Raw genomic sequence first — 143,385 nt, forward strand, 5'->3', positions numbered from 1 at the left:
ATTGGATTATAATGGTGCGCAAAACACCAGTAAAAACAATAAATGAGATGACCCACTAGAAGTTTGTGACTGCTCAGGACATAGATGATCATTTGTGATGTTCCAGGCATACTAATCAACCCAGGATAATTTTGGGGGAATTGCAGGATTGAGCATTCCTAATGGCTGGGAATGTCAGTCTCTGTAAATCCACAAGCAAAAGACATACAGTGCTGTGCACACAGCGATTCAGCGATCAGCAAGACACCAGGAAAACGTAGTGATTTTTAAAGACGTTTATTAAAAAATAAAAATAGAAAAAACTTTACATAAAAATATTGATCAAATTAAGGAAAACATACAGTAATTTCCTCGCTCGTTAGCCAACGACGAGCCCTGCGACAGCTTGGGACGTTTCGATTTCAGTCTGCAGACCCACTCTTCCTGACCCCTCCAGTGTGCTTCTGGCTTGCTATGTTTCTGAAAGGCTAGCTCGACAACAACGGGGGGAGGGGGGGGGGTCTAACTGAGCCAGCCCGCCCAACTCATCCCGAGCTGAACGCGTCCAGAACACCCGATCTGTGCTCTCCCAATCTGCTCAGGATACCGTTATGAATTCGTAACACAAGATGAATAGACACTTTTAAAAAAACCTTCTATAAGGTTGCTGGTTTCTAAGACAAACTCCCATAATCAGGTTAGTGTCCGATTACCCGATGCGGCTCTTAACCCACCACCAGTTGACCGGCACCATGAGTCAGAGCATACAGACCGCAGTGGTGGCTTAGGGGGTCACCAAGAACGTTTAAAGGAGAACCTCTGAGCTTCGTCGTCACCACGCAGGACGTTTTGCAGGATGCAAGAGTGTGCATTACAGGATGGCACAGGCTTGGGGACGCCGTCAACGGCACGATGACACAGGAGAAGATTTGGGGTGAGGGGACAAACACCTCCCCCCCGCCCCCCCCAAAACCACACACTTGCATAGTAACACCTGTATGTACCTGTCAAGCTCTAACTAACATGAATACAGGTCTGTTTGCATGAGAACATAATACTGCAATCAGGACATCAACATATATAGTCGAAGTTTGTGATTGAAATGTGTTGCTCTTAACAGAACGAATGCATACAGATACGCAGATTCCCGAACGGAATCAAAATAATGCCTCTTCACAAAAGTCTGTTTGAAACTGGGTGGCTGATGGCCGGTCTTTCAAGGACCACCGACTGGAATCACACAAATTGAAGGGGCTCAGTCTAAGTCCACCCAGGGAACGAGGTGGCCCAGAACACTGCAGAACCCAGCTGTCTTTTGGACAGAAAGACCGATCGGACATCCATCACTGGTTCAAGCGAGACATCGAGCACAGAAACTATTACCAACCCACTGGTCTGCCTCAGTTAGGTCTAGGTTGCACTCGGAGCAGTTTCGCACTCGCCCAGCAGGGGGCAGGATACAGTCCCATGGATCACAGACACTGAGGCCCCACACTAGTTCCTTTCCACTCCACAGTCCACAGACTCGACACCCAGGAATATAGATTATTTTAAAACAGACTTACAAAGAACACAAGGACCTGTAAACTTTCAATGGAAAGACAACAGGAAAAAAAAATATATAACTTAAACCAACAACTATTAAAATTAAATATTTGTTGGGGTAATATTGCACAAAGTGTTTCTTCCATACACTCATGCCAGTCTGCTGTAAGGACAGGATGGCTCACTCACCAAACCCCCCCCCTCCCCCAGACTGGACTGAAACACCAAAAAGGCCTAACCCCGAAAAGCCCAGCATACATCCAAACAGGTTGTCAGAGGGCACCTTCCACCCCCCAGCCAAGGGAGCTGCAGCTTCAGGAGGCCAGGGGCGGGGCTCTTCTATCTGCTCAGGCTGTCCCGTGTCACCTTCCTCCGGCGCCACATGTTACGGGGAGGCTGCGGGTTCCCTCGATTGGCCAGCAGGGGGGTGTGCATCGCTAGGGGGCTGTCCAGCGCCTTCTGGGGATACCTCAGTCCATTGGAGACCTGGGGAAAGTGGTCAACAATCAGTTTTTCCAAGCATCGAACATACAGCAGCTTTAGGGAAATATGCAGGGACACTGCAGAGACATCAGTATTCGCCAAAACACAGGACCCAACAAGACGTTTATGATCTCCCTGAGAGTCCGGTACAGACCTTGTGGTTTAGCTGGCAGTTTGGAAGAGATCCAGAAGCAGGGGGGGCTCTGGGGGGGGGCATCTGTAAGAAAGGGGGCACCCCATCCATACAGACTGCTCTGGCAGGGAGAGAATGTGAGGCGAGGGTCCGGGGCAAATTCCCTCTGGCCTGTGGAAGGCGGACAGAGAGGGCACAGAGTTACCAGCCAGTCATGGCCTCTCAGACAGACGTCACACATACACAAACGCACAAAATGAATGACAAAAACTCCCGCTGCCAAACCTCCAGATGACACTCAGACACCAGTTTTGTTTACCTGAGAGCCTGGGGGCATTATGGATGCCTTATTAAAGTTGGCCTTCCCATTGGTCATATGTAGCGTTGGGGGCATGGAGGCCAATGTCAGAGCTTGGAAACAGGAGGCGGGGAGGGCGGGGCCCATGTTGGGCGTGGAGTCCGAGTCCTGTCATGGAGACAAGGAAAGGCTGAAGCCACCTGCATGTCGGAAAGCACACGCGGGCGGCAGAACGTGCAGGAGGGGCAGTCCTTACGATGTCACTTCCTGAGAGGGAGGAGACCGAAGATGCAGAGGAGTGCTGCTGGGGGCTGGACAGTGACATGGGGGAGTCTGCGCTCTGTGGGGAGGCGGAGTCTCGCTGAGGTTCGTCCGCGGAGATGCCTGCCTGGTCACAGGGGTCCTTCTCAGCAGAGCCGGCTGGGATACAAATGCACCAATCAGCTTTGGACAGGAACCCCAGAGTAACAGACTCCCCAGATGCAAAACTGCATGACCCATCTGGAATTAGGATGTCAGACTTCTCTGGTGATCAATGACACAAGTAATGATCTCCTGCCACTAAGTTCAGCAGTAAACTAAGGAACTAAGGTGGTGGTGGTGGTGGTGGGGGTGGGGGGGGGGTTCATTTCATCAAGTATAATTAGCTGGCATCCATTCTGATGTGGTTTGTTAAGGTTAAGCCATGAATCGAAGAACGCTAAGAGTCGAGGCATGGAATCAGCAGGTTTTGCACATGCCGGGCTTGGCCCGACCCACTCACCAGTGCCGTCTACCCGGGCTGAGCGCTCACTGCCCCACTTCATGGAGATCCAGTCTCTGTAGTCCATCACCTCCTGGGTCACCTTGATGATGCGACCTAAAGTGCTGGGAACAGGGAGGCACAGGGGAGTTTCACACCTGCCCGTGACAAGACGAGACCACACAGGGGGCCCTACTGGCATGTGACATACCTGTCGCTGTCCCTGTTGGGATACGAGCGGGCGAGGGGTGACACGGCATGGCCCAGCACAATGTAGGCGTAGTCAAAGACCTGCTTCACCTGCATGGCACCATAGGAGCTCCTGCCCACGTCATTTCCTTGGGGGGGGGGGGGCAATACAATGAAGAAACTGGGAACAGGCAGTGGAAGCCTTTTAGAATTGTCTGCCCCAGACGGCTTGGCTTTCAGACTTGGTATGACTTCACTGAAGCCAATTAACTCAGAGCCTGTCCGTCAAACAGGAATATGGCGACTCCCCAGAGTGAGGACAGAAATGGGGAGCACTCCCAAACAGCAGCAGGGTGAGCCCAGCAGGCACAGAACCAGGCTTGGCTTTCATTCAGACAGATCTTTGGCAGCCATTATGGAAAAGTGGCCAGAAAGCCCATCCTGGGCCTGGTTCCGGGGCATACCTGGTAGGAGAGGATCCTCAATGCACAGCATGGAGGGCCTGTAGCCGCCAATCATGGACCTCATGATCTCCTCCTTGGCGATGTACGCCCCGCCGTTGCGGATGCGGATACCCGTCCGCAGGTAGTTGAAGTGCCTCCCGTAGAGTTCGAAGAACTCGATGAGGAGGATGCCCAGGTTCACGTTGGGGTTCCGGGCATCGATCCGTGGGTGTAGCTGGTGGAGGCGGGGGGCGGGATAGATCCAGCAAATGAGCTGCACTCAGACTACAAATGGGATCCTAGTAAAATACTAAGAACCCTGGGCCTTACCTGCAGAAAGCTGATGACCATTAGAATGAGGCTGTAGGAACTGATGCCGCCAGTGAAAACCTCATTGAGGTCCCGCTGGAGAAGAAACTGCTTCAGCACGAATATCAAGTAAGGCAGCACTGTGTACCTCTGGGGGGCGACAGAGAGCACAGTTCATGTGCAGTTTAGTGTGGGCTTTCCTAAAAATCAATGAAGTATTCCAACCCTTGCTTGGGGAAACCAATGATGGGCATCCAATCTAGAGGCTCACACCTGAGCTAAACACACAGCAAGGGACGCTGTCTCACTGCCCAAACAGTCCCCAAGCTCAGCCTCACGCTCACATCACAAACGAGACCCTAATTCTCTTTCTCCACATGCTCCGCGTTCTGAATCATTCATCTCACACTCAACAGAATGTTTGACATCCTGCAACATTAAGCGTGCTAGGCGCAAAAAGCCAGAAAGGCGGCCCATCACGGAGGAGGACTGCGATTAATCGCGACAGGTTATCTGTTGACTAAATATTCACGTTTCAGAGGACCTTCTTAAAAAGCTCAGCTGCACAGAAAGCGGTGTGGTACGGTGCCCCCTCAGGTCCGGAGCAGGGAAACAGAGCTCCACACAACAATAATGGGGCCAACAGCCATCGCTTTTCATTAAAACGCGCCATTTGCTCCTGGCCACTTTCGAAGAAATGAGGGATTGGGTTTATAACACTGTTCTTGCGAGGCGCTCACCTTCACATAGTCCTTAATAAACCAGGCGGCTTTGACACCCGTCTCCACGTTAAAGCTGATGTCCACTTTGACCTCGGTCTCTTGATCCGTCAGTTTAATTATTGGCACCTAAAAGGGGGAGATGTGATTAGATTGGTCCAAGATTTCACTTACTAAACCTAATGTGTGATTGAGCACCCAAGGGGGGGGGGCAGCAACCCTTCCATTTAATTAACGTTAATTTAGCCACAGTACATTTACGTTTAATTTATTTAACAGATGCTTTCATCCAAAGCAACGTGCAATTGAGAAAGCAGGATCCAGTCCATGGAGCAACTGGAGGTCTGCGATGACATCACTCTGTCAACACTGGGATTTAAACCAGAAACCTTCTGATCTCCAGCCAGAGAGCCCTAACTGAGCCACACATCATCCTCCAATAAAAGATACAGCACCACTTTGGTGATCTGAACCAGCAACCCTCTGATTGCAGTTCTCAGCCTTTAACCACTGCGCAACCTCCTTGTGAAGGCCATCCAGTAAATAAATACCAAGAATTCATGTGGGAGGGCTACCCTGGGTGTGGAGCTCACCGTTGCTTTGTCGAGCACTTTAATGGAATAGGGCACGGCTACATTCCGCCGCCTCAGGGCCTGCTCCAGCTGTTGCAAAGGGGGGCGCTCCCAGGTCCCAAAGACCACCAGGTCGATGTCACTGTGATGACGAGGGGAGAAGGCATGTCATGCACAGTACACAGTACAAGGTTTGCCATTACGTCACTCCCACCCCCCCATGGACCGTAAACAGGCCAGCTCTTAATTACCTTGTCGGAAGATAAAGACCCGTACTGAAGCTCCCAAATATCTGGACCTGAAAAAGGCATATGGTTACCTCAGCACCAGATAGTGGATAGTCCAGGTCCAGAAAGCAAAAATCCAGACCAAGACACTGATATAACCAACCAGTTAAGTATAGTGTCAGTTACAGAGTACTCAACTGGTTGGCTGAAACCTTGCTCTGGATTTTTACTTTCTGGACCTGAATTATCCACCTCTGCTCAGCACACATGGTTAATACTCGCTCTGTTAAACACAACAAGCCGATAGACAGCCCCCCCTCCCCCAGTAGTAGGCTAAAATACACATTCTTATATCCTTGGGTTGGCTCACTTTTGTCCACGTCGATGTTCATACACCACATTCACTCTGGTTCTTTCCAGTCATACAATCAGAGATGACCATTTGTTTTATCTGATATTTTCAGACCACAATCATACCCGGGCGGTTTTGACAAAACTGTGAAAAGGTTTGGGTGCCTTTCCATGAACAAAAATGTAAGATCAGTCAAGGCACAGCGGCCAGTGGTCTGGCTGTGAACAAGTTAGCAAGTAAAAGAGCAAGCGCAAAGGGCGGCTTACATCTGCAGTGGGCCACAGCTCCTTAATGACCGCCTCGATCCTGCCGACCACCTCTTTGCGCATGGCTGCCTCTTCTGGGCGTGGGGACATGAAGTGGTAGAAGTCCACAATCTCCTCATGAAGTCTGGATGGAGCAGAACAAGTGGGTGGTCACACCACCATCTGTTTAGATGCGGTCTTAAGTAAACATTCATTCACTGAAACTACCAGCTTACATAACTTACTCTTGGTGTGATTTGATGCTGTAACAGTTGACAACAACAAATCAAAATTTAAGAGGCCATCTTAAAGTTTCTCTCCTTGTAGTGATACTATAGCGAGTACTAGGATTGGCAAAGCGAAACAGTTTTATTCTCATAACAACCCAAACTTAAAATATTAAGACACTCCGAGTTTAGGGAAAAAAAAGCAGCTTCTGGGATATAGTATAGAACTTAATCCAGGTCTGGGTCTGCTCCTTTAACGTTACATGAAATTAGGTCCGATTTCTAAAATGCTTCAGTTCATTATAACAAACGTTTTTTTCTTAAATATCACTGCATAATTATGGGAGTAGTTCAAATTAAAAAGAACAAGATGGTTTGTACACTGTGCAAAGTTCGATGTCATACCACAGCGGCAGTAGTATTAAGAGACGCTGAGGTTAGTGAGCAACCTCAATTCCTATCGCTTCCACGACACTAAAACAGTACGTAGCACGTGGCGTGCTGCACTAACTGAGTTTAACAAACATAAGGATACGTCAAATTTACACAGATTATTACCTTTTGGGCATCGCAATATGCATCACATTAATATTTTAGGCTTACTACTGATCTACTTATCGAATTGTGTGCGAAGGTAATGTCTGGAGGAAAATCAACTGTTTAGATTAATTGACCAATCGGTGAAACAGTTGATAAATTAATCCATAGAAAAGTACCATTTTAGCCATCTCCCAATCTGAATCTCTAGAATTATAACATATGCATTCCTGTGTCCTGGATGTTCACATTTTGAAGGTTTAGCTGACTTCCAGTGTCCAGGGGATCACCGGTGAACTTTGAGAATACACAAAACGGTTTACCCTGTAATGAATTTAACGTTCAAATATACTGAAAGACTGGTGCATCCCTGAAGGTGGAGGAAATCCCTGCAGAGATGCCTCCTAGGCAGAAATAACCAACCTTCAGACATACTACACAATCATGCCACAATTCTGGAGAATCCAACTGCAACTCCACCATTATAATGCGTCCATTATCCGAATGGTACATGGTTCTCGGTGACTTCTAGAACATCAACAACCTTAATTACCAAAAAAAAGCACACAAAAAACAGCAATATCTACATGAAGAAAAGGATAGCAGCCGAAATCACCAAATCCAGTAGAAGCACACGTTGCACAGCCTAAGAGAATCCAGACTGAAAGCCAAAACATTAACATAATGTTTCATGTGCAATGCAATCATGCAGTATTCACAAGGGGCCTGCATTCCTGCAATGGGGAAGGCATGACAGTCACATATTTATAAATTCCTACTCAGATGCAGTGTGAATGTGCTGTGGAGACCTGTATGGGACCACACGGCATTCACATAGCTAACAGGAAGGTTGTTCCTTGGAAAATAAACACTACTCAGTTCAATCACCTGATACCTGAAAAACCAAGGAACAGGCAAGTCACTGCCACACTGCTCAAGTATGCTGGAAGTGGCACTAATAAAATACAATAACATATACAGAGATTAAAATCTGACCATCTTTGGAGGTCATCACCAGCTTAAGCAAGTCATGCAGGGAGCTGAAGAGGAAAAAAAAGAATTACCAGAAACCGGTGGGGGTAAAATTTGGGCTACAGGGTGCTACCATGATGGCCGTCTTCAGAGGCAAAACCTTACCACCTGCCCTTCTAGGCCTCGGGGGAAAGGTAGATGTTAGGCTACACAGTGGCATGTCAGTCGGGACTCCGCTGACCATACGCACCCACCCTTCTATGCATTTTTCCTGATTCATCTTTTTATTTTTTACTTCTTACGTGCACATTTTAAGAACAGTGCCATCAGAAATAACCGACCAGCCATGTGGCTAAGCGAACTGAAAGTCCTTATCTTATAAGAACTAAATACCAAAGAGATCACAGATTCACCACCTGGAGTCAATCAAATAATCCCATAAAACAAATATAACATTATGCAAAACGGCTGCCCCACCCCGACACACACTGTCTCTGCAATAGTAACACTGATGTTAGGAATGATGCCACTTTACCCCCTCAAATAATAAAAAAAATAAACGTCCCGCTGGGGAACAGTAATGTGCATTTATCATAATACACTGAGCTGATGAGAAGCACGATCCAGGGGCGCTCATCGATAATTAATGGTCTGTATAAATGCATAAGAAGGCAGCCCTGGGGGTCCAGCCCCGGTCGCCCCGGAGCCCCAACGACCGCTCACCCGTTGACCCCCGGGCTGTATCGCCTCCTCTTCCAGGGGGTGCCGGAGCCCACACAGCTGCCGTCGCTCCAGGAGGACAGCAGGTAGTTGATGCCGTAGGTGCTGGCCCGGTTGTCGCTTTTCCTCCGGCCCGGATGGTGTTGGTATCGGCGATGATTCACGTTGGCGGCCGGGTGCGGGCGGCGGAGAGCGCACGAGTCCCCGGCGAACGGGTCACCCAGGGTGCCGCTGCCGCTACGCTCCGAAGACGGACTCTCCGCGCCGGACTCCGCCGAGGACGAGGACGACACGGAACCAGCCTTGGGCAGCCTTCTGCCCGGCCCGGAGCACGCCTTGGCGGCGTGGGGCGAGGCGGCCGTGGGATGGCCGGCGGAACCGGAGTCCAGCGCAGGAGAGTTGACGCACAGGCGTTGGTGGTGATAGTTATGGTAATGGTGGTGCAGGTGGAGGTGGTGGTGCGGGAGGTGGCGGCTGGAGAGCACTCGGGCGTCCTGGGAGGAGTTCTCCCATGCTTGCATCCACAAGGCGGTCGCAGGTCCCTTCTGTTCGGGCTGAATCCAGGCGACCCTCGGATCCATTCAGCTGGTCTGCAGGCTGCTTGTTTTTTGTTTAAAAAGCGTGCGTCTGACCCGGATTAAAATATATATATTAGAATTTAATAAATAAAGTTAAGTGCTTAAAAACCCGCACCGTAGTCCGGGAAGGGGGCGGGGGACACGACTGGCTACTGACTCCTCATAAGCGCTAGCATCTCGCTAGCTAGCTAGCTAAAACTGATCAACGGTTCCAGATTCAATATGGCGGAAGCGCACGAGCCCAGAGCGCAGCGCGCATGCGCGTCATTTTTTAAACCGCCGCCTAGATACGCCCCTTTAATTTAAATGCAGAAGATGGTGCAGAACCTCATTGGTTACTGCAACCTAAGCGTGACTGTAATAATAAACGGCAGGAATTTGTGTCAAACCATGCGCGAATGTGCTAGGAGTGATCTTAGCCTCTAAGTATCCATGCAAGGGAGGTGTTGTTTAAAGAGACACCACCGCCTCCCAAAAGCTTTTGGTAAATTTTAAATTCAAGATTTGGCAAAGGTTTGACATTGATAAATTCTGAACCTCTAAATATGAATAACATGCACAGCTTGAATTTTGAATATCCCAGGAATAGGCTGGGAGGGTAGTGTGAAATGCAATCGCATGCTGAAATGCCTGAGAAATTAAGTTTGTCGAGTGCGCTCAAACTGGCCAGGCAATATGTGGTCATGTTTTGATAAAGCGCTCTGACCTGAATTAAAGAGCACAGCCACGCTGCGAATTAATTTATTTGTTCTGTTTGTCTGTGAAGGTCATAATGTAATTTCTGGAGCATTTGGACTTGGATATGTAAATGATTGTTTTACCACACAAACAACCATTTACCAGAGACACACTGTGAACAACTTAGAGACGTCGGTTAACCTAACATGGACTGCCCCCTGAACCACCCCGTTACTTCCTTACAATGTGATTAATTTTCGGTTGCACGGCGTACGAAACGGCTTTCTATTGATTAAACATTCTTTAGCTGTAAAATTGGGCACACGATTTTTTTTTCATTAGTTTGAAAACAGTATTTCGTCTAGATAAATGTTTGTATCCGGTAAAATTTATCAGTATGTGGCAATGTAATTTCCTTTTCTGTAAGCTGTATGCCCCTAGGAGATGTCTGTACTTTTATGATCAGTCTTTTTCCTGGTTATGCTCTGTGTGTGACAAATCAAATACATACAGTCAACTAAAAAATTCCATGTAGTGATGTTAAGATAGCAATCTCGTCATTGAATTGCACGCTGCAAATTGTATAAAACTATATGGGCCAGGAATCACAAGCGGAAGACCTGGGAACAAGTGCTGATTAAAATGTAATTAAAACAGCTAGATTTAAGATCCCAAATCAATTATCCCGCCCTCCCAAATAACTCATCATAAATCCACCCACACGCCTTCTAAGGGCCTGTTCAGTACAGGGTGTTCAGGGATAGATTAATTCCTGAATTTTATAGAAGCTGATAGTTTTATTCCATACGTAAGTATATGGACTACATGTCGGATGATGACAATCCAATATTCACTTTTCAAATTTACATCTTTAAGTAGCCTATTCTGTCGCCGCAGACACAAACTTTTAATTCCCCTTTAACAAATAACGGGTAAAATTCTGCTTTTTATATTAAAAAAAAAAAAAAAAAACCGGATATGTATTTTTTTTTGCTTTTATACCATTTATAAACCACACGAAATCACTGGATATTGAATTACTGATATTTTGCCAGTAAGAAAAACATGCATTATGACAATCAAATGCAAACGAAGCCCCTATTTTGCACTGAACTTGCAGCGCTGATTGATGAGATGATACCGCAATGGCAACCGGAGCGGAGCGAAGGAGAAATACTGAGAATGAGGAGGTTAACGGAGCCTCACGTCTCCCCACTGCCCCGCACGTGATTTAATGCCATTAATACGCACCCGTGTCCTTGAGTGTGAGGGCAGATTGGGTTTATTGCCTCTTGCAGGCCGGGGTGGAAGCATCGCACACCCCATTACCATACACTCATGTGCCCCCCCTCCTCCACACCAGGGGAGACTCTCCTTCTCTGCACCATGAATTTCGCATTTCTCGGGAGATCCTGATAATATAAAAATCCAAGCCTGATCTAAGATTTATAACCTATAAAAATACATTTAAGAAACGCTGATGCCATAACCTCTTCGTGAGAAATTTTGATTTACCTATTTAAGGTGAAGAGGTTTCTTGAACATTTTATAAACACGTTTTGAGAAATTCCCAGAGAAACTATTATTTCTTGCATTTTAAATATTAAATAATTCAAACAGCATGTGATACACAAACTGAAATTGTACATAATCTGCATAGTTTAAGTAAAGGTATTAAGATGTACAAAAGGGCATACAGTCCAGCGCTTAGAGGGCATGTAATTTAGTTAAGCAACAAAATTATATGAACTGACCAAAACAGATTATTATGAACTATCAAAGCTGGTAAACATAACAGGTATATTGGTTGTCCATAATAAAGGAAATAAAGTAAGATAAAGTAAGAACTCATAGGAGTCAGGGGAAAGAGCACATACTCAAACAGGGGCGCCGTAAGGGGGAGGAAAGCTAGGACGATTCCAAGGGCCCCTGAGTGACAGGGGCCCTAAAAAATTAGGAAAATAACTGGATTGGTTTGGACTGGGGGGCCTAATATGATATGCTTTCATGGGGCCCAAAATCTCTAGCAACGCCCCTGTACTCAAATCAATATCAAGATTAATTGATCATTTTACCTGAATTATGATCAATGAATGATTTTTTTGTTTGTTTTTTGCCTTCATATTTCATTGACAAGGTTTGTATTGTAAATATGTTCAACTATTAAAGCTGGGACATTTTTTGTAATGAAAGACTGTACATGTTTATGATTTTAAAATAATTGAAGGAAACAAACAGATCAGCCATTTATGCTTATTCACTGAATATTTTGAACAATTGCTTCTTTCAATTTCTTTTTCTTTATGTCTCTGGCAGGCTACCATTAGGGCTGCCACTAACAACTATTTTTCTATCGATTAATCTACAGACTATTGTATCGATTGGTCGATTAATCTAAACGATTCATTTTCCTCCAGAAAATCAACTTGACCATTTAATTTAATTTTGACGATAAGAAACTGCATGCCATTACAGCAACTTATCTATCTAGCTAATGATAAAAAGCACTGACAATCAAAACTAATACACACACAAAAAAATCACACATACAAAAGCGATATACATTAAACAAATGACAATCCTATACTCAGACAATCCTATAAGCAGACACACGTGCACCACCTTCAAGTCTCGCTATAATTTCTTTTTTAAGTTCTACAGCTACTCTCAATACACTACTATTTGGTTTGCTGCTATCACTGCTATCTTAGGGCCCACGATTACTGTATCCCTAAATGTTCTGTAGATAAAGCACACAAAAATTTACATCGAACACAGGAACACCGGTTTCGCACGTCGAACTCGGTCTAGAGGCATCTGCTTCGTGACACTTTCTGAACTTGCAACGACCCTCAGTTTGAGAATTGCGGCGCTATAATACAGTACAATTCTGTAGGCCTACATAAAATATAGCTTATTGTAGTTTCACTACTGCATCTCTTTTGTCTCGTCTTTGACAGTTTATGATAAACTTTGATGAGTATATATTCGTGATTTAGACAAAATTACTTTCTTTTTCCTGTCATGTTTTCTGCGCATGTAGCATGAGCCTCAGGTAGCTAGCCAGAAGCAGAAGGGTTACCACAAGGCAAAGTAGGCAAGTAAAGAAAAGAATTACCGTAATTTTTTCCCATGTTATGTATAAAAATACCGAAAATGAACACTGTAAGCAGACTACTTGACTACTATAGGCGATTTAAACGATACTTGTACAGGAAGGATTCTGTCCCAAGCTTTTTGATCTATAAAAGCGTTTTCTACTGTATTTTAAATATTGCTAGCGTTAAAATCGATTGGTGGTATTACCTTTGGTAACTGAAACTTTTTTTTTTTTTTCCAGTGTTTACATTTGACCTCTTTTTGTTTGGCGTTGTCTTCACTGAAGCCACAATGTATCCAAAGGATGGACACAGCATTTTTCTTTGATACAAGCTGCTCGAGTTACTCAGTCGGATCACGTCTCCTCCATGCCGCTTCCATGTTGCAGACTGGACGGGGCCGAGTCACATGACCCCACATGAGGTAGTATGTTTTTGAGGGGACAGTACATGAACACACAGTGGGGAAAATATTGACAGATTATTTGAAGTATTAACAGAATAATAATAATTTTTAAAAACGAAATAACAGACATGGTCAAGATTATGCTGATTAGAGATTTATATCACATTTATACACCCATATCTTACTTTATACCTCAGTACAAGAAAGGCACTAAAGCTTTTCTGCCTTTCGGGTAATCTTCAAATTTTTCCAAGTACCATCTGGAAAGAAGAGGAAACAGTCCATTAATCCTCACAGGGTCCACACACTTGTATACAGTTTAGATCAGGGTCCTTTAAATCTGGACCTCGATTCAAAAATCCAGGCCTTGTTTTCAGTTCTGCCAGGTAGTTAGTTTAATAATTACTGATTCTGATTGGTCAGAGGCTTCACACCTGACTGACAGGTAAAGGAAGTTTGGAAAACCAGCAGTGCTCGGACCTCGAGGACCGTGATTTGAATAACCCTGGTTTAGATAAACATCACCAAGTTTTCATGTTTTAACAGTGTTTTCAGAAATCAAATACATTGCTCATGGTAACTTCTGAAAGTGCATATTTACAAATGTATGCAAGTGGTAATAATGATGATTATTTTTCATTCATTTACTATATTGCTTTGTCCTGCTCAGGGTCGAAGGGGGTCTGGACCCTATCCTAGAAACAGTGGGCGCAAGTTGGGGAATAACCTAGTGCATCACAGGACACACGCACACATGCGCACACACGTCCACACACACGTGCACATACACCTAGGGATAATCTGGCAACTCCAGTTCACCTCAGCATGGTTTTGGGCTGTGGGCGAAAACGGAGAACCCACAAGGAAACCCCAGTTGTTCTATGACCTCCAGAGACATGGAGCCAAGCTGGGGCGTACCTGGAAATTCTGGGCCCTTTGATAAAGTCACCTTGGGTCCCCCCCACCAAATTTTACGTGTTCAAGGGCCCCTGTAAAGTATCCGTGCCCCTCCGACGTTCCTTCAGAGGTCTGAGTCAATGTGCCGCCTGATGATCATTATTAAGTCATTCAAATACATACAGTATTACGCAGAATCAGCAAGTAAGCCTGGAGCAGACAGCAACAGATACACCTTTTAGTTCTTGGCAGGTGAGTCACGCTGCTGGGTGAGTCTTACCTGTGATGGGCCGCGGCCCGGCTGGACAGCACCACAAGCGTGAAGACGGCGAACGACGCGCTGTGAACGGAGCAGCCGGCACAGGCAAACCCTGCCCACTCCACGATCTCGCCCAGGAAGTTGGCTCCCGACACATACTCAAAGAGGCCTCCTGCAGGACAGACGAACCTCGGTCACCCCCCCGTAATGGCCTCCGTGGGGCTGCAACATACAGGCTAGCGATGAGGTCACGCATAATTAAAGCTGCCCATCATTTTATGATTTTATCTCATATTTTATATTGGTATTGTACTACATTGTTTGGGATACGCTGCCTTGTTTCGTTGTTCTATGCTATGACAATAAAGATTTTTAACTAGACTTGACTTGCAATGTGCTCCAGGTCTTGAGAATAATTAAGACAAGGCCTTGGATGGTAATTAATACGTTGTTTAAAGTTCCTTTGGACCACCACTTCATGAGCACATCAGATGTTCGCAAGGGGACGGTGAAGGATACAGGGGATATTTAAAAAAAAATTATTTAAACAGCATCAGCTCGCATCAGGGTGTGAGTTTTCAGATGTTACCAGGTGGGATCTTGTAGCCTGTCTCCCCGGGTTTCCGGAGATTCCTGAGGATGTGATCCGAATGTAGGTTTATCAGAAACCCCACCAGCCACATTATGGATCCTGAAAATAGACGAAGTTCTTAACACAAAGTATGAACATATTAAATGGTCCAAACATCTAAATAAATTATGCTGTAAGTGTAACCTATTCTGCTATTACAGGGGTCTTGTGGGACTGTATGACTGAACACAACCATCCACATTCAGATGCTAATCAGGTGTTTTAATACGAAGCTCAGTGACTTGCACACACCTACGTACCTGAGACAAAGGCGGGGTGTGTAACCCAGCCTGCCGGGTAATCTGCATAGTGGCTCAGATATCTACCTTGGAGATACCCATTGTACACGCAGAAAACAAAGGCGAGTAGGAAGGATACGAAGGGGGTCCCTTTCCCCCCTCGAATTAAAAACGGGTAAATGAGACACCTGCGGAGTCAAGACAGCGTTACCCTGCACATCATTCCTGAGGGTCCTATTTTAAAAGAGAATTGTCAGTAGTAATTAAGTTACCTGCAACTATATGACTCCTTATAAAAAACAAAAAACCTTATTCTTATTGGTACTGCAACTTGAATACTTGATGAAAAATCATCAGCTTAACTTTTATGTTTATTCTCACCTTTGTAAGTAGTGGCAGAAGTACATGACAAGCAGCAAACGGTTGGGTAGACGGTCCAGTTTGGAGGCGGACGTGCCGAGCAACAGGAAGAGAGGGATCAGGAGCGCAGGCAGCTCCTGAACAAACCAAGCAAACTTAGCGCCCACGGGAAAGCCATACTTTCTGCTGGCGTACCTGCCGTAGGGTACGTCCTCGAAAAGCAGAGAGAAAAAAGTTACGGCCGCCATGAGAAGCATCGCATAGGACATCAGCTCGAGGAGGCGCATCTCCTCGGCTTCGGAGACGAGCAGACCGTGAAGCAGGTTCATCATAACACTAGCAGGCTGACTAGTGAAGTAAAGCAATTGCAAGTTCAGCTATGGACACAACGCACGGTGCATGTCAGTGATCAGATTTTATGAAGATGTAAAGAAGGCAGAGAGCCGCAATAAAAACCCAAAATTGCTGCAGTGTTCATTCAACAAGCATAAGTAAATAAATGCCGACAAATACGGACTTCCGACTCTCACCGAGACTCGGGACAAAACGGCCAACAAATCCCCGCAAGACCCCCCCCGTTAGCCAATCGAAATTTGTTGGTTTGTCATTTATTCAGGATTAGGCGTGGCAAGTATGATAATAAGCAGAAGTGTTAAAAATATCTGTGCAACCAAGATTTTAAAACACTAACGTGCAACACACATTACATAAAATTTTTTTATTTAGGTTAGGATAAAACAAATTATACCTGCGTTTTAGATGTCTACACAAATGCCTGATTGGACAAAAAAAATGGATAAAAACATCAGTGAACTGGTGAAAAGCTTTGCACGTTTTAAAAGCCATCAAAACGTTTAACTGTAAACGGTGTAATCGTCGTATGGACTTCTGGATTACAATTTGTTTCAGGCAGCACGATAGTAACCCCGAGGGCTTTGAGCGAAGGACCCAGTGGTGTGAGTGTTCTGCACATGAGTTGTGGCACCTCTGGCTTGTCGTGGTAACGGTGTATGAAACTGGTAGGGACACCAATATCCTTAGCTAGAGCACTGAACATAAAACGACGCAGTTTTTTTGGCCAGGCAGTGCTCTCTGCGGCAGAGATGGGGAGAAGAAATAGAAACCGACAGAAAAATCAACAGGACAGAGACGGGAAAAGTGGTGGAAAAGACAGAGACAGTGCTGTGAGTTTGCGGCGTGATGTTTTCAATCCACAAAAATTAGCCTGGCCATCCGATCAGTGCATTTCATCTCTGTAGAGGGTTCATTTTAACTATTTTTATAAATTAAAGACATATTCAATATTTGTTTGATTAAGCCTTGTACTTTTTCGGAAAGTAACATAACGAAATTGATAGCTAATTAATATAGTTAACATGCCCCCCTGTCTTTTTTAATTAAGCAGCTGCCTAACCGACCAGCGAATTAAAGTTATACCAGTTCTGTTACTATCATGATCCAGTTGAAAGTTACGTAATGTACATTAATCTGTCATTCAACAGTGAAGTCGAGTCGTCTTTTAAAGTACGGCTGCAGGATGGCTTCATGGCTTTGCAGTTTGGTCATCTAGTAGCATGGAAGTGCTCCTACACATACTGTCCTGAGATGAGTTTGTGTTGCCTGTGCTTAGGCTTGGGGTGCCGGCTACTCGGAGATAATCAAGGAAAACAAACTCTTTGAACACTACTACCAAGAGCAGAAGATCGTCCCCGAGGGAGAGTTTCAGCAGTTTATGGACACGATGCGGGAGCCCCTCCCAGCGACTATTAGAATAACAGGTTATAAAAGGTAAATTGTGAAGTTATATTATGATACGTTTTCCGTCTTTATGTTGGTGACAGGATATTAACCAAATATTATAGGTATTGTTTTTGTTTTTGTGGACATTGCTTGACTGTTAACACCCTGGAGCTGTTGGCTTTTTCTGTTGTGGTTTGCGTGTTTTACAAAAGTGAACTGACAGCACTCCAGCCCAACATTGATGCTCACTGATTTGTACACTCCTGCTTGTGCGAAACTTTCAGCGATTATCTCTAATATAGGGGTGCCTGATAGATGTTAGCTTTTTGTGTAGATGCTGGAGCAGATGATTTATGGTGTGCCTTTTATATCTAACACAAACCCTGTGTCTCTCTTCTTTTTTTTTTTTAAGCCATGCTAAGGAAATCCTCCATTGCTTAAAGGAGAAGTACTTCAAAGACATCCAGGACCTTGAGATCGATGGGCAGAGAATCGAAGCCCCTCAGCCTTTAAGCTGGTGAGAGCGCAAATGCAAGCCGTCTTAGCAGTGTAGGTGTTTGGGGACAGTGGCAGAGATGTGACCTCATTTTCTCATCCAGGTACCCGGATGAGCTGGCATGGCACACCAACATGAGCAGGAAGATCATCCGCAAGTCACCCCTTCTGGAAAAATTCCACCAGTTCCTGGTTAGCGAAACGGAATCGGTAAGTATCTAATAGGGGTGTAACAGTACACAAAAATCAAGGTTCAGTACGTTTTTGATACATTGGGGGTAAAAGAAACAAAACATAAATTGCTTCTTTTTTTCTTTATTAAACAGTGGTTTACTGAACAAAGTACGACACTTAAATGAAAAGTCTCTTTTAATACTGCTGCAACCTACTGATTAAAAATAAAAAATTTACTTAAAAGTAAGTCAAAATAAATTTTCTCACAAGTTAAGAAAAATAAATATCCATGAAGATGCACATTTAGAAAATTAACTGTACCTGATCTGTACTGTGTTCACTTTAGCAGATTTCAGCTTCATATTAGAACTGTGCAACACAAACATTGTCTCAGAAAAATACAAAGCATAACAAAATAAATATCTATTATGCTGCAGCATTTTTTTTAAATACCTGTGCTGTTACTGTATTCACATTAACATTAAGCCATTTACCTGTTTGATCAGTTTATAGATGCTTTAGCAAATCTCTGGAATACTCTTCAGAATTCGTATGTCAGACAGACAATGTTGATTTCTCGCACACTGAGCTGAAGACACACTTGTGCATGGTGATGAGTGATATTTAATGTCCTTCCCCAGGGAAATATCAGCCGGCAGGAAGCTGTCAGCATGATTCCCCCCCTGCTCCTGAAAATCGAGCCCCACCATAAGGTACCTCACTGCAGGTTGCATTCACGCAGCCGGTTGGTTTTTGGACTCTTTCTTTGTTGTGACCAAAATTAGAAAATCACGGGGGAGTAGCTTCTGATGCCTGGGCAGTAGCAGATTTTAGGATGCTTGGTGATTAGTTCCACGCTGGTAGCTGAAATGCCCCCCCCCCCCCCCCCAGAATCTGGGTAACCGCTGTGAACAGCAGTTGATTCTGGGACCCTGTCCGCTCATTAAGCCCTTGGACGATGCAGGGCGGACAGGCTAACGAGACGCCTTGTGATATCGCACAGATCCTGGACATGTGTGCCGCCCCAGGCTCTAAGACTGCTCAGCTCATCGAGATGCTGCACTCCGACATGAACGTCCCGTTTCCCGGTAATGCGGCCTGACATCGGTGTGCCTCTCTGTGGAAGTAGAAGGGGATAGTTCAGGTCCAGAGAATAAAAATCCAGACCAAGGTTTAGTTTCTACCAACCAGTTGAATATAAACAATCAGTCACAGAATACTCAACTGGTTGGTTGAAACAAAACCTTGGTCTGGATTTTTACTTTCTGGACCTGAACTACCCACCTCTGTGTAGAGGGTATCTACGTTTTGCATCTGCATCCGCTCATCACCGTGTCTCTTGGCCCCGCAGAGGGATTTGTCATTGCCAACGACGTGGACAACAAACGCTGTTACCTGCTGGTGCACCAGGCCAAGAGGCTGAACAGCCCCTGCGTCATGGTGATCAACCACGACGCCTCCAGCATCCCCCGTTTCCAGGTGGACAGCGACGGCAGGAAGGAAGTCTTGTTCTATGATCGGATCCTCTGCGACGTCCCGTGCAGGTGAACGGCCACCCCATTTGACCCGTGCTTGTCCTGGGAACGTGCTGGCTTTTGCTGGTCATCAGCTCTGCGGCTTGAGCCTGTAATCGGTGGACACTCTCCTCTTTCCGACTGACTACCCCACAGCTTTGGCCATGCTTATCCTGTGTATTATTATTTTTGTGAATATTAAATGTTTATTTTTGCCTGCAGTGGTGATGGAACGATGAGGAAGAATATTGACGTGTGGAAGAAGTGGACGACGAGCAACAGCCTGCAGCTGCATGGGTGAGCCGCGCCCAGGGAGGGTGGGGCATCTTTCCCTGGCCAATCAGGGCTGAGAGGTTGAGTCACATGTTCTCTGTGGTCTGGGAACTTGAGAATTCTGTTTTGTGTGCTGACATTATCCAGACCGATAGGTTGCTGTAAAAACACAACGCCAGCAAATAATTCGACTGAACAGTAATATCACTGACTGCTCACCCGTAGCTAAAAGAGCAACACGACTGCACACATTCATTTACCTTTTTAACATGGCGTTTGCAGTGTTACTTGCATAACCGTTTAATTAATTGCACACACACGAGCTGAGAGATAAATCAATTTTATCCATTTAAGTTTTTGCTTTAGAACGATGTGTAAAAATTAAAATTGCAATTTACGTTAAAATACATTTACTCTTGCAGCACGACAATAAGGGGTCTTGGTTATGTTCATTCATTAGCCAATCACATCACTTTGTCATAGCTGGGGGCGGAGTCCGGCATGGTTTGGACTGGCTTCTGCATAGTTGATTGTTGCCAAGTTTGGGCCCTCTGGCATACGTTTGTGACCGTTCGTGCTAATTCAAGTTTACCTGTTCAGTGCTCAGTGTGTGTGTTCATCATAATGTTCTTTTTGAGAAAGTATCAGTTTTGAAATCTAAATAGAAAATGTGCTTCGGTTCTTACAAAAATGTTACTGCTTCAAAGGCATTTTAAATAATTACTTTGAAAATGTATATAAGCCTAAGGAACCAGGAGAGATGCGGTTTTTTAATTGTTTCCTGTGCTGATTCCCATTTAGTTGCATCACTTACTAATAGAAAAAAAGCAAATAGGCTGTTTATTATTATTATTATTATTATTATTATTATTTATTAATAAATTTTTGATAAATGGTAATGTCAAACTGGAACTGTAGTGAAGATTTGTGAATTAACTCGGATTCTAATCTTGCGACTTGCGAACATCTCTGGCATTTGTACTGTTACAACAATCGATTGCTGCATGTATCGCTTTTAAAGGTGAATGCAGTTCACCAGTTGTGTGCATCCCTGGTTATTATGTAATATTTTACGATTCAAATACTGGGTTTCAAAGGTCCCCCACACGCACAGATGTGTGGTTTTCACACTGGAAGTACTTCCGATGGAAGCTGGGCCTGTCGACCTTTGGATTTAACAGAGATTTTTGACCATGTTTGTGTCCTGGGCAGCCTGCAGCTCAGGATAGCAGTCCGTGGCGTGGAGCAGCTGGCCGTCGGGGGCAGAATGGTGTACTCCACCTGCTCCCTCAACCCAATCGAGGATGAGGCTGTCATCGCCGCCCTGCTGGAGAAGAGCGAAGGTGCGGTTCTGACCTGGAGTACATAGTCATATCTGCTTAGACGACTTCCGGTGAAAATGTGTGAATCCAGTTTCTATTTCTGCCGTCAGGTTAATTTCTGGTTGATTCACACAAAATTCCTTCCAGTAACCAGTAACCTCTATAGTTTGTGCTGATGTGGACCCAGATCTTCATGTTCAGTGACGCAAACCGTCTAAATAGGAACCTGATCAGGTTAAAGTACATTTCCAGTTGTGAATGGCATGCAGCCATATGCAAGTGTCTGATCAACAGGAGATTTAGGGTTCAGTATTGGACCATGTCCCGCTCACACTGACGCAAAGCCTCCTGGAAGCTGGTAGAATGTTCTGGAAGTGGGATGATAACTGTCTGATTTTAGTGTCGCTCAGGCAAGGCCGCATTTGCAGTGCAGCTACCGGAATGGGGAATCCCACATGTCTGGCCCGTGGCGGCTCTTTGCTCTGGCTGCTGCTGTTCTCGTTTTGCTGGTGGTGTATCTGGGGTGTGTGGGGCCGTGCCGGCTTGGGGGGGGGGGGGGGTTGCAGGGCGCTGGAGATGCTCCCGGCGACCAGACTCTGAGTGCCTACTCTTGCTCCCCGTTTCAGGAGCCTTAGAGCTTGCAGATGCTTCTGCCGACCTTCTGGGCTTGAAGTGGATGCCTGGAATGACGTCATGGAAGGTGGTCCTCTTTGTTCCCTTACCACGTGTGTCTGTGTGTGGGTGCACTCCTCCGTCTCCTGTTCTCTCTCTCTCTCTCTCTCTCTCCCTCCCTCTTCCACCCCCACCATGTATCTCCCAAGCCTGCCCCCCACCCCCGGAGCGGAGCGTCACCATAACAAGCGATTACGTAACCCTGCGGGGCCAGCGGGAGGCCGTCATGGTAGCTGTGGCCCTCTCTCTGTCTCTGCAGCTGATGACTAAGACCGGGGAGTGGTACACCAGCTGGTCCGAGGTTCCGTCCAGCCGACACACGCAGATCCGGCCCACGATGTTCCCGCCCACAGACCCGGAGAAGCTCAAGGAGATGAAACTTGAGAGATGGTATTCCCTTTACCATGCTATGCTTGGGCTCATAGCTCATTTGCCCGATTCTGTTAGCACCTCTGGCAGTCTTTAATGTCAGGTTTCTTTGAAAAGGTTGAATCGTTACCATAAGCGGGTGAAGTATTTTGCTGAAGCTGAGCACCAGAGGGCGCTGTTGGTCAGTCATTCCACTGGAAACGTGACATCACAGCATATTTCCTCACCATGCAGGGACTGTTACACGTGGTGATGGTGTCACTATGTGTAATACAGTTATGCAAAGTGTGTGGGGTCCGTTGTCACGGCGACGTGTGACTGTACGGAGCGACGCGGATTCATCACGGCCTGGCAGCTTGAGGCGGGGTGGACGTGTGTAGATGTGTGCATTCAGACCCCTGTCCCAGCCCTGCTAAATTAATGCCTTAATATGGGAAATTGATGTCTTACAACAGGGAGAGAGACTGCTCATCTCTTTAAGGACGCAGTGCGTCTTTCTCTGGCCAATCAGGGCCGCGGGGCTGCATTGCACGTTTGGTGTGGTGATTAGGAGCCGGTGCTGGGCCTCTCCCTGCTTTAATGTCAGTGTTTCATTGCGTTGTGTATTTACACCTGCTGGCGAGGTGTATCGAATGTGATCGGCCCCAGCCCCCCCCCAATTGTACATTTATACCTGAGGCCCCCCCTTCAGTTCGTCCACAGTCCCATAGGTCAGGACTGTCAGAGCTGAGGCTTGTTCTGGTTTCCAGTATGAGGATCCTGCCGCACCATCAGGACACAGGTGGCTTCTTCGTGGCGGTGCTGGTGAAGAAGGCTCCGATGCCATGGAACCGCCAGTACCCCAAGGTACCCAAGCCCCCCCCACTCCCCCCCTACACACACACAGGCTCTGCCATCCAGGATGTTGTGATGCCCCCCCTCCGAGGTCCAGTAAGATGGTCTGATTACCCAGCGTGATTTTGGCTCCTTCTCATTGACAGAATTACTCACTGTCCCCCTCCCCCTGCGACCCTCAGATCCGCCACAAAGAGGCAGACGTGGCTCCCTCTGCCAACACACCCCCTGCAGACCCACCCCCGGCTGAGGAACTGGCCCCAGAGAGCCAACCCGCAGACCCGGAGCCCGAAGGGCGCCCCCTGGAGGTCGCGGTGAAGAAGGACGGAGTGTGTGGGTTAGTGGAGCTTTCCTGCATTCTTGTGGCAGAGTTGCAGGGGAAGGACACTGTGGTTCATTTCTATACGATTCATCAGATTTGTTTTTTTTTTCATAATTTTTTTTTTTTATATAAGCCGCGTTTCGATGGCCGTGAGCCAACTGACGAAAAACTCTTGCCATTGCCAGCCCCCCCCCTTCGAAGAAGATGAAGCTGTTTGGCTTTAAAGAAGACCCGTTCGTGTTCCTGTCTGAGGACGACCCGGTGTTTGCTCCCATCCAGTGAGTTGCCGCAGTGCATTATGGGTAGTCAGTGTGGGGGCCGGGTTGACAGGCTGGCTCTGTTGCTGCCTTGATTTAGTTCTGATGCTTCCGGTTAGCCTTGCCTGCATTCTGTCACCGTCACGGTGGGTGAATTCCCCCACACGTCGCCCGAAGGGCTCTCTTTGACACCTACGTACGCTCACCGATTCAGGGCCTTCTACAACCTGTCCCCCACGTTCCCGAAGCTCAACGTGCTCACCAGGACCCATGAGGGCAAGAAGAGGAACCTGTACATGGTCTCAAAAGAGCTACGAAATGTGCTGCTCAACAACAGTGAGAAGATGAAGGTGAGGGGGCCTGAAATCTCTACTGGTGGTGGGGAAGGCGTCAAGTGTTGCTCGGTGCGGGGGCGGTCGGACCGGTTCTGTCACATGAGTCTCAGGGTTTTTCTTCTTCTGCCCTCCCCAGGTGATTAACACGGGGGTGAAGGTGTGGTCCCGGAATAACGACGGTGAGGAGTTCGGCTGTGCCTTCCGGCTGGCCCAGGAGGTACGGAATACCAGTGCAGCTTCCTGTTTTTGGTGTCAGACTTCCTGTTTAACAATGTTGGACTCTCTGGTGATGTTATGAGTTTTACTGCTGAGGTGTGTTAAGGGACGGCCTGTCTGGTTACTCCCAGGGCATCTACACGCTGTTCCCGTACATTGGGGCGAGGGTGGTGGACATCAGTGTGGAGGACATCAAGGTCCTGCTGACCCAGGAGAACCCCTTCTTGAGCAAGCTGGAGAGCGAGGCTCAAGCTCAGGCCAAGAAGCTCAGTCAGTGCTGCACTGTTGGAGAAGTTTTTTAACGTGTTTATATTTTTAACATATTTGAAACTATGGCTTTTCGAGCCCATTTGTTAAATACTTCAGCCATTAAGGATTAATTGCAGGATTCTCTTGGTACCCAATGGGGCTGACTGTGACATTCTCTTCTCCATAGCCATGGGCAGCATCGTCCTGAGATATCAGCCTGATGCACAGTGAGTGTTGTGTCTCCGGAGTACAGCGTTGATGTTTCTTTTTCCCCCCTCTGCGAGGTGGCACCCCTACCATTTTGCTAAACGTTTAGAGGGTGATCATTTTATTTGTGTACTGCTCTAGCACATGTCCAAAGCTAAGCTAACGTGTGCCTCCCCCCCCCCACAGAAATCCTGGGGTCCCGCAGTGTCCCATCGAACTGTGTGGCTGGCGGGGCAAAGCCTCCATCCGCGCCTTCGTGCCCAAAAATGAGCGGTTTCACTATCTGCGCATGGTGGGCGTGGAGATGTTCCTGGGCAAGCAGGGCAAGGGGGCCAGGGGCAGTGGCGAGGCAGGGGAGAGCCCCACCCCTCCTGCCGAGGAGGCGAGGAAGGTGAAAGCGGAGGAGGAGGGCGAGGCCAAGGTGGACGAAGTCTCGGATGGGGAGAATGGCGACCCCCATGATGACGGGCAATCCGGAGACACGGAGGCAGCCATGCAATCCTGAGAGGGGTGGGGCTTCAGAGGGGGTGTGGCATGAGCCATAAGCAGCCAATCAGAGAGACTTATGGGGAAGTTAGCCTTTTATATCAGGTGAGCTGGTACATGCTGTCACAAGGTCCAACAGGCAGAACCAGCTCCTTGCAGAAATGTGTTTTAATTTCAGTTAAGCTGTCAGTCCCCTTCACTGAAGGCATTTTAGTTTCTAAACACTCTGCTTGTTAGTGGCCTTCCTTGCTTCGTTATGTGAGGCTTAAAGGGGCAGCCCCCCCTGGAGGAGGGCATACCAACCGGCCCCCATTTGCTCTCCCTCAGGCTTTAGGGAGGCACCCTTTAAATGGTTTTTATTTTTTGTCATTGCTTTGCAGTATTTGTAATTCAAACCTTTTTTAAATGTCAAAATTTGAGGCAAAATTTATTAATTTACTGAGCTGTGTACAAATGGTTCTAGTTAAAAACATTACCAATAAATATTAAGTTTAATTTCCCATAGTGCTGTTTTGAATGCATTGTTTGCTTATCACGTTTCTGCTTTGGAACACTTGACATTAAAAACATTAAAGCTTATGTGCAATTTTAATAAAGGGGAGCTGAATTCTGTATGGTCTCAGAGACACGCTTTGCGTTTAAGCCAGTCAGGCGGATCACTGGTGAGGGTGCGGGTGAGTCTCCGAAGCGAGCCTGCAGCTGTGAGAGCGTTTCAATTAGAGCCTTGCTGAAACCTGATTTACTTGTGATAAGAGCTTCATTATTAGAGCAGGAGTTCCCAAACCACATGCTCAGCATGTTAAGATCGCTGGGGCTGAGCCTCTGACACGGCCTCCCTCACATGCCGAGGTGGAGTTCATGGAGAACGGCCCGATCGACAAAAACACGTCCGGTCCGCGGCATTTCTGAGGGCGAAAACACAAGGTCTGAACCAACAGGAATTAGAAAAATAGTCCAGACTCCATAAGGAATGTTCCAGCACCTTATTGAATTCATGCCCCTAAGAATGTGTACAGTAGGCAGTAATGGGTCCTACTCTGTACCAGGCATAGCAACTAGGAGTAATGAAAGTGTTAATGATTTTACTTTATTCCCCTTTATTCCTGTCTTTTTCCCTGTATTCCTGTCTTTAATCCCTGTAGGCAAACCCCATGCGGAGGGTTGGCAAACACACTTTGATTTGTAATGAAACCACTGTGAGGTTTGACTCTATCGGCTACCCTCTCTAACCAAATGTCCAGCCGTGAGCCGTTTGATTAAGCTGGCTTTTATTTAACAAATACACAAGGAGCCCCCCCCAACCCTCGAGAGAACTCTCTTGTGTGATTCCACTGGGGTTTCCCTGGGCTGAAGGTGCGCCCAGCACAGCCTGGGGGGGTAACGGCAGAGTTCTATCTCTAATTGTCAGCTTGGGGGGCGTGTTTTTGCTTATTCTGTGTAACTCCGGCCGGCAGAGGGATCAGTTACCATTTGGGTGTGAAAATGCTTGTTCCTGATGTCTTTGGGTCTTGCCTGACCGTCAGCTCGACAAACCTCCTGCTACAATTAGCTGACTCGCTACCTTTCCCCTATAGGTCCAAATCTATAACCCCCCCTCCCCCACAGTGCTTTGCTGTATGAAATGGGGGGGAGGGGGACTTCAACCAGGCAACAGATATGCATAAACGACATAAACGACCAGCTAGAGAGTGTAAAATGCGTACATTTACCGTGTTGTCTCTGTGGATCTGGCTGTCTGCTGGTGATCTGTATGGCCAGGGCTCACGATGCGATGGCCTTCGTGAAACCGGGGAAGCCGTTGTCACCATCTAGCTGAATCCCCCCCCCCCCCCCCCCATCTCTCCATCCCTGTGCCCTAGGCTCTGAGCGCTCTGGGGAAAAATGGCGCCGGGTTCGCGGCCAAGGCCCCGCCCGCCTCCGGCACATTCCTGCAGGTGTTGCCTAGTAACAGGGAAAGGAGCGCCCCTGCCCTAACGCCCTCTTCACATCACCGCTTATCATTGGTTTAATCCTCATTTATAATTGTGTAATTATGCTGAAAATAGGAGTGGGCCGATCATACGCTGCCCCATGACTACTGATTGGAACCCCCCCCCCCCCGTCATCCTCTACCAGTGTTTCCCAATCCGGTCCTAGGGGACTCCAGGACAGTCCGTGTTTTTGCTCCCTCCCAGCTCCCTGCCAGACAGTCCACATCTTTTCTACCAGGAGCTGGGAGGACCGGATTGGGGAACACTACTGTACTAGATGAACAGCTGGATGAGACACACATTTATCACATTATAGACATTTAGCTCCCCCAGTCCCCCCCCCCCCCCTAATCGTTTGCCTCCTGTGTCTCCTATGATGTAGTGCCTGTTAGCTGTGATTATCGGGTGTCATTGGTGTGGGGCGTGTTGTGTAGCTGCTTTTAACAGGCATCTGATGAGGGCTGGAATACTTTAAAAACACCGGGCCCTGAATCATCCTCCCTCGGCTCTGCACTACGGGCCGTCGCGCCCACATAAATGCGACATGTTACATAAACAGCGATCCGGTAACCGTAACTGGAGCCGCACACGTGAGCTTTCAGTGCTGAGAGTCGCTGGGCAGCCTGGGGATGGGCCTCAGCTCTGCTTGGTGTCTGTTGGGGGGGGGGCACCCACAGTCCCTGCTGCTTTCTGCCAAGGTGAACCCAGTAGTTTCTGGTTATGAGTGCGTTGGGCCTGTTTGTGATATAAGCCCGGTTTACCGTCTGCCTGCACTACTTCATGACACAGACAGGGGGCTCCACATGGTCCCGGCCCTTTGGTCTCGATCCTTCTTGTCCCGTGTGTCAAATCACACCGTTGGGTAGAGCTGAATGCTGACAGCCTTTGGGGTTAGGCTTTATTCCTTGGGTCTCAGATCTGAGACCTTTCACCAGCATGCCATCTGCTGGGTCAAGACACTGTTAACCCGACCCCCCCCCACCCCCCACCCCTATTCCACTGCGCCCCGCCGCCCTTACAGGCACCCCTGACTCTGCCTGCGGAAGCTTTGCCCGCCCTTTTCGAAATTCTCCAAACCGTCTAAAAATACGTTTCCCACAAGCGCTGTGCTATAAAGTATTTATAGATGTCTGCATTCTGCTGTGGCGGCTTTGGCTGCTACTGCTGCTCGCATATCAACGAGCATCGACCGGGCCGCCCCAGACCGTCACCCCCCCCGGGGCCATGCGGGGGTGTTACATAACCTGTAGACCCCCCCCGGCTGCCTTCACGCATCACATCCTCCCGGCTCTGCCTGCAGAGGTACTGAGCTGCTCCGCGCGTCTCCTGGTTGTGAGGCTGCAGATCCAACAGCCTTAAACTGATGTATAATTCACGTCCGCTGGATATTAAAAAATGCAGTCGTACAGGACCGTATCGGTTAATATCGCCGAACACAACTGCCTCTGGGTCCAGAGCAGTGTTCATTTATTATTAAATGTCTGTGTTTATACAGAGAACACATGTATTTGCTCGAGAGAGTGAAAACCAGGGAGTTGTTTCTTTATTTCGCTTTTTTTATTTTTCGTCTGCCGTTATGGTCTATCGTCTGCCTGTTTTCTTTTTGTCTTCAGCTTCGGCAGCTTCAGTTTTGTTCGCACATTGGAGGGGGCTGGGCACTGTGTCCACTTCCAGTGAGAGATCCTCCGACGGGAGGGTCGCTCTATCGAGACGGGGATCCCAGTGCGGCCCATCCTCCCTGCATCCCGTTCCTTCAGCGTTTTCGTCTTTCTTGTCCCTCCGCTGCTGAACTGCATCTTCCTCCTAAATGTCACCTGACTGGGAGAGAACCTACCCCTTTCATGCTGCGTCTCGCAGGGGAAGTTTGTTCTTCTTAAACGCCGACCGCTGTTACTCGCATAAAACAGCATTAGAGGGACACAATGGTCGCTCTGTCCTCTATCTCACCCGGAAGGTTCACTCCCTTTAAAGGATTGAAAAAGCTCTGCTGGGCCGATAGTGGTTGGGGGGCTGCGTTGTAACTACCCTTGATGCCGAGTTGCCATGAAGATGCCGTTCGGAGGCGGCTGTCTGTGTGTGTATCTCTGTGTGAGTGTGGGCATGCTCGCGTGAGGCGGTTCATCTCAGGGACAGCTCTCAGTCACCGCCCCCTAATCCTCTTAGATCACTCAGCCGAACGCTCCCTCGCCTCCTCCCCCATGTGACGCCCGTGGTCCTGCGTCACCAGCGACGTGGTCCTGCCACCTCGATGACAGCCCGGCACGGAGACGCCATGATCCGTCACAGAAAGGGGAGACGTACGTGTCTTCTCTAATCCGGGCCGCCCTCACTGTGGTTTCCCCGGGCAGATCGTTTGTTTGCTGTTAGGACAGGCGGCTGCTTGCTGGTTCTGATCCACTGAGATCCATGGACCGGCGCTGATAGAAGGAGATCGCTGTACACACGCTTCATACATAAATAGGGCAATAAGAGCACCCCTCCCCCACAGACGCAGCATTAATACCACTGGGTGATGTATTTTAAAGTGTATTGTATTTCGACCAATCAAATCTCAGTGATGATCCTCCCTGGCTCTCGTTGCTCTAGTGACGATGGCCTTAGTAGTGCCTTGTTTGGGTCGTTAACTGATTAATCATGTTGCTGCCTTGTCAGTGTGAGCTGTGGTCCACCCTCAGAAGCCTGGGGTACATTTCCCAAAATCTCCCATTAGCGATTTACATATTTAGAGACATTCAGCTGCATGGTTCCAAGTACGAATGTTGCTAAGATAGCAACTATGCTTTTGGGCAGCATTCTACTGGATGATAACATTCATTTGTCCTGGCTGCACTTTACAGAGAACACTGTCTCCTCACCCCTGCCAGGCTGGTGTTGAAATCCTGCCCCCTGCTGTTTGCGTGTTCTCCACTGGGTGCTCCATTTTCCCCTCTTGGTCAAAGAAGATGTGGTTAGGTGAAGTGACCTCTCTAAATTGACCATAATTTATGTGTGATAGAGTGTGCCCTACAATGGACTGACCCATCCAGGGTGTCCCCTGCCTTGTGCCCTGCAATGGACTGACCCGTCCAGGGTGTCCCCTGCCTTGTGCCCTGCAATGGACTGACCCGTCCAGGGTGTCCCCTGCCTTGTGCCCTACAATGGACTGACCCATCCAGGGTGTCCCCTGCCTTGTGCCCTGCAATGGACTGACCCGTCCAGGGTGTCCCCTGCCTTGTGCCCTGCAATGGACTGACCCGTCCAGGGTGTCCCCTGCCTTGTGACCTACGATGGACTGACATGGGTGGAAAGTTACTTTAATTAATTCACCCCTGGTTCCTCCTAAAATGGAAGAATGAGGCAGAAATGTATCAGACTATAATAACCAAAGTTGAACAGTGGGCCGTTGTTCAGTGTCTGTATGTCAGAAGGTTATAAATAAAGCAAAGTCTCACACAAAATTCCCAATGAGGAAAGAAGCAGCCAGAGTGAGGATCTTGTATAGGGTTTGAAACATTCAGGCCTTTATTGCACACTCCTGTTTGGTTTTTGCTCGGTCCCGTGGCCCGTTACTCAGCGAGGCCCCCGCCTGGCTGGACTCGGGTACGTGTCCTTTACTGTTTTATGTGGCAAAACCTCAAACATGCTTCAGCTCAGCTTCAAATTTGCAAACTACAAATAAATTAAAACACATTCATTTATAACACAACGTGACATTCGAAGACGTTAAATAAAACGAGGACGAAGAAGGAAGAATAACAGAAGAAGCGGGTTCTGTTTTTTCTTTTTTTGTTCTTTTTTTTTTGAAAAATGAGAGCTAACTAGCTAACGATCACAATCACATGCAGCTATAACGTAGCGGAATCATTACACATGTTCTGGACAGTTAGTTAGTGTTTCTTTTTTTTGTTTTTCGGCGAACTATCACTCTAAAGTCTATCACGAAATTATGTCCCTAAACCAGAAAACACCCAGTTATCTTATATACGTATTCACTGTAATTCTTCATGTCAAAGCTAAGGTCCTTGTGAAAAGAAAAACAAAAAAAAAACACCATCTTGTTGACCTGGGCTTGCAGAAGGTGCGCGGTCCTTGCCCGTGTTTAGATACCAGATGCTGTCAGATGCCTGACTGTCCGACCCCGTAACTCCTGGACACCTACCATATTTGGCATCATGAATGTTACAATACAATGAGTGCCATTATACAAATGTGTCCATGCAAAGACTACAACAAACTACAGATTAACGTTTTTCCTCATGGCTTATATTGCTGCTGATGGTTAAAAACTGTGTCTTTTACACAAATGTGTGGCTGTCTGGCCGTGTTCAGGGCTCCTTTAGTGGATCCCAGCCCCCCCACTCCACCTCCAGAAAAGCAAACCTGTCTCTTTGTCACACTATGTGTACATAAATCTTGCTGAAATCATCTTGTAATGCAATCCAGATGCGCTAAGGAGCCTGGGATAGGGAAGAGGGCTCCAGTTTGACGGTAATCCGGTCAATCATAATAAAGGATTCAGATGGGGGGGTGCTGGTCGACTTAGTTGTCATGCTAAGAAGAACTGGGGGGGACACACATGGGAGATGGGAGAAGGGCAGACTGTCCATGCCCAGAAGGACGAGGAAAGACGAGAGACAGATGTCATACACAACGAGGAAAGATGGACGTCTTGATTTGCACCCGTAACTGCCAGTGACCCCCCAGGTTATAGCTGCAAATCAGTGAGACTACAGGGGAACTGAGGAGTCCTTCCAGCAAAAAACACCGTGGCATGAGACAGACACACAGACAGACAAGACAGGCAGACAGACAGGCAGATGGACAGACAGGCAGACAGACAGAGACGCAGACAGACAGGCTGAGTCCGCTTCTCTGGAATTGTCACAGGGCGTCAGGCGTCACTGCGCCATATGAAGGCACACACAGCGTGCACGTCGAGATCTTAATTAAACCCAGTTACCAGAGAGCTGCTCTTAAATCGCATAATAACAGACGAATCGTCGAGACACCCGACCTACTGGTCTTAAGGGACAATGAGAGCTTCTGACATATCTTACGGGGGCGACCTCGCAGGTGAGGGATGCATGGAGTACATCCATCCGGCCTGCCAACCCGGACCCCGTCCAACAGCTTCCATTACCATCTGGTATCTAAATAAGCACAATACGGGCCTCTTCCTCTCCAAAAAATTTGATAACATCGACAAGGACTTGAGGCTCGTTGTGATAGTCTCTTAGCTGCTTTTTTTGTGGGTTTTTACGTTTTTTTTAATCGCTACAGGACCTTAGCATAAGCAACCTTTTCCCATTGGAAATCAATGACCATCTACACAGCACAGTGATGTCTAAATTTAGCCGAAAGTGAGAGAGGTTGAGAGAGGGAGAGAGAGAGAGAAAGGAGAGATAGAGAGAACGAACGAGAGAGCGCAGCTCCACATAAATTACAATCTTCAAGTTGCATTGAACTGTGAAAAACAGCACAGCAAAGGAAAACCTCAAATGTACTGCCCATCTATTAAATATTAACGGGTTCATTTGCATGTAAATGAGAGGGGCAGCGGGGGATGGAAAGTGTGATGCAATTCAGTGTGGCGAGGTGTCTGTGGTGGGGGGGGCACGCACACACACACACACGCACACTCACACATGCACACGCTTGCAGTCACACACATGGGATCGCAGTCACACGCAGTGACAAAGTGGCTAGGATGGGAGGCAAAAACGGGGAGGAGGGGGCCATCTCGACATCGGCACAGCTTTCCGTGGCGGGGTGGGGGTGGGGCAGGAGAGGGTTGGGTCCAGTTTTAAAACACAATCCACGAAAGGCGATATTTAGCTGTAAACACACCCGATCATGAATAAGATAAATGTCAACCACATTCTCCATGACATCGCGATGAAGATACTCAGAGGAAGAGGATGGAGGGTGAGGGGCTTCGACGGCGGGATGCTAGCTGTTGGTTTTTTTTTTCGTTGTTTTTTTGAACAAAAAGTTTGGCAGGGAGGGTGGGCGTCGCCCTCAGCCGTCGGACACAGGCGGCGACACCCAGCCGTACTTCTCGTGGGTCTTCACCAGGCTCTTGAAGGTGGCCTCAGCTTCCTTGCGACTGAAGGCCTTCTTGCACTTCCCCGCTTTCCTGCAGATCCGGCCCTGGGTGTGAGAACAAAGGGGTGAAATCATGAGGTGCTCCGTCTGACTCCTTGGCACCCTGACAGTCCATTGCGGGTTATTTTCCACCACCACCTGCCAGTCTCCTAAGCCAGTGGTTCCCAATCCAGTCCTCAAGGACCCACATTCAATCCATGTTTTTGCTCCTTCCCAGCTCAAAATATGGACTGTCTGCCAGGGAAATCGGAGGCAGCAAAAACGTGAACCGACTGTCCAACTGTGGGTCCCCGTGGACCGGATTGGGAAACACTGTCCGAAGCCGCTGACTGCCCTGAGCTGCCTAATTCTTAATGACCTCAAGGGGGCATTTGCCAAGGATGGGCAAAATTGGCAGCTACCCAACCAGGAAGGCTAACGATCGACAGAGTGAGATGGGACGGCCTTACGGAGAACCAGAGGGCGCCTATTTAAGACGGTTAACCCGGGATGGCTGTCGACATCCTGGCCGAGAAAATGACGGGGATGGATTCTTGGGTCTTTGAAGAGACGTGAGCGTAACGATGTGGTGAAGTTCACACAAAGGGAAAGATGGAGGACCACTGCCAAGGAAATATGCTAATCTCTTTGTAATGCCCACTTAGACAAGGCTGGCTCCTTTTAAACAAATACTATTAATCTGACAGCCTGGAGAGACAAGGCCATGGAAGATGGTGGCGTCTTTTGGATTTGAAATGAGTTTTATTATACTTTTATGCACTTTAATGTGACAAGAATCTGACAGGCATGGAAAATTTAATCTGACACGTACATAAAGGGTTGCCCACCCTACTCCTCGTATTTTCTAACGGTTGTTTGAAATGATCTTATCCTGCTTTATGTCCATGAAGTGGCCTACATGAAAGAACAGAAAAATGCACGCTGGAATCTCCCAAAAAACTTCTCCATATCCACCAACCCCAGGTGATCCAGAAACAACAAGTATCCTGAAGAGCAGACGGGCGGCGTGGCGGGTGGCTGGGGAGGGGTTTCCGTGGGAACGGGCCGACCTTCACAGATGCATGCAGATGCTTGTGGTAACCTCGATCAGAGTTAAAGGGTAACAGGCCCAACGGATAATTGGCTTTCAAGTAACCAGCCGAGGTAATTAGTTAAAAGTAACTGCCTGTCAGAATGTGGCGTAAACTCGTGCTGTAAGAAGGTCCAGATCCCAGCCCTACACTGACAGCTGCCTTTTTATCTTATCAGGCAGAACAGCTGTAGTTTCTCCCAGCCACGCATCAGCTTCGGATCAAACATGCTGTGGAAATTCAATAATTCTACTTGCGGTCATTAATAATACTTTCCTATTAATGTCACTTCTGCCCAAGAGGGGGAGCTCTTACACAATTCTGTCATTCAATCCCCCCACCCCCACACCTGACCTTGTCCTGCAGAAGCTCTACGCTTGGGGAAGCCTTGGTTTTGTGGGTAAAAAGCTGAGGCTTCCCCAAGCCAATCGATGGTTTGTCACTGTCCCACTATGGGCAAAATAACGTTACAATGTTGGGTAGCCAGTGGAAGGTCAAGGAGCAGGTGATGCCAAATTTCTCCTTGAATTTATCAAGTCTGTTACGAGATCCAATTAAGTGCTGGCATTAGACATCACTCCTCAATAACCTTCTGTGTATATCTGTCGGTCTGTCTGTATGTTTTGTGGAATATCCACCTAGCTGGTGTGGGCCAAACCAAAATGAGTCTCTTATTGTCCCTGCAGATATTTTGACATTTTGTCTTAAGTGAACATTGCAGAATACAAAGTACCGTGGAGCTTTTCTGTGGCATTTAATGCCATCTTATCAACGACTTTCATGCTTTATGTAACCTCTACACTTTCCCTCAAACTATGATGGAAACATTTCTTCGCTCCACTGGTGGGTATGAATGGCAAAGAACTTGGGTTGTTCCAGCGTTAATGCAACTAGAGAGACAAAAATAGTCCGCAGTCGCCCCAGGTCAAGTCAAGGCAGGCTGCAGTTTAATGGGCCAGAAAAAAACATGGAGCGCTCCGCTCACTGGAGAGCAGCTCCAGCTACTGTTTCAAGGCCAGTGACTCGTCGGCCGAGAAGACACCCATGATTTGGTGGCCGCTGTCTCCCGGCAACACTGGCCATCAGCAGTGCTCATCTACGGAGAGACATGAGGGATTTCAAACAGACCTACTCTGACCAGTCGCCGCTTTCCGTACTTCTGCTAACCTTCAACAGCTTGTTACACTCTCCAGAGGAAAAGAGGAAAGAGCTGTGAATTCAGGCTACAGCTAATAGATTTGGAATCAAACTGGTCTGACCAGGGATAAATATTGTATTGAAATGTATTTAATATTGAAAAAAATGTCATACACATAAGATATTTCCATTTTGTTTATTACATTTTACTTGCTTAGCTGGTACTACTATCCAGCATTACCCTTTTAAATAGCTGGATACTACTGGAGTAATTCCAGTCTCCAGTCTCTCTCCAGTGGCTCCACTGGGGCCTGAACTCCCAGCTGCCAGGCCTCTTACTGTCCTACTTATATGAAGCATCGTAGACAAACATTTCATGTCTAACACTATGCAAATGCCAGTGGTCCTGAACTGAAAGAGAAAATGGATGGACGTTTCAAAAATGCATCAAATGGCATACGTCATGATTTTGTAATAACTCTGTAAAAACACAGGCTGGAAATTGTACGTCTTTGGTCATTATAGATGACCTTGATAAGAGAGCTGAGCTGCACACTCGATTCCTCCTCATCCACAGAAAATGCCAACAGTCTCACTATCTATGTCAGAGCTTTCTGTGCCTTCAAACAAAATGCTGAGTCTAATTCAGGTACATTTAGTTCATACCTTCATAAGAGCTTTTGAAAAAACCCCACAACACCTAGCCAGATGACGTCAGACATTTTTGCATGCAAATAATCATACAGTCATCCTGGTTTTATACGTTAATATCATTTCCTAGACGCCATGTTTGAAATCACGATGTCTTAGCATCATTCAGTAGGAAGACAAACAGGAAACCTGTGTTGATGCAGACCAACAAACAAGTCAGTTTTAATAATACAGGGTACTGTGATTAAAAATATATTAATTTACGCTCTTCTGTGTGAATTCAAGGTTACGAAGCCAGCACTGCAGTTTCATTCCAACAAAACTGCCTAGTGAAAATTGCTCCAAGGTTTCATAAATCACTGTACACCACTTGTCAGCATGCTTGTTAGAAAATTTCAAAGAAATTTGGGTGTTGGCAGATATTTCACTGCATCAGGCAACCCTCTGGACTGGAAGGAAAAGATTTATATATTTTTTGTTTTCTACTATAGTCGTTGTCCTCAAGGGTTAGATTGTGTCAACAAAAAGCTGCACAGTTCATTCTGTAGGTGCCCTTGATGCAAACAGGGAAAGACATTTTAGCTTGCCTAACAGATTCTCAGAAATTAGTGCTTTAATCTCAGTGTGGCTTACATCTATACAACTGTACAGTAACAAATTCTCTGTGAGGACTTTTTTTTTGTTCTTACGAGGTATGCCCTGGACCGTATGAAATGATCTAAGCAATGAAACGACACATTATAGTGGTTGTTATGGAGACAGGGATCTGGAGAAGGTATGACATATGTGGCCAGTGGACACCTACTCCCCAGAGGACCAGCAAGCAGAAGAGATGACCTCTGTGTCAGAGGGTTAGACCACTTGGTCAAGGATTCCAAAGCCCACAGAGAAAGATGCAATGCAGCATTTCAGATATGCTGCAGGGCCTTAATAGAGGCACAGCACCACATGTATAAATCAGCAGGCCAGAATGGTATATTCAAACGGCTGGATGCCTTATTTTGGAAATAAATTATTAAAATGCCTGGTTGGTGAAGCTGAGACTGCGGCTTGTTGTTTTGTGAATAATGACCTGCAGGACTGCAGCTATATTACTGCAGAGACTGGCGGCAGGTCGAAGGAAACGCAGGAGAAACGTCTATGTAAAATGTAAAAAGTAACATTATAAATCAATCAAACATGAAACAATATATACATATATAAGCGTGGCTTCGCTTACAATGCCAGGTAGCTACAATAAAATGTCGAATTCATGAGTATCGTTCAGGCAAACTGTCTTTGGTTGGTTTGGTTTTAAATAATTCCTCATCATTTAAGACTATAACTGGCGTCGTTTATAAATCATACCTTGATTGCAGATCTATACCATTCAACGCCAAGTAAGAGGGTAAGGATTATCACATAGGCGGCTACATGAAAGCTGCAATTTTTTCTGCCGAATTACATAACCGTATAGTGAGTGCAACATGGGCCGATCCGCAAAATGCCAGACGTTTGCTGAGCCGCACATTGTCGGCCCCCCCGGTGAGGGTCGCGGACGCCCCGTACACCTCCAAGGAAAGAAGCTCACCTGTCCCTTAACCAGGCTCGCCGCGAACTGCCTCATTACCGCCTCTACCGTGTAGGCGCTGGACCAGCCACGGGGTGTTAACAGTTCCATGCAGATGGCACCTCCATCCAGGACGTAGCCGTTCTCCAGTCTGGGTGTGAGCACCCGCATGAAGGGCGGCGAGAAAGGGAAATTGTCGGGGAAAGATACGTTGAGCAGGATGTACTCGGTGTTGGTCTCCTTCATGTCCTGCCACAGGGCAGAATCCTTGTCCACCTGGTGCAGCTTCACATTCCAGTCAAATAGGTTGTCATCGGCCAGCTCCACCGTGATGAAGTTGTCCCCCAACCGCTTGATCTCCTGCAGTTCCTTCATCAGCCTCCTGGTCCGGACCTGGGTGCAGTGCTGCCGGTGCGGGGCCAGCGGTGGCAGCGAGCCGCCGGAGCTCTTACCGCCCCCCGCTTGTTTCTCCTTCACGTCCTTGCCTTGCTTCCCCGACGTGTCCTTGCTCGGCTGCTCCGATCGCTTCGCCTTTATTTCGGGCGTGTTGAGGATGTTGCTTTCGCTGCTCGTGTTGCAGTGCTTCATGTTGTTCTTCTGGTTCCCCTTGGTGCCCTTGAAGGAGCCCTGGTGGTGGTGGTGCTTCGGGTCCTCCGTGTCTCGGTCGTGCAGGCGGATGAGACCGATTTTGCGGAGCAGCGTGGCCATTATTATTCCAATCGGTATGCAGACAGAAAACAATTATAAAAAATAAGGCTGGTGTTATAAATGAACACGGGAAAGCGGACACTATCCACCTACTGCAGCCCCACAAGAATGGCGATTTGCAATCGCATGAATTCAATGCATGGCGTCTAGGACGTCAAGATAAAAACACAAAAGCCATTAGACTTAGGGGGAAATAGGCACGGTGACCGGGGCGTCTCTTCATACACAGATCTCCCGCAGGATAAATGAGTTAAATCTAGCAGATGCGTGCGGTTCTCCTGCCGGGGAGCCGTAATTCTCCGTCCTGCGTCGCTGCAGCTTTGACAGCTCAGCTCGGTACTGCAGACACGCTTTATCTGCCGACTCTGATCCACTTATTTTTTTTCTCCACACAGCTTGCAGATTTAAACCTTAAAATCGAAACAGGTTGCTGTCGTTCCAGATATTTATACCCTTTCCCTTGGTAAGTCACACCTTAGTCCACCGTGATCATGCGTTTTTATATCAACTATAGCCCGCTTGATCCTGCCCCTTGTATTTTATCCCGCAGTCGGTTACCATGTATCCACACATGCAACAAAAAGAAGAAAAGAAAAAAAAAAGAAATTAAAAATGTAAGAAAGCGGCTCCGAGGGCTGCCGCGAGCGTCTGGGCGCTTAATCCGAAGAGAGGAGGCGATCGGGCTTCGCGAAGAGCCGTTTGATGTGAGCGAAGGCTGCCGGGCTCCGACACTGGGAGCCGCTCGCAATGCGCCGGACTGATAATCCTCAGCGAGAAGAGACGCCGGTACCTGGCCAGAATGAATAAACACACACAGACACACATGCGCGCGCGCGCGCGCACACACACACACACACACACACACACACACACACACACACACACACACACACACACAAAAAAGAATAATCTAGGCAAAACGTGGGCTGGCTCTCTACGGATCACTCGTCCATTTCCTATGAGCTACAATGCCTGCGATATATATTTATCTTTTTATTCTTTTTGGCGAATTCATTTAAACTCGTGTTGCACATCTAATAGGCGCCATAAATGTTAAGAATCTAATTAAACATTAGAGGTTAGTCATCGGTGTCGTGCGCATGTGTGCATACTGGGTTAGAAGCTCAGCATAACGCTTTCAGTCGTTTATTAATACGGCTAATTAATGGCATCGATACGTAAAATCTGCACCTAAGACTAAATGAATATGACAATAATTCTGCCACGTCTGTATTATTAATATGATGTAAGGCTGGCATCAACATCTTTGTGCAGATGCTCAATTACGTCATCTGCAAGATTCTGTTTCCTATAGTTCAAAAGTGAACTGTTAAAATAAAATGTGCACAACTAACAAACCTATATAGGCTACGGTGATATTCAACAAATAGCAACATTCAATAAATCGAAGAATAGTACAAAAATACATGGGGAAGTTTAAACCCTATGATACGTTTCAGCCAATAAAATTATACAATATGTACAGATCTATGTATATTCTGCATCTTTAATTCAGTAAGCAGTACTCTAAGCGGCTACATTCTTTCGTTAAATTATTACACGTTTGAAAAGCTTAATAATGAACTGTATATCGATAGCATATCCTCCTGAGACCCGACCTATTCATTTATGTCCATTGTAGTGGACATTGTATTTTTGCATTTATTTTTTCACTGATGTTGGGAAACATATTTATTCTTGTTGTGCACTAAAGAGGACATGCTGTGAAATTAAAATAAGAATACATTTGAAAAAATCTAAATTGTAAGGTCTTATTTCCTCCAAAGACAAATAACCTACAACTGAAGGACACTTTTTTCCTTGGGTCTCAGGAGGATATAGTTCTCCAGCATCCTGCTTACTACAAAATATTTTCTTACGAATAGCTTGGAGAAAGTAAACACTGCAGCTGAAGTAAATAGGCTACCCTTGTAATTCATAATATGAAAATAGCAAAATACGTATCATTACTGCGATACCACAATCGAGTTAGTTCAAAGTTAGACGGTGCAGTTTACTGACTGCACGCATGGTCTCCGAGGTTAAGCCCACCTCCTGTACACTAGATCCTCCTATTCGTTATGTTTATTCGGCTTCCATGTACCTGTAATGCCATAAACCCTAGATAATTGGTTACTGAAGACTTTCCCCAGATTCAAGAGTAAAACTACATTAAATTAAAATAGGTCTATATGTAAACTGCGTTGTATATGAATCACATGGTTTCGCATCAAGATATTGGTTTTGTAAATTTGGATGCTGGTGACTAGTGTTGTGATGCCAAATAGCTACCACAATGACATATAAAAGTCGTAATGGGAACATTCGGGCGTCATCGCCACGTAGTGAACGACAATGACCAAAATGTATTGAAAACGTTGAAATGTTTGACATGGGACAGCTGACGCCCTTAGGCAGTTTACCTTAGCCTACCTGTTAGCTTAGTTCTGTGCCACAAGGGCGGTAGACTGTAGGCCTACATTAATAATCCTATAAAAATATGGAAACAATACAGCACAATCTAGATGTTAAGCTGTAATAAGCCTAATGCAACCATTCTTCAACATCCTACTGCAATGCCGTGAATTACAATTTTGAAGGTAAATTGGTTAGAAAGCTTAGATTAATTTTCTTACATTTTTGGGCAGTTCATGTTAAACCGATCATACATGTCATAATGAAGTATATGACAAGCATATTCTACATAAGTACTCAGTACTGAGAATAACTGTAACCAATGTCACTGTCCCGCCGAAGAAATTTGAACAATTAAATGATTTAAAGGCAATTAATACGCATACGTACAGGTTGTTTTGAGCCCTATACTAAACTTAGTAGGAGAGCTATTTGTAGCTGCTTAGTAACGGGAAGCAAAAAGTGACGCTTGTTCGAAGAGCTACGTAATAATGAGCGAGGAAACAAAAACCCCCAAACCACCAGTCACAGCAAGTGCTGTGAAATATATTCATGGAGAATCTCAGCAAGAACACCGACTTACGGCATCCTGTTGTACGTAATTGTTTCGTTGCTAAGGTAATCTAGTATCAGTGCCTATGATTGGTCAGTTTTCTGCCGGAAACCAGTTTCCGAGTATGGTAGCTGGCAAAGGTAGTTATGTTGTGTTGACAGTCTTTTGTGTTTTGGGTTGTATGTTTTATTTTTGTCGGTATTAGTTTTTTTGTGAGTGGTTTTGATTAATGATAGCATGGCCGAAAAATTTGATAACCTCGAGGAGCATCTGGAGAAATTTGTGGAAAATATTCGGCAGTTGGGAATCATCGTTAGCGACTTTCAGCCAAGCAGCCAGACGGGACTCAACCAGAAATTGTACGTTTATTGAAAATTAAACAGGTTGACTGGATTTCTGTATGCAATTACCAGACCGGGCCAACCATTTTCATTAAATCCTTCCTAGTTGTCAGTTCATGGATTGTTTGTTTATTTATTTGCATTTACAACCGGGAGAAAGCTTTAGCAATTGCTGCTAACGCCTTCTTTAATTTAGCAACCATGGTGGTTATACGTATGTTCGCTTGGTTTACTAGGATTGCAGGCTTACCAACTCTCACGAATCGGGCGTAAATCGCTTTCTGACTCTAAAGCTTACGCAAGAAATCTTACGGCAAATGTATATTATTCCATTATAAGGCCCAATTCAGTTGCAAATTCAGCTTTGGGGTAGTTCGCAAACCTTACAGACTATTTGTAAGGTAACAAAACTGTTACATATACGTAAATGCGTGTGCAGACTTGTCTCGAATTGAAAATCTCACACCAGCCAGCTTGACCTAAGTTGTGGACAGTGCGATTGTACTTATTTATCTAAACCGTCATGACAGGTTATGCGTCCGTACGCTTGTTGTAATAGGATTAGTATCGTCTGCGCGCTGAGGAATTGAATAGGTGGAACGGCTTGTTGTTTTTCAGGAATTTCATGATAACCGGATTGCAGGATATTGACAAATGTCGCCAGCAGCTGCATGATATCAACGTGCCTCTGGAAGCCTTCGAGTGAGTTTCCACAAAATTTCATTGAAGCAATCATACAGCCGGGAGATCCTGAATATCAACACTTGGGGCGGAAATGCCAGCATTCCGCCTGATGTCATTTGAATTCCGTGTTAACAAACATGCAGAACTTAACGATGATAATCTTTGACGTACATAACGTGATTTTGGCTCACAGATACATCGATCAAGGTCGAAATCCTCAGCTGTACACCAAGGAGTGTTTGGAAAGAGCCTTGGCAAAAAATGAGCAAGTGAAAGGCAAAATTGACACCATGACGGTAAGTCGGACAAAGCTTTCCAGCAGGAAGGATCAGGTGACTGCACAGCAACCAATGGTTCTTATTCGTTTCCGTTTTGTGTAAATGCTGTGTTATACAATTCAATGAAGTTATAATAATAATAAAATGTCACCCAACTGGATATGGGTGTTAGTGGCTTAAAATTTCTGAGAGGGAAAAGTTTAAGGAGAGTGGAAAATGCTTCTTATTCAGTATTGATGTTTATTTTATAAGCCAGCACACATTTGCTTTAGTAGTGTTACATCAGCGGTGGCCAATCTTATCCGCAAAGGGCCGGTGTGTGTGCAGGTTTTTGGGGTAACCTTTAGGTCAGCTGTTCAACCCCAGGTGTGAGGACTCCTCAGCCAATCAGTCCTCTAATTAGTAATATAATTAGGTAGCTGCAACGAAAACCCACACACACATAGGGGCCCTTTGCTGATAATATTATCCACCCCTGTGTTACATGGTCAGACTCCTCCCTGCCCCCACCCTAAGTGAGTTCCTCTCCTCTCTCGTCTCGTCTCACTTATTCTGCCTACACAGTGTACTGCGTGAGTTCATCTGTGTATCAATGGCTGGAACAGCAATGGCAGAAAGGGCGCTCTTTAAGATGAGCTGAAATTGAAAATGATTCTCTTACATTTTCTTGCAGAAATTTAAAAGTCTTCTGATTTCTGAGCTGGCAAAGGTTTTCCCAGAGGAGATGGCGAAGTACAAAGCGATTCATGGGGACGACCCCCCCACGTAGTGGCCAAAACATCCCCAAACCTCCAGTGTACAGCTGTGAATGTACTTTATTATTTTTTATAAATCCAGAATGCCATGGTTTTGTTTTTTTGATAATTACAATTTTTTTTAAATGTCCTAAAATATTCTTAATAAATAAACTGAATTGCAGTCATGGTGTGTGAGTAAAGCCAGTCTTTTTTATAGAAAAAAATGACCTTGGGTTTCAAATCATTGTTTAAACTTTTCTTTCTCTCACTTTGATAAAACTGTCTGACTCTGCATGCTTAGCATTGATAAATGTCACGAGGTTCATAACCACAACACCACCTGCCGCTTAAATGACTCTAACTACACTGATTGGTATATGCATGGTGCAATTAAAGTCTTTAATATGCCAGAATATACTATCGCTTACACCATATATACCCAAAAAACACATATACACGCATACAAAACTAAAAGAAATCCGGATCAAATTTGACAATGCTGCTTTACCCAAATTTAGGTATGTTAAATCTGGAACTGTGCACTGGTACATTTTTGATTACGCAAAGGAAAATAAAGGTTATTTTTAGTTAAAGTTAGAGCCTCTACACAGTATAAATAGGACTGTTTTTTTCCCCTTTCAGCTGACACATTCATAGAAAGTGACATAGTTTTGCACATTTATACAACAGGGCATTGTGATGTTGTGGTTAAATTCTGAATATAAGTGCAGATTTTCTGTAGAGGAGACTTTGTTTTGTTTACTATTTGAGGGCTTCACATTAAGACTAGTGGTTTGCATGCCCTCCTGTTACATCTGGGCTGGGGTGGGGGGCATATTCTGGACAGTTTGTTTACATTTCTTCAGGACAGCTTTCTTATAATGACTGATTTACACTAGGAGAACATCAGTCCAAACCACAAACAGCTTCACCGCCTTTCCTCAGTGCTGTGCTACATGCTGTTAGAGATGAGCAGGTTTCTGAAGGAGGTATGAAAGGTTATGGTATGCTTTTTCTCAGAGGTTTGAATGCCAGCTTAACGCATCTGATATTTCGTGTAGACCTGCATTGCAGGGTTTGCTGTCAGGTTCATTATAAAGTTCATGAATCCACTGACACTGGATTCAACACAATATTTTATTCATGAAGTCAAGGTGCTGAAGGTACTGTCTGGTTGACAATCAAGTACGCTGCATGATAATTGAGTCTTAAGAATGAAAACCAGGGCCCTATTGAGCCAAGCGCTGTGCAATATTCAGTTATATGTTGTTTGCTAGACCTGTTGCTTGTGTGTGTTGAGTTTGATGGATGGATTCTCCAGTTGCAGCTTTTGTGGCCTTCAGATCCAGGTCACATTCACAAAACACCAGTAACATGGTAGAGAAACGCTCTATGTTTTCTTCATATGGCAGGATGAGTACATTGGATTCGTACATCCATTATTTAATGTATTAAAACATTTCATCCAATTAATTTCATCCAAGATAACCAAGTCTTACATACACATAATATTTCTGTCTGAAGATTTTTCAAAACGATTATTCCGCTTGTTATTTTTAGAAACAAATCAGCAGCAAAACAGCAAAATTACTTTTGCGTTTGCACCTGGCTGTTGGGGGACATGAGGAGGCCTCTGAACACACAGCTTTTGCCAGCATGCTGGTACAGAATAAAGATTTAAAGAATTAAAGAATTTGTTTTTAAAGCATTTGAAGAATGATACACGAATGAATAAGTAATAGATACGCTGTACATCTTATCTGTCTAGCTGCTGTGAGTCTTCAGCAAATTTTTGCAGGTTAGATATTAATTCTTAAAATCAGAAGACAGTAATGCAAATAAGATATAAGTACGATGTGAATTAATTCAGAAAAGTCTCCGCAGCAACTTTATAATACACTGAGCATCAAAAGAAACTTGTCAAACCCTTTTGCACAGCATTATCAAACTAAAAATGTTTGTAACAGGTTATTTATTTGACAACCAAGTCAACAAATGGCAATCTCACTACTGCCCTCAGTATCTGATATGACCTTCATGCACAGCTATTTAAACAGTGGATCTTGATCTCATACTTTGAATAAGGTTACCTATTACAGCCTGGGGTGTCCTGGCCTGCTCTTCCTGTAATGCCTGTACCAACATTTGTCCTTGAGTGGGACGTGGCATCCTGGAGGCTATGTGTCGGCCTAGAACATCCCACATGTGTTGAACAGGATTCAGGTCCGGTGAGTATGGTACCCAAGGCATTGTTCGGATATGCAGTCGCTGCTGATTCTCTAGTGTGAGCCGAGCTGCATGAGGAGGAGCGTTATCGTGTTGGGATGCGGTGACGTCTTGGTGCTGCTGCTGGGTCACGATATATCAGGGAGGATTCCCACCAAGACACAGGGTCAGCAAGAAGCCACAAAGAATTCTTAAAGCTGATTACCAGATGATACCAAAATTGCATATTGGTCTCCATAAACTCTGCCAACGATTCAAATCTCAATCAACCATGACCAGGTGACTGACTCTTAGTACTTACCTTAAATTACTTTAGGGTAATATGCCTCATGAGGCAGCATAGTGCTTAGCACTGTTGTCTTACTCTCCTGGCCCCGGGTTCGAGTCTCCATCATGGTTCCATGTGTGTGGAATTTGTATGTTCTTGCCGTGTTGTCATGGGGTTTCCTCCGGGTACTCTAGTTTCTCCATGCTGTCCAAAACCATGCTGGAGTTGCTTGGAGTAAACAAATTACCTGTAGGTAATTACCTGTGGTGTGTGAGTGTGTCCTGCAGTGGGTTGAAGCCCCATCCTGAGTTATTCCTTGCCTTGTGGCAATAGGCTCTGGACCCCTGCGATCCTGAATATGACAAGCAGTTACAGGAAATGGTTGGGTGGATGGATAATATATCAAATCACAGCAACTGGAAACTACCTCAATGAAAACCTGGCTCAGGATATATTTCATGATTTTATTTTATTTTCAGTCATCTGCCTCATCACGTGATAAAGGTTATGTTCTGATGTCCAGAGGAATTCTAGACATGTTGAACATTTGCAAGCTATTGGTAATACAGAGACAAGTTTCTGAAGGTGAATTTCCATAACTAAAATAACAGAACCATTTTTAATGAAAATGTTTTCTGAAATTCCACAAAAAGTCATGTCAGAACTGGTTGACAGGGCATCATGTTCCCGCTTTGGCGTTTGTGTAGGCGGATCCCTCATGTCATCACGGATGCAGTGCGTGTTTTCCGGCCCCCCTCTCCCACTCAGCTTTGGTTTGCTCTCAGGGTGCCTCCTTGCTAGTGTCCCAGTCTTAACATTATGAAAAAGGCACCCATCTGGCATGATCTAAGTGCACGTGTTAGATAGGTGAATCAGGTGGCCACTGCAGTACCGTGAGCTGCGTGTGAAGTTCTCTCTCCTCCGTGTGCTGTCATGAAGATCGCCCCCAACGCAGACCTTCCTAACCGTTACCTTGGTTACCTGCTCCTTCCATTGTGACACGTCCTCCTGTTTGTAGCTCCCGTCAGGATGAGTAATATCTGACAAGCTTGGAGCTTCTCTGAGATTAAAGGCGGCCCGTCTGCCCTTACCGTTCGGTCTGTACTCCATCCCGGTTTCCCACCTTCTGATCGCTGCATGGAGAGGTTGAATGACGCGAGCTTTACAACAAAGCCCCAGTCAACGCTGGTGTTCTGCACGAAACCTTTGTTTACTAGCTGCCTTTCCTTCGAGTTTTATTATTTTTTGGGAGAGCTGCTCATCTGTACTCCAGCAGCATCGGAATGAGCCAGAAGCCATCCAGAGTTCCTACCGGAAACCTAATCTGTGTATTAATTTGATTTTGTGCTTTTCAGGAAAACACCTACTCAGCCCTTAGGGATCCAGCCTGCCTTTGATTGTACATCTGAGGCCACCATTTCTCTCATATGTAGAGGCACAATATTTTAATAACGTCTTTGTAATGCTAATTCTGAACACAGATATAAGATCCAGTTCCTGGGTGCTTTTATGGCTTGGGGAGGGGGGTGGATTCAGAGCTTGACCCCTTGGTACTCTGTCATCATGGTTACCATGGTTACCCCCTCCCTCAAGAGAAGGAAGAGTGCGGGCAATCAGAGGAAGTCCTGACATGGCTCTCATCAGGGTCTGGACAGTGAGAGCAAGGCTGGCGGTGTCGTGCATCCTCGAGCGCTGCTCCAGTCACAGTCACTTTCTGACCCAATAATCAACCTTGAAGCGTTTCTGTAAGACGCCATACAATGTAGTCGGCAATAAGAGAGTGCGACCAATGCAGGGAGTTGGACCCACATCCCAGGTCATCGGTTGTGTTCTGCTGAAGCTTCTCTTGCTCTCAAGAACCTTAGACAATGGGCTACATGGTGTGGCACACTTGTCTGAGGGGCACAGAGCCCAATCCTTCATGACCGGAACCACATTCTTTCAGTATCTTTATCGAGCAATCCAAATGATTTCCCTGTCATTTTCAGTATTGCTCCAGTAATTAATGCTTTTGTAAAAGGTTTATAAATGTACGTGCAGATATTTAAAAAAAACCTTTCTTTTGATGTTTACAGAGGTGCAAGTCAACTTATGACCATTCGCTCTGAGGGATGCTGGTTCAGTTTCCATGGAGATAGACGGGAATCTCTTGTTCTCTTTTCTTGTTGGAATAGAGGCTTAATGCAGGAATTCGGGCCAAGGATTTCACCAGAGAGCTTTTAATAATCATCCCCCCGGTAACTGAGGTTCTGCCATCCCATAAGCGGAGCCACATCTGCTGGGTGTTAGCGCATGCTAATTCAAAATGATGCATCACCTTGTAAAAGTCTTGAGTCTTCGTGCTGGCCGCGCATTCGCTGGGGACGGTCATGTGACTATCATGCGGGAAATCAGTACATTATTCTGTTTATCACCACTGGCCGCATACAGTACTAATTTTTTTGTCGTGGGGGGGGGTTTGTCACGTGTGTCAGGGATCATAAACAGATTTACTACATCAGCTTTATGGTGACAAGGCCATAGCGAAAACGCAGAGCGAGTTCCTTTGTCTCCAATAGGTTTAAATGTCCCTTTGTTGATAAAATGCGGATTTTACACGTGTTTTTCCTGCCGGCTCGCGTGACCATGGACGCACATTTTTCTTTTGACAAGTCGAATCATTTAATTTAAGTCTGACTGAATGTACAGCTTTGGTCCAGTGCATTGATCACTACCGTCTGCTTTCACTGAGTAGTGTTTCACTGAAAGCTGCACACTGTAGTAGCACATTGTTTGGATCAGAGACAATGAACATTCGATATTCCACACACAAGCCATATCAAAGCTTATATAAGGTTAACGTGACATGAAGTGTGTTAAGTTACAGGACTGACTCACATTTCAAACAAACCCTTTTTACACGCTGGAAACCCCCCCACCTAAGCCCAAACGAATTTGATATTCTTGACAGGGTTTTATGGTTTGAGGTATCTCAATCAGTTTTAGCCCTCAAACGGATTACATCTCATTACTCGAGATGTTTTCCGCGCTGGCTAGATCGTAAGAACGACTGACTGCATCACTGTGCAAATGCACTCAGACGTAAGGGTTAATTAGTCTCCGTGAACGGACGGATAAAATGTTAATTTGCCTCGTGAACACCCCCCCGTATATTCAGCAGGGCAGGAGGGCTTCCTTTGTCTCTTGAGTGTCTGCACTGTTGGCGAAAAATAACCCCCCCCAATAAAATTCTTGATCTTTCCCCTGGCTTTGTGCTGCCATTTGGTCCCCCCCCCCCCCCCCCCCCCAAATGACCGTTTTAGTGTCATTCTGTGGCCACATCACGCCCTCACCTTCATCCCGAGGGAGGGGGTCGGTCAGGGGCCAGGTCTGTGTTGGAGTGGGGTGTGGCCATGGGGGGGGGGGGGGGGGGCACTGCCGCCCCCCGCAGATCAATGGTCCAAACACGGGCCACATTGTTCCCGCCTCGTGCTGGGCTCTTGCCAGCAGATGTAGAGGAGCGACTCGGGGACATTAATCACTGTCGGCTCACCGCTCCGAGAATAATAATACCAGCGGCCTATGCCACTGCTCCTGTCCCAAGGGGTACGTGCGAAGATTCTAGAAAAAAATAAAGAGCATGCGCAGCGTCAGACCGGCGGCTTAGCATTTGCGGCGCATTTAAATCTCCAGACACACTGCCATGCCGGCAGGCTTCCATAAGCTGCTGTTTTAGCTTTTTTCATTAGCCTTGCGGATCGCTAGCTCCACACTGTTAAACATTACTGCTCTGCTTCATGCGTGTGCTGTTTTATGGGAGCTGCTCTTGTGAAGCACAGAGCTCCGTGAGGTTTACGGCCGCCATTTCTATACGGCCCCATATTAACTTGAAGGACTTCCCCGCCTGGATGCTAACGCTAACCCACTTCTTGCAGAGTATCGATTTAGCTGCCACGGTGAGATTTATTCATGGCATCTGTCGGTGCCCGTATGTGGACCCGAGGGTCCCAGAAGGACGTCTCTGCAGGCAGCCTCTGGTGTCTTCAGAATTCCCAGGCATGGGGGGGGGGGCAGTGAGAGACAGTCACATGACCTCCCACTGCTATCGATGAAAAGCGGGACTGATGCAATCTGAAGAGCGTTACTCAGACCGGATTATGCAGTGAGTCGCGGATGATCAGCAGCACTGACGAATTTCCTCCCTCGCATCCAGTGTATCTGTGAGAAGTGACACTGCTGATGAGTGTTGTGGGGGGGGGGGAGGGGGGGGCACAGGCCGGGTTACCCACCTCCCGTTCCACTTGCTTCCAGCTCGTGCCAACACACCTCCCCCATCACCTCCCTCATCACCTCCCCCATCACCTCCCTCATCACCTCCTCTGCCAGGGATGAGATTCAAGGTCACTCTGTGTTCTGTATGCACCCCGCACATATCCCTGGGGGAGGGCAAGAGGGAGGATATGGGGGCGGGGCTCGCACCCTTCCTCCCGCACGGCGGGGCAGAGGACAGGGGTGAATCTGGGAGTCTACAGACAAAAGAAGCAGAAAGAAGGAGAATGAGAGAAAGAGAGCGAGGGGGGGGGCAGGGCTGGCCTGCACATTTCACGGTCAAATCTGTCACCAGCAGATCCGCTGGTTCATCAGAAGCAAACAGAGCTGAACAGAGTAACGCGTCTGTTGGAACTGTGTGATCCCGTGCTGGCCAGGTCATGTGACCACCACACCTCAGACTGAAACAGGTCACCTAAAAAAAACACACACATGCGTCACTCTGAGACCTGCACCCGCTCCTTATCACCAATCCCGTAAGAGTTCTGTCTCACATTAGGACACATAGTCCCTCCCCTTCCAAGGTCTCTCCTTTTAAGGCTCGATTCCCGTATTATTTACTGTTTTCATTCCTCTGTGCTGTTTACTTAAACCTGCCACCCCCCCCTCCCTCCCTCCCCATACACTGACAGGGTCACATTACCCCCCCCCCCCCCACCAGTGAGCCTCACACAGGAGACCTCATTTGCTTTCATATACTTTTCCAGAGCTTGTTCCCTTATCCTGCATAAACATAAAATGTACGCAGAGCAACTTATAATAGAGGTAATGGTTACAATTTATGTGCATTTCCTGGGATGTAATCAGTATTAGTAATTAGTAAATATATCTGAATTATCATACATCACACAGCGACAGGTAACAGCAGTAAAGCTATTAGGGTAAAGCATCTGATTCACGGTGTGGAAGTTTGACGGGGATTTGAAGGACAAACGGAGAACTGGCATAATGAGAAGAAAAGCGAAGGGCTGCATCTTCCTCCGGCACCAGCCAGCGGCCACATGGATTTACATGGTGAACTGGGTGAGCAGACTCCTTTTAATCCTGCTGTAGGGATAATTCATCAGCGCAGTCAGGTGTGCTCACCGTGAATCAGGCCAGCTAGAGAGGGAACACCTGGGGAGACACACACACACACATGCATCCTCCGTAACATGCCCCAGACGTATGGTGCAGCTGCGGCAGCACGTCCACAAACCGCCATGATAGTCAAACTTTATTCCATAGCAGGCAGCTATGTCTATTTTGCAAAGGTCTATTTTTGTTGGGGGTGGGGGGGGGGGGGGTGGGGGGGTGAATAACGCTGAAAATTCCCGCCCCCCAAGTTCCTATGCCCCTGGCCACACTTTTGTTTGAGAGATTCAACCTCTCGAAATGACCTCTCATGTATATTTCTAAAAGCCACCCTTAAGTTTAAAGTGCTTAATTTCCTACCAAGTCAGCGGATTACCCTTCTGCAGGGACGCCCCCCCCCCCCATCCCCCATGCTGAGTCAGGCTTGTTTTTTTTCCTTAATCCGCTGACGGTGTGGTTCTGGTACTGGCCCAGAGGAAGCCTGGCCCGGCCAGGCGGAGGTGAAGGCGCCCAGCTTTCGGCTGGATTCAGGCCGCCCCCCCCCTCCCCGCAACATCTCGGGACAGGCTCTCCTGCCTGAGCAGATCTCCGCTCCTTTCTCCCTGGAGACCTGCCTTATGGACACCTGGTGGCCTATGTGGACATAATGGTTTCTCTGAGCTCAATATCCATGTGTGTCCTGCTCCAGTACCTCCTGGGGGGAGGGTATAGGATTAGCTTAGCTTAGCTGTGGAGGGGGGGGGGGGGGGGGGGCTTCCTGGAGGATCAACATGAAGGCATTCCATGAGCTTGCTGCTTCTGCTATGACAACGAACGTATAACACAACGTTATCTTATCAAAATCGAGATATTTAACTATTCATACTGTCTAGTCCTATGGACCACTTTCTCGGACAAACACTATGATGCTGTCCTGTGTATCTGTCACTTTCTCAGGATGTAAATGCAGCATCTTCCCGGAGCTTCTCCAGGACGCTGATGCTGGCAGGTGCGAGGCGGCCCCAGCGACTGGTCACACCACGACATGAGAGATCTCGCCTTCTCGCTCTCCATCTAACACAATCATGCATAACAACACCTCTGGAGGGCGGGGGGGGGGGGGTGAGTCGGCGCCAAGCAGCGGAGAGATTGAATTACCAGCCTCTTTGAAGATGGAGCATCCCTTGGGGAGGGAAGCTAGAAACTCGGTTACGTCCTGTCAAGTGGCTGATTTGCCGGTGAACGAGTTACCGGGACTGTCTGTCACTCGGCGCCCTGATTTTGCTTTGGTGAGGGAAAATGCGGTCTGGGGGTCAGTTCAACCTGTTAAAGTGGAAAAACTGGAGTAAATGATGAATGATTTGTTACATCCATAAATCAGCTAAAACAGGAAGTCCCTTAGGAAGTTGAAGATGTCATGGAAACCATGAAACCAAAGTTAACACCATAGTAAAGCAGAACAGTTTGAAACTTACCAAAAACAAACAAACAGCTGGCAGAGATGGATAGTTCATGTCCAGAAATCAACCAGAATAAAGAGTCACAGTCACAGAGTCCTAACCAGGTTGAAACGAAAATTTTGGCCTGCATTTTTACTTTCTGGACGTGAACTATCCAACTCTGCCTGGTGTTGGCTGGTGTTGAGTGAATATAAAACTCACTTGCCAGTGTTGACCTGCAAAATCAAGGCGTTCTCCCATTGACGCGAAGCCACTGGCTGAAAAGTCGATGTAGGCAGGAAAACATAAGAAAGAGCTCCTGTGTAACCGTTAGCAGCACCGATTGTTTTAATAGCTAAACTGATGTGTGCAGAATACAATGGACACATCCTTTTCCCAGCTTAGCTGACTTAGAAGAAGAGTCATAGCGTTATTTCCTGGCTCTGACAGGAACACAGCTTCATAGCTGTTAGACTACAAGCTCTTGGGTGACATTTGTGGCCCTTTTCCCATTTCTCAGATGTCAGTGGAGGTCAGAACATTCCGGATCAGGGGGCGGATTAAACATGCCGTGCACCTGTTAACAAGGCAGCAGTTCAGCGTCTGGTCATGTGACACCGATGACCCCTTTTGTGAACGATTCACGGTCCACGTGCCGTGTGAATGAGGGCGCCGTGCACGCAGACAACCATCGGGGGATGCCTGGGATGAAGAGAGCCAAATTACTGTCAAAAGTAAGAGAGGCACTTAATAAATACACCCAGGTGCTCTATGGCAATTGTGTGGCAGGTATGAGACCCCCACTGCACCCTCACGTCCTCCTTGTGAGCCATTAGCATATGGCTACGCTAATTCTCAGATTCCCGAGTGTCGGTACTAGCAGTTCACTGCTTATGAGCTTCTTTTGAATGAAAGAACATCCCTCTTGAGGACATCCAGTCTGCGGTCACCGCAGGTAATTGGATTGAAATGGCCACAGGCTTTCTGCCGAACGGAGACGTGTGGAAAAGCCGTGTCATGCTGAGGTGACAGGATGAAGGAGAGCTGGGTTACAGAGCCACGGTCCCGCCTTAAAACCCAGGCCTCTCGGCTGATTGGCCCAGGTGCCCGTTGGCTTGTAATCCATCTGGCTGCATTTCTAGTTTTCCGCGAATGGCTGATTGACACACCTCCCTGGAACAACGACCTTATTAATACGTCCTCAGCGATGTTGCTAAGCAACCATTAAGCTCCAGGTTAGATTCTTGTTGCCATCATCAAAGCCACCTTGGTCTATTCGATCCACAGATACCCACTTAGGCTAACTCCATGACTGTCGTGCATAAACAGTTTCCTTTTTTTCCTCTTGCTAGGAAGTCGACAAAGTTAGACAAAAGCATAAATGTAGGAATACAGACGTGTGCCTCATATTACCGTCAAATTCCCTGAATTCTAGTCGCTAACGATAGCAGCTAGCTGATGCGTACTGGCCTGTGATTGATGAGTCTCTCCTCAAGCTGCCAGCGGAAGGAGCCACCAGACAAATGACCCCAGTGCCAAATGAAAACTTTCACTATAGACGAAAGAGTAAGCAGACAAGAATAACGTAAATCGGAAATGAGACTGATTGCGTGAATGATGTTGTGCTCACTTGCTAGCTGATCATTTCTTCCACGAATAGACACTTACAAATACGTTCAAGCTTGACTGTCTTTATTTGTTACACCGGATGGTAGCCTCAGCCCGTCCTGACACCGTGCTAATGTGTCACTGCTCACTGATAAGCTCCCACAGTCTCTGCTCATCCTCAAGACTGACGCTCTAATTGCGATTCAGTCAGGTAGTCTGTAATGGAAGCCTGAGATACGTGACCCACATTGAGATGCGGTTCCTGGCTCATCCGCATCACGCCATGTGACCTGTAGTGTGTGAAGAAAGGCCTTGGATTGACAGGGGCACACTGCAATGTGGGCAGCAGAACCTGATATCCCACCGAGAACTTTTAATTAGGATTTAAAGAGTACCGATTGCCAGGAGGTCTATGATATTGCCTGATTGACTGCTATAAACGTCTTCCTCTTTATTTTCATAGTTGCATGCTGTTTGTTAGTTTGCAGATGTTTGGTCTTCTCCCTGAACTGTAGCTATGGGTTGATGAAGAATTGTTTGGTAACTTTTCCACCTCTTGGCGAAAACGCGGAAAGTGTGTTAAATATGGTTGCAGAGTTGGTAGAATCTTCTGTGCCCGTCAGCGCCCTGCCCAAGAGAGTTCAGGATGCATGGAGCACCTCAGAGTCAATCATTGACAGGGAAAAGCGTCGTTAAGGTTTGCGTCTAGCTGGTTCCTTTTGGTTTCGCAGGTACATGCAAGCTCTTCAGGATGCTTGGAGTGTTACACCTCTCCAGTAGCTAACCAGAGAGGAGAGAGATGTAATTAAATCAAGTAACAGAGCTGACCTCTGAGCGGAATACACACGTACAACGTTCTGCTGTGTAAGATGGCTCTGACCTTTCCAGATGATGGGGTCTGATTCTGGACTCACTCCGAGTAACCTTTGGGATTTGCTTACAAGCAGAGGCTTTCGGACTTTCTTAAACCAAGGACCCCCTAATGAAAACTGACACCCTACCCTACTAATGAGAGAGGTGGGCTTTTAAATCAGTTATTCCTGGGGATTTCCCTGGAATTTTTTTTACTATGCAGGGGGGGTGGGCTCCCAGACATGATTTATGATATGTTTCTGTGGACTCTAGGTGAACAACCTGACAACCTCATATTTTAGTAGAGAACAGTCTCCCATATCCTGATGACTGGGGTGGGGGGGGGGGTGGGGGTGTGACCAGGGACCAACAGAGAGACACAGAGAGATAAGCCTCTATCATTTACGGTCTTCAGAGGAGTGCTCATGTCTCATTCCTATTCTAAGAAGTATACCAGGTGTAGCATATGCGAGTTTCCTCAATAAGGATAATCTGTGTCGGCGTGATAAACATTCTGGTGATCGTCCACGTTTCGAAGTTGGAGCAATCCTGCAAAACCTCAGTCCTTCAGAATCACTCGGGACCGAAACAACAGCTGAATGATTGACTGTGGAAATATCTGCTGTTTGATGGCATTGCTTTTTTGCAACTTTTTGCACTTAGTTTCTGGTTTCTTAATGCAATTAATGCATTAATTAAGTGAGTACTACTACAGTATTTGTGCCCCATTAAGTAAACTGTTACCCATTACTATACTAGAGACGTTGTCAACACTATGCATTGTGTAGTTTCAAATTTACTCTTTTACTCTTTTTCATACAACTGGTAGATGTCATGACAGATAATAATATGGTTTCTTTTATTTGTGAGGATTTATGTATGGTGAATTTGTGAGCTGTTGTCGGGCTCATTCTCTTTTTTTATGGATGAGAATTGTCTACGTACTTCAGTTACCGGGTGGTGAAAATCAGTGTGCAGCCTGCATTTGCCAGCAGGGATTTTGAAGGTGTGAGGACAGAAATTTGGAAAACAGGAGTTAGGGTCTGTGAATGACCTTCCAAAGATTCCAGCTGACCGTGTGCACCTGAGGCAGCTCCCCGGGTGGGAAAGAGGTGATACATTAGGCAGCATTTTCAGGAACCAATTTGCAAAGCTGCAGCTGGAATGTTAAAATAGTCTGTGGTGTTCCTTTGTTATGCAGCAGCCCTGCAACTCGGGGTGACATCATGTTATGGTGCGTTCGATCGGAACTCGGATGAAAACGTCACGAAACGTCACGAAAAACGTCACTTCCTGTCGGAAACACGCCCCTTTTATGACGTTGAAGTCGGACCAGATTTTGTTGCCCGAGTTGCCCCTGTGATGTAATTTCAACATGGTGACTTGGTTTGTTTGTAGTTTGTTTACCGTTCGAAAAAAGAATATCGCTATGAATGTACTAAAATATTTTAGAAAGCTTTTAATGTGGTTTGACTAGTTCCTGTTTCTTCTTTGTCTCTCGGAAAAATCTCCATTTCTCCATTTTCTCCATTTGGAAAACTCCAAATCTGCTAAAATATAAAGCAACAACACACAGCAACGTGTTCATGGAGGCAGCCATGTTTGTTCCGAGGTGTGGGTAGCTCGAACGGGAGATTGTCGGACGTGATGTCACTCAACTCGGAATTTCCGAGTTCCGAGAGAAAAACGAACGCACCATTAGTGTCCTGTAGAGAGGGAAAGATCTCTGTGTCCCTATAGAGTCAGAGAGGATTCCATGTTCCTGTATGGTAAGAGAGGGCTCTATGTTCCTGTAGAGTCAGAGATAGCTCCATATTCCTGTGTAGTGAAAGAGGGTTCTATGTTCCTGTAGAGTCAGATATGGCTCCATGTTCCTGTAGAGTCAGAGATGGCTCCATGTTCCTGTATAGTGAGAGAGGGCTCTATGTTCCTGTAGAGTCAGAGATGGCTCCATGCTCCTGTAGAGTCAGAGATGGCTCCATGTTCCTGTATAGTGAGAGAGGGCTCTATGTTCCTGTAGAGTCAGAGATGGCTCTATGTTCCTGTATAGTGAGAGAGGGTTCTATGTTCCTGTAGAGTCAGATATGGCTCCATGTTCCTGTATAGTGAGAGAGGGTTCTATGTTCCTGTAGAGTCAGATATGGCTCCATGTTCCTGTAGAGTCAGAGATGGCTCCATATACATTTCCTATGCACTTTATGTGAGGCAACCCTGGCATTTCTGGGAATGTCAGCATTTGCTGAATAATCGGAGATCTGCATGTTGACCTCCTTCTTCCATATTAAGTACAAAATGTTTTTTAGAAGTTTTTTATTAGCTGGAATCCTGCCTGCGATTGTTTTTCCTGATTTTCCCGAGTCTGGCAGTCTGAATGATCTGTCAGTCATTAGCAAAGTCTTGCTGCAGAGGAGAGACTCAGGGATGTACAAAATAACAGCAGTGAGGCAGAACGATTCCTGTGTGTGTGCCGGGCAAATGTCCTCTTAAAGAATGACGTCACCAGCACCTTTGTTTTCACGTCTTACTTCATATCCTTTACCTGCTATTTCTGTAACTGTGCAGGGATTAATTTTACTTCCTGTGTGATTGGTGACTTTAGCCACCCCTCTGATTGGGTGAAAATAGGTTACCCATCAGTCATTACACAAATGTATGTAAAGAGCTGCTATGTGTTTGCATTTTAGCGCTGCAGGGAACGGGGAGGTGATCTGGGTTTGGGATTACCGATTAGTGGGAGGGTCTGAACCTTTGACTGAACACATGGCCGGGAGCTACTGAACAACTTTTTTTTTTTGGGGGGGGGGGGGGGGTATGCACAGGGTATACAAACCATTCCAGTATGATCTGAGTCCAACCTGCTGTCTATGGGGGTAACCCACAGAATCACAAAATGCCCAGACCCCCAAATGACCCTTGTGAAGGACGCCTCCCGATTTACCCTCACCTGAATAATTTATGCAAATCGCATACAAGGGAATTGGCGGGGGGCTCCTTTAAAGCCATATATGGTCGCATTTAGGAAGCATTGCTTCGCAGGAATATGATCATTTTGCATCTCTGCTGTCATCGGTGCAGAAAAGGGAAGCTCCCGAAAATATTCCCTGATGATTACGCTCATTTGCAAGGAGAAACGTAAAGTGAATGTAATTGCCACAAATAAATATAAGGTCATGTTTCGCTATGATCTTTTTTTGTTTTTTTTTTTTCCTGTAATTTAGATGCCTTCCAATGGCAAATAAACAATGAAAATTTTTTTTTATTACAGACATTTTTAAAAGTGATGTTTCGTAAATTTATTACCATTATGGTTATTAAAAAAATCCTCATATTGCTCCTTTTCTCTATAGCAGAAATACAGCACTGAAAATAATTGTTGTTAGAAACATTGTAATAATCTAACTAATCAAATACATTTTTAATTAATACAAAATGATTTGGCGAAGCATTTTATTGCAAAGTAGATGTGCATTTTAAAAATGTCAAGATGGCAAAATATAGCTTCAGTACATTTGCTGTGGTCTGAGACATGCATACTAATTAAAACTTTTTCTCCAGCAGTTCAAGCATGTAAATGTTTAAGTCAACTACGTGAATCCCTTAAATTGTCACATTTCACACACTAAGGGTGAATTGAAAACGTTTTAACACACTGAGCAGCATTCGTCACCTTTGAGTGGTTTTGTAGCCCCATTAATGCGAATAAAGTGAAGATACAAAATGCAAAGCGTGCTAAACTAAACATCCCTTGCTGCCATTACTGCCTCATAAACTTACCATGGCTCTAGATGTTTCCAGCATTTCCTGAAACCTAAACATGATTTTATAGCTGTTTCATAACATAATCTAATTAATCAGCCGTTTTATTGTTTCACTTTGGGGTAGTTTGGGTTCCCATTCCCATCCAGAAACATGTAGTTATATGTACTGGATACTATATTTTGCTCATAGGATGTGTGTGTGTGTGTGTGTGTGAGTGTGTGGATTAGGTTTATATGTGATTAAAATCTGTTATTTTGATGTTGTGGGGACCATTTTTAAGGTCCCCACCAGAGACACTGACAGTATTACTCTCTCTAATGATGTTTAATGTATCACAACACATCCATGTAAAGCACTTTGGGGTGACTCTGTTGTGAAAGGCGCTATATAAAAAATAAATTGAATTGAATTGACACTCAGACAGTCAGACCCACACACTGTCAGACACACAGAGAGAGTCAGAAACACTCAGACTGTCAGAGACACATAGACCATCAGAGACACATAGACTGTCAGACACACAGGCAGTCAGAGACACATAGACTGTCAGACACTCAGATAGTCAGAGACACAGAAAACATGACAGCTTTCAAACATGGACACCCCACCCAATCAAACTAATCAAAGTATGCTTGCCGCAAATATTCTCCGCATAAAATATGAAAACACCACACCCTCAACAACCAGCACAAAGACCTCCCTGGCCTGTACAGTATATGTCATAGGGGGTCATGTGGCGATATTCACGCCAGCTCTGCCAGTCGGGCTCGGCCGACGGCCGCAAGCCACAATGTACGTAGAATGTTCCAGAGCCTTCTCGAGTGCCAGAAATGAAACAGCCACTGGCGATGTGTCTTTTCCTGTTCAGCTTTGAAATGTCAACACAGACAAGGCAGCTTTCAGAGCAAATCAAATCCAGGCTTAAGGGCAACAATCAGCCAGTCCTGGAAGAAGGATTCATTACCATAAAACGAAAAGGTTAATTACCCTGTTATATACAAAGCAAAGAAATGCAACCCACCATGTTATTTACCTGCATGTATGTTTATGCTATCGTTGAGGCTTATTGGATTAATGTGATGATTATTGTTGATATGACGATACAAACATGATTTCTCTCGCTCGTCACGTTCTGCCAGACATGGTTCTGCGGGAGTAGCGATGACGGTGAGGGATTTCCCTAGTTAATCTGTAGTTATTTAAGTTACTATCATTTAATTCACTCATTTACAGCTTTTGTATTTCTTCCTTTTGATATTTCTTTGTTCTTCCCTCACTACTTTCTTCCATCACGTATTTGTTTCTCACATCATGTTCTGTCCGTATCTCATGCAATGCACCCCCACCAAGGCCGTCTGACCCCCCGGCTTCAGGAGTCTGTACAAAGACCAAAGATAAAGGGCCTGCTTCCCTCGGGGAGAGGGAGGGCAGAGACAGATGCAGACAAACACTGAACCGGCCGCATGTGAACGTCTTTCTGCATCTTCACCTCTCTCAAAAAACTGCTTGAGCTTAAGGAACCTGAAAGAACCTGAGGTTTCACTGCCGAAATCTATCAGCAGGAAGGTGCCCCTGCCATGAGTTTAGTGTTGCCCCACCGCCTGGAAGCTCCTCCCACCCACTTGTCCCAAGGCCTGTCGCCTCCCACACCTCTTCACTTATTAACAGGGTTTGAGACAGTGCCATTGGCAGTGGTGTTTACCATCGCTCAAACCACATACAGAACCAGACAAAACTGTACAAAGGAGAGTCGCACCACATGACCTGACCACCTGAACTAAACGCAGTAGAGATGGTTTTGGATGAGTTTGACTGGAGGGTGAAGGAAAAGCAGCCAATGAGTGGTCAGCATATATGTGGGGCCTTCTTCAGGACAGCTGGGAAAGCGTCATGAGGTCACCGCATGAATCTGCCGTAAAGGAGAAAGTAGGGTGAGCCAGTCCCTGGAGCAATTGGGGTTAAGGGCCTTGCTCAGGGGCCAAAAGGTGGAATCACTCTGCTGACCCAGGGATAGGAACCAGTAACCTTCTGAGTCCCATCCCACAGAGCTGCCCCCCTAAACAAATACTTTTCCCGTCGATCTTTCCATTACTCCGTATATGTTATTTTATAGTTTTATAATTATTCTAAAAATGTAGAGAACAGTACACATAAACCTTTTAAATGAGTATGTGAGGTGTGTCCAAACTTTTGAGTGGTACTTTATTTATGTGTGGCCCCCTCGATTTTGGAGGCCCCCCGTTCCCTCAAACAGTCACTATGCTAAATATTGAATAGACTCCTTATATAGGAGATGCTGAAGCAGCATGTTCTGCTAACCAGCTAGGTAGCTACGATCTTCTGACTCTACTTTCTAGGTATTTATTTTGGGGGGGGGGGGTGGGGGGGGCAAAGCGACTTTTTGAATATGCTCTGAGGCTGAGCCTGGTAAGCTGCAGGCCGCTTTCCATAAAGCAGGGCAGCTTACAGTTTAATTCTCTGCTGCGGGCTGGGATGGGAGAGTGATGACATCACCAGCCTGACTCCCACCCACTCTCCAGACCGTGCCGGAAAACTGGATCATCACTGATACTGTAAAGCGAGATAAAATTGGATTGCCTGATTCCCCGATGAGTAGCCAGACCTCGGGGATGTACCCCTGTCCGTCTGCTTATGGGAAGCTCGGATTGGATATGTCAGAATAGGTGCTCCCAACAGAGACGAGGAAGATGGTAACGGAAAGATAGCGGCTTGTGGAAGTGATATTAGCTCGGAAGCACCAGATGGGGATTTCTGGCTAGAACAGCCCCTCTGCGGCGATGACGTGTCCGTCAATCAGCCTGGTCCTACATCATAAATGTATCCTAAATAAGATTTAGTTTAATGAAACTGTACCTATCTATCGCTAGCTAACAAGGAAGTTAGCGAACGCTGTTAGCTGCAGAATATCCAGTTAGCCGGGGGCTTTTAAGGAGGGTGTCCTGAGCTCCAGGGAGATGGGTGTGGAGGTCTAAAAGCTGGCCCACCTGTCCCAAAGCAAACGTAGTGCATCCTAATGGTCATCCTCACCCCGTGCAGGTACCGCAGATGACTTGCCCGGTCAGGCGAGTTTCTCCTGTTTAAATACAGCGACATACAAAAGCGAACCATTTCATTTTAAGCACAGCTATACAAACAGACGTGACTCTGAAACCCCTCCCTGGGGGGGAAAGTACTTCATGTAATACGTGCAGTCTGAGCAGCGATCCAGGATATAATCTCACACATTTTAGATAATGTCATTTTAGAATAATTCTATCCGAGATGGCGGGAGAGAGAGGGAGAGATGGAGGGGAGAGATGGAGGAGAGCCATCTGTCTCTTCTGCTTAAACCGGAAGAAATCTTCATTTCGGTTAAAAAATGACAGTCGACAAACTACTTAGGTGATTCTTCTACGAAGTTTTTCTATCGGGTCGGGTCAGCACCGTGGAGATCCGAATGATACCAGCAGCGTCCGAGTTACGGACGCATTCAGGAGCAAATCAATGAGGTGTTCTGGCTGGGGCTACAAACATGCGCCACTTTACAAATTTTACAGCGGGGGGGGGGCCTCGTCCCACCCCATCACATATTCCCAGTGGTGAAAAGTCAGTCGATATTCATTATCTAATATTGCCTGAGTTGACTTTCTGACTGCTGATCTAACAGCATCTATACTCCAATGTTTTATCCTTCAAACAAAACAATATAGTATTATATAAGTATAATACTATATAAGTATAAACAGGGGTCCCTTGAATCAAATTAATGAAGTTCAGGGTCTGATATTTTGCGGGTCTGATATTTTGAGTTTGATGCTGTGTGTTTTCTGGAAAGCATATGATTAGGGGATTTTTATGTGTACTGTTTACTTATAATCAAAAAGTATTATACCACTATTTCCAAGAGCATGAACTTTTTCTTTTGTCAGGATTATAAGAAATTACACAAGGACATTCTGGCATAATTTTTTAATATAAAAATATCAAAAAGGCAATACTTCTGACATCCAACTTTTTCACCCAGCATACTATATACCACAGTTTTTCCAACAAAAAGGTGTGTAAAAGTGTGTTTTACTGTAGTTAGAGTTCAATGAAGAATCCGGTACTCTGCCTGTGGGTAGCAGAGACTCAGGAATGGCGAATATTAACAGCGCATCCAGGATGCTGCCTGGACGACGAAGGGGAAATGAAATCGGCACGTGGTGTCTGTTAATAAAGGTATTCGATAACATTGAGCATGTCGGGTAATTAATTAAGGATGGCAGTATCTTTCATAGGCCGGATGCTGGAATAAAAGAGAAGAGTCGCTCATAAAAACATGAAATGTCAAGAGAACAGCGGCAGGTTAGTTGGAATCGGTGCTGTTGTCCCCTCTGCAGTTCCGGCACCTTCTCCCAGCAGACCTATGCACCTTGGCCAGATTCCTGATGATAATAATCAAGATGGCAGTATTTAATATGGCCTCAGCGCGGCTGATCCATCACCTGCCTGTCATTCTTGGCTTATTGAATACTTCCCCCCCCCCCCCCCCCCGCCCCCCCCACCGATGTGGTCTATAGCAACAAGACATCCTCTGCTCCTGAGCTGGAGGGGAAGCCCATCATCTATGTGATTCATGACCTAACCTGTAAATGGGTCAGGACTGCGAGTCTGGGGTATTTATTACAGGGGATCGGCTTGTCGTCGGTGCTCAGGTGTTCGGTTACACGCTGCGCCGGGAGATCGCCTCGTCTTCCCCCGTCTTTCTCACTCGTCTGGTGCTGGGCGGCCGCCGTTCACGCTCGCGTCAGACGCTGCCGGAGCCTGCCGACACGGTCGATCATCCCCTGACCTTCAAATCGGAGCGGGATGATTACATGCCGCGTCCGGGACATAATCATATTCGCCGCACCGCTGGTATTTTTAATGCCGTTGGATTCGATGGAGTCAGCACCGCTGGCTTGGTGGCAATCTTAATTATTACCCTTGGCCCGGAGAAAATGATGAAAATAACCTGTAACCAAAGGGGTCTACTGTGATCTGTGTGTGCTCATTCTTTTCGTTCTGTGTTTTCAGCATACATATAGTCATATAAAGCAAAGGAATAAAGCCAAAATTAAATATTGGGGGGTACTCATCCCCCCTGTCCTGCCTGGTTCCTGTGTCTCTGCATAATCGATTCCCTCAAGCCATACTATCCATTTTAAAGTCACAGTCTACGTCCACCAGTGCTTCCCAGTATCAGAGACCGGCCTGAGGGAAGGGCTCGGTCTGGCATGGAGCGTCGCGTTTGTGTGTAAACGTGAGAGCCCAGCTCCTGCTGCCTCCTCCTCTCCCGCCGTCCTGAGTCCCCTTTTCCCCCCTGTAAAAATGCACCTTTCTCCCGCGCAGTTCCTTTGTTTCTCCAATGGAGCGCATACCCCCGTCCCCGCCCCCCGCCCTCTCCCAGGCTAATTTTAAGATCCGTATTTCTGGCACCGTCTCCTCTGCATTCCACCGTGTCCCTGTGACTTTCCCTGCCGCGCTGCTGTATGCGGAGGCGATTCCTCGGGGGTCGCGTGGGATGTAGGACACGCTGAGTCCCCCCCCCCCACTACTCCATCCCTCAGCTACCCTCGGGATACCTGATATGCCCTCGAATCCGAGGCTTTCCTTCATCGCGGAGGGGTTTCTCTCTTCCTGAGCCGTGAAATCGCCATCCTGCCACCGGGGGCCTTGGTCACACGGTGCTGTGAAAAGCCGTCTGATTATTCGCCGTTAAACCCCAGCTGCTATATTGTTACTTCTGCTCCTTGCCTGCAGATCCCATCGATCTTCTTTTTCCTGATAGTGTGACCATTTCATTCTGTTGGAGCTCAGCAATGACTGTTGCCATCATAAGGGCATGGGGGGGCTTTAAGTCATTGGATGCTGCATTGATAGACCAGAATGTTAGGTTGATATAAGGGGGGTGACGGGACTCAACCCAGATACAACACTGCCTCATCTCTGAGGAGGACTGCTCCAGGGGAAGATGCAAGCTGAGCTATTGAAATGTAAAAAGATGCATGAGGTTTAACCTACACATCCTGTAATGCGAACAGTGGATCAATGAGGGCTTTTAGTGCTGTTGGTTTTGCAGATGGAGAGGGGAGCGATCTGTTTACTGGCCACGGACGGGATTTCGCGTTACGTTAGGTTCTGTATCTGTTTGCGGGAGGCGGGGAGAGCTACTTAGCTAGCGCAGGGCAGGAGATCGACTTCTGGTTATGTGCTGCCGTGTTCTGTGGGAATAGCATGTTTTTCCTGCTATTTTAGGATATTGGCGTTATTTATTTATGCATATTACATACCAGCCAGTGCAAGCAGACTGTTAAAATTAGCTCAGTGGTGATGTGCAGTGAAAGGGCCTATTGCCTTATGGTTAGCACTGGCTAGCAGTGGCTTGCGCTGGTTAGCACTGGCTAGCACAAATTAGCACTAGCTAGCACAGGATAGCACTGGCTAACACTGGCCTGCAGTGACTAGCACAAGTTAGCACTGGCTAGCACAGGTTAGTGTCACTTGTTCTGCGGCCACATGGCATCCTGCCATGCTTCAGTGCTCTGGAGCTGGCAGCACCTCCTGGGACCCCCAAAACGTGGGGCATTTGGGGGAGGCTGCAGAATGGACATGGTCCCGTAGGCTTCTGGTGGTCGCAGGTGCACAGGTGCACCCAGAGAGTCCCGGGGTTCCTGTCGGATGCCTTTTTGGGCCGCTCTGTTGCCATGGCAGCAGTTCTCATCATGGTTGAATGATGGGGTGATTGGACTCAAGGGCCCCCAATTTTGGCTCCCTCATTCCCTGGGGTTTCATTAAGTCCTGGGAAGGAGGTGTTCTCTCTCTCCTGCCAGCAGGATTCCTACGTATTAACTTATTTGGCGATCGAAAAAATGGGACTTAGACTGATAAATGGAATAATATGATATCAGAAGCAAATGCAAAATGAATATAGATGATTTCTGTGCAATGCTGTGACAACGCGTTAGCTGCAGTTCACCAGCGGTTCCATTAATAAACGCTGGTTTTCACAGCGAGCTGATATCCATCGTAGGGAGGACGGAAAACAAACGGCTAGCCTCTGATTAAATTCTGCCCCTTATCGTTGATCTGCTGTCAGCGAAAGGCTTGTGGTCATTACCAATTTGACACAGCGCCATCAGACCCCGGCAGCAATATCCGGTTCCTACCCCTTAATTATTATTATTGCCCCCCCCTCCACCCCCCCAAAAAAAACTGCTGCAGGTGGGCTGGGTGTCTCAACAGCAGGGGATGCAGAGGACACAGTGGTTGGTGATCCCCACACCCCCACAGCATTGTTTACAATATAGAAAATCCCACAAGGGGATGTGGGATGGTGTGACCCTTCGAAAGCCAACACCCCTCCTCATGGGCGGAGAATGGTACGACCCATCATCTCCCAGGCGATTGCCATATGTTACGTTCCACACAGCACCATGCTGGCGGTGGGGGGGCGACGGCTGCCGTGTTGTTTGGTTTGCAGGAAATTCACGCGTCCTGCATGTGAGTAATGAGTGTCCCCGGGCTATTTATCCGACAAACCCGCAACGCGGGAGCGATGGATCATCTCATTTTTTCAATCTCTTTTATCCCGTCGGAGACGTGCTCCCTCCTGGCAGCGAGATGGGCTGTCCCACCTCGTCCCCGCTGTCATGTTTACGTTAGGCACACAAAGAGGGGTCACTCCAACCCCGAGCCCGAGTCACATTAACTGCCCTGACAACATGATCCTCCCACATAGAGCATCTTCCATTTCCGACACATCGGTTGGGTTAGACATCAAAATTATACTCGAGCACTGGAATACTCACTCTATCAGTGTTATTATGATCTTATTCAGGGTAACTTGCCACGTTCTGGTGGGAGTATTGATTTGAAATTGCAGCTTAACCGCGGTAAATGTGGCGGGGGGGGGGGGGGGGGCATTGCCGCGCCCGTGACCGTTGCTGAGAGCCAGAGGGTATTGGGCCGCACTCCGCCTGCCCGTCTGCTGTCGGGTGATGTCATCTCTGGAAGCCCTCCCCATCTGACATGAGCAAGGTGCCGGGGGGGGGGGGGGGTGTAGGGTTGATTGGCCACATTTGAGCCTATGGCAGATGCCTGACCTCGTTGCTCTGTACAGAAACTTCAGTAACCTTGCAGTTTTTTCAAAATAATAAAACAAATATAAAAAGAAAATTCCAGAAGAGTTTGGCCTGTTTGATAAGATCACGCAGTAAAACACTGCAGTAGGACATTCCTTCCCACAGCTATTACAGTCCAGCCAACCAGACTATCTGGTACATGAATTAATCCCTCTGACCGAATGGTGAACTCGGAAAATCACATTATAGTTTTGCTGCGGGACGAACGAACAACATGGCCGAGGACGCAGACGGATGTCCACTTAAGGACATAAAGTGACCTAAAGATGATGTGAGAGATTCTATTTGCATAAACGTAATTTGGTATTGCAGCTCCAAAATGTCCAGCAGAAGCAAACCATGTAAAGTTATTCAATGATAATAAGGTATCAGTTCTGAGCCGATGGGGAGAAGACTGCCATGGATTTCAGACATTTTACATTGAGGACAAACTAGCGAAGAATGCATTTGAATTTGCCATAGTCGAGTCTCCTTTAAAATCAGGCAATACGGGATCCGGTCTGGCAGGGAAAGCCTGTCCTGGTATAATCACACCACAGAGGTGGGTCAGCTGAACAAAGTTACTCATCTTTATTTATTCAAAAACCACGCATTAGTATTTACCTGAAGCTCTGTTTAACTCTGTACCCTGAACATTGACACATATGTCCTGTAACAGGACTGGATCGCAAAGCCTTAAGCCGATTTATCACAAGGAGTTACTTCCTAAGTGGTCCACCTGAAGCTATGGATGACCTGGAGGAGGAAGGTGCTTCATTCTGGCTACAGAAGCACCGCGGATAGCCCTGAAAGGTGTGACCTTTTGTTCACTGTATAAAGGGACATTCGTGTCAGTGACAGTCCTTTTGCTGGAACGAGACAACATCAACATGCTTTTAATAACACTGCACTGCTTTTTACAGGGAATATCTGTTTGTTGATAGAAGTATAGCTTTCTTCCGGTGAATGCGAGATGTCAGCTGGCCGGATGATCCATTCGACAGGGACCTTTGGAGTAGTCAGCATAATCCGGAGGTTTTACTGGAAAATCTGCTGGGTCCTCACATGTCCAGTATTATAAAGCTGTCACTCAGTACATGTATGTTTGCATGTGTATGTATGTATTCCTGCATGTACGTTACTTATGTAAAACTCCTGAACAAAGCTGCATTTCATCTTAATGACGTAATTCAATCATGGCGTACATTTAAACCCATTATTATTATTATTTTAGGTGAAATGCCAGTAGAGATTCTGCAGGTTTTCTGGTTTAATGTAGCTGTGGACTATGGACCCATGGCTGAGGATGAACAGACTGAACTCAGAACAGATCCCTTGAATCAAGCCGACGCCTGTGAGTTTGGGCCCCCTGTACCATCGCTCCCGGGACCCTCTGTTGGCGGGGGGTCTTTGATGGAAGCTGCATCAATAGGCTGCAGACTCAAAGGGGTGGCAGCTTGCAATGCCTGCCATTTTGTCTGTTAAAGGGCAGAGGTTCCTCGTGGGGTGGGGGACTTGCTTTTGTGCTCATTTCCCTTTTTGCCAGTACAAAGGCATGGGGGGGGGGGGGGGGGGCATTGCACCCGCCGTCGCTTGTGTCTGGCTCGACTCTGAAAAGGCCGCTACCCCCTCATGCAGATGCCGCGGACCTGTGATGTCACGCCCCAGCGTCATGCTAATTTCCGGGAGGGTCACGGTAGGTGACCTTTCCGGGCGGTTTGTGTCCTACGCACCCCAGATGTGACTTGTTTTATACTGCGAACATAAGGACAATAAATTCACTCTCTGCTTACTATGCAGACGTTTTTTATTGAAGGCAGCTTACATATCCCATAATTCCACACTCCCTGAATTTACATGGACAAATGGTTTATTTGAATAATGACTCTCAGCTGAATTAGCCATAAAATGCACAATGTTTCCCTGTAACGTTAGTCCTTAATCCCAGAACCGTATGAGCAGTGATCATGGGCTATTGTAGCCTACGAGGAAATCTCACATCAAAAGCAGCAGACGTAGCGACTTTCCTGATAGGCTGCTGCCTCTATGGTGCCCCCTACTGTATCGAGTCATCTCACTTTCCATGTCTCTCACTTTCCATGTCATCCCACATTAAAGGCTAAATGAGTAGCATAGAAGAGGACACATGCGGCAAAATCAGCAGAATCTCACCTCTCATCTGGCAGGCTGCTGAATCCGGCAATACCGCTGCTGACAGGGAAGTAGTGACAGGCCGGGGCACTGTGGGAACAGCATCCCAGCAGCCCAAGACCTCCTGCTAGGGATTCTGGGAAGAAGATGCTGTTCATCATCAACGTAAGTGCCTTGTGTTCAAAAATAGAACAGTTAACTGAATTTTTAGATCTCTTCATAATTTTTCTGCCCTGTAGTGGTAAGGTATTTACTCAAATGAGTCTGTTTGTAGAAAAACATCTCCGCACACAGTTTTCTGTTTCCATAGAGACAATATGCGGATTTTTATGCGGATTTTCTCGAGAAGACGCCATCTTTGCTATACATCTCTCCATAACCAAAAAGCCGCCTACCCAGATCTAGAGAACGAAGGTTCAAAAAGTAAACTATCGGTAAAACGTTCACAGGGGGCTTGCATCCGAAAATGGGGGGGGGGGGGGGTGGGATCCTTGGATCAAGCTGGGAAGGAGGATCACGAATGGCAGGTGACCCCCCCTGTTCTCTTTCTGCCAATCACAGGCCCTCATTACAGGCAAAATCAGCTTCACCTGGAAACCTTAATATGGCTGATTACTGAGAGAAACTCTCCTGAGAAAATGCCCATTATTCTGAGGAAATGAGGTATTATGGGGGGGTTGCGGTGGTTGCATCTGTTACAGATTCTAGATGTAATGAAGCTATTTTTGGTTATACACATAAGCCAATGCCTCAGGTGACTAATTGTATTGAAAAACAAATTCCTGAGGGCAATGTTGTCTGAAGTAATCTGGAATGAAAATTAAATCAGGGTTGAAGATAATCAAGTGATTTTAATGCAATCCCCATTCACATTTTGCACTTTCTCTTACTGTAAATATATGTGTATATATATATATATATATATATATATATATATATATATACACCTATATATACAATGTGTATATATATATATATATATATATATATATATATATATATATGTTTGTATATATATTTATATAAGTTTATATATATATATATATATTATTTCTTTAAGTACACATTTAAGTTCCTTTCTTGTTTACATACTACTCCTTGCTGTTGTTGTTGTTTTCCATGTACTCTTGTCATTCCTAGAATCGCGGGCGGAGTAATCAGCTCTTAACGAGAACATTTGATCTTGACCTCTGAGCAGAGAAGAGCCTCCATTAAAAATAACAAGGCACCGGATGCTGCGCTTTTTCCGGATGATGGCTTTCTTACTGCCGGTTAATTATGAGCGAAAGGGCCACGCTGGTTTTCAAAGGCGACCTGCGAAATTAATCTAATGCATCCCCCTGTAAGCCATACAATTACCCAGCCTTCAGCTTCGATTAGTCTGAGTGGGGCCAGCGTATCCCTGGTCCACCATGCTCGGCAAGCTGCACGTGGTCTTTCAGGAACCCGACGCCGTTATCCTTACCCATGATTCCTTGGGGCTCTGTCCCCCAGCTCACCTTCCTCAAACTGGGGGCCCGATGCCTCTGGGTCTTCTTCTGAACGCTGCCAGCCAACCTCTCAATCACCCCGTGTAGCATACCTCAGTGTCCCCCGTGAGGGGGAGGCACAGATCGATGTGTGCCCCCTCCAGAACAATCCACATCGATCTCAGGTGCTTAGCTGAGGGGGGGCGGGGGGGGGGGGGGTTCATCCAAGGTTCTCCCCCCCCTCCCACACTTTCCACTCGAGTGGTTGGCTGTTGCACAGGATTGCATCATTTGTTATGCAAATTCCGAGTGTGTCCTCAGTGCTGTGACTGTGGCAGAGAAAAGCCCACCGCACATGCATATCCGCACTTATTAATTCCGACGGTATTCTGTGTTAAAATACAGTAGCGCCGCCGTAGCGACCTCGGCTTTTAATGGCCCCTCGCGTCCCCAAAACTACAGCTCTGCGCCCATTTGGACATCACAGAAATCGCTTAATGTTCCCCCGGCGTGTCCGGAATTAATCACTAGCTCTGGGTCACCTGGAAGCAGAAGACGATGCGCGCACACGAACACACACACACATACATACACAGACACACACACACAGGGGCCACATCATCGCACCCAGACTGAAGACAGAGTGCGAGGCACATAACTGACTGAAAAACACACGTGGGGAAATTCAATGGGGACACCCGCGAGTCTCATGAAGCGGCGGTTGGGGAGCCCCACGCACCATGAACTCCACACGCTGCGTTCGGAAGCAGACAGGATGTTTATTGGAATAATATGCCACCTGGTTAATAGCTTGTGATGGTGTGTATCAGGAGATGAAACTGTGCCATGGAAATGAAACTGATTTTATATGTAATTAAATATGATAGGGACCTGAGAGAGGGGGTGGCAGCTGTCACAGGGGAAGATCAGGTGGGCGAGGATCTTGCTGTTGATTGGCTCTGCCCATCTCCCCTCCCAGACTGATGTTGTATTCTTTCTCTAACCCTCTTTTGACCCTGGTGCCCAGCCTGACCCCATTGATCCACATTTAACTCAAACTCTCTTTCTTGCTGAAAAACCTTTTCTCCAAGGTCCCGGTTGACCTCGTCTCTCCCGTGCGGCTGCGATACCTCAAAAGAAAAAACCAGGTCCCTCATAAACTCAGTACTCCATGTCCCTTTCCTCTGTCATGTGGTTCTGTTTGACCAACCAGAGCAATTTTCACAGAACACATGACCAAAGTATTTGGCCACGACATGCAAATTAATTCAGAAGAAATCTGTAAAATGTGTGGTTATATCACTGCTTTACTCTTAATAGGGGATTATTATAGGCTGGTTACAATTGATATAATTTGTTGAGAACAGGCAGAATAGATGAGGGTTTATAAGACAGATAACATAAGATCGTCCTTTATTGTCATCATAATAAGTACTAGGAAATTTTATATGGTATCCTTCTTATAAGGGTCACAGAGGAAAAATTGAGATGGAAGGAAAACAGATGCTCAGATGTTTATAATGTTTTTGAACAGTGAGCTGCAGATCTGTGAGCCGCAGGCTGACGAGATCCTTCAGGGTTCCGATAAAGGGGACTCGTGTCTTTGAATAATCCCCCATGCGCTGTACAGAGGTCTTAACCTGTGAAGTCACATTGCCACTGAGCTGCTGTAACATGACACACTCTACCAGGATTACGGCAAGTCACAGCTTTCAGAAGAATAAATAAAAACAGAGTTCTCAAAACATATAGTTCTTCCATCCATCCATCCATCCATACATTTTCTGTAACCGCTTGTCCTTCATGGGGGGTCATGGGGGGTCCGGAGCCTATGGGCACAGGGCAGGGAACAATCCAGGATGGGGCGCCAGTCCATCACAGACATAGTTCTTTTGATGTAATATTATACTGTCGCCTTAAGTGATTTAATCCTTGGTTCCTGGGCTGGCGCTACGTTTTCAGGGGTAGAGCTTTACTTGGGAGGCCCCTTTCCTAGAAAAATTAATGATCATTTCTCTTCATCCACAATGCAGGTAATTGGGGGGAGGGTTATGGTGGCTGCTTAGTCTGCTTATAGCTACACAAAAATGTTCTGAAGAAAAAAATGATTGATCAAGAGAGATAATCAATCAGATGTCTTGGACCCGCCTCCTCTAGTTGCTTGGACTCACCTCCTTTACAATCTGATCGGTAATCTCTCTGCACCAATAATTTTTCTTTCTGCCCTCAGAAAATTCTTGTGTAAGTAAAACTCCCAGGAGCCCCTGCTTAAGCCCATTTTCACACTGTCTACCAGTGACTGCCTGTCGAGTTCAATGTTGACCTCATCTTCGGGGTTAATCTCTCGCTTCTATCCATTTTAACTCAGGCGAGATGGTGCCCCTGGGGGTCATGCTATGTTTACATGCCGGTGTCTGCGACGGCAGCTGCCGCGTGTGAGGGAGGCGGTGCGCTCGGCCGGGGGCAAACCCCGATCTCCGTTTGGCCCGGACCTCTGCCGTCCACGCCCCGGACGACTGGCCACAATCCCGTGCCATGACGCTCAGATGGCACGATTGGCATGGGCAAATTACACGCAGCAGAAACTGAGGCCCTGGGGGGTGGGGGCGGGGCGGGGGCGGGGCTGCCACAAGGATGGGGGCCGGTGATTTATGTGAGCCATGCGCCTCGGTGCAGAGGAGAGCAGCTCAGCTGCCAGCGATCTGGTTCCATCATGGAGGAGCATCAGCCGAACCATCAGCCTCAGCTTCCAGAAATATCCACGGATGGCAGATCAACGCCGTTAGACAGGCGCATGGCAACCTGGTTATTTTATAGCCGCACACTTTGCTGGAGATTTTTCTGGCTCTATTGCCCAATTTGGCTAAAGACGATCACCGTATCACAAAGCCATCCCATAATTATTACCGAGACCGTCTTGCGATGGGAAAAGCATAAAGCTATACGAATGCGAACAGCAGTAGAGATAAAACACAGGCTGACCAATGAGACGGCAGCACCCGCATGATTCATTTAACGCCTCTCCTGTCACGCATGAAACATCACCGTTTGTTAGCTGATCAAACCCATAAAGCATCTTGCAGGTGCTTATCCTGGCACTGAGGGTTCTTCTGCAACACATAGAAAATGGTGTTCCGACATTAGGGGGCGACACTGGCTCTGTTCCCGTATTTACACCTGAGCAGGCATATAGAATTGAGGGCAGGCAGAAGCTCTCCTTTCTCCACTCTGTCCTGGACGCTGCATCATCCGTCCTTCTCCAGATCTGCTGTGTGGCTTTGCTCCATCTGGGTGGGCAGGGGGGGGTGGCGCGTGGGCAGGGGGGGGGGGGGGGGGTGGCGCGTGGGCGCTAGGCGGGGGCTGGGAAGCACAGGGTCTGGCTTTGTTCTCGCATAGAACGTCAGGATGAAACCGGCCTCTTGACATGCGGAGCCGCCATCTCCTTATCCGCTATCTAACCTTTTCGGATCTCAAGGCTTTTTCTTTTCTACACGGTTTAATCTCTGAGCTCATATTGAATCAGTCACTCCTGAATGTAATAAGCTCATTGCCGCAGAATGACGTCGGACGGGAAGCTGCTTGTTATTCCGAGATTCCCAGTCATTTATAAGGACCCCCCCCCTCAAAGGTCACAATGGGGGGTGGGGTGGGGGAGGGCTGCAGCGAACCTGCCTTACTCTCCTCAGGGGGGCCTGATTACAAGCTTTAAGGGTCGACAAATCCCGGGGATCCGGTTACTTTCCGACACATCGAATTATTGCCCAGTAAATGGCCTCCATGCTGATTTCTTAATGGGATTTTGGTGCCCAGGAACGCAGCTAGATACCATCAAAACCTTACGGGTCAGGGTCAGCTTTAATGTGAACTTTACCCAAGTTAGGGGGACGGTGATGGTCAACGTGAGTCTATTTCCTGGCTACCATGAGTGTCAGATAGACGTCTGTCCCGATTTGCCTGCATCATTTACCCTTTTCACCTCACAGCATGATCTAAATCACACTACGTTTGTGGATTTCCCCTCTCGGCTAAGGGATGGTGTCTGTCGGGATATTTCAGCAATTCCGAAGACGGGTCGGGTTTCACTTTCGCTGTACTCTCATTTATTTGGTCCCAGGGGTGGAGGGTGGGGGGGATTGAGAGTGAGATAATTATCGGGTAGGGATTTAGGGGCCTGTACCTGTCCCTTTGAGAATGAGTCTTCCGATCTCATTAAGGACGCCCCCCTGAGGCAGGCAGGACCCTGACCTCGGATGTTCATTTCGGCAGGGATTCGGTGGGAATGCCCCCGGCTGCCACCTGTCTCTAGGGGTATCTGACGCGAAACCCACACAGCTGTGGGAGAATCACTGCGGGATGGGTCATTAGCCCGCGGATAAATGGGGAAAGCAGCCACCGTAGAGTAGGAAGGCACACGTTTGAAGTTCTTGCTTATTGTCATGAGTGTTTGGAGGAACTCAGTGAACACAGGTGCAGGGGAAGGAACAGATAGGAGTGTGTGTGTGTGTGTATGTGTCTGTGTGTGCGTGTGCCTTGTGATGGTCCTATGTATCCTGAGCCTTGTGACCCTTGCTGCCTGATATAGGCTCCCCCATCCCGCCCCCCACCCCCCAACACCCCCGTCCCAGATCAGGTTAAATGGTTAGTAGATGGTTGATTTACTGTGCAGTCAAACCACTAGGTAGCAGGTATAAATACCCATGATCACATGATAAATATTTACCAATCATACACTGTCTCATTGATGGCATTGTTATTACTGGAACCAGGTACACTCCGAGTACAAATACTTTGAAATGCTAGCTGGATTTGTCTGTGTCACAGATCTGTCCAAGGATTTTCTGAGTCTACACTGCAGTCTGAAGTAAGCGCCTGCAACGACTTCACAAACCAGTGTGTCACAGTGATTCCCAGCCTGGTCCTTGGGGACCCCCAGACGGTCCACATTTTTGCTCCCTCCCACCTGCCAGACGGTCCACATTTTTGCTCCCTCCCACCTCCCTGCCAGACGGTCCACATTTTGAGCTAAAACGTCGACTGTCTGGGGGGGGGTCCCCGAGGACCGGGCTGAGAAACACTGATTTAACAGATAGAAGCACAGTACCAATGTGAAAGTTACACGCACAGGTGTGTAATAATGCAAACCAAATCACAGTATCGGTGAGTAAGGCTTTACTGACGGTGTGTGATATTAAGGTGCTATGTGGATCTTTTCTCTCGTTGGTGTGCTCAGGAGTGGGGTTAGGTTTAGGGTTAGGTTTAGGGTTAGGGTTAGGTTTAGGGTACACACCAATCCAGACGCAGTTCAGTGGCGACATTGCCCCAGTGAGACTGTCTGTGATATGCCTAGAGTCTGTATTCTATTATTAAAAAACCCCTTGTCTATTTCGATGGCATTTATTTGGGGATTACGGCCGGCAGCCGCACACAGACGGTGCTTCCTGACCCCCAGACGATAAAAGCCGGACTGCAGCGTACCTTTCAGTTACTGCCTTTTCACCACACCAAGCCTTTAGGCGTTTCCGCGAAGGGTCTCTCTGTTCCTAAAGCGCACTGTCTGCCCCCTGGAGGGTTTCACTGTGCTCACTTTTCTTTGTTTTATGGTTCCTTTAGTCTGTTTTTTTCACCTTTTCAGTCCATCTCTCTTAAAGGGGCCACGTCCCCTTTTCGATCACTTTTGTTCCTAATGAGTTCCCTACTCCCCCTGGCCTCTGGGGAAAATGATACCCTGATTCATTTATTCACTCACCTCTGCATTATTACATTTCCCTTTTATGTGGAATCATAATGAGAAATCAGTCTTCATATGTGTATGTTCATTACATGTGTTGAAAGTAGCTCAGAAAAAGCTTAGCGAATATGATTTCTGCAGCTCAGGTTGTTGTTAAATGCAGGCAGCCCATCCCCCCCCCCCCCCCGCCCCCCCACAGACACACACATATGCACACACAGACATCACGTTGTCATGCCCCCCACCCCCCCGCACGCATGTTGTACCTTCAAAGCTGAACACCTGTGACCTCTGACCCAATCAGAAAGGACGGAGACATCGGCTGAGCGAATCAGCATTGATCTCGGCCTCAACACGCTCAACCCCCGCCACCCCCGCACCCCCCACCCCCTGGCGTGTTTCATCCTGAGCCACCTGCTTCCCTGTGTCACGCTTGCGTAGGTGCATACAGCGGATCCCCGTGCCTGCAGACTGCAGTCACACGCCTGGGATTACCTGCCCCCCCCCACCCTCCAGGCCTGGCCCCCGCCATCCCAGCCTGGGCCATTGTTCAGCCGTGTCTGAGACCTTTGTGACTCAGTCCAGCTGCTTCAGAGCCCTGTCAGACTGAGCCGAGGTGCACGTGAAACGCCAGCGTGCACCACAGGGGGGCGCCCTCATCCAACAGGCGGTTGTGGTGAAAATTTGGCAGCGCAAATCACTAAGTGGAACCGGATTCACAACTCTGATTATTTTCATTTGGGGGAGGGGGGGCAGGGTGAAATGGAAGGGTGGAGTGCATCCAAACAAGAAAACTGAAGGCTGCACAAAATTAAATATCTTAAATTGCCCAATAATTATGGCTATGATGATGTCGCTTATGCATTTGGGAAGACTGCATTCCTGCATTCTATGACGGACATGTCTCAGAGCTAATGACAATGGGCGGGGGGGGGGGGGGGGGAAAGGTGTGTATGCATCCCACAGCCGCCCAAGGTGAGCTTTTGGGGGCCCAGGATTTCTAGCCAGAGCAGAGCATTTAACCAGGACACCATCCATAAATATCCAGGCTCTGGAAATAGGTCAAATTTTGATTAATTAAGTTGCTCTGGGTAATCTGTTGTGTGGCTAACCATGCATAAGGCTAGCATAATGGCGGCCGGCTACCTAACGTAAACAGAAACTCTACTATGCACCGGGGGAAGTGCCTGGCTCTGGCGTGTTCTCTCATTATCACTCTCGCGTGTCACCTCTCCCCCCCCCCCAAAAAGGAGACGCTGTGGCCCCCCCAGGACACACTTTCTGCGTCACCTTGCCCAGGATGTACGCACCTGGCTCTTCAGGTGGGCCAGTTGGATATCACCTCAGACGTCACGCCACGCAGGATTCTTACCCATAAGCCTCGGGGCCACAGCGTGACAGTAATTAACAGCGTCAAGAAAAATGGCCCTGGGAGTGTGGATGGTGGCGTGGGGAAAACCACGCGGCGTCAGGAAATACGGAGAGTCGCCTGAGTTCTCCTTGCGGTCTCTGTCTCCTGATTCACATTCCCTAGGGTTTACAGAATCCTTCTGGACAATATCAGCGCACATTGGAGAGGTATGTGCCTGCAGGGTACGTCTGACGTGCTGAGGCGGCCATCCCTGTATCTCGGCAACAATGGAGGACAGGAGCTGTCGTGCTGTCTGCAAAGGGCCGGCTGCTCATCGATCCAGTGTCAGAGGTCGGATGATGGATCGCAGAGATTCTGACCTTCCCAGCCCCCCTCAGACCTCCGGCATCTGTGTCTCCAAAGGTCCCCTGATCATCAGTCAGGCTGGGCTGCTTCGGAGGGCTGCATTCCTGTAAATTGCTTTCTTTTTCGTTTTTATTTTACCAAAAAAATCAGCAAAGAAAATGCATGAGTAGCAATTCGCTTTCTGTCTCAGGGCCTCTTGTCCAGCGCAGCTGAGTTTTATTCCATGCTGGATCATCGTACTGACATTGCAGTGTTTTAACGGCAGTCTGGAGTTCTAATATTACCCCCCATCTCCTCCCTGGTCCTCGGGGGATGGATCCCTCCAGATGTTACAGAATGCATCTTAATTAGGGCTTAACTGGCACCAGAAACTCAGGTGAGTCAATATGCAGATTATTGTTCTCAATAAAGCAAACAAATGGAAAGATTGAGCGGAAAACAGCACACTGCGTAAGTCTGGAGAACCAGGGCTGGACACACTGTCCAAGGCTCATATTCACTAACACCAATGCCTCCCTCAGTTTATAAGCACCTCCGGAAGCCTCCGCACCTTCAGAACACACCATGTTATGTGAAACAAAGAGACTGGCATATGCAGAGGGATGCACATGATCGAAATAATACCAAAAAGTCTAAGTTAGGCCACAAAACCTTCCACAGCTAAATGTATTTTTTTTAATGCTGAATTTTTCCACACACTACTATAATTAACACTATAAAGCACAAACCAAACACATCTGTGAAAGCTAATTATGCTAATTATTGCTTAGTGGTAATAAATGCATCAGTATACCAGCCAAAGTTAGCCACTATGCTAATGTCGCAGCATGGTGCACACACCACTGAGATACGATTCACGTGTGCGTTACTAGAAAGAGATACTGAGCAAAGACTGACCAAACCTTAAGGATGGTAGCATCAGATTGCCAGCAAATCCCTAATTGAAACTGAACTTATACTAAACATAACCCATCAGTGTTAACCACTAGGGGGCTTCACAAGGCAGGATTCAAACCCGAACTCTAGACACAGATGACAACAACATTACCCACTGAGCCACCCCAGTCTGGGAATCAGTATACTCAATGTTTTGAATGCACGGAGTCGGGTGGCCTGCCTGGGTAGGGGAAATGGGGGGGAACAAATCAGGCAGGGTATCCATACCCCTACACTGTCCCAACTCAGGGCAGCTTGGCTTATTTTATAATAATAGTAGAGAAGTTCCAGCAACAACACAGGAGAACATATTAAGAGTGTTTCAGCTTAACTCCTGTCTCGCAATAAAGGAGCAAAACTGTTTCACAACCACTAACCTGTCCTCCCACTCATACAGCAGTAAGACAGGGTGCAAGCAACACAGGAGATCTGCTTGGGCATTTTTATTACATTTGTGACTTTTGTTTCATAGAAAGAAGAAATGAGGGATATCAGAAAATAATGCTAACATAAGCGATTTTTCAGTGCAGATAGAGGCTATATTTGCAGTTCAGCTACTTCATTAGATGCAAACCCTCAAAAAGATTCCAAACTCTCTGAGTATAGAGATCGGTGTATTTCCAGGAAGACAGTACAATTGTGAAATAAACATACACTCTGTTGCAGAGTCTTGAAAATGACTGATTCAAAGTCCATTTCTCACTGACTGTTATCACACATTTATCCTTGACGACTTGTTAAAATGTTCCATCATTGTTATCTTTCAGGGACTGACTGCATTCCCACCTGTTAGCCTGAATCATATTCTTCTATGGTTCTCTGTATTCTCCTCCACATCGCATTCTTTGTGCGGGCTAAACCTCCAACGTCAAATTTCTGCCGATAAGAGAGTGGGCGGCCCATCTGGAAGATGCTGCAGTCGGGAGACAACTTGGCTAGTGTTTCCAAGGCAACCATCAGGACCATTTGAGTCAACAATCCATTAATTTCCTTTTTTTTTCCACGTGGCAACAGGCAGCTGTTTAATTTCTATGCATCTGTCGCAGGTTCTTCCTGGAATGGGGCCGTGAAGCCTGGAATCGCGCATCCCCAGTCGGAGCCGGAGGCACCATATTGCACGAGTGCCCCTAATCTTCACCAGCTCTCGAAACAGGTTGCGACCAGCCTGCTGAGAACCAGGCTCTGAGTCAAGCGGTGTTGATTGGCTGGTGGACGTCCAGTCCAAACATCGCGCCTGCATGTAAGGCTGCGGCTAGATTCAGAAAAGCAGATGGGCGCCTTCCCCTTTTCTGTTGGCTGGATGTGTAACTGGATCACAGCAGAGTCTGATTCAGGGTCGTCAGAGTCAGTGAGAGTCACCTAGAAGGCTTGTTTTGTTTAATGGGACCATCATGTGACACATTCCCATCACGGAGGGTTCGGGGTCTGTCACCAGCTCTGAGGGCCGACGTTCTTGTTGGTCCTGTCACATGGACACAGAAGATGTTCCATTCATCCCTCACTGTCCGCCTGGCTATTCTGTAGAAGGACAGGCAAATGACACCATCCCACTGAATAATAGATATCTGCCATCCCTGCCACCCCCCCGTCCCTGCCCAGCTTGCAGAATCTTTGGATAAATGTTCTGTTTTCCAAGCCTGGGGAGTCACAGCCCCTGGGGGAGTCCAGAGCCCTCTCAGCTACTGTTATCAGAGGTGTAACTGTCAGATATACTCCCTCGCTCTCATTGTCAGTTATGTCTGTGGTGCTGTAACAACTGCAGCTGTAACCAAAGCATCAAACAATAATGCTGCAGGCAGCTGGCTAAGAAGGCAACACTGTCCGCTCACTGACTTACGAAGTACACAGTTTATCGGAACTTTTCACTGCATCTCTAGCGCACAAAGGTGCCACTGTACCAATGCATCCTGAAATTTTATCATTGTGCTTATTTTTGCTTTTTCAAAACTCAGATGCCCTTAAAAAGCATATAACTGTGACAAACAAACTAACTAAAACAAAATAAGCTATATGTGCCCATGATGCGATCTGATTCCTTATGCACGGTCCTAAGTAATAATTAATGGAACTGTGGAGTGCACTTTAAAATGTACATTATTGGGGGAATGACCAGGCGTAAGAGAGCCCCTATTTAATAATGCATTCACAAAGTTACTCCCACATACACCAAATGTTCCAGTTACATCGTTTTGCCCTTGGGGTACATATGTGTCCTCTACGGCCAGACATGCACCGCCTGTCCGTCCCCTCAATGACACCCCCCCCCCCCCCCCCCACTGCATTATCCTAAAAAAGCGTCAGGCTTTCCTCGTCTTCGGCATCCTCCCGAACCCCCTCCTGAAAGTCACCCTGCCGGCTCCCACAGCCCAGCGTGTTTAGTCGCGCCCTCATTTCTCTCTTCTCTCATCCGGCGAGGCTGATCTCTTGCCGTTTTGCAAAGCAGAGTGGCCATGTCCTTAGCTATACAGACCAAAGAAGGAAAAAATGAGTAGAGCCGCCGTGTCCTCATTGAAATTCTGTAGGCTCTTCAGAGCCCTGCAGGAATCCCGTGTTTGCGCAGCCTTATTACTGACGAGATCTGTAAGGGTTTTTCAAAACGTTAAATGAATGTGCACGTTAATGTCTTAAAATGATAGCATCATAAAAACAGAAGTGGACGTGGTTTCTGTGGGCTACAGACCCTCGAGGTCTAAGATTCGCAGTTTGAAGCTCTTTGCTTAATGTACACGTGCTGTAGTTTTCCTACAAATAGTGACACGGAATTAGCGCTAAAACACACGCAACAAAAAATTACAATGGTTGCTTTACCCACCCGTACGAGATTTAAGTGTGGTGAGTCATGAACCGCAATGTCACTCTTCACAATCATGTGCGTCAGGTCTTTACGGTTTATTGGAGAAATCCTTGTGTTTTATACAAGCTCGTCTTTTCATTTGCACGCCAGCTTATCTTTTCTCGCGGTACCGGCAGAAAATGGTGTTGATTTTTTGTTTTTACTAAATGTTCATTAATAAATAATGAAATAGTATAGGAAAACGCAAACGATTTGTTTTCATAGGATGAGAAGCAGCAAATGTGTATTTGCAGTCAGTGTCATTTATGAAATCGATGAATAGTCTTTACTTTGTCTCCCTCTGCTGGTTAAAATGGCTAAAACCAGTTCCCATGTAAACACTAATTTGTTTTAATGTGTCTTATACGCTTAAACCACTGCAATATGAGCTTGATATAATCGTGTACAAGGATCTCTTACCCTTAACGGATGATTATTAAAGTGTATATGTGTTCATCACCATTGGGAGCAAAAAAAGACAAATCAGCTAAATCAGCCATGACAATTAAAAATAAAAGACACGATTAGAATATTTAGCTGCTTAATATAATAAAATATGCATAATGCTAAAAATTCAAATACAAAAAATACAAGGCTGGTGAGCCTAACATCATTATTCTGTCACAGAAAAATAATAATTTCAAGAGAGAATGGTGTCATATTTAAAAAACATGAAGCATATTGCGGACCCGGTGGTGCTCTGGGACGTCTCCCTGCTCCTGTCTAACAGCTGGGGTGTCTCATTAAGGATGAGCTGGGTTTGTTTCGGGTCAGTGGTACCATGTGCTTGGCGAGGCGCTCCTGTCCTATGACTTCCGTGCGTCCAAAAACAAAGCCAATCTGCGCGGCACAGCTGGAGGGGCGTGGCCTGACCCGGAGGGGGCGGTCCTCGGTCTCCAGGGCACACTTTTAGGGTTGCCTGGCAACCAGTCATAAACCTGATGTCCAGATAGAACGCTGTAAAAGTGGGGGGAAAAACACGTTGCGATCTTTGCTGCCTGCTATATTCTCTTTATTTGTCCTGCTTGCGGCTAGAGGGTACAAGTCTGCCCCAGTTTCTAGGGTGAATAATGTGCCGTCTTGGTTCTGGACAAAAGGGCTCCATTCCTTTTGTCTGCCCAGCAGGGCATAAACAACATTCACCCACTGAAAGAAGTGCTTGAACACATCACTGTCACGGAAATGCATTCCCCTTTATCCTGTGTTGCTTAAATAAACCTTACTGTACGATGTTATGTATAGTCCACATGTAAAAACCTCTGTCCCGCATTAATCCATCATACTCTACATCCACTAACCCACTACACTGTCTGTACCTTTTATCCTCCAGTGTTCCACCATTCTGTTCACATCTCCTACCCACCAAAAACCAAATCATCTGCACACATCCCAAACCCCTTCCCCGTCTGGAACATCGCCCATCCTGGAGCGACTCCACCTGCTCCTGTCTTCCGCCTGCCCGGCACGATGCCCCGGTGGCACTGGGAACTCCGCTGTGCCAGCGGTCATGCCCTCTCAAGGTCAGGTGGTCATCAGAGGTTGCATCCCGGCATCTCCGCCAGTATTCTCCACTTCCTGTTAATCTGACTCACCTTGATATACCGTTTTATTACGGCCACCTGTGGGCTGGAATATTACATTTGGATCCCTTGATTTCTGTCACAGGAGGTGCTTGGATGTGTGAATATCATCAGCAACGAGTGGTCGCATTAGGACACCATGCTATTGCAGGTCACATACCCACATACCCACAGACGCAAGCATACACTGTCGGCAATTTAGCGACACCAATTATCCTAACTGCATGTCTTCGGAAACCCACGCAACTCAGGGAGAGCATGCAGCGTCCACACAGACACCCGAAGCAGAGGGGATGTGAAGTAACAGCACTAGCCAATGACTCACCTGGGTGAGGTTTCACTCTCTGGAAACGCAGCTGGGGCTGTGATGTAATGACTGGTAAGGACTGCATACATGTGTGGCTCCTTTTCAGTTTGCGGGACCCTTTTATTGCTTATATCTGTAAGACGTTCTGTGACATTAGTCTTCATAATGCTGCTATATGAAGATGAGTGGTCTGCACCAGTTGAACAGTGGGTGTCATTAGGCAGCAGTGTGTAGTGTTTTGAAGTCTCGGTTCTTCCTGTCCTTTTCAGTGAATCTGGCACATTGATAAATTCATCCATCTATGTTCTGAAGCAGGGGGTTCTGAGCCTATTGGCACAAGACAAGGAACAACCCAGGATGGGGCACTAACCCATCACAGGGCACACAAACATAAGAACATAAGAAATTTACAAAGGAGAGGAGGCCATTTGGCCCATCAAGCTCGTTTGGGGAGAACTTAACTAATAGCTCAGAGTTGTTAAAATCTTATCTAGCTCTGATTTAAAGGAACCCAGCAGGAAGACTATTCCATACTCTAACTACACACTGTGTAAACAAGTGCTTCCTCAAATTTGATTTTAAATGTTCTCCTACTAATTTCCACGAGTTCTAGTATTTAGTACACCTAGGGGCAATTTGGTAACTCCAATTAACCTCAGCATGTGTTTTTGACTGTGGAGGGAAACAGAGAACCCAGAGGGAACCGCAGAGGGAGAACATGCAACCTCCACACAGGGAACCACGGGGGAGATTCAAACTCAGGTCCCAGAGGTATGACGCAACAGCGCCAATTCACCGGCTTTGCAGGCTGTGTTCCCATGTTAAAATATTCATGCAGCAGTGCCACACTCATTTCAGAAGCCTTTTCAAACCCCCCACCGAAGAGGAAGGTTGCTTTGAGGTCACCTGTGTGCTGCTGATCATGCCATGGAGCCATTCCACTCACACCCTGCCCCCCCCATCACAAGCCCATTACACTCCCCCCTCTCTCTTCAGTACTGCGCTCTTTGTAGGAAGCCTGTTCCGATTGACACAGGAATTGCTAGGCAGTATCCATCAGGAAACTGTCAACTGTCAGAATCTGTATGTTTCCCGCCATTTCAGATTGTAATTTTGCCTTTTTTGTCTTTTTTCTAATAACGTGCTGTTTATAACCCGATTTCTCAGTGGAATGTACTTTGCAATACAGGGCATGAAAACTAAGCTTCAAGAATTCCATCAGTTATGTCAGAATTATTGGAGGTAGATGCCCCCAAATTTCCCGCTTTCGCTGTTATTAATCTACAAACAAGCATGATTTTTCCTGACATCTGCAGGAACAGATACACAGTAATAACTAGCCTTATAGGCGGAGGTAGTCATACCTCTTCGCTACCACTAGAGGTCAGGCCAACCTCAACTATTGCCCCAGATAGAAAGCCACGGTACTAAGTTGCCATGTTTAATTCATGGGAAAAACTTTGCGTTCATAACTTTACTGCTTAAGACTAATATTTGTAATGCCAGTTCAAAACAATTTAATATGCTGTTGCTAATACAAGGAGAGGAGATAGAAATGTAGAGATTTTTATCCCCAAACATGCTGCCCGAAGCGAGCCCCGCATAAGTAACCAGTATCCACTGGGCGATTGTATGTCATCACCGTCTGCGTGTCTCAGTGTCTCTGCATGGGAAACAGCCCGTTTTCCTTCAGCTTCTTGCATTCAAGGAGGTAGATTTAGCTATGGACGAGTCCCTACCAATATTGTGGGAGTACTGTGTTTGTTTAGATGGGGGGGGGCAGGGCTTTTTTGGTCCCATGATGACAACATCGTTTGAGGGGCCTAAAGAGCGCATGGAAAGATTTGTAAGAAATACGTCTGGTTGCGTTACGTTACATTGCAGCTATTCACGCGAGTCGTACTATTTCGGTACTTTTGCGTGAAACAAACACGAGCTAGTTAGCAGCCAGATCCCCTGTGCTACGGAAAAGGATGAATGAGTTTTACGTGTATATGGCACTTTTCCAGACACCCAGAGCCCTTTATAGAAGCAATGGGGAGCCGCTTCACCCACCTGGATAATGCGACGGCAGCCATTCTGCACCAGTACGCTCACCACACAGTAGCTAAGGTGGGGAAGGGGCAGGAGGGGATTCACCAGTTAGATATAGGGGATGATTAGGAGGGCAGATTTGAAAGGGCCACAGTGGGCAATTTTAACCAGGACATCTAGGTGCCACCCAAACTCTTTCAAAAGAGGCCCAGGGATCTTTTATGACGTCAAAGAGTCCGGACCTCAGTTTTACGTTTCATCGGAAGGACGGCACCATTTTTACAGCACAGTGTTCTCATCACTGCACTGGGGAACTGGGATCCAGACAGACCACAGGATGGGCTCCCAATACAGAAGCCCATCCTTAATGTTTGCTATATAAATGAATTGACAGAATTTGTGTTCTGCTGCTCTGGGTGGTGGGGGTGAGGGAGGTGATGCTCACTGGGTCCTGACCAATGTTGAAACCAAACCTATGTCCTTGGGGACCCCACAAGCCCCCCAGGTCAAGCGCCTGTCCCTAGAAAGGTCTGAGCACATCACAGCAAATAAAGGATTCCATGATACGGACAGGCAGTAAAAGCATAGGACCTTCCAGGACCTCGTCTAAACTCATGCAGACCTCTGCTCCTCTTCCATTTATAAAGCCTGTCACATTTATTTATAAAGCGATCTGTCATACACAAATGTGTCATTCCCTCCGATACTTCCCGCATGCGCAAAACAAGCAGGAAAGGCAAATATAAACTAGACCCGGGCGTGTCAAGAAGTACTTTCCTTCTGATTGAGGTAAAAAGTGCAGTGAACAAGCAGAAATACAGAATTCGCTTAATTAACGGCTGCCACCGCATAGACGAACAGGAATATCTGTCCTAATTGTGCAGCTTGCACACCCAGTGCATGTACAGCGAGCTACTCTCTTCCTATTAGTGGCAAACATGACAGCAGTCTAAAGCAATTATTTTAATAAGCTGCCAAGAGTCTCAGTTTGAAATCTGACGTGTCACAGGTATACAGCTTGTCAGGTCCACATTAAAATATAGTTAAATTACATTTGCTCATTCATTCTGTGTTTGGTGCCGTTGAGATGGACAGAATAGAGGCGGCAAATTTTATTTCTGCCTATTTCTCAGTTCTGTTGGACTTTGTTATTAGTGATCTGAATAATTTCTTGATAACTTGCCTCCAACAGTCTGCTCATTTGAAATATTAACGCCTATTAATATCAAAAGGGCATAATTACCAAAAGCTTAGTGTATCTAAATCTGGGATGTTATAAAAATACAAACATCAGCATGCTCACTGGGCGCTTTAATCTACCCATTTCATCATTTCTATAATTTAATTAAGGACAGGGATCCCGTAGACCAGCCACATAAAGCCCACTAGTATGTTTGCTAGCTGATTATTACACACCAGGAATAAGTATTTACCTCATTGCAGGAGTATAATCGTGACTGACAGATACATGAGGATTGTTCCTCCAAATGTCAGCTTGGTTTAATTGTAATTCCACAACAAATAATATGCGAAACTGAGCTCATTTGAGACCCGGTAACAGCAGTCTATTAAAGTTATTAACCTGTAATGTGAGCGCACTTCTTCGCTGTGTAAATTTATACTAATAACGAGTTTAGAGACGGAGCGTCGTTATCAGGTCTGGCGGTAGCAGTTTGCCAGCTGGACCGTGACGGAGAGCAAACGTGCTCGACGGTGTGAAATTACTCCATTGCTCCTGTTATAACTGAGCAGAACCCGTGAGGTCGTTAGCCAGAACGAAGGGCAATTTAGCTTGCAATCATTAAACAAATGTGTTTAATGTGTTTTTGCGTGCGTCTAAACAGTTGACTTATAGCCTTTGTCTCATGAAAGAGATCATTAGTAGATATTAGTATATTACACATTTATTAAGGAATTCATTAGGGTTTTGGAAACATTCAGTTTACGTAGGACGGGATGTCATTTCTGAAAGCCCTAAAGCCCTTCAATGTTGTATATATATATTTTTAAATATCGATAAATGAAGAAATATGGGAATTTTATATGGTTTCTTTTTCTTCAAATGATCAGCTGACGAGCCCTTAAATTCTGCAGCAGCTGGGTATTAATGGGGAAGACAGTGTCTTCCTGTGTCCTTTGTGGGGAAAAAAAACACATAGCTTGACATTTGAAATTATTATTTTAATCATTTTCCTCCAGAAGGAGTGTGTTGGTGCGGCATGGTGCGACATCAAAGCCCCCGCCTTTCCGGATCTCAAGGGCATGAAACCAAGCAGAATGGCCTCAAAAGCTGTCAAGAAAAAAAAAACATTTTTTATCCCTCAAGGTGTTGAAAACAATTGTGGGGATAAAATATGTCTAGGCAGGGTCTCCCCATCTGTAATCGCCCCGACAGGAGCTCTGTGAAGGAAATATTCTGGTCTCGTCCGGACCCATAGAGGAAGATGCGCTTCCACGGTGCGTCGTTTGAAGTCAGAAATCTTTAAAGCATCCTGGGTCATCTCCATCGATTCCTGCTTCGTACCTTTTGAAAGGCTGGGGGGGCGGGGGTTGGGGGGGGGGGGTGGGTGAAGCCTGATCTCTCCTGTACGGTGCTAATGTAAAATTCAGGATTTTTACAGAGTGGGGGCCGCCAAAGGATCCCTCAGCCCGTCTGAAAGTGGAGAAGCATGATTTTAGCCACTCGCCCTGGTGTGTGGGAATGTGCTGGAGGGGTTCAAGGCGTACTGTTCGAAGGGGGGGGGGGGGCTCGTTTGGTGTTCTGGGGGACACCATTCCAGACTGCAAATGTGCAAACAAAACACAGCCCGACATCGACTTTCACCCCCAGGCCTGTGAAAGTCAGACCCAAGTGCTGCAAAGTTATGAAGATGCACGGGTAGATCCCACATTCCTGTGAAAGATTCTCTTGGGAAATGTATTTGTCCTATGATTTTGAGAGCTGGTGTTCATTACAGTACGTTTGAATTTCTGTCAGATGCACATTTAAAGTTCCCCATCTCCATCTACAGCGTGTCACAGTTACCTGGTGTCGTCATTCAAACCCTCCCCCTTTCCCAGTCGGTCCAGCCCCTCATGGGCTGTCATTGGCACCAAGAGGCACATGTGTCTCGGGAGATGAGCTCTGGTGGCTTGTGTTTAAGAGCAGACTTCACTATACTCTACATCAGAGGTGGATAGTTCAGATCCAGAAAGAAAAAATCCAGACCAAGGTTTTCTGTCAACCAATCAGCTGAGAGAGAGTCACAGAGTACCCAGCTGGTTGGTTGAAACTAAATCTTGGTCTGGATTTTTACTTTCTGGACTTTCTGGATTTTTACTTTCTGTCCACCTTTGCTCTTCATGAATGAAAGTAATAACTGACACATTTTCCTATAGATGACAGTCTGTATGACAAGCATGGCACTTTTTCTTTGATGAATAATGAATATGCCTGAGTTTTTATGTATCTAATATAAACAATGAATGATCCCACCAGGTCCTCTGAATACCTGAGATCTGATCCAGGCTAAAAAAAAAATCACTTGCGAACTAATTAGTGTGATTGTGGTCAGAATGGGAGTATTGATGTTTATTCTGTGTTTTGGGTGAGACGCCATGGCCATGAAGATTCCGGAACACCCTGCAGGGCACTCCCCCAGCTCGTTATCCGGAGAGACAGTGCCGCGTTGTTATTAAATCACAGGCCGCGTCAAGCCGTGCTTCTGCCATACGCATGTAAACGGCACGACCTGCTTATTTATGAGAAGCTTTGAGGCGGATGCTCACCACTGCGGCTGGTGCCGTTTCCTGAAGAGCGGCGCCTCCTCCTGGCCAGACCACCCATGGAGCCGCCTCACAACCCTGTCATTTTCTCTATCACTATTATGCGCAACAAGAAAAATAATGTGTACAAAACGCAAGGCACGGTGATCTGTGTAGGCTGACGGAAAGCCCTCCCCCCCCCCCCCCCGTCAGGCCTACAGGAACAGAGGCGGCTGGAAGCTGATCAGACACGGGAGCGTCCTTGGTGAGAGGCGGAGGAGCGGGAGGAGGAGCAGGAGGAGGAGCTCACCTTCGCACTTTTACAGCCATTGCTCCTTTCCTTTGAGACTAAACTCTAAAAGCTCACAACATAAGAGCAATAGCACGGGCCTCTACACTGCTGACCTCCATGCATCCCCTCCAGTAAGTCAAAGCAATGCATGATGCAGTTCCACTGATGACCTTCAGGGGGAGCAGCCATTCCACAATTTTAGATTTTGCGCATAAAAGACCAGCTTAGACGATCGTATACCTAACTCGAGTTACGTTTCTCTTACATTGCAGTCAAAATAATACATTGATCAGGTCGTCAGGGTACCTCCCACCTTTATGAGCTGTTAAGTTGTTGACGTAAACATGGCATAACATAATTCTTGCCTCTATCTGTCTTCACTTAAGTCCTTCGTGTTGCTGGACTTACAGCCTCTTCGCAAATGTACCCTTCGCTAAATCTCAGTAAAAACACTCCCTCTCCGTGGGTGTGCATTATACATTTTTAACTTACATAGGCTTTATTATAGAGTCAACCTTCCCCCAAACTGCCCATTAAGACCACTGCCAACCCCCCCCTCCCCCCCAACCACAACCATATTATATGCACAACTGGGTGCACAGTAACAGACCTCAGCCTCACAATGAAGGTGACCTTTAAACTTTAAACCCAGCACAAAGCATTCCAGTTGTTGTGCTCGCTGCCATTCTGTGGCGGGTTATCCTGTAATTGGCTTGCCAGTCCCTTTTTGGAGTCTATTGAGCCTTTAAACAGCATTAGATTAATGACCAGGACCTTGTTTCCCCATTTAAACAAACCAGTTTTACTGCTGCCTGGGACTAGGGGGGGTGTGTGCTGTGGTTGAGGTTGTTAAGGGTGTCTGAAGGGGGGGTGAGCGTGAGGAGGTGGTTGGAGTGTTTATGAATGGTGGGTTGGGGCACAGGAGGGTGTGGAGGGGGGGTGGAGGGGGCGTGACATCGTAAAGCATTCAGAATGTCACCCCGGGGGAAGCTCCTTTAGACCGATTCTAATTATCACCAATTTACTGCGTTAATGCAGAGCGTCCTCGCGAGATGCTGTACCTATGCTCAGAGCGTGGCATGGAGGCAAGCCCTGCCCTCCCGCCACCCCCACTCTCACTTGATCAGAAAGCCAATGAGGTATAAAGGTCCCACCCCCCGCTTGATCAGAAATCCAATGAAGGATGAAGGCCCTTCCCTGTAAAATCATCTCCGTTCCATCAAACAAAAAGCTCATCTCCAACTTGAGCATCCGAACATCCAAGCATGTGTGATTCTCACACCCTGTAGTCTTATAAATGTATATTTATTAGTTTAAGTCATGGATAGTTTGGCATCGCTCCCCTTAGTAAAGACCCAGCCCTCCTATCCAATCATTTCTAACTTTGCTCCTGGTTGTTGTTTTGGGGTGGAGGATGGTAAGGAAGGGAAGTTAAACAGCAATGAGGTGTAGAGAGGAAGGTGTATGATGACCAGGAACCATCCATAAACTAAGGAGAAGGGAGGTTCTGAGCAATTGGATGCACTGGCGTTGCTGTCGGCTGGGTCTGCATATATCCTGGTTAGTATTGTTATGTAGTGGAAACACCTGTCTGGCTGGGATGGTCCAAGCCTGTGGAGATGCCAGACATATTAATGCTGAGGCTGCTGTTTTAGGGCAGGGATGGAGAGGGATGTGGGCATGACCACTTTTGGTATGTTATGGACGTCTACTCCAGGGCTTGTGGACAACTGAGGACATAAGAAGAGCAGCAAGACCAAGCCTGACTCGACGACTTGGCGGAAATGTTTGGAAGGTGAGTCGGGGAAGCGATGGTGTTGCCTATGAAAGGATCTAATGGCCTGATCAAAGGCTATTGATAAGGTCAAGAAGAATCTAGTCCAGAATGAGGAAGAAAGACCTCATCCAGTGGGATTCACTGGCAGAGGAGGCTTCTATGCCATTATGGGAGTTGACCAAGGATACGTAGCCTCACTGAACACCCTATTACCCTGATACTGCAAACAAAGTTCCAGACCGACTGTCTGTGCAACAATATTGGTAAACGCCATCAGATGATGTATCACGTGTTACACAGCTCAAGGGTATCTCTGGATATCTCACAATAAAATCCCAGCTGCTTCCTGCTCCGACTCCACAGGGTCTGGTCGCTCTAGATTCCTAATTATTCAGGTTTTTGTTTTTTTTTACAGGCAATTTAGATGAGAACTGGAGAAATTTGATATGTCCAGCACGTCCTGGCGAATAAAAGTGCATGTTTAAGCAGTGAAAGCTTCCAGCTAGCAAGCTTCCTCCATGCATCGCCACATGGGGCGAGATTTACGATCATGAGTAACAAATGAATCGTGGAGTGAAGCGAAAACCAGGGATCTCCACGGGGGGGCTCCAGTGAGGTGGGTGGATGTGTGTGTGCGGTGGGGCGTGGGGGGGAAGTCCTTCTGGATGGATCTTTAAAGACATTAACAGTCCATTCTTCCTGGCCATCGACTGCTGATTTAGACGCACAAAGACAATAGCGGTGTGACATCAGTTTGTTTCGGGTCTCCGTGGGAGTACAGCAGGGGGGGCTGAGGTATCATTTTAACAGCGTTGAACAAACTCTCCCAAGCAGAACCGCCCCCACTCCATTCCCCCAACAGCTAAATAACGAAAAAACCACCCAGTCCTATCTGTCCCAGTGTCCCACAGGCCTCAGATTGGCTCAACTTCATGACCCACCAGTCCTGTTTCTGCCGTGTCACACCTCGGGGCTTCTGGGTAACAGGAAGTTGCTTGGTTTGGGGCCAACACTTTCCTGCGTTGCTTTGAACTGCCTTCATTCTTATGATCAGTTTCATTAGAGCTTCTGAGTCACCTGATTGATCCATGCCCCAAGTGGGGAAAAGCAGGTGTCCCTGGGACGAGGAACACATTAAGACTTCCTCAAATTCATGCAAGGGGCGTCCGGCCTTCCAGGGAGAGTGTCCGATACTCCCCGAGGTTGCATATCCCTGTATATCTGTGTTTGTAGGCTGCAGGTCAAAGTGACTTCTTACAGTAAAATAAAGATGAGGAGATGAAGATATTCATGCTGACTACAGAGAGGTAGAGAAGCTACCAGGGGAAACGCTTAAATGCTGATGGAGGAGACCGCAAGAGGGATAGCAATCTGATGAAAGTACAGGCAGCTCAACTCAGAGTCAGCCCTTAGCACTGGGTCTAAACCAGTGATCCTGGCACAATGAGCTCTTTTGATGTACAAGGTGTGCGTTTTACAAACCCTGGATGTGTCGATCAAACGGGCACCATTTGCACTCTGAGGGAACAGTGAACGACTCGTGATTCACACTAAATGTGGGTGATGGGGCCCCTGCTGGTGACTGACCTTGACAAATATAGCTGTGTGCCGCTGTTTACGGTAAATCCCGGGTTCAAAAACATGGGGAAGCTTTTATCGCACATGGACAAGGCGGGATTTGAGTCACAGAGTGAGAAAAACAGACCGTGATGCCAGGTGTTTGAGTTCCATCGGATTTGTGAAGCGCTTGAAACATAGCCAATGGCTGCTGAAGAAATCCCCTCCTGATCCAGAGGTAAACGTCCGGGCTCTTACTCTGTTTTATTAAAGTGACCGATTGTGACCAAGACCATCTGGTCCACAAGTGGCATTGCTGAAGTTTGCAAATAAACTAAAATGTAACTCTTTTGTTGATGTGAACTGAGATCCGGGAGGTGTGGCGGGCTTTGTAATTTGGTTTTTGTCATATCGTACACTTTCACAGAGCCCTACCCGGAGAATGTCTTTCAGTCCTAATTGGTAAATGTCTAACTGAAAGTAATGAAACGGAGAATCCACTGTTAACGGGTCAGAGTGCCAACAATGAGATCACAGAGGAGACCCCTGACCTGGCTGCCATTAATTTATTCCTCTGTGCTTCCCCTCGCTGTCGGGGCCCATTATCCCCGGCCGCATTGTTTGAGAAGCGGATCCCGCTAATGTAGGAACGACGCCGTCGACGATGGAATAGCGGGAGGAAGACAAATGGCGCGATCGGCGGGACCTGAGAGTGTCCGCTCTGCCCGCCGTGCATCAAGCCACGGGCTTAAAAAATGGCTTTTTTATTCGTCTGGCAAGCATCTGGGGGCTTTGGCCGGCCCTGTGGAATGGGCCGCTATTGTCTGCCCCCTGTCCACAAAGACAAAAAGCCCCGCAGAATCATTTTTCAGAATCAGTTTTGTTGAAAATGCCCCAAACTATATTAGGGTTCCCAGCCACTGTTAACTCCCTCTGAAATGCCCCTGTTTGAAGTTACCCCAGTCACATGACCGCATGCTGCCTCTTTAAGAAACAAATCAGGCCCTCCAAACAGGATATTGGGATCCTTAGAAATTTAACCATAAAACCATCTGCGTTTGCTAAGAATATTATGGGTCTCATATTTATAGGGAATGTGAACTGAGTTGTCCTATATTTTATTAAACATTAAACTGGATCCTGTGATTGGGAGGACACCTACAGTGTCAGCTTATGTGGCTGGTTATGATTGGCTCAAAGTCACATGTCTACATGCCTTGTAGATTAGTGCTTAGCGTTCAGTCAGCTAACGAGTGATAGCTTCCCTGTCTAGCCCTCTGGCCGCTGACTCCTTCACCGTCTAGAAGCTTTCAGTGAATATTCTGGAAAGCCTGAACATCGGACTAAATTGCCCTAAAGTTACGCACATTCACGTTTAAAGTCAGAAACGACTCGGGCAAGTTAATGGGCATCTCACGCAGCCCCTCACCAGTCCCCCACTGGGCTCCGCTCCTGATGTATTCAATTTCCACCCCGCTGATGAATGGCCGGTAAAAGTGAAAAGGCCTGTTATTACATCTGAGACCATCGCTGTGGCCTGCTAGTCCCCGGGGTGAAGAGGGGCGGGCCTTGGGTTATGGCCGGCGGCAGCCTATTGGCTGAGGAGATCGCTGCGGCAACAGTGTCTCGGTAACCCCAGTAGAGTCACCAGGATGATGTAGCACCTCCTTGCATCGGGGGAAATAATGTTTGTTTACCCCAGCGTCCCCTAGAGGCTCACGCAAGAAAAATGGACTTAGCGCAGGGTGAAGTGGGACCTGACATATTTCTGGCGACATGGTGAGCGTCCACATGACTCTCCAGGATAATTAAAAGTTATACACATTTGTCTTGTCACCAAGCACAATAAATTTGCATGCTGGCACAGAGCACCTCCTCGGAAAGCCGGCCCACTCCTTGCATGATCTCCTTCGGTGCACCATTTTACCACGTCTCTGGGGTCCTCTTCCGACTGTAAGCTGCTCAGATAGACCATTTCTTCCCCTCAATATTTTCCTGCCTCCGACTCTCTTTGTCTTCAAAGACCGTCTGAAGAACCAAAATGATCACACTTATTCTGGTTTCTGATGACATAAAACTTGTTTAGCACAAGTGGTCTGGCCGTATTGATGAAGTTGGAGCAAAAAGTGTCCTGTTCAGTCACATTACAGCGATTAACCAAATAAAGCCCTTGCTACGTTTGCATTTGCGTGTGCAAGCCTGTCAAAGGACGGCACTGCGTTCAAATATGTCAGCTTTAGCAAATGACTGCCACACATACATCTCTTTGCAAGAAAAGGCACTAAGGCACATAACCTCTGTTCAACAAATAAAGAGAGGAAGCTAAACACCTTTTTGGGGGGGGATGGGGGGGTTTAAAGCCACTGTGGCCCCCCACCTGCAGTTCAGCCCCGTCGCCTGACTGTAGGGGCATCTGGTGTCAAGTCTGCTGCGTCCTTCTGTCTCCTACAAGCTGTTTCCTCGGCTGCGCAGGGCGCCTGCCACCCCACAGTGCTGGGGGGGGTGGGGTTAAGGGGGGTAAATGGCCTGCTGGCAAGGGGTGCTCAGTGCTGCCCCCTGCTGGTACTTCATGCAAACTGTAAATCCTTCACCTAAGGAAGAACTAAGGAAGGAGAACTGTAACAGAAGTGTGTTCAGAGTGTTTTGTTACAAAACTGGGACACAAGTAGTAACCCTGCTGTATTCTGGGGTTTCTTGTTAGCCTCTGACATCAAACTACCTGGGTAATCCCCCCCAGCTCCACGTGGGGACCGGGAGGAGAAAGTCCCCCGCCTCTGGTTACTGGCTGCCAGCCTCCTTGCGTCTCCCCTTCATAAGCCTGTCATCTCTCAGCACAGTCACCTTTTCCCTGACCCCCCCCCCCCCCCCCCCCCAACACACACACGGTCCTGCCAACTTCAGGATCTTCATTGGCCATGTTTGTATAAATGACCTGCATCGCCAGAAGAACGACGGCTTCCCAAAGTGTCTCTGTTGTTAGATTCGTTTGAAGATTGATTTGATATGATTTTGATTCTGCTTCTTTACGGCTGGTTTTCTTATCAAAAAGGGAGAAATTGCTATAGCGAGACATTGCATAATTATCAGCGTCGTTAATCTCCGTTAATTTTTAAAATGACTTTTGTCATCTAGTGATTAAGATGCCGATATCTGTCCTCCTCAGCACCCCAAAAGCTAATAAACAGCAAGGAAAATGGATGAATATATATATATATACACTTAATCTGCCAATTTCAATCGCTCATTTACATTTTACAGGACGGTGTTCGCTTTATGCAATGCGCAAACAAATCAGAATTAGCATCCTCGTTTATTCAGCTGCTGATATAGATTCTCGTATCCCTCCCGTGTCTCCAGAGCCCAAGTGCAAGCAAACAAACAAGTTTTCTTATTTGTAATGTAGATTCAAAGCACATGGCCAAGCAGACACACATGACAGCAAATGAATAATAATGAATTTATGGTACACTTTTTTTTTTTTTGAAGGCAATACTTTTCTGAAATTTCCTGAGAAAGGTTCACGCCACCTGTCAAGCCGTTCATTACTGTGCAGCGCTAAAACCGAAGGTGGGGAACTCAATTCTGTTGTTCAGCAGAGAGAATAATATTCAGCTGTTGACAGCTGGGCTAACAGCTAAAACGGAGGAAAGGGTCCATATCGGTCGGTAATTGGTAAATATTTCTCCATCCCGTATTTTTCATCATTTGACAGCTGGAGTAATTCTCTGCCGTCCTAGTTTACGATGTTTTCTTGATGGTGACGGCAGGCGCTAATTTCTCATGTTCATTAAATCACTTTATTAAATTACCTCAATACCTGCATTTGTCATCTTAGCAGGAGACAGTAACACTGACACAGAGGCCAGATCACTGACTCATGTCGTCGATACTGCACTGTGGGAAATACGTCAAGAGCACTTTGGAGTAAAAAAAAGGAAGGCGAGCATCCCGCTATGCAAATGTGCCCGTGCATTCACACATAAATAGCATAAAATAATGTCCATGTTATGCCATCGCGAAATACAAAATTAGGTGCCAGTGGAGTATCTTTAACCGGGGGCTGGGAAATTTTCTTTATTTTTTGTTCAGTGCCATAGAAAAAGGCAGATGGGACACACATGCTCAGTGCTTCCTGAGAGGAGGTCGCGGAAATATGAAAGAAGCGGCTCTTTTGCTGAAATATCCAGCGTTTTCCAAACTCCTTTGGCTTGACACTTTTGAAAGCAGTTTTCAGATCACACGAGACGTTCTGAAGCTCACCAGTCCCTCTCAGCAGCAGGACTGGATCTAGGCATAGGCAGACTAGGCAGCTGATTAGGGCCCATCAGCACAGGGGGGCACAGACAGAGTCCCCAGTCGGTGAAATCTATTGATAGAAATACGTCTCCTTGATGGGCTATGGCCCTACCTAGGGCTGCTGAAAAGCTAGATCCATTCCTGGTTATCAGTAGCAGTTTATGTTGCACCCAGGCATGCTGTCTTGGGGGGGCAATGTAGAGGGGGGGGCATAGGAGAGGATCCAGGTGCAATGGGTTGCGTGTCATAGGGACTTGGTTGAAATAATTTTGTCCCGAACCCAGAAAGGGAATTATGTGTGCGGGGCTTGGTATCACCCATGTGTCTAACGTCCATTACGCCAGGAAACGACCCACTGAGCGGCGATTCTAAAACATCCCTTCAGTTATTTGTCAGGTTAGTGGTTTATTTTCTCTAATCGTAAAATAAACGGCAATGCACTCAGCGTGCCCAGAATGTTTGACTTACGAAGACTCTCCTGTGACAGATGGGGACCATCAAGTAGGTTTTTTTTTTAATTTTTTGTTCCCCTAAGACTTTATCTAGATGTGCTGCTTAGTACAGAACTGGTCAGGGGGTATGCAGTGGGTGCGTTTCCACACAACATTTATTTATTGATGTTAAAACTGCGATTTTACCATGTGAGTTTTTTTTAGGTAGATGACAACTTGCCCCAGACAGTGAACATTTAGTGGATAAACAAAAGTGCGGCTTAATAGGTGTGTAGTAGTTTGGTTTACACCATGCTGTAGCTGTTTAAAGTGGCCTCTGGCCCCGCCTCTGGGCGGAGCTTCTCGTGGCCTCTGGCCCCGCCTCTGGGCAGAGCTTCTAAGGACCTCAATGCCAACTGGAATCCCGATGTTGGACTCGAAAACCCCCCCTGTGGTGCCCACTGAGGTGTATGGTGTGTCATGTGACCACCCCCCATGGTGCTGGTGGGGATTGGGGTGTCTTGGTGCCCCCCCACCCTCCTAACTGCTGGCCTTTTGGTGGCTTTGATTAATATTTGAGAGGCTGCGATGCATTAGAACTGGACTGATCTGGGATGAAAGGCAGGACACTGGACCCAGGTCCACCACTGGGACTGCTGGGATTGGGGGCACAATGTGGATGTGAACCAGCAGAACAGCGCCAGAGCTTCTTAACCTCATCATAAGATGCTCAGAAATCACTTAAAGTACTGAAGGTGATTTGCAAGCCACGCTTGATACATCCTCACACACTGATAATAAAACAGTCATTTTGAGGCACACCGTCCCCTCTGACCAGCATTCACAGTGTTGCATGACTGCTGCCTCATGCCACTGATGTTCGTGGGCACAGTGAAAGGCCTGTGGAAAAGGACTGAGCACATCCTCTAGAGACCCCCCCCCCCCCCCGAGAAAGCGTACAGTAAACACAGCAAGTGTAATCGCAGCCTGAGGCTTCACTCTTAATAACAGATTATTATATGCAGCTCCTGCAGCTCACGTTCCTGCAGCTCACCTTCCTGCAGCTCACGTTCCCGGTGCTCACTCAGCTCACAAAGGGTCTGATACCCTGAAAAATGAGTGGAGGTTATTTACAATTTGTTTGCACCAGGCAGAGGTGGAGGGCAGCCATGATTTCATGGTTAGTGCTGCTCCCTCACACCGGTATGGCTGTGGGATTTAAACCCAGGCCTGAATTCGGGGATTCCTGGAGGTCCCGGTGGCGCCCCCCCCCACCCCATCACCATCTGAGGACATGCCATCAGAGCTAGACACATTTATTTTGGGCTAAATTTGATAACATCAGCCCATAATTTGAGGAACATTCGACGACATCTTCCTATGAGCGGTTCGTATTGAAATTCACCAACACTGATGTTCCACAATTATTTGGCAGACTCTACTTAATGACTAGGCCTATATTAATACCTTCCAACAGCTATTCATAGTGCAGAATGGCTGCAGTTCGATTTCTGCACTGTTTACACTCTGCCTCCACCCTTTCTAAATTTTCTAGGAAACCTCTTTGCTCATGAAAACGTGAGTTTGCAACCGTTGCATTTTCCGATGGTGGAAATATGGCAGTTATAATGAAGATGAGATTATATGTGACTTCAGCTGCAGAACGTGTATTTTAATCTGTATATATTTAGCGAATATGGCAGCGGTCACCACTTAAAAGCGAGAGCCCTGCATGCTTAAAGATGCCTTTAAGAGCCCACTTGTTGGAGACGTAGCGATGTTTATAGTAATGGGAGCTGGGAGGTTAGGATCACGGTAGTTTAAAACAGACAAGAGAAACTCGCTCCCATGTGCTTAGGTGGGTGAGCCTGCTGCACGGAAATGCTCCGCAGCGGGTCCAACGCGACGGCCGCCCCCTGAACTGCCCAGTGGGTCGCACTCAACCTCCAAATGGCGGGTTCTTCGTAGTGTAAAACTGTGGTTCTATTTCCGAAGGCAGTGTCTGACTGGGCCGCTTGAGTTACTTTAATTGGTGTGACAAATAACCTTTTTGTCTGCACGAGATATGTTTAAGGGAATTTAATGAATGCATGTTGTTTTTATTAAATTTACGACAAGGGGAAGATATCCAAGATTGAAATGTGTACCAGCATGTGCGTCACGATTTAAACCGAATTAGTCAAGTCAGTAAAGGTATTAAATGGTATTTAACATGAAAGCGTTACAAAAATATTTTAGAATTAAGAAATTTCTACGACCTTAAATCTCTTGTATCGTGGCAAGCATGGTAGACCAGCCGAATTGATTATTATATATTATTAAAGAAAAAATATAAAAAGCAGAAATGTATAACCGCTTTATCAGAATCTGATACTCGGTCTTCATCTTGGGGTCTCCTAGCTCTTAAAAATTATTTTTAACATCAGCTTTCTCGAGTAGTGTGCCGCTACTCACCTGCAATTAAATAATCGAAAATGTTATAATATGGTCCATATATCCATATATACATTATCACCATAGATTATTTAGTGAAACTACGATTCAACTACTACATAAACACAACTTATATAGACTTTGGTAGGTCTATATAGACTGTGAACGTTTAACAAGGATCAGACATTTCTGGTCATATTTAAATTAAATATAAATTAATATCACTCAATTAAATATTATATTAATTCGATTATAATTATAAATCTAAATCCCAGTCATTTAAACTAGGTATTTTGTACGATATATATGATTTTTAGCAACAAAAACAATTGATAAATCAGTCTGTATCCATAGTAATGTAAACTGAAATTAATTTGAGTAAGGACAAAAAAGGAAACTTTTTAACCACGTGATGTTACAGTGCACTGCATTTAAACTTTGTCATGAGTTTATTTATATTAGGTAAAAGTAATAAAAATGCAACGTTTCCTTGGGTCGTATTTTTAGACTTAAGCTCACAACCCCCCCATCATAAATATTTAGGCGGGTGGCTTAACCAGCCCATGCCAGAATAGTCAATTGTATCCTTGATCAGTTCCCTTAGAAACGGAATGAGTGACTTGGGTAGCTGCCAGTACGTATCGCTCTGCAAACCCAAACAGTCCCATTATGATGGAATTTAACAGCTGCGGGTCTTTCGCCCTCCGTTGAGTTACAGACGTATCCAACATTTGCTTCATTAAAAAAAATAATAAAATGTTCCATTCGAACCCCCAAAAAATGACTTTGCTAAATCGCTTTACACAATTCACATTGTTACGGCCCGGTGAACTTTGGATGCGAAGAACAAAACATTTCATGCTTTTTACTACGGCACAGATATGAAAATTATTACCATATATTGGTGTGATACAATTTGTGGCACTCAAGATATCAGCGTCACCTGATTTACGACTTTAACCTCGCCAAAAAGAACTTAGACTCTGCTTCAAATGAGAGCATGAGTTTAATTTTTTTTCCTATGGCTTGACAGTATGATATGTAATCTGACCCCTCCATGGTGATTTGTCCTTTCCAATAATAATAATGATGATGATAATAATAATAATAATAATAATAATAATAATAATAATAACAATAATAATGTGTGATAATTGCCGACAACAGACTGTTAATGTAGCTTTTCAGACTTCCTGTATTATGAATTACTGCTCATATTTTTTCTATGTCTAGATTTGTTGCTGGTAACGGGTGACAGTTTTATGGCTTCGGCGATATTGTTCGGTGAATTTATTCCCACGTTATTAGTTAATGACTGGCCACGCTGCTGCCTGTTTTCCCGTCACCAATAACCATCTGGTGGCTTATTAGCACCTCAATGCATCTGTCCAAGCGTCGCCACCCCCGGGCCTCCGTACACCGTCAGCTGAATACAATTAAACCCAGAAATAATCGGTATAATTGGCTTCGATTTTTTGCTTTCTTACCAGTTTTGTCACCTTGTTGCATCAGAATAAACAGGAAAAAACAAACAGGATCGAAAACAAGCCATTAATTCAAAATCAGTCGATAAGTTTGACCAGTATATAACAATGCAATTTGTATTCGAATATGTATAGTCGGCCTGAAATGTCATTGTGAGATAAATGTTTAGAAACTAGCATTTGGACGAGAAATGCAGATCGCGGACAGTAATAACGATAAGGACCCTGCTAATGCAGTAATAATCAAATTAATCCAGATAGTTTTAGGACAAGCAATATTACACTGGCCGTTTATTTTTGTCATAGAAACCGTGAAACTGAATGTATAATTTTAAATCATTCTACAAATAAACATGTAATTCACAATTTAAAGTACTGCTTGATCAAAAGGACAAAACGATTATTTCGATGCAATAATCAGTAATATGTCATTTAAAATAATTCATGTTCACATATGAAAAAAAAACTTTAATGCCTATTTTTTCCATTCAATTTATTAGACAAAAATATAGGCTGTATTTTGGACAAATTATGTGCATATACACAATCTTATTCACAGAAACAAAAACAAAACTCAAAAACGCGTATAAGGGAAAAAACGTAAGTGGCATGAGAGGAAGAAGGAAGGTAATTTCTCAGTACGGAGGGTAAATATCGACAGAACGCTGCAGGGAAACGGGGAACTTGGGGCAGTGTTAGGGATAGGGTCCTTTGCCGTCAGCTTATTTTTGCCTGAAATTCGTCATAATAATAATAATAATAATAATAATAATAACAATAATAATGTCTTCATCAGGTGGAGGTGAGAGCAGATAGAACGGGGGGACGTAAAAGCCTCTGTTTTTCATACTGGACCCTGGAACTGGAACAGACAGAGAAGGACAGTCAGTATGTGCGCGTGCATTTCTGCATTACGTATTATTCTTCATTTAAGCTCTATTATCAAATGTCTATATATTAACGTAGGGTAATTATACGCCCCTTCCTTAAAGTGCTATGTCGCGTGGTAATACTAAGTTAAACACACAATGTTATTGTATATTTAGGAAAAAGTAACTTGTATTTGACAGTCTGGGGGGGCCTTTTCCGGATGGTACACTAGGCCGTCGGGTTTCATGAGCTCACTCTGAAATGAGGACTTCCACTCCAGAGAAAATAAATAAACGGAGTGCCCTCTATTACCTAAAGTGGTGCTTTACATTTGACACGCGAGCCTATAGCCTTTCGCACAAACTGGCTTAAAATAACGGCAAAATCTGTTTACCTGTCACGCACGTGCTGAAGCGATGGTTTTATTGCCGGCATCGGAGACACTGTCCTTTGAACATTTCCCTGATCTACAACGCAATGAGTACAACGACAAATCATTAATTAACACACGGCGTGTTGCATTTAATTTCAGGATTATATTCACACTTGATACGAGAAGCACTGCCATAGCGTGACATGCACTGAGACTGTCATCGTGTTATAGGTCTACCTGTGAGCTTCGGGCTCATGTCCTCCGCGGAGCTCTCGCTGTCAGGCGCAGATTTGGGGGGCGCCTTCTGTCCTGCGTGGGCCTTCATACTATACGTCTGGTGACCATGATCCAGGCCCAGAACCGACTTCACGTTAGGCAGGCCGTTTTGGCCCAGGAAAGCGCCATTCGTCCAGTTTTGTAATTTTCCGATCTGGCACGTGTATACTCCATGGCTCGGCAGGAAAGCCGGGTGCTGGATGGGTATCGAGGTCCGGCTGGCTGCTCCAGGGGGCATCGCCGATTTCTGAGAGCTGTCGGGACACGTAGCCGTTTCGGCTAACGACCATATTTTGGGTTTATGGCACGGGGGAATTTGGGAACTGCTTTGCTCGTCGGAAGAAATTATGCTTCTGTTTTTGTCAATTGATTGCTCCTTGTCGGCAGAGGTATACTTCGGGTTCTCCGTGCAATTTTGCGTTTGTCTTTTATGCGTACTTTCGCGGCCCTCCCTTTCATCGAAGTTATCATCCTCATCTTCATCACCATCGTCCTCTTCGTTACTTTGGTCCGCATTGTTCTCGTCAATCTTGTCTATATCTACGCTTTCCAGGTCAATCTCCTCATCTTCGTTTTTTACAGTGGCCCCTTCGTTATCGCTGTCGAATATTTTGCCATCCCGGTCCTCAGCACTGCGTCCCCATGTCACCTTGTTCTCCTTCTTGAGTCTCCTGCGGGCGTTGGCGAACCAGGTGGACACCTGCGTGAGGGTCATCTTGGTGATGATGGCCAGCATGATCTTTTCCCCCTTGGTGGGATACGGGTTTTTCTTGTGCTCCTGAAGCCAGGCTTTCAGCGTGGTCGTCGTCTCCCGAGTGGCACTCTTGACTCTAGCGGCGTCCCCATACTGGCACTGGCCGTACGGGTAGAAGGCGGCCGCGGCGTGGGCCGCGAAGCTGGACGGAAGAGCACCGGGGCTATCTTTAAGCTCATACTGCGCACCCTGTGGAAATAAGACATCATTTGATTAACAGCTGATTTGTAACGCCTCCTATTTCTGTCAGGAACCGCAGACTCCCCCATTCAGTATAAACCCGCAGGCTTATGTAGGCCTAATTACATCAGCTGTTAGATATCTTAAAATGTATTCATCTTAACTTGAATATTTAATAGAAATGCGTGACTTATTATTTTAAACACGATTTTACGTGAAAAGAAGAGCAATACATTTCCTTTATTGATGCTACAAATTGTCCCAACGCGACCAAACCAAGGCCCCGATTCAATAACATCTATTTAACCATTTAAACTTTACACCTGGGACACAGGGAATATATCATTTGGGAAGCGTGTCTAATGGCTGACCGACAAAGCATAACTTGCTAAATGAGTGCGTTAACTAAAGCGCCCTGACCAAATTAAGCCGTGGACAGCCGTCATTGACGTTGTCATTATTGGTTTTCTTTAAAGCGCCTGAGAGCGTTAGACACGGCGAGATGTCAAAATAAATACCTGCAGAATCGCTACAGATGTCATGTGAATCAGAAGGAAAACAGCGAGCAAAACAGGCATTTCCATAATCCAGTGTCTGTTTTAATCTAACTATATTTTAAGCATACAGTATTTGGGATGTAAGGCATAGTTATATTGACAAGCACGCTCAAGTCAGATTATTTTAATCGTCAGTACATATTGTAGTCAGTAAATTTAGTAACGAAATAATTAAGAACACTTTGCTCAAATTTTGCTAAAATTGTTCTAACTTAACGGATTTATCTGAAGATGCATTTATGCAGCTGAGGATCCAAATTAAAATTCCAAATTTATAAAAAAATAAAATAAAAGCAGATTTCCCATACCCGTGCGAAATTGTTAAAGATAAGTAACTATTTAATAAGTAACATTATTTAGCTGAAGAAAATATCTGCTGTAATTCTATAACTTTGACATCTGGGCCTATTATTTCTAAATTAATAATTGAACATGACACAAATATTTATAAAACATGTAAACATTTGAGCACCATTTTCACCCTGGCAGGCCTGTAGACGAAACTTACATATGCAGAATATTTTTTATTATAAGCTGCATATATTAGTTTACATTACGATCGCGTTATATTCCTTAAAGTTTTTGCAGCCGAGTTGAATAATAAAACACAATTCACTGTTTGTATAAGGCAGCGATGGATCGGAAGTAGCCTTAACTTACAGCGGATTTGCGCATAACTGAATCATGCACTCTTTCATTTTTATGTGCGCCCTCATTCCTTCCCCGGACAGCTGCAAACACACCAGTTTTTCAACAACTGAAGCGTAACGAAAAGCTCTTACCAGCTGCGAGAAGAGCGCAAGGTCCGCGCTGCTGTACGGCAGAAAGGCGCTATAGCCGGGAGCCGCGTAAGGGTTTGCATACATGCCCAGCACCGACGTGACTGCCGCTGTGGCAGACTGACCCGCACCGATCTCCGAGGGGCTGCCCCGGAAAGACGCGGAAAGCACCCCAGTCCGATCGCCTCCGTACGCCGCTTGGGTGGCGCTTAAATACTGGGGGTAACCCAGCTGGGAGAATGACATGGCTGATGTGAAAACTAACACGGAGCCACAGCGGGGACAATCCAAGAACAACACGAAGGCAGAGCTGAAAATGCCAGCGCGGAAAGGCACAGGAAGATGGACTGAAATCACAGCCTCTTCTCAGGGTCCTCTGGATGCGACAGGCTCACTAGCTCAGCCTCGACTGATGTCCCTGCCCATGGGCCCCGCGCCTCATATCTCACATACAATTTGAAGTTGACGGCTTGATTGGCACGTCGCTCGGCGTCGAGGCCCCTCCCTATCGCGCTTGCCGGTTGCGCATTGGCTCAGGCCCCGTTTGGTGCTGACTGTTTATCCGGCCTCTGAAGCTTCCACTGTTGTGACAAGCAGCCTCTGGGACTCGCGCTGGGACAATAACCTCGGCGTCAGCGCTGCTCTTTTATATAGATAAGCTCGGGAAATAAACGGGTCTTTTTTTTTATTAATGGTGACGGTTTTAAAGAGATGAACGCGTACAGAAAAAGACAGTTCACAAAACAGAGATTGATACGAAGGCATATTGTAGCACTGTGAAACTAACTTTAGAAATAGCGGTCACTATCTGCGTGCGATACACGTTTGGCCATAGGATAGATGTAGAATTCATTTTATAGGCAGACAAAAATTGCGGCAAACAGGTTTGGTTAAATACCCTTCATTCCGACTGATTGCAAGTAAAAGTGAAAAGATAGAACTCGCCAGGAACCACCTTACAAAGACCATACTGGAAGCACAGAGATTCCTACTGATTTTAAATCGGCTCATTATATGTGGTGGCTGTCAAGAGAATTAATCAACTGAATTAATCCTCATGTGTTAAATGAAGTCAATGATTTTGATCTGCACCAGATGGTTAAGAACTGATGCCAGGATCTGAGGGGACAGATGATAATCAACCAAACACATTAGACTGAAATGGGAAGGACGGCTGTGACAACGTGCGGACGGCACGCGGAGCTCGGGGCGCGCCTGGCACCATGCGGGGCCGGCGGCTGGTCCCACCGCCCCAGCCTCAGCCCGGCCGCGCTCCTAGCGGGATCTGAATGCGCCACCTCCGCTGTACCTGTCTTGAAATTCTAAAATAATAATAGATATTATGCTGTTCCTATTACCCCAAACACCTTTAGTGTTTGTGGGAATGTGTGTAAGAATCGGGACGGGCCTTGTGGATATTATGGTGCTAATAATAATGATAATAATAATAATAATAATAATAATAATAATAATAATAATAATAATAATTTGCCGATAACGCTATATCAGATCTTTTTGGACGTCCACACTTTGAAACAAAAAGTTCCAAAAGTTCTGTGCGTTGTTGTTGTCATCTTTGTGGTTTGGCTCAGTCTAACTGAACGCGTGGTCTGTGCGACTTTGCGTGCGCGCCGTCGCCCGGTCTGTCACGCCGCTTATTTACATGCATGGCGCTCTCCAAGACAGTGATTAACTCAGCCGGTGAAACACGCCGTTGAACTCTGGGATGTGATAATTGATCCTTTCCCCCCTGCGGACACGTCAAACCGCAGCTCCCGAAGCCAATCACAAGTCGTTATCATAGGATGGACAGAGCCAGGATTTACATACGGTGGATGTCATTTACAGGTAGACCTACCACGCTGCTTGAAATTAAAAAGTACTAAACTACGGTACATCACATGTTAGTTACCTACTTAACTACAAAAATCTAAGGCCGAAGTAGCAGGGTTAGGCATTGGTTTGAATTTAAATTAATTTTGATCCAGCCGTTGGTGTCACATTTCTGGTAAAGCGCATGTTGACGGCGGCCACAGCTGTTAGGAAGCGGCCGGACGCTGAAAGTGACCAGCTTTAGTCATTAGTGGGGCTTTTATAAATATGATGGGAATGTGGGCTACAGTACAAAGATCCACATGCGAGCTGCGGGTACATATTTTTTGTAGACTCTCCATTTTTAAGTAATTAAGGATCCCTAAAACAAAGTAAATTATAAAGGCTATCAAACAAACACGCTGCGATACTTTGAAAGCAGGATTGGCTGGAGTTTCTGTTTTCCCCAGAAAGCCAGTGTCCTAAGTGTCTTTCCGTATGAAATTATCATACGATCAATATTTGTGTGACGCTGTTATTGCGGTTTATATGATACAGTTAATTGTTACTGTTACATTCATATGATTATTGATTTTATCGAAGTCTTCAAATGACCTAAATATTTTCACTTAATATATTGATGCATTTCACAATCCTGAAGTGAACAATCTGTTTCCCGGTTCTGTTATTTTTATCGTAAAATATTTAAATTTCTGTTTTTGTCTCTTTTACAGCAAAGGCGCTGTGGCTGTGGCCGTTTTGATGTGTCCCTTTGCGCTGTCCCCAGTCAGGGCCGGCGGCTTCCCAGTGGGTAAAGAGTGCTTTGAGCTATTTACCTTTGCTCCGCAGCTATTGAATCTATTCATTTATTCAGAGGCTGTCGGGCTGACAGAAGCTACAGCCTTTAAAATGTGTGTCTGGTCAGGCTACCAAATATGCAGTCTCTTCTCAAACTCTTTGGACTCGTGACTCCACATCTGGGCAAGTTTGGCCGCTTGTGAGTTATATTCGCCCCACGTTTTCATCAGACGGCGCAGGAATTGTTTGTCAAACAGTGGATTTTTTTTGCAGTTTCATTTAACAGCGAGTGAAGCTGATGCCAAAACCACTGTATTACGATTTGTTCAGTGTTCTCTGTATGTTTGGTGGCGGTGGATTTCACGATTTTAATTTTAAACCAAGCCAGGCAAAATGTTTGCCAAAGATTACATTAATAAGGAGCTAGATTTCCCTGAGGAATTAAAATATTTTTAAGAATGGAAATTCAGCTAGCTTAAGTTACATTCCACTAATAGTTTAGCCTTAAATTGACATTATATGGGCATCTGCTGCTGGGAACGAATCAAGTCAGCTTTTCTGTGATACTTATCTTGAGTATCAGGAGTCCTGAACCTAACGGACCAAACCCGCATTGCCTTGAGGCATTGGATGGACCGCCGGGTATATCCGAAACGGTGACCCATAATTATAGCCACATTCCTGGGCTGGTGGGGGGGGGCTTTTTTGCCGGTGTGTCCACCACGCCTCCATCTGGCACGACCCGGTGTTCTTCCGCTGAGGAACTGGGGCTAATTTTGCAGTCGATTAGCAGAGGGCACAGACGTTACCCCCCCCCCCCCCCACCACCCCCACCTGCTCACTGCCAGCCTGCTTCTAATACAGTAATTCAGATCACAAGACCCCACCCACTCCCCATCCTATCTGGCGTCTTTATCTAAAAGTCATCTTCTGTCTTCATGAGCTCCGTCAGCTGTCAGGGTCTGTTTTATTCTGGATACGGACTAGGGAGGTTACGTCTCTGCCCAGGTACCGCTTCTAGTTACCAGGCACAGCAACACATTTCCTGTTTTCATAATTGTTTGGATAAATTTGAGGAAAACATTTAATGACACTGAGACAGAACATTAGATCTGTTTAGAAGCTAAAATAAAAGAACAATTTAAATCCTTGGATTTAAGACCATTTTTCCATCCTAGAATCTGCAGTCCGGCCTTAACCTGTCCATCCGTTTCATAGCTTCAGAAAAACTGGATGGACTGTTACTGCGATAAGAAAATCTTCTCCACCTTCAGAGCCTGGGAGTTAAACAGCACGATGTGAGCTACACAAGCTTGGGTTAAGATGAACCTGAAATCTCCGCAGAAGTCTGAGAGACACGCTCTCCGCCGCTGCTTCCTTTCACTGAATTCCCCAAAATACCTCACACAGACCGTTAAATCTTCCTCATCACTCACACTCATCCACCACTCACTCTATACACCCCCCCCCCATAACCCCACTAATGATAAGTGTTTGGAAAGTGCTGCTGATACATTGAAAAAGCAGAAATTTTAAATATCAGATGCTAATATATAATAGAAAAAAAAAATAACAATACACAGTTTGAACTCATTTTTGGAAGGGTCCTATGGTCGTATTATTGTTGAATCGCTTTTTCCTTAAATAAAATCCTGTAATAATTTGACCTCTAACTCAGTTGTGTGAGTAACAAAGCAATTAATGATGCGTGTCGCAGTCCCCGTACGCAATTAGAAACTTAAAGTTCATCCTTAGTCTGTTTGTTCTGAGTCTGACGGTGAAATGAGAGAGAGAGAAAATTGTAGGGAACAAAAAATCTCCAAGCCAGGAAGGGCAGAGGATGGGTGCTGGGGAGAGTTTCTGCACTTTGAAGGGGTTGTTTAAGATACGGCACGTATGTTAAAGAATCCAGTGTTTTGCGGAGCTGCTGGACACAGAGAGCCCTGTGAAACTCGCCAACATCCTGTCACCCGGCCGACAGCTGAAAGGCGGCGTTTGCTGTCAGACGGCGTATCTGCGGGGCTACTCGCTGCTCTGCTAAGCATGTGTAAGCTGACAACAGAGAGCGGCGTGTTTGAGTAACAGAAGAGCCAACGCTAAGATAAATGAATACATAATGACATAATACTGATCGACGTTCAAATGAGGGCGGTGAAGATCATTCCCATTCTGAGGGATTTTGTGCTTCTCCCACTCCGAACCCAACCATGGCCATCGCCAGCGCGTCACTCTTCATGTTGCACCAAAATGTCAAGCCTTGATTATTCTGGGCTGGCATATAACAACCATGTAGAGGGAAAAAATATATGTTATTCTTCCGTGACACTTTATAATGCAAGCAGATCATATTCATGTAGACATCAGACATGACAAACTTTAGTAGACCTGAATTGATCATGAGTTGGCAAAAATTCCCCAAAAAAGTCTAATCTGATTATGGCCATCACTACTGACTTTGGACCTATGATTTAACGAAACCTTTGCAGTAGTTAATGAACTTTACATTAGAGAAATTTAAATTGGACTAGTCAGTCCTTCAGTAATGGGTTGGCACCCCATCCTAGGTTGTTCCCTGCTATATAGCTACTGGGATAGGCACTGGGTCCCCATGACCCTGCGTAGGACAAGCAGGTCTGGAAAATGGATGGATGGGTGGATGGATGGATAGATAGTCAGTCCTTAAAGAGGAAGTGAAGATTATCGATTTCTGATTCCCAAAACATCTAGGAAGTAGCATTTCAGATTTCTGTGAAAACCTGCTTTATAGAACCGTGGGAGAGATGTCATATTGTGGTAGATGAAACCCATTCACTTAAAAAAAATGAGATAATTCACAGCAATGTCTGTGATCCTGACATAACTCAAGCTGTCAGATCTCCAGAAGAGCTGCAGAGGGCTGCAGGAGAGATGGAGATCACAGCTAACGTGTGGCCAGGAGGCCCGACCTTCTCAGTGGATGAGGATGAAGTTGGTCCTGCTCTCATCCCCCTCCCTCTCTGAGCAGCAGACTCACAGATCGGCGGCAGCGACATCACTGATTCCGGCCCTAATCAGGTATTAGCCAGGAAAGCCGGGGGGGGGTGGGGGCGACCAGATAATCTCAATATTTACTCCATCTGCACTCACATACAAGCCTGGCTTATCTCCGCGACATCAAAGATACTCTGTAAAAAAAAACAGATAATGGAGTTCAGATGGAAGCTGATCGAGTGTAAGATGTTAACAGGAGCCAGAACCGTGGGAGGAATGGCGGCCAAGGTCCCGTTTTATTCACGAGGGGCACAGAGCTTCAGACGTTTAACACGCCCGTCCTTCCATCAGCAGCTCCAGCTGGGAACAGAAAGGGGATGCATTTTTTATGAGACGTGGCCCATCATGAAATATTCTGGCGTGAGGCTTTGGCAAATCCAGCGGCTGTCGCATGTAGGTACAGCTGGCAATTAATGCAACTGGGTTCGACGAGAGAGGGAATTTTTTTTTTTTAATTTAGTATTTACGGAGATTGACACCAAAGCTGTGCATGTCTGGGTTTTTGTGGAAATTTCCAGAAAGCCGGTATTCTAATGTCAGCAGGTGTCTTTAAATAGAGATGTGCATTTTTTTTTTTCTTTTAGGTATAATTCCCCATAACGCAGGATCACATACTCACCCCCAGACCGAGACGCTTGTGTCCAAAAGTCACATGATGCTGAGAGAGTCATGTGATTTGGTGAGCAGACCGGCACAAACGTTCATCTGGAGGAAAGAACCTGAGGAGTGCGGACAAACCATATGCTCTGGACTGCATTCGGAAAGCCGGCACACGGACGTCTGTCCGCGGGGACCTTTAAAACTCCTCTCTGGCAATGGGAGCCGCCTCATTAGTGGGAATTAATTGTAGGAATGATAAAAGGTGAGGGATTGGGGGAGCTGGGGGGTGGTCATGGATCCCACCCTTCGGGGACAGGCATTGAAGCCCCCCCCCCCAATCTCTTGGGGGCTTTTCTCTCGCCCGGCTTCATCTTGAAGACTCGCAGAATGCCGCTCAATGCCGTGAACTTTCTGTCCCTGAGGTGCTTCCGTAGGGGGCGAGGCGGACCAGAGGGTGACCTCAGATGAATTATTCAAACCTGCCTGCGTGTTAATATTGCATTTGACATAAAAAAGCTCCACTTTTTTTCATTACTGACCACTTCATTAACAGCCAGGCACAATTATTCAGCTACTTGACTTGATTTTTAAATCTTTTTTAGTTCTGATCCAAAAGTGTCACTTTGCCTTGTCGTCGAGCACAGACCAAATCCCATCTTAATCAAAGTGCCCACCGCTGCACTCCCCCGAGCCTGTGTTTAGAGAAAATGGGGTTGGGGGGGCTTCTCTTCAGAAGGTCACGGGGTGGATGGCGACCAGCTGTTCGCTGAGCTCGTCTGAGTGTCCAATTATCTACCTTTGTTTCTTCTAACAGCTGTGCTCAAGATGGTTTTTAAAATAAAATAATATCTCCTGAGTGTGGCTGCTGAGCTGTAGAGGAAACCTCTCTTCATTTCTCTATTTCTACAAGTCAGTGTGAAGTTTTTTTTTTGGGGGGGGGGAGGGGGGGTTGGGGGGTTACAGGACTGAGACTCTGGGAATTGATTTTGAAGGGCTGAAAAAAACTCACAGCCTGGTAGTAATTAGCCAAAACGGATCAGTGACTCGGTGACTCTCTCCGCCGCAGGTTAAGCCGTTTGTAGGCTCGGTTTCATCTCACGCTCGGCGCCGCCTGCCTCTTCCCCAGCCTGTCGGTGTTCGCCTGTCACACGACGGCTTTTTATGGCCATACTCCCAGCACGGTGTCATAGAATTTCGGCTTTAACACAGCTGTAGGTGGGGTTTACGGGCAAAGGGAACCATTAGCCTAAATAATCAGCAACCAGAATAACCAATTTGCATATCAACTATCTGCTGATTCAGGGATTGAAAGTTAGAGACATATAAGCAATTTGCTACCATACCACCTCGGTAAAATATTGACCTAATCAGTAAGGGGGTAAAACCTTACCAGACAGCTTACCAGACACTGGATAGATCCATAGCTGAAGCTCCATTAAAACAACAACAATAATAATAATAATAATTATTATTATTATTATCTTCTTTTAATTATTATTATCATTATAGTCATGTACTACATTAGTGCTTGGACGGCTGGCCATGGGGGCAGACAGAACTCTCCTTAGAACCCGCCCCCCCTTTTCACATCACCACTGGCCCCAAAGGCTGCGCATTTAGCCTTGGGGGCTACAGGGATTCAAGTCATGATTTAATAAGAGGCACCTGAACCAGTGTGTGAGCTGTGCTCCAGGGCACTCCTGCTGAAAGTCCAGGGTATGTGCATGGCTCCAGTGGCAGCAGAAGAGACGATGGAGATCTGATGAGGAGATAAGTCTGAAAAGTAAGATTGCGTCTGGGGGATGGGCTACTGAGGCTGGTTAGAGCTGGTAAATAAAGGGAAGTGGTGCCTAGCTGAGGTTTGTTCTACCATTCAAACTGCACCTTTACCTCGGCCCCTAAGGTTTGGCCCCCTGTTGGTCAAAACGATCAGTAGAATATTAAATAAAAGCGTTCCTTATTTAGGAGATGCTGAAGCAGCGTGTTCTGCTAACCAACAGGCTGGCAACCATCTTTTGACTCTACTGGCTATTTATTTATTTTTTGAAGCATGGGGGGGTGGGGGGTGGCTGAGGAGGTCTTTTTCAGTTGAATACCAGAAACGGCAAAATTACCCCTGGTAATACTAGAGATCTGATAAAGAAAAAAAGAAACTCCTTCATGTACAGATGCATCGTATAACTGATGATTATGGGCCCATCCATGAGCCCATATAAATCTCTTTAAATGCCTGAAATCCAAGGAAAATCTGGTCAAAGTAAATTGATGAAGTGACGCGTGTAGAGCTGCACACGAAGCGCTTTCTGAGCGTCCGCTGCAGCTTGGGTCACATGACCGCCCGGATAGACACACTACTGAGGGTCTCAAGATGGCCGACTCATGTCCAGGCACTGCGAGGTCAGCGTGACGAGGGGCTTTCACGGCAGGTCACGGGAGGTCGAAAGCGGAGATTGTTCACGTCACGGGAGGTCGAAAGCGGAGATTGTTCACATCTTCATTTGTTTTGCAACTGAATCAGGAGTCGAGAGAGAAACGCAGACAAGAGGCTTGGTAAAGTAAGTTGGGAAGGGGACGGCAGCTGAACTAGGGGACTCAGAGCATGACTTGGGATGCTGAGGAGGTGTTGGGATGCCCAGTGCTCCCAGTATCACACTCCAGGTCGTTCAGCCCCAAACAGGTGAATGGTGGTCACCCCAATCACGATCCCAACAGAAGGTGACAGCAACTCGTGTTGTCATGCCTCCCTCATACAGGTCCTGCACTCATTATTTATAAAGGCTGCAGGAGATATTGGTGTTAATTAGGGTTAATGGTCACTGGGCTTCACTTTATTAAATAGGATCCCGAGAATGTCAAGCCTTCCTGCACCCTCCCCGCACCCCCCCCCCCCCCCCCACCCTGCATCATAGCCTGGGCTGATGTTTGGTTACAGTCAAAATAACGGATTAAATAGAGACCAGAAGGTCTACAGCTTTATGTAAACAGGAGCCTTAATGTATGAAGGCTGACTGCAGAATGGATAAATCGAGAAGAATATTGGACAGAGTCATTATCTGTGATCCTAACACCTCAGGATGCATCTACGTCTTCGGTTCAGTGCCTGATGTACTCAGCTATGAGGTTTATAAGGGGAAGACCAGAAGTCACTCCCTGGCAGCATGAGGGAGGGCTGGCGGTGCCCCCCCTGGGGTCGGAACAATACTCTCCCACTTCCTGGGATTCTCCCATCTGACCGGCGCGTGATTAAACTTTACCCCGGCTCTTTAGATCCAGCCCTTTCAGCGTGTTGCTATGTAACGCGCTCCAGGCCCAGCGTTACGCAGACCTCGTCCGCCATTGTCCGGCGGTGTGTAGCTGATGTCGCCGGTGGGGGGGGTGTTAAGGTGTAGGAGGGTGTAGGGCGGTGAAAGAACGCGGGTGATTTATTTGGTCGCGGCATGAATAAACCCTCTGATGACCCCCAGGCTTTTGGGAAAAGCGCCCAATAAAAATGGCAGAGTGATTACCGTCTCCCCGCCCACCCTGCAGTAGAAGAGAAGCTAAAGGAAATGTGTGGGGACAGCGGAGCGGCGCTGAAAGGGCGTTAATGACCAACACACGGGTATATTGTCCTGGGATCCATTGTTGTGCCGAGATAAAAAGAACTCGCCTAAAATAATGTGGGAAGACAGAAGTGGTGACCCTTATTACTGGATTGTAAGTTCTACTAAACATTAACTTCATTACATGGCAATTAAAGACAGTAATTAGAAGGACAAAGGGTACCACTTTATAATGGGTGGGGTGCTTTCAGAATAGCCCCAGTGGCATACGGGGGTCAGAGTTTTATATCTGGGCTCTGAAAATGACTTGACTGGCCCAGGGACAAAGGGGACAGGTTTAACTACAGCACTGCACAGGCACCAATGCATTCTGGGAAGCCGACTTCTCATGTTGGGCAGACAGCAACAGTTTTTCAGGTGAAATGTGACATTAATGTGTTCAGCCTGACAGGGAAGCGATAAAGCCTTCATTCACAGACAAGAAGTTGTGCGCGCAAACCGAGTGAAATGTAATTCCTGCAGTCGCTAAATGTTTTCTCACACACGGACTGATGTTAACTTTGCACAATGATCCTGTACTAATAAGAAAATCTGAAAATAACAATTGTGCCTACAAATGTGTATCACTTTAAGTCAGACATGAATAGCAGTTAAAATGAAAATAAAGTTTCAAAGCCCTCCGAAAGTAGTTGAGGAAATTGTTGCATATCCACGTTTTATTTAGAGCTTTTATATTTTACCCAACATAAAATTTTTACAGTCTCTACAGCAGAGCTATTCAAGTCACGGTCCCCAAGGTCTGAGCCCTGCTGATTTTCCAGCCTTCCTTTACCTGTGAGTCACATGTGAAGCCTTTGGCCAATCAGAATCATTATTAAACTGACTACCTGGGAGAACTGAAAACATGGACTGGATTTGGAATCGAGGTCCAGATTTGAATAGCCCTGCTCTACAGTGTACCATTGTGTTTGAGGTTAAGCATCTTGCGTAAGTGTATTTCAGCTGGAACACTCTTGAGAATGGACCCAGAAACCTTCAGATTACAGGTTCATGCCTTTAATTAATGAAAGTGATGTGTTTGGTAAAGATTTGCTAATGATTTATAAAATGATTTCGCACTCAGTAGCTGATTGGTACATTCAGTCCAGAGCTTGCTTTAGCCTGTCGGATCCTGTCGAGTCAGACCACACTCCCCGAGGGTGAACACGGGCATGTTGCAGGCTGACTATACAAAGCTTCAGCTGCTCCTCGGTCAAAGACGCAGACGGGGTAACTGCAGCGTGTAAAGGAGTGCAGAAGATGCCCCAGTTAACGGAAGAAGACTCATTAAAACTCCCGTTAGGGGCCAGCAGGTCACCGGCAGCCTTTGTGTAGGTGACATTAATCAGGGATCCCTGTAGATGTCCATCCCCCGGCCTTTCAGGGCCAAAAACAGGCTCCCCAGTGTAACTGCACTCCATAAACTGCTTTTACATCTACGGGGACCAAAGAGCTTTAAATCCTCTTCAGCTGTCAGATTCTTATGAGCATTTGATGACTAATGTCCACAGTATTTGTTGATATTAGCAAAGATGCCAAATGTGATGAGGACTGTATATTATCCACGGTAATGAGAGCTGATTGCCTGACACATGGTCATTTTGCTCATCAGCATTTGAGTACTATGCTTGTGTACACCGTAATAGTAATTTAAAAAATGCTAAGCATTTCAGTTAGCAGTAGGAAGCAGTAGTGAAGTCCTCCAGGGAGATGGGGGCAGTGTTAATTAAAAAAATAGATAGTAAAAGACTGCAGCCAAAGGGAGGACACTCCTGCGGAAACGAGGCAAGAGAGTCCTGAATAGAAGATGTGATCTTCTGCGGCTCTGCTCCAGGGGTCGACTGCATCTCACGCATCACATACGCCGTGGCGTGAAGCCTTTTGCATAAACGACACGCGGCGATCGGGCCACGTAAATAATTCATGGTTTATTAATGTAGGGGGAATATATTCCGGAAAGGTGTGACAGCCATGAAAAGAGAACGGATACAAAAAAACAGAGTTAATTGTGGTGCTGGGGGGGGCGGGGGGGGATCTGCACATAAACATTTATTAAGATGTGATGCTGGAATGTAAACACTGTAATGATACTTCTGGGCCTTGTGGACGCAGACGGCAGGATGGACGAAACAATGTGCTTGCTCCCCCCCCCTCCCCCATATCCACCCCCCCCTTCCTTTTCTGGCTCCACAGGCTGCTAAACCAGACAGGCATAATATCCCAAACAGGAGGGGCGTCTCCTCTAGTGAGCCAGACCACCAGCTACCCCTGAATTTGTCTCTTCCCGGTCTCCTGCACCAAGAGAAACATACTCAAAATCAGGAGGTTCAAATGTCTAAAAACACATTAATGAAGGGAAGTGTATTAACGGAGACCTGTCCTTCAGAAAGGCAGGGCAGCCTCGTAATTCTGGGCGACAGCGAGCGCTCAGAGGCGCGTTAAAGTTGGGATGGGATCGCTGCGGATTGAGCGGACGCTGGACCGGCTTGGAGCGCTGACTGAGTCTTGAATATGGGGTGAAGAATGAGTGGGACACCCCCATAGCAGCTGGGCACAGAGGCAGAGTTTATTACCAAAGAGGGCCATTATTAGATAACGACTGTTTAACAAGAACAAACATCCCACCACTAAGATGTGTCTCTTTCCCTGAACAACCATATCATTTCTAAATCTAAAGCTCATTACTGCTTTACAGGGGCGAATCTGGCAGTAAGATGAAAGCCCGTTCATTTCCTTTGTAGTGGGTTTTGTGACTTATTGAAGCTCGGAAGAATGTCTTCATCGGCCCTGTGACCGCGGCGTCCCATTTGCCATCGAACTGTGACCACGGACGGTTCACGGTAAACGAACACTCCTGGCCGACCAAGCAAACACCCAACTGTAACCCTTAAACACCACCTGCGTGTCGATGTCCATCCGATTCGCTCTCTTCACAGCACAGGTCACAGGTGAACAGAGCAGCAATAAGACAACAAACAACAGTATAATGTATGTAATGATGCAATAACACAAAGTTATATGTAATTTCAGTTTTTTTCATCCATATATTTATCCATCCATTAATCCATCTCCCAAAAGCTTTTATTGGTGGGGGTCACTAGGGGCCTGGAGTCAATCCCAGGCAGCACTGGGCACAAGGCTGGGGGACACTGTACTGAGAACTGCAACACAGTGTTTTTCTGCTAGAAGTAGGATTGTTGCTATTTCGTGTACTTTACATTCGTCGAATTTCTTTACTTAGCAGTAAAGACGCTTTTGTCCAAAGCGATCACAAACACGCCTTTTTTTATAGCCGGTCTCTACAGAGTCAGCTGCGTAGCACAGAGATTTGCATACATCCCACAGGAATGTAATTAGACCACCGGGTAGGAAAGCTGGCCGGGGTGCAGTTTAATTGCTGTTTTCAAATCGACGCGCCGTGTCTGCGCTCTTTCTGAAGAGTTTTGAAAATGACTATCCTGAAGGAGAAGTTACGGCCTTCAGATGAACACTCAACACAAGCGCTTTGCTGCCTGTAGCCAGCAGAGCTGCCTAATCGGGTCTGGCTCCATCTTAACGGCGGCGGACCGCTACCTAACAGGAAACACACAGAGCTCCAGACACTCTCTTATCTTTACGATGGCACGCTAGACAAAAAAAACAAAAAAAGAATCAAAATGGTTAGAACAATCCCCACTCTGAATAAAACATTTTTCAGATCTACGACAGGTTTTTGAAGCATTTTGTTTACCTGTTGCTGACTATAAATAAAATCTAAATATGTTAACCAGCTAGGTAATTAAAACGCCTTAAAGTCACGTCGGAGAAACATTAAAGGGCTCAACTCTGCCTGGTCACCTTCCAGCACAGAGTAGCGGTGTTAAAACGGGGAGTTAAACATCACTGTTGACATAAATTTTAATAATGATGATGTAAGATGAGGATAATCCCAGGGCAGGAGAGCTGAGTGTTTCAGCTACTCCCCCCCCCCCCCTAAAAACGGCTCAGCCTCCAAGCTGCACCTCTGCCGTTTGGGGATGTGACCCTATAAGTGTATGGTTTTCCACAGTTCACCACAGGCCAATTTTGCCAGCCCAACGCCAAATTACCAAACAACACAAACCCTGAGAGGAAAACTCACTTCCTGCCTCAACAGATTCACTAACTGCCATCAGTGGGTGGAAATTATGTGCATAAATAATATCACTAATTAAATAGATGCAGATTAACAGGCAAATAATGTTAATGAGGGTCTGCGGTCCTGCTGCTTATTAGCATAGCAGTGGTGCGCGTCGCATTAATGCTGGCGTCCGTCGCAGGCTCCACTGCGCGTGAGGGCGGCCGGGGGCACAGTCGGAAGCCCCATCAAAAGGCTCGCTGGAGCAGCGAAACGTGTCAAGAGGTGACCAGCTGTTCGGGGCACGGCTACCTCGGAGACGACTCCGACGGTCTGCATGTCTGCGTTTGTTGAGAACTTTCCTGCAAGTTCCCATCGTTTGATTTAAGGCGCCTGAACAGAGTAGACAAGGGAGCGATAATAACTAAGAGTAAGTAACACTCACAGAAAGTCGTGGGGAAACTTTTAGCGACAGTCAAAGGAATCAGGCGCGCTTTTGTGCGACGGCTAGGCTACGGAATCGCCGTGCTGTTAGGTCCTGTCGCGTTTACGTGTCGATTGTCCGTGGCGCGCCGAGTTAATCATTTGACCTGCAGACCTCCTTGGGTCACCACCTGGCAAGCCTGCAGGCTCTATCCTTCAGGTAAACACGGCTTGTCACGATGGGGTGATGCTTCCTCCACGCTCCTCCTCAGTGTGTGCTTAATTAACAGCTGTGTTTTTAGCAGCTAATGATACACTTTGCATTGCAGTAGTTCGCTTCCAAGCGTTAACTCAACACTCTACATTTATCTGGTGTCGTACCAGTCTAATCCGAAAAGGCTGAAAAGGGTTTGACTTGTATTGCAAAGATCGAAATTCGCCTCTTTAGCTCTTAGCATTTGTGTAGCATTAGCATTTAGTGCATCGAAGGGGAGTTTAAAAGCATTTAAAATGAGGTAAGGGACCATGGTTTCCAGCAACAGATAAATTCAAGTGCAACTTTCTCTGTCTCTAACCGATCTGTGCAAATAGAGTCTCAGCTAAACACCGAGCAGTTTCACAGAGATCCGAAACCGCTTTTAAGTTCAGGACTAGTCACACGAAGCCATCATTGCAGCGCAAACGTGTCAGTCATTAAAGCCAGGCTCCAAATCCCACTTAATCACAAAAAAGTCTCACATAAAACTGCACAATTCCTAGTCTTATCCTATAAGGATTATATGGGCCAGAATAAAGACAGAGTGCAGACAGAAGACCACAACGAGTATAATAATTATAATTTTAAATTTTATTATAATGTCAAAATTGCACCAAAATATCATGCTCTGCCGTAAATCAGTGCTATTACATACTCATACATGGTCGCTCTCTGGAAAAAGTGTGTGTAGCATCAATAGTTTTTTTTAACCTGCATAATCTAAACTCTTAACTGAAAATACTCATCAAATTACAACATCACACAACACAGATTGGTGGTTCCTAGACCTTCCATTTTGGGAATAAAATCATCACTTGCTTTGTGTCTCTTTGATTGTGGCCAGACTCTGGTGGCCTCTAGCTTCTATGTTAAAAAAAACTGCCTGTGCAAATTCCCCAGCTTTCAGACCAGTAAAACCAGTAAGGGAATTCATGTCGGATGATATAGTTTTATAGGACAGAAAAGCAAACTGCGATGTCATTACTAAATAATGGGTGTTTTTTATAAAGGTTACACTGTGTGTTAGAGTTTAATTTGTAGTGCATATTTACATTCACAGAACTGTTAAGCTAATGCTGCATTTTAAAATCAAGCCGTCCTGGTGTTACAGTGATTCAGATGACCTCTGAGGTGTTCTGAAGGTCATTAACCCCTCTGCAATGGTAACGTCTCCTCTTAGAGTCGATAGCCAACAGAGTCCATGACAAGCTTCCTAATCCGTTGTCAAAAAACACTTGACACTGAACTCTGCTCCCTGGCTGAACTCTAACAGGCGTCAAAGAAAGCCAACTGTACCATTTAATCTTTCCGTTGCTTTTGCTGCTCAATAACTTGGAAAAAACAAACGCCCTGTGGTTAAAGTGATCAGGCAGAGCCCTTGGGGTGGGTTGTTGTCTTTGGACTGGACTGAGTTGGAGCGGGAAGAGAAGAGACAATATTCCCACAAAGGTCTCTCCAGGCACGGGGGCAGCTGCTGAATAGCTTAAACACAGGCTCGTGCAACAGGCTCGACTCGGACCGCAGGAAATGCACGGGTGGTGCATGCAGCTTCGGCAGGAGCGTAACGGATCGAGCGGACATGTCAATTCAGCCATACAAACAAAATATTTGGACTGTGCGGTTTGACCACATAGAAATTAGCAGATGTCAGTTGCATTCATAATTTTTTATGAATGCAGGGGGGCTTTCATAAGCTAAATACTCTTATGCAATTTCAAAGACACTTTATATTATGCATGATTCACGAATAACATGCAAAGTCAAATATTGAGCATATAATTAAAGCAATGGATGGAAGAGTTACTACTGCATCGTTTCTGTGTGGTGGTTATAGTAAACTGTCTAAACCTTGTTACGGCTACTTTTATATTTTCCTTTAACTTCCGTTATGTTCGGCAGGACAGATATGTAGGCCTGAGTGACCTCCTCGGAAATGTGATAATCCAGCGCATGGTTTCATGCTAATAAAAGCATGAATAGGATTCTGGTGGGGGGGCATCTTTAAAATAATTGTCACAAGCTCTTATCTGCAAAACCACCCAGGGACACTCCTCCATCCCCCCACAAGCCACATTTGGGGGATCTATGAGCAGGGAGAGATGGGGGGGAGGGGGGCTTGCTGGTTAATTAAGTGCTTTTTGGATGTCAGGATGATCTTTTAAAGAATCCCTCCGACTCGGGGCAGGAGGATGCGAGCGGCTGCCTGAGCAGGCTAATTACCCGAGCTCTGAAGCGGGGTGGGGCCCTTTGAACGAGGCGTCAGGTGTGTGTGTGTGTGTGTGTGTGTGTTGGGGGGGGGGGGGCTCTTTAAATGAACTGTCAGCAAACTGCTCATCTCAACCGAGGCGTGCGGGAGGCATGTGTATGGGGTGAAGCGACTGGGAGGGGAGGGGGGTTTGGCTGGATCAGAGCTCAGTGGGAAAGGTGACGGCTATTCCAGCTGAACTAAGATAAATCCCTCGTTTGGTTATCATGACAAATCAAATTCACAAACACGCCTCCTCGATTTCAGCAATTAGCTGAGGAAGATGAATTTGTGAAAAGAAATGAAATTACAAATTGAACGTCATCATCATCATCATATTATTATTATTATTATTATCCATCCATTTTCCAAACCGCTTATCCTTCTGGGTCGCGGGGGGTCCGGAGCCTATCCAGGAAGCTACGGGCACGAGGCAGGGAACAACAACAGAGGGCTAGCCCATCGCATTATTATAATCATTATTATTATTATTATTATTATTATTATTATCATTATCATTATCATTATCATCATCGTAGCAATGCTTTCAGAGTGTAATTAAAATCAAACCGCAGTCGGTAACACCAGTACGGGTCAGCCATCCCATCACGGGTTAGGGTTACGGATGGGTTTGGGGATCTCACTACCTGCTCATGTCCAGAATCAGGCTTATTTGGTGGGAATTAAACTGAAACTCAGCCTGGGCTGCCGGTGGATTTCCTCGCATGGAAACCCACTAACGAGCAGCGGTGAGGGTTTAATGAAGCGATCAGGAAGTCGCCCGTGGGTTATCTGAGCCCCGCACGTCCATGTGCTGGACGAGATTAACGCGCCGGCAATGAAGACGTCTCCTCTGGCGGCGCGCACGGTGCGCGCTCCCGCTAATCAAATTACACGGCTGCCTTTTGTGCGCAAGCAGCGGAATAAATCCAGTTATGGCCCCCAGGGCTAATTACGGAGTGCGCCTGTGTTTGCGTAATCCCGCTTTGAAACAGCCCTGACTACCATATTAGGGAGCAAAGGCTGGGGACGACCTGAGCCGCGTGCTTATGCCGATAATTAGGGGATGCATAACGGAATGCGTCCCTGTCTTTATAACAAATCCCTCTCTGTAATTTCTTTTTTTAAAAAATAGATGCTAATTAGATTAACTGCACACTGTACGCGCTGATAACTGCCATCGCGAGGCAGCCGGTCAGCACTGCCTCAGCCAATGAAAAGCTTTAAAATAGCAGGCATTGTTGTCTGTAGTAGCCAATAATGTAACAACTACTATTAACGTGTTTTCTTAAAATATTACATTGCTATAATTTTCATAATCGGTATTATTATTATTAGGTGTTATTGCATATTTTTGTTATTATTATTATTATGTTATTGTTTTTGTTTATCAACAGCAAACTCTCCGAGTCTCTAGTACCTGCATTTAGGTTAATCATTATAACATTCTCTACCCATAGCGAACAACAAATTAATTAGAATGAGAACAATATAAGTAAAGAAATGTGAAGAATGAATTGGTAATGTGCAGAGATACATTATGCATGACATTCAAGCTGATTATTGCTGTATAGAGAGTATATAAACGTGCATAATTATTTTTATCAGAATCTAACAGAGTCCGTGTAGGAGAGGAAGAAATTATATAGGAACTGCAACAGAGTAAGGTCCATATTTCACGAGAGGGAAATTCAAAAACACATTCACCAAAAAATGTGTTTTTTTTTTTTTTGGTTAATGTTATGGAGTCCGTATTAATAATATAAGATAGCTGCTTGCTTCATACTGCTTGCATGTTTCATACATATGCAAGTTCCTGTATGCTGGATGTTACACTGCACCGGGTAAGCATCTATGGAAAATGTATGGATTGTGTTTTTTGATACTGGCTTCATGGTAACATAATTTGTGGCAGAACTAGGCGACCGAAGTCTTTGGTTGACCTTGCTGACCATTCCTGACTCTTGTTTTGCTTGAGTTTGACTGCCAACAAGGTTTTCTTATCGGTGTCTTTGCTGTCCCCTGATTGGACGATAACATTAACACCCACCCTCCTCCTGGCCTAACCCTCACCATCATGGCTGCCCGCCTTCTGGACCATGTGCGCTTGGAGAGCAGAGCTAGTCGTGTCGTGGAGATGATGATGGAGGGGGTGGCACATTGGGATCGGTGGGCGGGGTTTAAGGGTACATCAGAGCGGGGAGAGTGGCAATCCTAATTACCCAACAGGTGAGGTGACTGCGTTGCTGTCGCAAAGGAAGTCAAACGGTCACGGAGAACGACTGTCACTAATAATGAACGCTGGCGGGGCTGTCAAACCATCGCGTACTCACAGAGACAGCCAACGCTGCACGCCGAGGACTGTCAGGTCCCAGGAACGCCTACACCTATCGACCGAGTTCCCACCTGTATCTGAAGAAAAAAAAAACCCTGCGGTTATATTTTACAGTACGTTTTATCCGCGTTACACTCATTATGTCACAGAGATTTCTGAGATGAGCAGTAAAACCAGAGGCAGGGTAAATAAATAGACGAAGTCTCCATATTTCCTTACAGTAATAGAGGTCTATGTGCGCGAAAAATACACCTTATGCTGAGATTTTTCTCCCCGATATAGTCACCTGTCACGGCTGGAGGTACCTGGGTACATGCGAGCTATGTCAGGAATCTGTTCTCACATGAAGTACGTGTCTAATCTGTCTGATTGTTAGCGTCGTGACACTGCAGTGACATTCTCGTTGCGATGAAGAGCAAAGATGGTGACAACAGTGCATTTTAAATTTTAAATGGCTTTAAAAAAAAATAAAGCATTATGTGGAGGAGAGGGGATTTGCCTCTAATGGAAATGTAAATAAAAATTAAGCACTCATAACATTAGCTAGCATGAGCTAGATATGAGTAATGTTTCTATGCAATAGCAACAAGATATTACTGTATATAAAGGTTTTTTTTCTTGCAGATATGCTATTCTCTGCCATTGTCATTCCTGCTAAAGAATTGGATTAAACAAATAAAACTCTTTCATATTATTGATTGTAATATTGTTCATAATCTAGAGTATTTGATTAATAAAAGCAATAAGGCCCTTTGAAGATTAAAGCATTTCTCTCTTACTGCTTAAGCAGAGGCTAATTCTCTGGAAAATGTCCCACTGTGGTATTGAGTCACGATATAAAACATTACAGATGCGCTGATTTGGATTTGCTTGTTGTGCACGGAGGGTGAGGGTCAGCCTCGGAAGGCCCATACCCCAACCGAGGCCGGGCCGCAGAGCGCTTCAAGGGATCGACGGTGCCTCCTCAGGTTGCTAGAGAGCAGATGGATGCCGGGAAGAAGGGCAACCTGGCATAGGGCGGCACAGGAAATCCCGCGGAGCCCCAGCCTGCCCCCCTGTTTAAGAGCCTGTCTGTGCCGCACATAATGGGGCGGCAATAGGTGATGCACTGACACACGGGCTCAGTCCAGGGATTTCGGTTACGACAGGGATTCATGAAGCATCACCTAAACCCAACCTCACATGCCATCCGTCATGTTTATTAATCTCGGATAAGTTCTGCCGCCAATCGGTGAGCTGAGACACAGACTAACGATGCAGGATGACGAGTACAATCACACGCTTTCTCTTGTTCATTTTTTCTATGTATCACTTGACAGATTTAGAATAATAACGACCAGGTAAAAGTGGTAAACAATGAACATGATGCTTTATTGAAGGACGAGCGAGGAGGGGAGGCCTTCCGAGAGAGGGTGAGTGGGTTTCCCATTAGACAGGCTGTGATTTCGGAGGGTCACGGACGTGCACAGCACAAACACAGACTGACCATCCATACGTGTCCTGCGAAGAAAACAGCCCCTGCTCTGCACTTTTCCATACGCCATTCGGGCTCGACGGGGTGGTATTCCACAGCTGCTCTTCGCAGAATTTTAACGTTCTGGAAACCTTTCCGCCAGCCTTTTCATCGCCGTCCTACAGCATCCGCCCGGTTGCGTCCAGCTGAGTGGCATTGGACAGTACACACCAGCTGTGGAGCCCTCCCTGGGGTCACACGCGGTGACCTTTAACCCTTTGAAGTCACGTGATCTCAGAATCACATTATAAGAAGGGCTTTTGGGTAACTGCTGGTACCGGGGGCTCTACAAATGACTTTCCCAGTGATTCAGATGTGCAAATGTGAGAATCATTTTCTGATCCCTAGGATTATCTGGAAACTTGTGGTTATATGTCAATATAAATATATATTAATAATTTCATAAGGATGAAGGATTCGTGAGATGTCTGGAGGTAGAGGGAAACGGGAAGCGGGAATAAGATCCTGTTGGTGCTGTGTTGGGGGCAGTTGGCATGAGAACATAAGAGAACCACAAGACCCCAGAGAGGTGGGAAGCAAGTAAAGGGGTGACGTGGAAGGGGGAGACAGTGCTGGGGAGAAACCCTGGAAGCGTAAGGCGCTTAAACCCAGGATGGGCAGGGGACAGCTTCAATAACAGTAGCGCTGACAGAAAAATGTCAGCAGGTGGCAGGGCGGTTAAGACACCACACAAAGAAGGGGCTCTGTGTTGACATTTGAGTGCTTGTCCTATTAATACCCAACTATGTAGACCTAGAGTGCACTATTTTAAGTCACCTTGGATGAAGAGCTCATGTAAATACTTCCTGTACTATATTAGTGAGGCATGACTTGAGGCCATTTAGTTGATACAGATGTTAGATTTTATGCAAATGGCATAAACATTTAAGGCAGGATTTATTGCTGGATTTCTGAATTTGTGATGTTTTTTTTTTCAGTTTTAAATAAAAAAGTGCGGTTGTGTCACAGATCTTTAGGCTTCAAGTCAGTTTGGAAAATGATCAGTTGCTGTCAACATGATAATAAACAGCATATAGGATACAAACTGAAAATGTGTCCTCTGTTGTCCAAATGTCCTTTTCACGACAAGCTTTTTGCTGACCATGTAATATTTACCGACTAAGTAAAGAGGTTTGTGCTCTTAATTTGAGTGACTTCAAAATGCAGTTTTAATGGTGGGCAGATTTAATGGTGCGACTCATCTTCTGTGCTCTGGTGTTATCGGATCAGGTGAAGGGTTTATTTTTTTGAAACCTTAATCATTCTGAAAGCCAGGATGCCACAGCAGGGTAAGACCACGCGCACCTTCTACTCATCCTCTGCTCATAGCAATCACGCATCCTCTTTGTAACAATTATTTTCAATGTCCTCCTGAAAAATCCCCAGACACTTAAATTAGCATCAATTTGGAAACCACACAAAGTTTGTCAGGAGCGTGGAGATGTTTTGGGGAGGGGGGGGGGGCATATTTATTACGATGAAGAAGATACGATGAAATGCTAAGTCTTTCACACTTACTTCACGGCCTCCCCCCAAACATCTGTTTATATAAATGAAAAATGTTTCACTGGAAAATACGCTTACCGTGTCTGACTTCAGCCGAAAGGAATGTTCAGCTGATGACTGGTGGCCAGCTACCCCCACCCCCCCACCCCCCTCCCCCGAGGGATTTTCTATTGCCTTGCATTTAAAGACTGTGAAATTAACGAGCTATTAGCGACTAAATAAACATTACACAGTGAGCGATGTTCATCGTGCGCCCATAAAAAGGCGCGGCTTCTCCACTGCAGCGTGTCCGTGCCCGTTCAGCCAGTGGCATCACCTTCTGGAGGGGGACAGTCGTCTGATTGGTCCCTGGAGCTGGGAATTGCGTCATTAGTAGGTCAGACTAATCCTCCCGGCTGGCTGTCCTGCGAGTCGTGCCATGCTGGTTCCGCTCCAAGCCCGCGCTGGCTATATCAGACCTTGTTGTCATCATATATGTCAAGTTCAAGCCATGCATTCCGGTCTCTGCAGTGAGAATTGCTTAGAAACTCAGTTTAGCGTTGTTGAAATTTCAATACTTCACATGATTGATTTTTGTCTAAACCTGACTTCTCACCCAGCCCCCTGCGCAGAGTTGAGCGTTAATGAAAGCTCGCTGGCTCTGATTGGACTAATCGGGCATGTTGGGGTGTTTGTGGTTCCAGCTGGGCAGGTTTGGGAGGGGCACAACAGATTAGCGAAAGGCGGCCAGGAAATGGCTCCGTGTGCAACGTGTTCAGCCTGCGGCCCAACAGCCGGCCGTGCTGCATGACGTATGGAGCGGACAGATTCGTGCCGTTATCCAAACACCCCGCTTTAGCCTGATGCTAGTGAGCCAGGGGTCTGTGTAACCAGAGCTGGAAAACCTGTCCGACTATGTCCCTCATGACTGGAATTGAAGAGGCTTTCCTCATTAATCCCACTGGGATGGAGCTCTGCGTCACTTTGCAGACCTATTCTAGTGCTCTTTTATCTTACCTTTGAATGCCAGTGTCACAAACTACATCCAGTTAAATCCATCAAATGAACACGTTTTTATAAAACCATCCTGTCTTCCAGTGGATCTTACATTGTTGCAACAAAACAATAGTTTATCACCCCTGCATCTGGAAGTCTTTGCAATCCTTGGTCTGGTTTGATTACGTAAGAAAATTTCCTCGAAAAACTTGTTCTTAAGTTGACTTTCGACTAAAGCCGCCTTTAATGGAAAAAGGCCTTGAATACTTGCATTTAAAAGCCACCACAGAAGTACGCTTTATTAAATACTCTCCCTTACTTCAAAATTCAACGCTATTATGCCCCTCCTTTTTAATTTAATTTGAATTAAATTAATTTCATTTCTAAGAAATCCTGACAGCAGGCAAATGTTGACTCTTATTTCCCCAATGCAATTATGCGGAAGTACGGATTTCATCTTTCAGATTTCCTTGGATTTAAGGATAGGGCTTTGGAAGGCGGGCGTGCGTCGCACTGCCGAAAGGTAGATCTCTGGCGGGGGTCCCGGCTGTGAGCGGCAGGCGCTGCAGGGGTTTGCAGGAAACCACTGTGATCTCCTGTTTCCGCCCAGCCTGGACGCGGAGGAGCCAGCGGCTTCGTGTTACAGGGCAGCTGCTGCGGACGTCCCCACAGAGCACTTAGGCCGACTCGATAACTGAGGGTTGCCACGGAAGATCGAAGGGGTCAGAGATCCCCTTACCACCAGGAAGGGGAACGGCGAATGGGGTGTTGGCTTTCAGCGCGGCTGTAGGGGTAACATCGGGCAGCAAATGAATCTTAATACTTTTAAGTGGCTGTAGCTGCCAGCCTCTCGTGGTGTCACTGAAACACTGGATCTGGTCTAATTACACGTGCCTCCCTCAATTTGATACCGACTCCTGTGTCAACTCTCCTTAAGTGTCTTTAAGGGGTCGCAGTGTCACACACCTTATATACAGTGATTTTTCTGGGTCTTTATTTTAAACAGTGAGTATTCATATTAATCGTAGGGATTTTTTGCTAATATTGATCTGAAATTCCTTTGTCATTAGTTTAGTCTTAGGCTTCATGTCTCTTTGCCTCATAATGAATGTAAATGAGTGAAAGTATATTTACCTGCCCCCCCCCGCCCCTCCCCCTGGTCTCATGGGGCTTTTCTTCCAGGGGGTGTGACGTGTAAATCAGCCATTGACTCCATGACCTGTGGGTTCTGCTTGTGACTCCCCTCTCACTCTCACTCTCCCCGCTAAACCCCCACCCTCCCAGGCCAGCCCACCCTGACATTTACACCTGCTTCAGCGAGAGCCTGCTGTACTCCCCCCCCCCCCCCCCCATTCTCTTCAGATGCCGTATCATGGACACTGAGCTCCCCGCCCCTCGAAATCACCCCACATGCTGTCATTTCTCTTAACGTCCTTTTTACGGTGCTCGTTTCCCCCCGATTTAATCCCTCCTCCCTCTAAGTGGACCAGTGGGAGCTTCACTGTGGGGGTACTGGAGTAGGAAATCGCTCAGTAGACAATTCTGTATGTGAATGATGGAAACCTCATTCATTTCGCTATTATTATATCTAAGAACCAAGAGTTCGCACATCTCACAATTGGACAGGAATATGTTTGCAGTCGACATGCAGCCTCATGTTTCCCATGAAGCGACACGCTCTCTGAAACAGGATTAATATCACAATCCTGTGTGTGTGCACACGTGTGTGTACGTGTGTGTGTGCACATTTTTTTGGGTCCACACAAGGATAATCTCAGTATTATAAAAAATCTGTGACTGCAATCAAAAAAAAAAAAAGCCAAGTCTTGTATGTTGTTGGGTTATATGTTTAAGGGTTAGGGGTTAAGGTGTCATTGTTGGGATTAATGTTATGCCCATAGATATGAATGCATGGACTGTGTCTGTGTGTGTGTGAGATTGATTTTAGCTGGGGAAACTGTATAAATAAATCAGGACAAAATGTATTTCAGGAATACCCTGATTATAAGTATATATAATTGTAAAAAACAATAAGTGTATATATACAGAGTATATGTGTATTCATGGGTCATTCTCTGTTTGGAGTGTGAATTAAGGCTGATAACTTTTCAAATATAAATGTCTTTAATCCCAATAGTAAACAGCCCTTATATGTCTGTTAACATGTCCTATAATCATATATTCAACATTAACAGCTTAATTCCAAACGTTTTAATGTAAATGTAAAGTCTTGTCAGTTCGTCACTGGTAATATCACATCACCATGCAGGCATTAATTTTGCCATACATTTATTTTGAATTTATATTTCAATGTGTCTGTATTTAACGAAGGATTTCTTTTTAAATCATCACATTACCAGTGATATTTTATCGACACATATTGCAAAAAAATACAAAAAATACTGTGGCCTGTTACACATTTTAAATGCATCATCATATCACATAAACAATATAAACAACTGGATAAAAACTGATTATTCTACAAGATATGGCAATATTTCATCAAAAAAGATTCAAAACCTTGTCAAAACAGAACCGTAAGATCGGTAACACCACACCAGTGAAGGACAAATTAGTTCATATTACAAAATGGCAAAATTAACAGAAATGAATATTGCCCAGGATCTCATTTCCATATTTGGTGGCATGTTGGCTGCATAAGCAGAGGGGGCCTGCCGCTGTCTGGGCCCGCAGGTCCGATAGAAACGTTACGCGAAAGGAGACCCGCCGGACGCCTTTAATCCGTCAGCTGGAAGTCAGAGGAAATTAGAACCCGACTGAAGCGCGGCGCTAATTAATCACTGCGGTGCTGAGCTTCTGATGGCATTTTCAAAGCTCGGTAGGACTCTCAATAACACGCCACCGCAAAATGCCGCCATTTATAGTCTTTATAATGATTGCACATTTCTTCTCTGGGGTTGTATATTTAAATAAGGTAAAGACCTGAGATGACCGAAATGTAGGAGATAAAAAGACCTAGATTTTGCGTTTTGTGCAGGTGCGCTTTACAATTCATTACTATTGACTATTGTTAAACGACCTGATGTTTCGTATCAAATTAGCGGACTTAAATCGGACCCCCTATAGGAATCTGTATCGGCGACACAGCGCCGGGATCTCGGGGACCGTTCCGGAGTGCTGTCTCTCCGTAGGACGGGACCGGGGGAGATTAGGACTGGATCAGTCCTCTGCAAACAGAGCCATTCTGATATTTTAGCATAAACGGGAGGGCTGCAGGGGCTGGGTGATCTTTAAGCTGGAGACGCGCTTTGGTCCTGTGCTGAAAGGCAGTGGAAGAAGAGAGATATTTATGAGGCGGGGAGGACCCGGCGACCTGCCCCAGTCCCGGGGGGCTTTCGCTGGGGCTTAGCGATTAGCGAGCGTCGCGGTAGCCTCATTAACATAATGATTCCCACTTGCCCTGCGCTCTGCTGCGAGCCTGGAGCTCCCCGAGGGTCCGGGAGCGTTTTAAGCCTGTTAATAGTCATTAAGAGCCATGCAGTGGAGTGGCTGAGTAGAATAATTAAGCTCACCTGAAGCAAACTGAGTTAACCCCCTCCCACCCCCCTGGTTTACGCTATTCATGAATTTCATAACCGTTTCCTTCAGGGACCTATTAGAGTTGTCTATTAAAAGCTTAGTCTCTGGTAATGAAAATTGTGGCCGGTTCTGCTCTCTTTCAGCCGCGAGCTGGTTCTATCCTCTCAAATCCGCTGAAACATGAGCAGCCCGTAGTAATTACACGCATCAGAACGTCCAGACTCGTTCATATCTCTAAGATCGAGGTGCCGGATCAGATACTGAGCCCAGTGACATGCTGGCACATTGGTACCGAACGGGTACATCAGCGCTAATCCTGACATCATTCATGCTCATACTCAGTTAGCCAGACTAATGTCAAAAACGTGTGGCTGGTCTCTAAATCTTATTTAATTTTTTTAGTGAAGTTTTTAGTGAAGCAGACGGACAATGGATGATGTGACGCACCCATCTGCATCCAAACAGCCCAAATTTCCACCTAACAAGCATCATTATCGCAGAATACGTTGGTGCGCCGTATGTTCACAGCCCTGTATGACCCCATTTATGGGTGTCATGGGTCAGTCTTGTATTTAATAGATTTGGCTACATGTAATTACGGAAGCAATGTCTTGTGAGAAGCTGGACGGGGAAGCTGAAGCCCTGCGCATGGTCTCCAGTTCACCTGATCTCACCCTTTACAGCCGACTTCAAAAGCAGGACAAAAGCGAGAATGGAAATACAGTGGGGTAAACGGCGTTTTTGAAGTGAAGAGAGTCGCACTCAGCGGTGACACAGAGATAAGGCGTCTTTGTGATCTCAAACAGCCGCCCAACTTTCATGTTGTTTGCAGTCGCTACTGGCGGCTTCGGGTCCACTCACGATCCGGGACGGGAGTACGGCTGCTGTTTGAAGTCTCACCTTGGCGAAACCCTTCAAAACAGAGTAAACAACGTGCTGAATAAACATTGGATGAACATTAAATAATGCCAGGGGAAACTCATGGAGGTGAGGAATAACCCTGGGTTAAATTCACCAGCTCACCACAGGATCAGTCAGAATCTGGAATACGGGGGACATGAAAGGTGCGTGCGTAATCATTTTTGTGTGTTTGTGAAGGAAGGACTTTGAGATTTCCTGAATCCAAAGTATTAAGGTATAAGATGGTGTGGTGAAGACCAGCAGTAACATTTAAACCCCCAAGTTCATGCCGATAACTTAATTTCTGCTCACTGATTTTGTTGTCCCTGGATTGTTTTACTGCAGTACTGACTGATCTGTCAACCATTCAATCTGAATCAGGGAACATCCTGGACTAAATGCCAGCCTACAACCGACCGACAGACAGACAGACAGACAGATAGACTTTGTATTCATGTCTTTGTGGGGACAGTCAATTCATTTCAATGAACAAAACCCTAATTCCAACAATGATAACCTAAACCCCTACCCAGTCCTAACCTTAACCAAAAGTAACCAAACAAAACATGTGACTTCTGGCATTTTTACTTTTGTGATTGCATTCACTGATCTTTTTGGGGGACCTGAAAAATGGTCCCCACAACGTCAAAATAGCAAGTTCTTATTACATTGTGGAGAACATTTGGTCCCTACAATGTAATATAAACATAATCCACACACACACACACACACACATGGGGAAAATCAGAGTACCAGGAAGAAACTCTCATGAAGGCAGGGAGAATGTGCAAAGCTCACCGACACAGGAAGGGGACAGTAGAAATAGATACCACAGCTATATTTTAATGTCTTTGACATGTGATATATTTCTTCTGCATGACAAAAGAGTTAAACCAGTCCCTTATATGACCCTTGGCAGGCAGTGGGCAGTACACAGCGCCCACATGATCAGGTGTGCATTTGATGTGCAGTGTCAATGAACACACACCTTCCCACTAAATGTCAGAGAACCGTCAGAAGATTGGCATCTCTTACCGCTCTCAAGCAGAGAGGTGACAGTAATGACACTCGTCCATCTCTGTGACCCACTGCAACGATCTTAACCCATTAAGGTCCGTTTTATTGATTAAGTGTTACTGGGTTGCTGTCGTGTCACAAATTGCCCAGAACCCAGGGGTGTCAGAAACATTTTGAATGTGGGGGGGGACACACTGGCATAAAAAAGGAAAAGAAAACCTGCTCTGTTTATATTAATTTACATTTAACAGCCTTGCCCTGCTTTTATATGTAAAATAATTGTATGTGGCTCAAACAGTTATCAGTCTGAGGACAGTTCAGAGGTACCTGGTAACTGTTTTTTTGTATAAAAAATAAGAATAACAGTTTAGTTAAGTTTTTCAATTAAGCGCACATTGGCTGAAGGATTTGAAAGTTTCAGGATTTCTGTGGGACCCAGCGCGTTTCGATATGATTAAGTCTCCCCTACAGTATTCACTCTAATCCTATTTTCTACACTTTCTTCAACGATATTTCCAGCTTCTTTGGAAGGGAGAGAGAGCTGCTTAATGTGCTTTCTCTGCATGCACTGGGCCGTATTGAGATGGTGAAGGAGATCCTTTCACGCCGAGACCTGTAACTGTGGGCTTTGCATAAGTCTCCCCCCCCCCCCCTCCCGGTTTTGCATGCAAATGCAGCGTGCAGCTGTACGTCGCAGCTTATCCACCTCCTGAGTGCTGGAGCGCCTTCGCACTCCAGAGGCGTTTGGGCTTATCGGCGCGGCCTGGCGACGGACGCAGGCAGAAATCCCAGGAACAGACGCGCTACCGTCCAACAGACAGAGGCGGATTCCGTCAGAGCATGTGATCTGTTTGTGGTCATATAAAATATGTTCCATAAAGCTGATTATCTAAACAATGAAAGGGACCAAAGACAGAGCCACTAACTACTCCCTCAGTAACAAGAAAGAAACAACACCCAGTTTAAGACTGACATTTACAACTGCAAGATATTACAAATTATATTATATTTAAAGAAACAGTCTCAATGGTATTCCTTGAGACGTTATTTGTATACAATGGTACATGAAGAAATTGTATTAAAACCCAGTCATAAAAAGCCCAAATATCTGAGAATTAATTAAAGTACTGAATCTGTGGCATTTCTGTGGTAACAGCTGATGATATTGATGTTAAAATTAAGGGATTACCTTTTAAAAATTTTAAATAAGCACAATTTGCTGTCAACTTCTTCAAAAGCAAACAACAAATTAATTGAATTTTGGTAGATTTGCCCTTTAACTATCAATCCGGATTGGGTGGCAACCCCCTGGTACTGACATGAGTAAATATAGTAGACAAGCAACTTAATCCAACATGGTAAACCAAGCAAACAAGCCATTTTTAAAAATCACTAATGGGACTGGTTCTGATTGAAGTGAAATCAAAAACAGTCCAGACGCACTTTCAAGGATCATTAGCAAAGCCCAGTTTGGTATCTTTTTTGAGCCCAGTGCTTTGATTGTTTGGGTGGTTTGTCATTCCATAGTTTTATCCAAAAGCCCTTCAGTACAAATCCCACAATATCCAATAAATCATTAAAATAAAGAAAGGCAGAGAGTCAACAACAACTGAAAGTGCAAGTGTATAGGACAGAGAGTAGATACAGAGTTAGAGTGGAAGCTTTCAGTTCCGGGAGAAAATTTACGCTCATGTGCTGCCCCACGGCATTCTGGGAGCTGGGAGCCCCCTCAGCAATGCAGCTCCCAGGGCCCATCCGCGCTCGGCCTGCCTTTGGGGAATACCCTGTCTGCCGCTCGTGATAGCACATTAGCGATGGGTTGCGCTATGAGTAATTCACGCTAGCGGTGCTTTTTCCACTCGACGTGACCTTGAGTCCCAGAGTGGGGGACAGAACGAAAGTGAGTTGAGGAAGAGAGCTGGAACACCACCGCTTTTTCACAAGGTATGTGGAAAAGTGTGAAGGATGTGAGAAGTGTGGCGTTTCATCGGCGCCTGCGCTTTCAGATTTCACGCAGACACGCTTGCGTAAGGCACCCCCTGCTGGTTCCTGGAACAAATGACGAGCGCCTGCGAGGTCCCTCGCTCAGAAAGTCAAATTCATAACTACTGCAGTGCAGACAAAACAGGAGATAATATAATTATCGAATTATAGGCCTTATGTTAAATATAAAATAATACTTTGTATATATCATTGTGGTTTGCGTCATAAACATTGTTTTCACATGAGAAGAGCGGTTCTAAACATGCCAAGCAGAAAATAATTTATTATATGTTAATAATAATAAAACAGCAATGTGTATTCCTCCATAATTAGGTTGTGGCAAATCTTTGCATTTTTCCTTGGTCAGCAAACAGAAAACCTGCCTTCTGCAAACGTCTTCATTATTTCAGCTGCCTTTTGGCTGGCGTTGATACCCTTGCTGTTACCGGTATCATTATTGAGAGTTGAGGATCGTAATTGCCGTACTTCGGAGATGCGGTTGCGACGTAAGCAGTCACGTGCCTGTCACCCTGCTCCATGCACCTCTTTAAGGTAAACGGTACTCATTAAGGGAGTTCAGGCTCATTACCGGCTTTCTCCGCTCTTTTGGTCTGACTGAAATAATTACCATAAACTTGACACAAATGAGAAACGTCCTGGCGTAAATCACCAAAACGAGGACCTGCGGCATGTGTGTGTGTGCCGAGAGCAGAGACTGCCCCCTACTGCTGTATTAATCCAGGTAGCAAAGAGCATCGCCACTGTCCTGTAAATATGCGTGGTCTTCGTCATCATCGTTATCGGCATTAATTGGAATAAACCTTAAAGCAAAAGTAGGACCATTATACCCCTTTACATTTCATTATAAATTAACTAGTCCCATATGGTAAAATGGCAGGATTCTTAATAAACAATATAAGTAATTATAACATTGATTATGTTGTTGTTGATGATGATGATGATGATGATGATGATGATGATGATGATGACTTGTATTGGGCCAATTATTTGTTGTTGCTGTTGTCCCTGGGATAAACTCCAATCCGCGGGGATCCTGACCACGGTAAGTGGTCTCATAAAATAATTTCAAAAACGGCACTCACCCGATAATTTGATTATTCAAGATGGCAAATTGCATGTAAAATAATTACGAAAATGCAGTATTCTAGGGATAAAATGGAGTCTCAGCAGTCGTTTTAGAGTCGGTGTCGCAGTCAGGGTAATAAATGAACAGAAACAGCCGTGAAGGGGCGCAATGGGGCATGAAGGGGCAGAAGATGCGGACCGGCGATTCCAGTTGCTGTGCGATGCTGGCTTCTGGTACTCCCTCCCTGGACTCGATGGGAGGACGGTAAACACTGACAATTGGTTCCGATTTCCGCAGTACCTTCAGAAGCCCATCCGATACGTCGCGCTTCTGAATTTAACAAACGTTGGAACCTACGGTATCAGACCTTTGCCATGCGGTGACTCGGCTCATCCTCGCAGCGCTACCCGGACCAGACCGCTGAGAAGCAGAGGGGGGCGGTAAGGCGATTTCTCTGGGTATCCGGATTTCCCAGAGTCTCTGGCCTTTCCCGGTGGTCCCGTGCACGGCCTTATGGTTAGTCGGTTAGGGTTATGGTTAGAACTGCACAGAATACATGGGCCTGTGGTTTGGAGAAGTAGCCAAACTGTCATAAACCAAATAATACAGCCTAACTGAATCAAGGAAAGTTAATATTTCTGGACGAACAACAAGCAAATATGATAAAATACAGACCTATCGTTGCTTTTTACAGGTTGCTTATAATTTATTAATGTAACAACAACTTTACGGGATATTATCTTTGCATAGTTTCAATTAATGAAATTGCAATGCATTTTAATTATTGCATATACAATTTAAGCAATGCTTTTGAGAAAACGTTTAAAATTGTTATAAAGTAGGCCAGTCTCTTAAGTTAAATGTAATAAGAGTAGTAAGCTCCGTATAACCTAGGCCATAGTCATACATTTAATGTTTGGTCGCATCCCTTTTAATTGTTTGATTATAAGGAGTTTTAACTGGTTTCGCCTAGTGTTAAACTTGTGATATTTAAATTAATTTGGCGATAGTTTAAACGGCGAAGTGGTCATTGCTACAATTTTAATTAAAATGCTACTAGGAGCGCGTAATATTTACTCAGGGCTTTGTCAAGGGGCCAGCTCTTACACGTACCTTTACAACACGTCGTCCGTATATCAGGACACTGACGGCGGCCACCCCACCCGCCTCTGCAGGAAAAACGACCTGAAAAGGACCTGCTGATGGAGGAATACCTAACAGACGTCCGTGAAGGAGACCAGGGAAAGAGAGCAAGGATTCCAGCGCATTAAATGCGGCAAAATTAACCCCTTTGGGTTTGGAAAATTGTTATATATTTACTCGTCAATGTTTTAACCATCCAGTTAACACCAGAGTAGCCTATAAGTTTCCGATGATGTTTTTATTTCCATACTGGTACTTATCAATTGGCAGGATGAGCACGAGAAAACGGCCGCTTCTCCTTCCTCGCAAAGCATGCATATCCGTGGTATCATGCAGGACTGAACACCAGAAGAGTAACCCAGTGAGCTCCGGTCTCCCCAGTCACACCATTAAAGTGGTCAATAGCTGAAATGGTCACTTGGGGCCAGAATGATGGGCGCGCTCGCCGCACACGGACGCTGAGACGGAGCCTCATTTTTCCGCCTCCTCTGCATTGGGACGCTGTCTGTACCGTGCAGGACCGGTGCTTACTACCAAGGGGCGTCTCCTGTAAGCACTTTAGTAAAAATGTTACAATATTAAAGGCAAGTTAAATATAAAATTATGAAGACACTGCCTTCGTGACTGGTCTGATTTTTACTAGGAAATCGTATGCAATAAATTGGCTATAAATACTGCCCAAATATACCAAAGTATACCGCAACTACCAACCACGCCCTTTTATTTACATTTTAAATACATATAATAATGTTTGCAATGATATTACTTAGTTGACTAATTGTATTACGTTTATAAAAACGTTTCCTCCGGTGTAGGCCTTTAATTAGATAAGGAAAATGACGCCCTGGGGAATAAGGAAGGATCACAAAATAGCGGGGCGTAATATTAATAATACATCAGCAAATTGCTTTTAATTGTAATCTCTATTAAATCTCGACTATAATACTTATGCAATAATGGGTTTAGTTTACCTGTAAATGTGGCGATAGTATTTTTATTTTATAAGTGTGTGCATAATAATAACGACATCAGTTACGGTATTATAAGCTCTAAACGTGCGGTTTTACAATCACTTTCAAAATTGTTTTTACAAATAGAGTCGGTTAAGTTGACTGATAGGCCGGCAATCTAAATTTTGCCGTTGGTAAGATGTCTTTTATGAATGTTCTGCGTACTTCTTGCAGCCTTTATTTGATTGCTGACCTTAGGGAAAAGGTGCGTTCATTACACCAAGCTCCGGATAAATACCGGTTTATCGCGCTCATAGGGCTCGGCGTAAGGATTGTTCCCACGATCTACAGACAGGTGTCACAGTTGCTTTCATGAAAAAGGTTCAGCTTTTAAAATATGGATCGATGATCCATTTCGTTGTATAATATTTCAATGTATTTATCTATTTTTAAAATAAATGCATGTAAATGCCACTACGATTATTTGCCACATAAAACGTTCCTTGCCTACAGTGCACTAGTTTCCGTATACTATGAGAGCAATCGATACAAAGGGTAATTCATAATAATTAATAATAAATGATAAAACTGAGCTGCCAAATGAAAACGTCATACTACAGAGGAAGACGCGACCCATCTGGCAGTTATATTTTATTATGGTGTCAAAGAGCATATGGCAATACGAAGCGATGATCTTGTACAGCGGGCACACAAAGAATGTGTATATAACCACAGCTAACAACAAGAACAATATCTATGTATCTATCAATCAATCTATTGGGAAGAAGAGCTTTTACATAAAATGAACCGCGAATCACCTTAGTCATCTCTGAAACGGCCAATGATAATATAGGCTATTCATTAGTCCGTCACAGCCTCCATTGAGTTCCCTGCTCCCGTCTAGGAAGAACCCCAAACCTGGCGGCTTTCCATTGCTTAATTATGGTGCCTTATGAGCCAGAAAATGATGAATTTATTTACTCCCTGGCTGAGAGGCTTATGAAGCTCGCGGCGAGGTGTCCCTCCCCTTCTGCCAGCCCGCCCGCGGCCGGCTGCATATCGGATATCCTGCCGTCACCTTTGCCTGCAGATGCTCAGCTTGGGAGATCCTAACACTTAGTATCAATATTGATAGCATAATTTATGCTTATTTATTTATTGTTAAATTAACTTAACCATCCATCCGTGCTCCACATCCTATTTTCCAGGACACAGACGCGGTGAGCCTGTAGCCTTTAACCGGGGATGCGCAGGGAACAGGGCTGCATTTTAATCACAGGTAATTTATAATACACATGATTAATTACAAAACAAACATTTAATTACTTAAATAACTGATCACCAACGAACATTTCACATGCTGTTATAGCTACTTAGTTTTCCAGGACTGTTTAAGTTCTAGCTCTCCTTAGCTTAACACACAAACCTCGTTACTCCAAGTCTTAGGACACATTGACTGGGCAGAAGGGACTAGCCTGCTTATATGCGTAATGACGGTCTGGAGGTGGAGCCAATAATTCCCTGGTGGTGTGAACTAAAAAGAAACTGCGCTTCCCAAATGATCCAATCAGGTGTACCGCGCGGCTGCTTCAGGGCCAATTACAACGCCGACTATATACTGCGAGTGCCTGCTTCTCGGAGGCGCACCGTGCGACGTAATAATCCGTATGAAGAAGGCATCGCTCCGAACGCTTCAGAAAAACGCCCTTAGAGATGGATAAAAAGATATGATCTTACAGGTTTTTTTTAATTTATTTTATTTTTAAGAAAAACGCGGTATCAAGCTTTACATTGTTTTTTTTGTTTTAAAAAGTAGTGTTTATGTACAGTATGACCAAATGTTTTATTGTATATACTTTTTTTTTCTAATAAAACTGTATTTCATTTTTCTACATATATCATCTTGTCCAGAGTGTATCTCAGTATTGTGCCCTGTGCCGCCGTCGAGGATAAGGGGCTGGAAGATGGATGGACTTTCGCTTAAAGTATCGTATATAATATTGTTTGTTCACATCTTTGCATGAAGAAGCGGAGCCATTTAAGGGGAACAAAGACAGTATCCTGCTAATACAAAATGAGTGTAATTAGTCTAAATAAATAAATTAATGAAAAGCAAGCAAAGCAGTCATTTGGTTTGGTTCAAGGAAGAGAGAGACTCGACACGTTTTGAAATTTTGATTTTGAGTCATTTAAAAAAATCGGAAGTTTTTGTACTGTTATTATGTTATTGGCCTGTATGGGCGAAAGTCCAGGGCCAGTTGTTAATGCCAGTCCAGCCCTGGATGCAGTCATGTATAACATATTGTTATCTACAAATACAGTGTGTATCTACAGTGTGTATTAATAGAGACAGACATATTTGTTATTAGATTATGATGGGAATTTAAATGTGCAGTTGAAAGACTGGTGTGACATGATGTGACGTGACGTGACGTGACGTGATCTCACCACATTCAAGCTGAGATGGTATAATAATAACTGAGAGTCCGCTTACAAGCCCCGGCCATAAATGACTGGGCAATCTTGATGTCCTTTCGTGTGTTGTGAAGTTTTATTAGATTTTAATAAAGTTATGCTAGCGCAAGAAAAGTGAATTAGAAGCAAGTGGAAAGGACTGAGAGGCGCTTCGCTACCTGGCAAAGAAACTGTATTGTTCCCCTGAGGATGAACTGCTATGAAAACTAAAGAAATATTTAGTTGTGTCACCTGAAGGCTATTGGTTCAAGTCCTAGGAAGGGCCCTGCACTGATAGGTTGCTGGAAGCTCATCGGTATAGATGGTTAAAGTCTCTTTGAATTAAAATATCAGCTGAGCAATTAAACGCTACATAAAATACGACTTGAGTCAAATGGACTGTGCAAAGGGAACATTCACTTCTCACAGTAAGCTGAAGCCCTTGCACCTTTATCTCTGTATCATGTGATGTGGATTAAAGGTCCAGAATTTCAGAGACGCTATAAAGCTGAAACCGAGGGCCGTTCCTGAGGACGGCGTCCCGGGACGACGCAGCTGGAGCTCTGCTCGCCTTCCTGAATAATTGACAAGGGACGGGTGAAAGATTAATGCCCAGCTGGCAGGTAACGGTCCACCGGCCAAGAGAACGGGCTTGTAAGTACCGTCGATTGACCGGAAACCGTCAATACTTAATAAGAACCCGATTTCATGCTTTAGAAACAGCAGCTTAGAGGTGAACAGGAACACGATACAGAGCGCAGACGTTCCTCATTCTGGTGAACTGCGCTTTTTTGTGTTACTCACCGCATTGCTGAGAAATTGAGTGTGAATCCATTCTGTGTCAGGCTATCGAAATCTTCAATAATACATCCACAGTAAATATGAAATCTTTTGATACATGCTGTAACTCAGATACTGGCATCGCGCGTTTTATTTTAACTAGACTTATTATTTGTTATTCCACATAGTACAGGTGCAGTCAGTACTGTAATTATATTACCATTATTGTATCCTCTCTTTCTACCCAGAATGCCTCTCTCCCAGGCCCACGGTCTGTTTCACTGCTGGCTTCGGACCATGTGAACAGCAGGTGTTTGAGGTCCTGCTCTGCTGGTCTTTACTCGCAAGACTATTCCTGCATTCATCCTCCATAATAAAAACAACATAGCGCTTTAAAATCAAATATTCATAATTACAAAGTGGTGATGTGCAGTGGGTTTTTATGCGTATAAAATATAAACTTTAGTTTAAACCAGCTAAAAACGTTTGATATGGAGTGATAAGGAGACTTTAATAGTGTCATTTCAGCAATCAGTAATGTCATTGTCTTTGTGAAATTTAATTTTCAAAGTTTTTAATTGACATTCTGCAGTAACAGGTGCTAATTTGGTTATGGATGATTTCAGCCAATCACCTGTTCGGGAAATGAATACTGCAACATTAAAA

The 143,385-nt window shown here is 45.9% G+C and overlaps 6 protein-coding genes and 1 long non-coding RNA gene across 9 annotated transcripts; 3 read left to right on the forward strand and 4 right to left on the reverse strand.

Annotated features, from left to right (window-relative positions):
• Positions 1-260: 260 nt before the first annotated feature.
• On the reverse strand, positions 261-9,504 carry tent4a (terminal nucleotidyltransferase 4A). Of its 2 annotated transcripts, none has more exons than XM_023828994.2 (13): positions 8,696-9,504; positions 6,258-6,381; positions 5,664-5,710; positions 5,434-5,554; positions 4,862-4,969; positions 4,143-4,271; positions 3,834-4,047; positions 3,392-3,518; positions 3,202-3,305; positions 2,695-2,858; positions 2,460-2,606; positions 2,162-2,311; positions 261-2,010 (listed from the first exon to the last, which is right to left on the reverse strand). In XM_023828994.2, exons 1-13 carry the CDS (start codon positions 9,271-9,273, stop codon positions 1,864-1,866), a joined length of 2,160 nt encoding a protein of 719 aa, XP_023684762.1. In that variant the 5' UTR covers positions 9,274-9,504; the 3' UTR covers positions 261-1,863. The 2 variants fall into 2 exon arrangements, with proteins under 2 accessions (XP_023684762.1, XP_023684771.1); XM_023829003.2 differs by lacking the exon at positions 8,696-9,504 and adding an exon at positions 8,227-8,650.
• A 3,688-nt stretch (positions 9,505-13,192) lies between these two features.
• On the reverse strand, positions 13,193-16,508 carry srd5a1 (steroid-5-alpha-reductase, alpha polypeptide 1 (3-oxo-5 alpha-steroid delta 4-dehydrogenase alpha 1)). The gene is made up of 6 exons (XM_023828766.2): positions 15,860-16,508; positions 15,500-15,666; positions 15,198-15,299; positions 14,630-14,780; positions 13,645-13,712; positions 13,193-13,436 (listed from the first exon to the last, which is right to left on the reverse strand). The coding sequence occupies exons 1-5, from the start codon at positions 16,168-16,170 to the stop codon at positions 13,646-13,648; spliced, it is 798 nt and encodes a 265-aa protein (XP_023684534.1). The 5' UTR covers positions 16,171-16,508; the 3' UTR covers positions 13,193-13,436; position 13,645.
• A 259-nt stretch (positions 16,509-16,767) lies between these two features.
• nsun2 (NOP2/Sun RNA methyltransferase 2) lies at positions 16,768-25,807 on the forward strand. Its single transcript, XM_023828755.2, has 19 exons — positions 16,768-17,022; positions 17,469-17,626; positions 17,991-18,095; positions 18,178-18,283; positions 18,889-18,960; positions 19,251-19,335; positions 19,599-19,791; positions 19,984-20,058; positions 21,247-21,377; positions 21,983-22,056; positions 22,288-22,418; positions 23,147-23,243; positions 23,414-23,568; positions 23,739-23,831; positions 24,025-24,160; positions 24,282-24,362; positions 24,493-24,631; positions 24,798-24,837; positions 25,004-25,807. Exons 1-19 carry the CDS (start codon positions 16,849-16,851, stop codon positions 25,320-25,322), a joined length of 2,364 nt encoding a protein of 787 aa, XP_023684523.2. The 5' UTR covers positions 16,768-16,848; the 3' UTR covers positions 25,323-25,807.
• Positions 25,808-30,752: 4,945 nt separating this feature from the next.
• On the reverse strand, positions 30,753-39,356 carry ube2ql1 (ubiquitin conjugating enzyme E2 QL1). Its single transcript, XM_023827583.2, has 2 exons — positions 37,786-39,356; positions 30,753-33,402 (listed from the first exon to the last, which is right to left on the reverse strand). Exons 1-2 carry the CDS (start codon positions 38,470-38,472, stop codon positions 33,271-33,273), a joined length of 819 nt encoding a protein of 272 aa, XP_023683351.1. The 5' UTR covers positions 38,473-39,356; the 3' UTR covers positions 30,753-33,270.
• A 2,178-nt stretch (positions 39,357-41,534) lies between these two features.
• Positions 41,535-43,665, forward strand: med10 (mediator complex subunit 10). The gene is made up of 4 exons (XM_023828387.2): positions 41,535-41,799; positions 42,400-42,483; positions 42,659-42,761; positions 43,417-43,665. Exons 1-4 carry the CDS (start codon positions 41,678-41,680, stop codon positions 43,510-43,512), a joined length of 405 nt encoding a protein of 134 aa, XP_023684155.1. The 5' UTR covers positions 41,535-41,677; the 3' UTR covers positions 43,513-43,665.
• Positions 43,666-102,402: 58,737 nt separating this feature from the next.
• Positions 102,403-106,214, reverse strand: irx1b (iroquois homeobox 1b). The gene is made up of 4 exons (XM_023828459.2): positions 105,699-106,214; positions 103,387-104,368; positions 103,171-103,243; positions 102,403-102,768 (listed from the first exon to the last, which is right to left on the reverse strand). The coding sequence occupies exons 1-4, from the start codon at positions 105,939-105,941 to the stop codon at positions 102,699-102,701; spliced, it is 1,368 nt and encodes a 455-aa protein (XP_023684227.1). The 5' UTR covers positions 105,942-106,214; the 3' UTR covers positions 102,403-102,698.
• A 1,245-nt stretch (positions 106,215-107,459) lies between these two features.
• LOC111852101 (uncharacterized) lies at positions 107,460-109,762 on the forward strand. 2 transcript variants are annotated; one of them, XR_011984852.1, is made up of 3 exons: positions 107,460-107,543; positions 108,242-108,318; positions 109,524-109,762. It is a non-coding gene; the product is annotated as an uncharacterized lncRNA (long non-coding RNA). The 2 variants fall into 2 exon arrangements; XR_002840160.2 differs by lacking the exon at positions 107,460-107,543 and adding an exon at positions 107,698-107,843.
• The last annotated feature ends 33,623 nt before the right edge of the window (positions 109,763-143,385 follow it).

The sequence above is a fragment of the Paramormyrops kingsleyae genome, chromosome 23 (genome assembly GCF_048594095.1).
Source record: "Paramormyrops kingsleyae isolate MSU_618 chromosome 23, PKINGS_0.4, whole genome shotgun sequence".
Taxonomy (NCBI): domain Eukaryota; kingdom Metazoa; phylum Chordata; class Actinopteri; order Osteoglossiformes; family Mormyridae; genus Paramormyrops; species Paramormyrops kingsleyae.

Bases quoted from the DNA above. Each gene is read 5' to 3' on its own strand.
- tent4a (XM_023828994.2), bottom strand. From the start codon at position 9,273: ATGGATCCGAGGGTCGCCTGGATTCAGCCCGAACAGAAGGGACCTGCG. The intron at 3,306-3,391 runs GTATGTCACATG...CCCTGTTCCCAG, and splicing joins CCCAACAGGGACAGCGACAG to CACTTTAGGTCGCATCATCA. The intron at 2,859-3,201 runs GTGAGTGGGTCG...TTTGTATCCCAG, and splicing joins AGCCCGGGTAGACGGCACTG to CCGGCTCTGCTGAGAAGGAC.
- srd5a1 (XM_023828766.2), bottom strand. From the start codon at position 16,170: ATGATGAACCTGCTTCACGGTCTGCTCGTCTCCGAAGCCGAGGAGATG. The intron at 15,667-15,859 runs GTGAGAATAAAC...TTGACTCCGCAG, and splicing joins TTCTGCCACTACTTACAAAG to GTGTCTCATTTACCCGTTTT. The intron at 14,781-15,197 runs GTAACATCTGAA...TCTGTCCTGCAG, and splicing joins AGGCTACAAGATCCCACCTG to GAGGCCTCTTTGAGTATGTG.
- nsun2 (XM_023828755.2), top strand. From the start codon at position 16,849: ATGAAACTGGTAGGGACACCAATATCCTTAGCTAGAGCACTGAACATA. The intron at 19,792-19,983 runs GTGAACGGCCAC...TTTTGCCTGCAG, and splicing joins CTCTGCGACGTCCCGTGCAG to TGGTGATGGAACGATGAGGA. The intron at 22,057-22,287 runs GTGGTCCTCTTT...CTGTCTCTGCAG, and splicing joins CTGGAATGACGTCATGGAAG to CTGATGACTAAGACCGGGGA.
- ube2ql1 (XM_023827583.2), bottom strand. From the start codon at position 38,472: ATGGCCACGCTGCTCCGCAAAATCGGTCTCATCCGCCTGCACGACCGA. The intron at 33,403-37,785 runs GTGAGCTTCTTT...TCTCACACCCAG, and splicing joins CGAGCCTGGTTAAGGGACAG to GGCCGGATCTGCAGGAAAGC.
- med10 (XM_023828387.2), top strand. From the start codon at position 41,678: ATGGCCGAAAAATTTGATAACCTCGAGGAGCATCTGGAGAAATTTGTG. The intron at 42,484-42,658 runs GTGAGTTTCCAC...TTTGGCTCACAG, and splicing joins GTGCCTCTGGAAGCCTTCGA to ATACATCGATCAAGGTCGAA. The intron at 42,762-43,416 runs GTAAGTCGGACA...ATTTTCTTGCAG, and splicing joins GCAAAATTGACACCATGACG to AAATTTAAAAGTCTTCTGAT.
- irx1b (XM_023828459.2), bottom strand. From the start codon at position 105,941: ATGTCATTCTCCCAGCTGGGTTACCCCCAGTATTTAAGCGCCACCCAA. The intron at 104,369-105,698 runs GTAAGAGCTTTT...TTATTTCCACAG, and splicing joins TTGCGCTCTTCTCGCAGCTG to GGTGCGCAGTATGAGCTTAA. The intron at 103,244-103,386 runs GTAGACCTATAA...ATTGCGTTGTAG, and splicing joins CATGAGCCCGAAGCTCACAG to ATCAGGGAAATGTTCAAAGG.